The sequence below is a fragment of the Helianthus annuus genome, chromosome 9 (genome assembly GCF_002127325.2).
Source record: "Helianthus annuus cultivar XRQ/B chromosome 9, HanXRQr2.0-SUNRISE, whole genome shotgun sequence".
NCBI classification, from domain to species: domain Eukaryota; kingdom Viridiplantae; phylum Streptophyta; class Magnoliopsida; order Asterales; family Asteraceae; genus Helianthus; species Helianthus annuus.
In genome coordinates, this window is record NC_035441.2 from 184,587,855 (window position 1) to 184,732,033 (window position 144,179).

The following is a 144,179-nucleotide window of genomic DNA, read 5'->3' on the forward strand; positions in this document are numbered from 1 at the left end:
GTACTTGATGGCGCATTCATAATCATTCAGAAGTTCAACCCATCGACGTTGTCGCATGTTTAACTCCTTCTGCTTAAAGATATGCTCGAGACTCCTGTGATCGGTGTAAATGGTGCACTTGGTACCGTACAGGTAATGTCTCCATATCTTAAGCGCAAATATCACCGCTCCCAGTTCCAAGTCGTGTGTTGTGTAATTCCTTTCATGTGTCTTAAGTTGTCGAGAGGCGTAAGCAATAACTTTCTCGCGTTGCATCAACACGCAACCGAGTCCATGAATAGACGCATCGCAGTAGACCACAAAGTCGTCAGTGCCTTCAGGTAACGAGAGAATAGGAGCACTGCAGAGGTTATCCTTAAGCCTCTGAAAAGCAGATTCCTGTGCTTCATTCCACTTGTAGGTGACGCCTTTCTGAGTGAGTGTAGTGAGGGGTTGTGCAATCTTTGAGAATCCCTGAATGAATCTGCGGTAGTAACCTGCCAATCCCAAGAATTGGCGAACTTCAGTCGGAGTCTTAGGGGTAGGCCAATTCTTTATAGAGTCGATCTTAGCTGGGTCGACGTGGATTCCATCCTTGTTAACCACGTGCCCAAGGAAATGGACCTCTCGAAGCCAGAAGTCGCATTTCGAGAACTTGGCATACAGTTGCTCGTTGCGAAGGAGTTCGAGGATAAGGCGCAGGTGCTGTTCATGCTCTTCCTGACTTTTCGAGTAGATCAAGATGTCGTCTATAAACACAATCACGAACTTGTCGAGGTAGGGTTTGCATACCCGGTTCATGAGATCCATGAACACTGCAGGGGCGTTGGTCATTCCAAAGGGCATAACGAGGAATTCATAATGACCATAACGAGTTCTGAATGCAGTCTTGGAAATATCTTCATTACGGACCCTTAACTGATGGTAGCCTGATCGCAGGTCAATCTTGGAATAGTAGCTTGATCCTTGCAACTGATCAAACAAATCGTCGATTCGCGGGAGAGGGTAACGATTCTTGATGGTAACCTTGTTCAGTTCACGATAATCAATGCACATTCGGAACGTGCCATCCTTCTTCTTAACAAAGAGTACCGGTGCTCCCCAGGGTGATGAACTAGGACGGATAAACCCTTTATCCAATAGTTCCTGTAGTTGTGTCGAGAGTTCCTTCAATTCTGCGGGGGCTAGTCGATAAGGTGCACGAGCTATAGGCGCTGCTCCGGGAGCTAGCTCGATTTGGAATTCGACCTGACGATGGGGAGGGAGTCCAGGTAATTCCTCAGGAAATACCTCGGGGTAGTCACGCACTACTGGAAAGTCTTCAATCCTCTTTTCCTTTTCCTGCGCGTTGGTAACAAGTGCTAAGATAGCGGTGTGCCCTTTTCGTAAACACTTCTGGGCCTTCAAGAAAGAAATAACGCCGGAGATTTCTCCACTTGTGCCACCTTGTACAATGAGGGGTTTGCCAGAACGGCGAGGAATACGAACTGCCTTCTCCTGACAGAGGATCTCAGCGCGATGCTTGGATAACCAATCCATACCAATAACGACGTCGAAGCTTCCAAGAGTAACAGGGAAAAGATCGATACTAAATGTCTGACCAGACAACTCTAGTTTGCAACCCTTGACAACGTGTGAGGCCTCGATGTTTCTACCATTAGCTAACTCGACGGTATGAGGAGAACTTAGTAACGAAAGCGGATGCTTAAGCTTCTTACTAATACGTAGGGATACATAACTAGCATCGGCACCGGAATCAAATAACACAGAAACATAACGGTCATCGAGTAGGAACTTACCAGCCACGACATTGGGGTCATTCCTTGCTTCTCCAGCTCCAATCACAAAAGCTCTTCCTCTAGCACCATTCCCAGCATTGTTGTTCTGATTGTTGTTCCCAGCTCCCTGATTATTGTTGCGGTTCAGATTCAGTTCAGGACAATCCTTCTTAAAGTGCCCCTCAGCTCCACATTTAAAACATGCCCTGTTGTTTCCCTGCTGCTGTTGCTGTTGGGGTTGTTGCTGATTCTGTCTTGCTGGGAACTGGCTTCTACAATCCTTGACTTCGTGCCCCATCTTGTGGCATCGCTGACACTGGCCCTTGTTACATGCCCCATTGTGGTGCTTGTTACACTTGTTGCACTTAGGGTAGCTTCCCCGGTAGCCACCCTGTTGCTGAGTGCCTTTGTTGCTTTCAGTTTTCCTTTGTTGTGCTGGGGCCTGAGTGGGGTTAGCATCCTTGCTTTGACTTCCTTCCCACTTACGCTTGCTGTCACTAGAAGTTCCGACAGTAGCACTGATCCTTTTGGGCAACCTGCCCTCCTCTACAGCCTGATCAGTAAGTTTGTGAGCAAGTCGAACGATCGGCTGAATGGTAGTGTGGTTAGCTGAAGTGACATGGCTTCGAATTTCTGGAGCCAAACCCTTGATGTACAGTTCAATCCTTCGGTACATTGGTCGTGACATGTTCGGGCAGAGAGCAGCATAGTCATTAGACAGCTTGGTGTAGGTTTCAATCTCTGACCCAACCATTTTGAGCTCATAGTACTCATTCTCAAGCTTGTGGATGTCATCCCGGTGACAGTATTCATCCTTAATCATATCCTTGAAATCCTCCCACGCAGTAGCATTTGCAGTTTCCAATCCAAACATCTGAATCTGTGCCTTCCACCAAGAAAGCGCACTCCCTTCAAGCGTAGCAGTAGCAAACTTCACCCAGTTCGCAGGGGGACACTCGCAAACAGCAAAAACAGCTTCAATTTTCTCAATCCAATGCAGAAGACCTATGGCACCCTCAGTGCCGTTGAAAGGGAGAGGCTTGCAATCCATGAAAGTTTTGAAAGTACACACTGGTGGTTGCGCAGGTGCATGCTGACCTGTTCGTGAGAAGCGAAGCGTATAGGTTTAGAGGCGAAAAGTCGATGTGGCGGTAGGATCTATACATCCTAAAACAACGAGCTTACCTATAGGGTGAGCTGCGAAAGCTGCAGCCACGGTGTTGAGCAGGTTAGTGAACTGAGCCTGTGTCATGTTAATGTTTCCTCTTCCGCGTCCACTCATTGTCTTCATAACCAGAAAACACAGTATGAGTGTGATGTCGTAGTGTAGCGAGAATGAGATAGAAGAGAGAGGTGTATCTATCTAATTTAGGCACACTAATACGTATAGCATAACAGGAAACATAAAGTAAGCAACAAGTAAACACTGGTCCGAGCTATGAGGTCAAAAGTGTTGAGCCTTGCACTTGGAGTGTAGTGTCGTCACGAGTCACAGGTTATAGTCTGGTTTTCTCCAAAAAGATTTTTCCCTTTTTAAAACCAAGTTCACTATAACCAATGGCTCTGATACCAATCTGTCACACCCCCAAAATCCACCCGCGGATAACACCCGCTTCGAGGGCGTGACTGACCAGGATCCAGCCACCAATTATACCGAGTACTTAAGTTGATAACAAAAGTAATACTTACTATTCATAAGCTTAGTAAATATTAAGTTCGGAGTTTAAAGTTTTAAGTTCCAAAATAGCAACAAATGGCGGAAGCATAAGTACGGTAGTTTAAAACAAAGTTCATGATTCAAAATAAGGTAACACCCAACACAAGGGTGAACAGACACTACACGTTCCCAAGCTGCAAGCTCCTTCGTCACTGGTTACCTGCAAAGCATGCAGTAAGGGGGTCAACAATAATGCTGAGTGAGTCCACTAGTTGTCCAGTTTTAATTACCAAAAACTTTGTTTCACCGGTTAATTTATCCGTTTATACATGCCCTGGGGAGCTACCCCAAAAGTTAGCGACTAAACTGTTTTTCCAATACCGAACACTAGGTAACCGTTGCGTATCCGCAGGATGCCCCGATGTCAATGTTCTATCATCATTGACGGATTTCTGAGTACATTAGTTCACGACCGTCCCAAACCAGGGCACGGTGTGAGGCTGGTAAACACCTAAATAGCGCTATCAACTAATAACCCGCTCGCCTGAACCCGGCGACTAATCGGTATTTGTAGTAGGGACTTGAGTGATAGAGTTTCGTTTAGTGCCGTTAGTTGCAATCCGTATAAACAGTAATTAACCAAAAGGTTTCCCAATACCCGGGAAGGAAAAGTAAGTTTTGTTCCCAATAACTAGGGAAGGTATGTAAATGGTATCCCCTTTTACCAGGGGATAGGGTTGTTAGTCTCGTGTCCCAAACCACCGGGACGCATGCTTTTAAGTTGTGAACTCACCTTGGGTTGCTCGGTAGGTTTAGGTTATTTGTCAATCACGTTGGTCACCACGTCCTAACATGGTTACCGGTATGGGTCAGGTTCGGTATACAAACACTCACGTAAAACACATACTGGCACGTAACAAGCATATAGGTAAACAGTCATGGGGTTATTGGGCCGGCCCTAACAGTAACACAGTCAAACAGAACACAGCATCACAAAGTCCATTTTAACAGATAGTCCAACACAGTATGGCCCAATAACTAAAATGAACAGCCCACTCGCAACCAGCTGGTCTCGAGTCGCAACCAGGTGGTTTCGGCTTGTCACGCTGTGGTTGCGAGTCGCAACCGTGGTCTCGAGTTATCACGTTTTGGTTGCGAGTCGCAACGGCGTGGTCTCGAGTCGCAATCTCGTGGTTTCGACTTGTCATGCTTTGGTTGCGAGTCGCAACCGTGTGGTTTCGAGTCGGAATGCTGTGATTGCGAGTCGTAATGTCGTCGTTGCGAGTCGTAATCTGTCACTTTCATGTACACGTGATGATGCAGATATGACAGTCCAAATTGTACACATAAACTCAGACCCAGATTAGGAAACTACCAATAAGATTTCTACAAACACTTTTCCTCATTTGACCATTAAACCATATAGATCAAACTTTGCCATTTTAAATCTTCAAACCATCTTCAACTAGTTCATCAAGTTCATAGTTTCTAGGGTTTTCACCTTAACAAAATCATACATTTACTTGCACCAAAACTCACATATTACAACAAGATTGTTATTGCAAGAACAAAGAACATACAATATATATATATATATATATATCCGAAACTTATGTTTAACAACATCATCTTAGCAAGAACTTTAAAGCATAGTATAGTTGGCCATGAACACTTGTAAACTACCACTATCAAGTCATTTTCAAACATGTCATCATATATATTCAATCTTTACAAAACAACCTAAAGATCATGCATAAAATTACTAACAAAACATTTTTCTAGTTTATTAATCACACATAATTTCTATGCACAAAAGATAACACAAAAGGTAGTACTAACCGGTTATGAAAGGAGGAGCCGAAAACAAAGAAAAGAGAACCGAGAAGATGGTATGTCCGAGTGATAGTCTTGACCGAGTTTCTTGTCCGGGATCTTTGCTTGAACCGAAAAGAGAAGGAGAGAAGTGGTGTTTGTAGAGGGTTTCTAGTGAGAGAGTTCAAGGAGGGTTTGTGTGTGTAAAATGAAAGAAGTGGGGGAAAATGAAAGAAGTGGGGGAAAGGTGGGAATTTATACAAGGGGTTTTCGGGTTGGGCTTGGGGTTTCGGCCCAAACCGGTTACGGCCCAAAGGCCACTCGAAACCAAGAGGCCCACTCGCAACCGCCCGGTTGCGAGTCATGGTCTCGGGTCGTGGTTTCGGCTCTCATATAAATATATACACAATACATACATACATCACATATCATGCAAAAATCACGTTTCCATTTAATAATATTTATATACACACGAAATATTACAAGGTGATCGTTCGGAAAAACCTCGAGTGTCACAATTTTGCTTTGTATGAATTTGTGTTAATCTGTCCGCAAATATGCAGTGACGTTGTCAAAAAAAAAAAAAAAGGAATGGATCATAAAGAGAACATAGTGACCAGCTTTGAGAACATGAGGAATCTCAAGTTTAAGCAGCTCGGAGAGCAACTCAAATCCACTAGCAGGTGCTTAATAATGTTTCATTTTATTAAATTTATTGGATAATATTTGAATTAGTGGTGGCATTGAGTTTGTGGGTTGAATTGATGCGATTGTGTCAAAGATATCAACCCGTATAACTAGAATACAGGTATGTGTGACCACTATTTACTCAACGTCTCTACGGGCTGTAATCATTTTGTAAGTTAAGGTGAAAGTGGCTGATCTTATAAAAAACTTTTATTAACGTTATTTTAAAATGACTCTGATTCATAGGTTCATACCTATACGTACTAAAAAACTAGATGAAAGAAAAGTTGATACAAGTTGATTGGATGTTTATGTGATCAATTTAACTTACAATTGAATATGAATTGCAATATGAAAATTTGACTTTTTTGATGTGAATGATCTTTTATAATAATAGTCTAGATTTTCTTGTTATTTGCTGAATTGTTGAATAATAGTTAAAAGTGCCTACTTGGATTGGTGATAATGAAGAAGAAGAGTTTGTAGGCGTTGGTGCTCGATTTGGTCCTACTTTGGAAAAGTGAGGTGAATGTCATATGGGAAAGGACATTGCTTGTTTGTTTGTTTTATAATAATAGTCTGTGTTTGTTTCTTTGTTTTCTGACTGGATGTTATTTTTTTTTGTTGGGGTTGTAGAATATGGAGAGTTCAAAGATTGAGCATGCAAAGAGGGTGGAACAATTGAGGAAAATGGAGCTGAAGAGGGCTGATTATATGAAGACTGAGAAAGCAAAAAAAGAGGTTGAGAAGTTGGAGTCTATAATGATGGTTTCTTCGCAGGCGATCGAGTCAACGTCGGATGAAATAGTCAAACTCCGAGAGGAAGAGCCGCAACTTGTTGAGCTTGTTAAAGGGTTAGTCTTCTTTTTTTAACTTCATTTTGATTATGATTATATTGAACATGAACTGGTTGAAATCATGGAGCCATGACCCAAGTCCCAAACTATGGTTTGGTTTTTATTTAAGAGATATTAAATCAAGTATGAGAGTTTGATTCAAACTGGTTTTCACGGTCTTGCTCTGGCATGGCTAAGAAGTTGAAACCGAGTAGAGACACTTTAGTGTCATGGTTCTAGCCAAAACTACCAAACTGTGAAACAAATCACCTGAGACCCTTACATTCCTTTGTGACAAACTCACAAATTCATCCACTCGCATTTAATGGAACATGCAAATGTAAATAGAGCGTGCTTTCACCTTTCCCCTACATTTTCTTCACTAAGACTATATGGTGTGGGTCGCGCCACATAAGCGAGTGGTTTTATCGTTAACTTGCACGCTGTGGGATAACACCCCTTTAAAGCCCCCTTTAACTATTTAAAAAAAGAAAAAGAAATTAGAATATAAAAACGATTCTGATTGGCTAAAGTCTAAACCACGTGGGACCCCTCCTCTCCTTCCTTCCACCCCCGCCATTGCTTTGGCTGACGTGGGGCGGTGTCGGGGGCGCCATCATGCACACATGGCATGGGCCGCCACCCCACACTGTATAGCCTAATAGTATAGGTAGTGTATCTTATTCTTACGCGGGTATGAGCATACCGATTGATAAGCGAATTAGATTCGAGTATCTACCTTTTGCATTGGCATATCCCTAAAAAATTGTTTCTCGTCCAACTGTAATAAATGATACGCAAATTAGATTCGAGTATGTGCCTTTTCTACTCACACATCCGAGAAAAAAAAATGTTTTTTCATCTGTGCTCATAAAAAACAATACACAAATAAAAAAAGGTCCTTCCCATGATAAATGATACGCGGACCACACTGGAGTATCTACATCGTATGTTCGTGAATCCTTAAAATTTGTCTTTTTGTCTGCCTCATGGATCATGATGCCTTGATCAGACTCCGGGTATGGGTATCTACTTTTCTATGCTTGTGACTCATGGTTTATATATCATTATCAGACTAAAGAAACGTCGGTCCTACATGAGCTTGGTCTCTGCTTGGCTCACGGCTTTTCTGATGGGAAGATCACAGTTCATACAAACAAGTCAGATGGTGGGTGGGACACCACACGGATCACCCAGGCTCATCCAATTTGTGTCACATTGGTTTCATGGGCTCCGCCAATGGCTCCTTGGGCTCTGGTTGGATCTGGTACTTTTGAACCTGTACAAAAGCAGGCTTCTGGTGGGTGTGATAACACAGTTAAACTTTGGGGTATACTTTCTTCAAACTTTGGTATTATTTTTTTTTAATATTTTTATGTTTGATAAAGGATAATTACATGTTCAATTGATCTTTATATAGTTGATTTGATCAGTTTTTTGTTGTTTTCATATTTCCAGTAATGAATATCGATTTCGTACATTCATAGTAATTTGATGTGCCCTTTGTTTGACGTTAGCTGCAGTTTGAGCCTCTAAACTGGGTCGGTTTATCCAGCTCTTTTTTATTTTTTAATGTTTGTTTGTTCTTGCCTTAATTATGGTAGTTCGCTTTATTCACTTATTAATGTTTGTTTATTATTTGTCATCAGGTTGTCAACTTTGAAGCTTTCTTAGCCAAGGCTCACAATTAATTAGATTAGATAGATGTTGTAGCTTTGTTCATTGATTTAATCTTGGAGATTTTTGCACAGGTATTAGATACAACTCATGGTGAACCTTAGGGTCCACTTGGTACCGCATTAGTAGAAATTGCACACACAACTAAAAATTTGTAAATATGTATATCCATGTATAAAAAAAAAACTTTTTTCAATAGTATCTTACTAAAGTGTATTAGGTTGTCAAGAAACTGGTTGCTTTTGAGCAAAAGTGGTAGTAGAGCGGAGTGCCTAATGGTTGTGACTTTCTTTGTCAAAAAAGGGGTGGCTTGATGTGCTTAGAATTTGACTACACTTCCCACTGCAATCATACATATGTTTCATTATATGTGTATATATACACACACAACTTATATACCCTTATTTTTTAATTATTTTTAGGTTTGAATTATGTTTCAGTCCTGCCAACTCCGTCGTAACGCGCGGGAATATCGGGTGATAACGTAAAGAGTATCGGGTGATCCGTGGCAAGATGATTGGTATTTTTTTCACTCAATTTCTTGTCAAGCTTTGGAATGCCTTCGGTCATCATTCTGACCCGTTTCTAAACCGTACCAGGTTGTTTGTATTATAGGTTGTATGTAGTGTTTGTATTATAGGTTGTATGTAGTGCTTTTGTTGGAGAATGCAGGGTCTGTTTTTAGAACCAATGGAAGGTATTTCAGATGACAAAAAACGCTTTTTTTTTGGAAATGATATATTCTTTTTTATAGCCTAAAGTTGGCATGGATAAGTGTTGTAAGTTGTTACCTTTGATACTGTGGAAATAATAGTTCACACCAATTGAGTTAAAAACATGTGGTTACGAACTTGATCTTTAAAAGACAAATCAAGTAATGTATACTTCACATACTGCACACGAGTGCCTTGTAGTTAATGGCTTGAAATTTTGATCAAAAAATGAAAACCAACTTGCTTGAAACATGTTTGATATCCGCACTAGCCCAGCATGGCGCGCGTGCCTGGCGATATGTCTACGCGCAAATAAACTGATTTCGAACAAATTGACCAAAATCCTACTTACCTCCTGACTGAACTGCGGTTGTTGAATTGGTTGGTCAGTAGTTGACCCGTTCCAATTCCGACCGAAACATTTCTACCCAATCTCGGCTCCGCCGCAACGCGCGGGTTCCCTACTAGTTAACTACTAAAACATAAAAAACAGTGATAGTCATTAACCATGAAACCGGAAAATAAACTACCCTAAAGCAAAGTTGGATATATAGAAAGCAAATATATGGTATAAAAACTACTCAAGGCGCTATGCATTATTTTTAACTTATCAAAAGATGAGGACTCGACTAGTTTAACATTGTAGTTGTTGTACTTATAACACCTAATAATAAAAATGTGGGTTCTCTGTCACGTTTAGTGCTCGTTTTAGGATGGTTGTGTCACTTGTGTTACCAAACACTTTTTAGTTACTTAACAACTACCCATGACAATAGCCTAGTGGCTGGCATCTTTGGGGTGAAATAAGGCTTAGGAACCATGTCCTTAGTTCAATTCCCACACCACAAGGCCGTATTGAACTTTGCCACCACTACACTCCAAACTAATTAGCATTCAGTTATAACGGTTTGTACATTAAAATAGGTATATTTAACGAATTTGAAGCACGTTACGTGAATGGTGCTCGTAGAGATTTGTCATAAATGATGACCATATGCATATGCTAGTCCAAAGTTGACTAATATAAAAAATAAAAAATATAAGCCCTTCAGTGAGGTGATTTGGTAAGTTTCTCAGTTTTCTCAATTCAAAACATATGATATCACATCAACCAAAGGTTCACATGCCCAATTAGACATGAACGTGCTTTCCTTATTTGGTCATTTCAAATTTTCGACCCTAAAGGCCCAAAACAAGAATTTTTCAGGCTTAAAAGCCCAGTGGTCTCTTTACTCACAGTGTTTCATTGGGCCTTTGGACCAACTATTCAGTGGGCTCTTTACTCGCAATGTTTCATATGGACATTATTTAATTTATGGACCAGTTTTTAATCACAAATTGTCACTTTCGACGTTAAAACATATGATTTACGAAATTTATGTGTTATTATGTTTTAAAATTAGTTGGTTAAAAAAAACTTGCTAACCACGTGATAGAATGTAAAAAACAAACTTTTGAAAGTTATCAACTTATCATACATACACCAACCTTAAAAATTAAATACAACACTAACCTTAAAAATAAAATACAATACCAACCTTAAGAATAATACACTCTCGTCTTTACCCAAAAAAAAAAAAAAATACACTCTCGTGTAAGGAAAACAAGTTCCTATATCACACATGACAAATTATTTAATAAAACAGAATCAAAACAAGTAAATTTTACACGCAAAGTCATAACGTACACATTATTGCCATATAGTCATGCGAAATGCGACATTGAGACCATAACTCTTAGAAACTACTGATATGACGCGTACCTACCATTGTTCATGTATTGAGCAAACTCAGAGGTATATAAACCTTGTGCGTACGCTTCATACTCACTCCACCACTTCATTAAACTGCTTCCCTCCAAGAATATATCCGGTGACACCGAGTAATCATTAACGCCACGCATAACATAGTCCATAAACGGCTTCAATTTCCACGCAATATCGTCTCCATTTGCTCCACTCATCTTCAATTCGTTCAATGATATCAACGCTTCCTCTACGTAGGCCCAAAAGCAAGAATCCTCGTTAAGATTAGGAGCCTTATTTCTTCCGGCACTTGGATCCACATCTTTTTTATCTTCCTTCGACCAAGTCTCTAACAACTTATAGTGATTAGACCTGATCGCAAGGTAGTCTGTTTTCCCATTTGCGTAGTGTTTAGCTATGTCTAACGGCTCGATCATCCTTCTGTAGTTATTTCCACTGTAGAGCCAACGCTTGCGCAACTTACCACCTTCCTTTTGTGGATTTTGATCCTTTTCCATAACAAATTTCTCCCAAAACTTGTTCAAATTGAGATGTTCTTTGATGATTTTTTGATGGCCCTCCTTTTCATCTCTAGTTGGCTCCTTCTTGTAGCAATCATAGTAACCCCCTTTTAACTGCCTTGTCTTTATGTACCATTCGATGAATGTCATGCTTATCTTTATATCGTTTAGCTTCTTCGTAGGCTCATACGTATTTTTCTTGCTTTTTATCATCTTTTCTTGTTTTAACTCCATTTTCACAATCATATCGTTAGATATTTTATCGAGCACGCCAATTTCCTTGAACTGCATATTGATTCCTTTGGTCATTGGTTTCAATTTGTATTCGCCTAATTCAAAAACCCCACGACGCAGTACCCTCTTTCTTATTGAACTCAAATCGATCTCGTAATTGTGATTTTTCAAGTTAGCATCCCTTGGTAACGCCAAGGCATCTAGAACCGCAAGGATTGCTTCGTGATCCTTAAAAGTCGCGTGCCCGCCTAATTCTGTGCAAAAGAGGAAGGAACCAAACGGCTCGTATTTACCTTTTGATGGGACAAAACTAGCAATAGAATCTGTCATTGAAACCACATTTAGAAAACAAGATTCCCATTGCGGGCTTTCTGAGATGGCAAGCCGAAGAGCTTCGTCGCCAATGAGGGGTGTCCCGAAAGTTATGCAAATCGGACGCTTGGTTTCTTCTTCATACATGGTGCTTTGCAGCCATAGTGTAGTCATAATGGCAAGGTATCCCCCAAGACCCCATCCAGTGACGACCAACGGGTTCTTTAAATCCTAAAACACAAAAATTAAACTAATATTTTTTAACAATATATTTTTACACCTAAATACCACCTAATCATACACGTGCAAGGATTTGAACCCACACGAGTTTTGTGTTGGGCAAACACAACCAATAATTAATTAAGACCTGGTATTATTAGGGCTGTAAACGAACCAAACGTTCAGCGAACAATTCGTGAACCGTTCGGCGGGAAGTTCGTTTGTGTTCGTTCATTTATTAAACAAACGAACATGAACAAGAAATTTCGTTCATTTAGGAACATGAACAGAGGCCGCATTTGTTCATTTATGTTCGTGAACATTCGGTAACGTGTTCGTTTATGTTCGATAGTTCATTAGTGTTTTTAGTTTTTATATTTTATCTAAATCCTTCAAAATTCCGACAAATAAAATATTCAATAAGTGTTAGTGTATAATATATTATGTTCATGAACACTTGTTTGTGTTCGTTTGTTTCCATTTGTGTTCACCAATGTTTGTTTTCGTTCGTTGCCTAAAACGAACACAAACGAACACGTTCATTTCCTTAACAAATGATCACGAACTTGAAATCTTGTTCCGTAAGTATTCATGAACAATTCGTGAACACATATATATCTTAACAAACGACCGTTCAGTTCGTTTGTAGCCCTAGCTATTATGTTAAACTAGATCAATTTTCATATGTGGATTTGCTACAAAAGAATAGATAAATATACATACCTCTTTTTTGAGCTCTTTTAAGTTGTTCTTGACATGCTTAAACAACTCAACTGCAGCCTTGTTAATGAAGAATGAAGGGTTGACTTTTGTGGAGATAAAGTCAACAACTTCATGACTTTGTGATGAAACTAAATCGAACTCACCATTAGCAAATCGAGTGGTATAATCAAGGCTATAGTTGAAAGCCAACACTTTGATCCCATAAGGACTGGTGTGAAGTTCGTAAGGTGAATTCTTTTCCGCCAGTTTACGAACTACATTAAAAACATATGGAATGATATCTATGCTGCTTAAAAATTTGCCGAGTTCGACTTCACTACAGAACCTGCAAGTTTTTTGAACAAAAAAAAAAAAAAAAAAACTCCATTATGGCCCATTTTCAAGATTATATATTTCATCATAATCTTGATGTGAAATGAGGGTAGGATCTATGTATATGAAACTTACATGTTTTGGCTCATATTTTTGATATTTGTCTAATACAAACTTGTTTGTGTTTTCATTGTTTGGTATGAAGTTAATGGGCCAGTAGTATATTTATAAGTATGATTTATAATGCTGAAAATTTGTTTGGTATCAATATGATTGGGACGAAAGTTCGTGTTGGTTGGTGTGGTGGATGTTTATAAATTATTAGCTATTTACAAAGACCAAGTCAAAAAGTCTTCTTTGACCACGTCTTTTTTTATTTACAAAAATCAATCAATTATTGAGTTGTATTTCAAATTCAATTGAAAATATATGGTGGAAATAGCCACAAATGTGAAATGTCTAACTTTCATGTATTCGTTTACAATAATGTGGCGACCCATTCGCAATTTCTTGGAACGTTAGAATTATTAAATCAAAAAAATGTTCAAAAAGAGAAAGAGGTAAATATTATCTTAACATTAACATTCATTTTTTTTTACATTAAAAAAGGTAAACTAATGTTGTGGAACATTTGCAATTTAGTATTAGCTACTAAAATTTGAAAGAAAAGATTGCAAACGTTCTTTATATTAGGGGACGATGGGTGGGTTATAATTGTATTTTTATAATTGTTTTCATTTAATTTTTTGATTATTGTATTTGAGTAAATTACAAAAATAGACCCTCCAAATGAAAACATAATTGTTTATAAATTTAAGAGTTTAAAGAACGACCTTTTAAAAGGATAAAATGGTCATTTAACTATATTTAACAACTAACTGATCAACGGTTTGTAGCTTAGAAAAAAGGGTACCAAACCCTAACAAATATATATTAATATTAAATACATATGCAAGTTGTGCTACTTATTGCATATGGGTGGGATTCTAGAATAAACATTAGTGTATTTGCGAACTGAGTGAACAAATCCTGTTGTGTATTGATAATCAAATGTTAGGATTAGTTCACTATATTCACAACCAAGAGGTTGTTCACAAATGAACCTAACCCTATTGCATATTATATAGCTTCATCATAAAACAAACATTTAATGACAACTATATGATTAGAGTATACAATTTCTTAGTTATCCTACAACTAACGGTTTAAGATGTTACACATTAACCAAAGCTACAAATCGCTAATTTGGTCTTTTTTTTTATTTTTGACCACAAAACAAGAAACTTTCTGGTTAGCCCATTGGGCTTTGTACTCGTAATGTTTCACTGGGCCTTTGGATCAACTTTTCAGTCGTGTCTCAGTCTTTTACTCAGCCTGGATATAGTCACCGACCCACTCACCATCGTAAATTACTAAATTACTGCAAAATAATAATAACTAGAATTACGACCCGCCGCAATGCGGCGGGGATTCTTTAGTTATAACTAAGTCGATTTAGGACGCACACGTTATGTTAAACCTGTCAAACAGGAAAAAAAATAGACGATGTAAAAACGTTCACCCACACACGTACGTTGCGTCGTGTTAACTCGCAAAATTTAGACCGAAACGTGAAAACGCTAAACCAAAGACGCACGTTGCGATGTTTTAAGTCACAAAATTTAGAACGAAGCATAAAGCGAAAAATTTGCGGAAAATGAAAACTAAAAGGACCAAAGTTGAAAGTAAAAAAAGTTGTGAGTATAGATTGCAAAAGATAAAAGGTTTAATGTTAAAACTAAAAAATAAATAGTTTTGGGTTAAAAGTAATTTATGAAATACTTTTGGATGAAAAGTAAAAAAATCATTTTTTTTTTGAAAAACCTCCAATGCCAAAGTTACAACAACCGTATGCATAACTATTTTTTCTTTGAAAAACCACCAAAGTGAAGATTACAACACATAAGTAAAAAAGAATCAAAGTGATCAAATCGCAAAAGATGAAAACTTTTGAATTAGAAGTAAAAGAATCAAATTAATCAAAGGGGTTAAATTACCAAAGATTAAAACTTTAAACTTAAATTGTCAAAGATTAAAACTTTAGGGTTAAAAAGGAAAGAAATATTAAAATTTTTTAACTTAAATTGTCAAAGATTAAAATTGTAGAGTAAATTGTCAAAGATTAAAACTTTAGGGTTAAAAAGGAAACAAAAATTAGAAGTTTAAACTTAAATTGTCAAACTTTAAAACTTTAAGGTTAAAAAGGAAAATTTCTATTTTTTTTGAAAGACTCCCAAAGCCAATTGTACAACTATCATATGCACAAATAAGTTGCTTATTAATAAAGTTATAATAATAATAATAATAATAATAATAATAATAATAATAATAATAATAACTAGTAGTTACCCTACCGCGCGTTGCGGCGGTAAACTCCTCTCGAAAACCAACCGTTGGTGGACAGTTGTTACGCCAACAGCAAAGATAGTTTGGGCATAGATGAGGGCGGAGGTAGTGCGGAGGACAACTTAGTATAGGCTTCGGTACTGTTACAACAGCCAAAAAAGAATCCTTAACAATAATGTTGTGTTTGAATCAAGAGCGTAGGCATGAATAACCGCATAACAAAGCCAATGAACATATAAAATTACAAAAACCTAATGAATTGTATTTTGTTTACTCCACAAAAATTCACAAAAAAATACAAAATTTCTTAAAGCTTTCTAATAATGAAATAATTTTACAACCATGCTTCTTTGAACTATCTTTAACTCTTTTCATAGGCCTTTTAAGGCTGCTTAATTTACACTCTTTCATGGTCATAAAGTCAGCTTTCTCATTGCTTGATAATGTGGTAAACAACCTGGGTAAAAAAGTTTTACTCTCTTTCATTGGCTCCATTGGTAACAGTTTATTTTGCAGCTATTACTCTCATCAAACCTGACATTGGTTGATCAGCGCCACGTATAGTGCTAGTGCTGACATTACCTTCAAGTTGGTAACCCTAAAATCAATCAATAACACAATCAACAATCAACTAAACCAATAGATTTCTTTCCTTTCTTTCTTTTCTTTTCTTTGTTTTGTTTTTTGTATAAAGATGCAGTTAAAAACTTAGCCATATATCAATATATGGGTGTTAATACCATCTGCAACAATCATATAAATATAAGGATCTGAAAGGCAACATAAAGGAACTTAAATCTAGTTGTCTTGGATCGTATCAATGTACAATTTCTCCAGATGTCTTGCGCTGCTGTCAATAGCAAAGAGAGTGTTCGCTATCGCACGCTTCATAGTGGAGCGACTTTTTCTCACAACCTGATGATTAGCGACTCCATAGCGTGAATATATAGCGGGATTTTAGGTTTTTTTGTTATTTTAATATAAAAATAGCGTTTTAGATGAATATACATGAAAAAACAAAATAATTTAATAAAATATACATATAAAAAGTTTCTTAAACTTTCTTTTAGTGTATCGCTAAACATGAAAACCCGCTATTTGATCACTATCACGTAACGGATAGGTAGCTTGTCGCTATCGTCCTCTCGCTATTGACGACTATGGTATCTTGCATATAGAGAAAAAAACAAAATAACATGTTCTCTTCATATTTAACAATTCCCAGTTTAATTCACATGATTAAAAAATTAATAAAGATGAAAAGTTGCTAAAATTCCGAACTTTTTTCATAGAAAGAAAGGAAGAACACAGTACCATGGCACGGCCTTCATTGCAACATATATTTGCAAGTATTTTGCTTTTCTAGTAGGGATGGCATCTGCAAAAGTGCAATGCAAGCCCATAAAGATTTGAGTAAGACACTACCAACTAAGATCGACTACAATGGCAACGCTAAACTAATACAAAAATTAGCACATGTGTCATATGTTCTATCTTTCATATACAAACAGAAAAGATGAAACGATTATACACACCTAAAGATCAGAAAAACCGACCTTGATGTGTGCCGACCTTTGCAATTGAAGCCCGTTAAACCAACCTGCTTACGGCAGGTGGAGCACCTGTTAGGTCCCACTTTCATCTTAGGGACTTGAGTTGACGATGAGTCTTCATTAGGTGGTGCTTGAATTGGAAACACATTCAACTACACTGCTGCTGCTGATTGATGATGTCATCAAAAGATAAATCCAACTGTGGCATTTTCCTGCTTTAATATCATTTCTTGGCATTTGGAACACATGTTCATGGTGACTGAACTCCCAAAACACATCGTGCTTGCAACACTATGTAGTTTTGTCATGGGCGTGCGTTTCAGAGTTTGTGCTTCGGAGCAGAGTCTAGTTATGAACCTTTGTCTTCTTGTTTAGATAGTTTCCCCTGAAGAAAATTTCAAGTATAATGGTTACGAATAACAAACAATCTACAACACGTCCAATTGAAAGTATGAACAAACTACAGATCAAAAAGCCATAATCTTACTTCACATAAACCTAATTCAGGTATATCACAGCAAGCACACAATCAAACGTAATAGAAACATACCATACCTCAAAGATTTAGCCAACAATAGTAGTTCGGATGCTAAGATGCCCATAGATTTTAACCCTTTCTTCGTCATCATCTTGTTTCTCCTACACATGTGAAAACTGAATCCAGATTTCGGAACATGCATTGCTTCAGTTGTCATCTTCAGATACCTAGGTTTCAATTAAAGAAGCACTTTAATTATAAGAAATTAGGGGATTAATACTTATAAAAAACTACATAAAAGTAGGAAAATGCATATGCTAACGTGATGTATATTTGTTCCTACAATTTGTGGAGAGAGCAATCAACTCGAAGAAATCTGAAAGCGGAATCTGATTTCCAAACGCTAAAGTTTCTTTGAAGAAGAGGAAGCCATGATAGAAGATAAAGGACCCGAAAAACTCGATGCGCCACTGGTGGGAACCAACTTCACGTCTAGAAGTTCAAACTCGATGCCAAGCAGGTGACCACCTAATTCTCAAAAGCGAACGTTCAAAATGTAGATACAGAATATGTCAGCCTAAGAGGCCAAGAGTATCAAATCAAAATATATACAAATCGTTGCTCTTCGAACCTATGGTACCAAAATAAAATGGTGTGTCGGTGTCACATACATGGATGTACCGGCTGATTTGAAATAAAAAGATCGTTGAATCTAACCTCCACAAACCCTTTGCATGTACCTGTTGATTTGTCCTATGGTGTCTAAATGCCGCAGCCTTCATCATAGAATCAATCTTTTTCTTCGTCTCCTTATTCTGTTTCCATCATCATTTTTAGTTACAAAACGAATCAAAACCAGCGTTAACAGAAAACCAAATACAAACTTGTTCATTAATTAAAACTCGTTAAATTCTTCATTTGAAAAACTGGGGGCCTAAAATCCCTTCGATTCGTTGATCGGAAAAGTTTGCCCATATCTTTCTTAAACACCACTTGCAATGAATTTCAGCAACAAAGAAAAATCGATTACCTAAGATGTCACTAGAACCTTCACCATCATCATCTTACATTTTTAACCAAGCAAGTAACTGCAAATCGCCCCCCTCCCCCATTGTTGAAAGGACATGATGTTCTGATCTGGCAAAAGAAAAGAGTAGTCTAACGGGAGGTTTATTATCGCCGTCTTCATACTGTCACATTGGAACCCTTAAGCACCACCGCCTTCTATCTTTTTGGTGCGTCAAAACCGCCAGACCATCACCACCGGTCGGTGGCCGGGCGGAGACCACTGCCTGTTCCTCCATCACCATTGCTCTGTTCCATCTACTACCTCTCTAATCTTTATCTCGCTCTTACTCCTCTCTCTATCTCCCTAATCTGTGTCTTGATACCGGACGGAGCACCACCGCCTTCTGTCGTTGTTTGCTTCCAGTCTCCCATTCTTTCTCTAGATCGTCCGATGAGAGTCACCGGTACATTATTCGGAACCCTAGAACCCCCAGCCGTCATTGTCAGCTTTAGCTACCGCCAAACCCTCGTTTCACGCGTATTAACCACGACAACCCACCACCGGTCTGACCGAAGGCCAAGAGGGTGGCCGACAGGAGACGATGGCCGGTCCTCCATCTCCGCCGCTCCTCTCTCTCTCTGTCTCTGCCGTGCTACTCTCTCTATCCATCTCTGTAATCTGGATGCGGTGGAGGGCAAGGTGTCAAGTACGTGTAAAGGGTAAGTGTAAAATCCCTAAAATACTCTCAATAACTGTTCAATAACTGTTCATTCATTTCTTGTACTATGATATAGTAATAATAATAATAATAATAATAATAAAATTAATATTATAATAAAACTACACCACCCTAAAACAAAGATACATATATAAGAATATAGTTAAAATACTGTGTAAAAATTACTTGTGTGAGTGATGTTATGCAACGTTTTTAGCTTGTCAACAACCGAGAGCAAGGCTAGTGAAGCGTCGTAACTGCATCTGCATGTGTTCATGACACCTAATTAGAAAAAAAGGTAGGCTCTCGACTGCCTCTCCCGTAAGTGTAGGGCTTTTTTAGAAAGATTGTATCATCTGACCCCTTTTATTTATTCACAACTGCATCATATCAAGAGAAAAAAATGGTGTGGCTAGTGATCAAACATGTTTCTCTTACTTTTTGGATATCAAAACCTAACAAATGTGAAGCACATACACATATTGTGCTCGTGTAAATATGATTTTTTTTACTTATTTTGTATCTAATAATTCAAAATATTCACACTAATCAAAGCTTCACATCCCTAAAACTTTGCACAATCATACTTCATACATGAACGTGCTTTGCATTTAATTTGGTATTTCAACAATTCAACCAAAAAACAATTATAAAAGCCCAGTGGGTTCTTTACTCGTAATGTGTCATTGGGCCAACTTTTGAGTTGTGTGTTTCACTCAAGCTGGATGCCTGGATATGTTTCATTGGGTCTTTGGGCCAAATTATTGATAAATATGAAGTACATACGAACGATTTACTTGTGTATTACTTACTTTCGTCATAATATAGACAATGATAAATATAAGAAAGACAACTATTTACTCAGCTATTGAACAACCTATATCAGAGACAATATGATTTCTAAGTTATTCTGCAGATAACGATTCAATATATTTCACATCCAACAATCGACATCCCTAACATTTTGCCCAATTATACATGAGCGTGTTTCGCATTAATCTGGTCATTTCGACCCCAAAACAAGAAAACTTCAGGGTTTTTTTTTTTCGTAGTGTTTCACTGGGCCTTTGGACCAACTCTTGAGTAGTGTCTTTGTCTTTCACTCAGGCTAGATATAGTCATCGTGGTAAATTTGCTGCAAGAACATAAATGAGCACGCCGTCACCTTAAAATCTAGAGTCATTAAATAAGTTGAAAGATTTCGAACCTTGAGCTCCCCTCTACTTGTGGCCAGTTCATTTAATATTTCGGCATCACAAATTGACACGTCACCTTCATTGCTCCCACCAAGAGTGCTATCCATTTCCTGAAACAGTTTCTTGACGGAGTTAGTGATGATCCAAAACAAATTGTCTGGGGAGTGAATATAGTTTGTTTGGATGCAATATGTAACAAATAAAATGGTTAGTGTTTTACAAGGGTACTTACTCTAAGGCTGAAGTTGGGAGCACGTGTTGGATTGCCCGCGATTTCTTAATACCCGGCTGCATTAAGTTCTCTCAAATGGTGCAATTGGAACAATTTTGGTAGAATATGTTGTCTTATGCTTATGAGAAGAAAAAAATGACATAGTAAATAGAATTCCAGCCACCAGAATCAACGTCATACCGTAACACACCAAGAAATAGACAACTTGAAATACTGTGAATATAACCATGCTTCTAAATGGAAGAGACTCGATAAAAGATGCATAAACCTCCTCTAGGACCCTACCATATTTACATGCAAGACGGAAGTTGAAAAACGTGAAAAGGGGAAAGAAACCACTGACCATCGGAAGGTGTTGCTAGTTTGGCACAACCTTGTGCTAGTTCTGGCGCAACCTTTGGCCAGTTCAGGCGTAATACCGTTGATTACTAGTTGAGGGTGCAACCTTGCGCCAGACAACAGATATACATGCGAAAATTCGGGTTTTCATACTATTTAAATGTATCTTCAATCCCAAACGCAAATGTTTTTGGCTTCCTAATAACGAATTACCAAGTTCTCAACCTCTATTTTCATCAAATCTTTCATGCAATGAAGATCCACATCAACTAAGAAGATCAAATCATGATGACGAGCGGCTAAAATCTTTTGTGATCACCTCCGCGGGTGGATGGTTCGTGTATGTGAAACTCAAACCTTATTTATTCAGTTTTTGGATTGTTTTTAATATCTTGAAAGACACTTGTGGTTTATTTTGTTACTAGAATTGTGTGTGTTGCAATTATTCATCTTTTACCATTCGCATTCGGTTTTCTTGCATCGCAAGTAGTTTGGTTATTGGGTGGGTTTTTGACACTTATAACAAAAACTTCTCTTTGATTACGACTTGAATTAAACTGTTAACAAGACCTTTGGTATCTATCTAATTAAACAAATTTGGGTGAATTATGGAACCGAAAATCCGGAGGGATTGCTTTTCCTTAAATTTGATAACTTTTTTTAATCATACTCAATCAAAACTTTCCAAACTCAATAAAAGCAATAATATTTCTTAGTATGTATAAGTCGAAACTTTCCAAACTCAATAAAAGCAATAGTATTTAGTTAATCTAGGTTTTTACAATCAACACTAACCATGTTTCTCTGTGCATACGACCCGACTTACCCTTGCTAATAAACGTACATGGGACCCATTTTTTCTAAACTTTTTTACCGATCTTTCGTCATCGATCAATTATTATTATGCTATTAAACTAACCATTAATTTATAATAGTTTTATTGATCCAAAACCTAACCATTATTTTATAGTAGTTTTCCACATTTTCAAGATCTAGTAAAAGGATTCGAACAAGAATATGATGCATAGAAACAACAAATAAGTTAATTAACTAATCCATGACATATTCAGTGACGCACTATAAATTTCTTAACAATATGATTGAGAATAAATTACAAATTTCGTCTATATACTCAATTGCCGGTTGTGATCTTCCCTTTATTAATCCTTAGACTAAAAGGTTTGTAACATGTACTAGCAATGAGTAGAAAATCAAAATAACCTAATCGTAATTGAAATAACTAAAAAACTGAACGGAAACAAAAACAGATGGTTCGGTTTTCAGATTTTTAATAACCGAAAATTTCGGTTCGGTTTTCAGATAACTATTTTCAATAACCCAAAAAAACGAACCAAACCGATAAGTTACAATAGTGGGCCTAGTCCACATATTTTTATGTTTAAGTTTAAGTTGTTTAAATATTTAACCCATACTTGTAGAAATTATTAATTTTATTCTTGAATGTTAAGTATTCATAATAAAAAAACATTAACACGTTTCTTTATAATTCAAATGATTTATTTTTGTGTATTTATAATTGAAATAAATTATTTATTGTTGAAAACAAATAAGTATAGTTAATATAAAAATTAAATAATCTTTAAAGAAGTATAAAAGAAAATGTCTTAATAAAAACTTCGGAGAAACATAAAAATAAATTAGAAGGGTAGGTTTATGTGAACAATATTAACTAAAAAGGTTAAATATCATAACTTAAATGTAAACGTGTAAGAAAGATTTTTAAATTTTAAATTATACTTTTTATTTTTTGAATCTTACATAACTTTGTTCCAAAAACCGAAATAACCGAAAAACTGAATCGAACCGGTGTAAATCCGAGAAAACCTAAATCAAACGGTTTTCAAAAACCAAAAACCGACATTTTGGTTTCGCTTTTGCCCCAAAACCGAACCGAACCATGCACACCCCTAACAAGTCCCATCCTTTCGACGGATTGTTGTTTGTTTTGTCCGTCAAGTCCAATCATAACCCGAAAGGACTATTTATGTTGTTTTTTAAGACAATAATATATACAAAGGGTCGGGATTTAGAGAAAACGATAGAAAGTGCGAGAACGGTGAGAACGCTTATCAATCGTCCGATCAAAACAATCTATGAATTAGATTGGCGCGGTGGCGTTTTCGTAGATAACATCAATTTTATTACGTGGACGCGTCTCATTAAAGGTAAAAGCGTCTTTTGACTACTCCAAACAAAACGCCATCTCATGAAAATAAAACGCCAAAACAAAAATCACACAGCATTCTGCTAAAAACGTCATTAGATATAAAACGCCAAACTTAATTATAGTAAAATCACGCCTAAAAAAACTGCCAAAAAATCCTATATATACAACAACTCAGACCTTCAATTAAAAAACACAAACAAAAACCCCAAACGCCATATTTAATATATACCATTCGACTAATAAACGCCAGAAAACCCAAACATCAAATATATTGTTGTCAATAAAATGTAGCTGTATGGTGTGGACAACATTGTCAGTTATCTTTCTTTCTTAACTGAGGATTAACAATGCTATCCAACACCATACAGCAACAACTTATTGATTTTAGCATTATCAAATTTACAGTTTTAAGATGGTTTATTTTGGGGCGTTCTTTTTCTCGGTAAAACGCCAAAAAACATAACATTTTGGCTGAAAGGGTGTAAACTCAATAACATTTTGATGCATGAGATGGACAAAAATTATAGAAAAAGAGGCTGATTTCATACGAAAGTCGAAACAGCCAGTGAAGATGCTTCAAAAGAAGAAAGAGACTGGTGACAGTGAAGATTTGAAGATCAATATTTATTTAGTTTAATTTTCTTTTTCAGTCGATTGTTATTTAACAAGCAACGGCATATCTAATAAAAATGCCAAAAAGGTAAATGTCTTACACCTTTAGCATTTATCAAACCATCAATAAATTACTTTGGACAAGTATTATAAAAATTTTTTTATGTATTTTTTTTATTTTCCTTTTCAGTTGATTGTTGTATAATAAAAACGCCATATATAATAAAAACGCCAAAACAGCCAAAACTATAATAAAATTAGTTTGAAAAAGTATTATAAAAAACCCAAAAAATAAAAAATAAAAAATAAAAAACAAACTTTAAAATGTAACTAGAAACAGTAACTTCAAATCAGAAAAACTGAAGATATGGAAAATTTATTATATTAGAATCTAAAACGCCAAACTTGAAAGATGGGACGTGTTACAGACTTCAGAGATAAAGCTGGTCAAAAACAATAATTAAAAACAGTAAACTGACAAGACAAATACTTTATTATAATAACGCGCCGCCTAACTTAGGCGCCAAAAAGAGATCCTATAAAATGATACATCTCAGCAACTTCAATTTAATCAAACAAAAAAAAAAAAAACAAACGCCAATACTACTAAATACCACTCACTGAAAAACGTCAAAAAAATCAAAGATGGCTAATATGCTTTCTTGGATATTCAGTATTGTTATTCGTCAAGTTTCACTAAATGAATTGTTTAGCGGAGGCGAGTAACTCAGAAAGATTTTGTTGCATAAGATGGACAAAAATTCAAGGAAAAGATACTAATGCCAGTCATATGGCATTTTATATTTTTTTGTTCTTGAATAAGGCTTGGATGAGGAGAAGAGATCAATGACACTGAAGAGTGGGATGAATATAAAGATGAAGATCAACATGAAGAAAAAACGAAAAACCCACCCACACGTCATAGATCTATATCGCCAAACATTCACAAAAAAACAACTTCAACAGACGAGCAGGCAAAAAAATCAAACCGATGGGTTTATTAAGTTTTACATAAAACGCCATATTTTGGTGTCAGTTTTTGTACTATTAAAGAACAAAGAGACTGATGACAGTGAATATTGTGAAGAGAGATCAGATTAGGATTTTTAATTTATTTTTCTTCGCTTGTATTTTTTTCTACTGTGGCTGAAATGTAATCCAACAATTGAAAAACGCCAAGATAACTCAAACGCCAAAATGTTTATAAAAAATAATAGAACAAGGGCCAACTTATTAAAAACGCCTTGAAAAACGTCATTCAAATAGATTCCCTGACCCTTGTGTTACAAATGACATACTATTTGAATAAACGCCATAAACGCTATAAACGCCATAAACGCCAAAATGTTAATAAGATGAAACCATTAAACGTCGTTAAATATTGAATTTGATTAACGCCAAAAATCTTAAAAAACCAACAATATTGGGAAAAGCGCGCGGAACTATAAAAGCAGAAGATGAAAGGACTAAAAAGACCCTCCGCCCTTTTCTAAGCGGCGGGACACGTGTTGGGTCAGGAAGCGTTCTCACCGTTCTCACACTTTTGAGGGTTTTCTCCTGATCCCGTTTCTATATACAAATATATATAGATATATATATATAGGGGGTTAACGTATAATATTCCTTAATGTACGAGCTTACGATATGAAATTACGTACGTTATAAAACTCAAAACCCAAATCACGCATGTTGAAAAAACATAATCATGCATGGTTATGATTTTTCAACATGCGTGATTATTGTTTTTCAACATACATGATTATGGTTTTTCAACATGCGTGATTATGGTTTTGAGTTTTATAACGTGCGTAATTTCATATCGTACACTTGTACGTAAATGAATATAGTATTTTACACTTTCACTATATATATATAATTAAACCAGTTCAGGAGAAAACAGCTAGAAGTGTGAAAACGGTGAGAACGATTTTCAGCCACAAGATCTTTGTGATTTGTGGCTGATATTGATCGGTGACGTTTTTGTAAATCTTTATTTAGGGAACCTTACAACTACTACGATGGGTAAATTGGGAAGATTCAAACAAGGATGCACATGTTAATCACATGCCATTTCCGCCATCGTATTTAAAACGTCCATAACTTTTTATACATGATTATTTTAAAAAAATAAACCATAAAATCCAGTGTTTTCATCTTTCCAACGAGTATAATATCGATATACTTTTCGAAAAAAAATAAACTGGGTTTTTTTTATGGCGTTTTCAACTTTGTGTTTTTATGGCGTTTTCATCTGGTTTTTATGGTGTTTCTCTAAACTTGGTGTTTTTATGGGTTTTCAACTAGGTTTTTTATGACGTTTTTCTAAACTGAATGTTTACGGCGTTCTCAACTGAGTTTTACATGATATTTTTCAGAACTGTGTGTTTTATGACGTTTTCAACTAGGTATTTTCAAGGCGTTCTTCTGAACTGGGCGTCTTTATAGCGTTTTCAACTGAGTTTTTCATGGTCTTTTTTCTGAACTGGGTGTTTTATAACGTTTTCAACTGGCTATTTTCATGGCGTTTTTCTAAATTGGATGTTTTTATGACATTTTTATTTGAACACCCAGTCATGTCATTTTTTTAATTTCAAAAGTATAGCAATAGTATACTCACGGGAAAGATAATAAAACACTCGATTTTATGGTGTATTTTTTTTTAAATATTCACGTATAGAAAAGTTACGAGAGGTTAAAAATATGGTGGAATATGCATGTGACTTGATGTGCATGGTCTTTGGCATGTGCCTGGGTTTTTTTTTGACAATATTACCCTTAGTGTAAGTTAAAATCAATGCGACGACGGTTTTTATAACTAGTTTCGTTAAATTTAAGATATAAGTATATCATCTATAAGCTATGTAGCACGGATACGGGACTGGGGTACGGGACGGGGAACGGCAAAATTCAAAAATACAAGATACGTGTACGACAAAAAAATAATATTAAAAATAAAATTATATTAAACAAGGTCCAAAAAATAAAAATATATTAAACAAAGTCCAAAAATATATTACAAATACTAATCCCAGTACCTATTGAATATTAAAATTCATCATGAGATAAAGAAAGCAATCAACTGTGATTCAAAATTATCAACATCAAATATGCAAATAAACATCAAATATTTTATTCAAAATATAACAGTAAGTATGTGAAGTGTGAACATATGCAAACAAACAATCAATTGATTATTCTATTCAAAATTATCAACATCAAATATTTTATTCTATTCAAATATTCTATAACATCAAATATTCTCTGTTCAACAGAATGATAATTCGAGCAAAACAAATAAGCAAAACATCCAAATAATGGTGTCGTTTAAAACAAATAAGCAAAACTTCCAGATATTCTCTGTTGCTTATTTGTTTTTCAACATAATTATCAGACAATTCTCGCATACAGAATGATTATCAAAACATCCAAATACTCTCGCATGCACAATGATTATCAAAATTATCAACATCAAATAAAATCAAATCAAATACATATGAATCAAATACTTGAATAGAGATAATGATCCTACTGTTGATACTTGATAATTCGATGAATGATAATTCGATCCTACAGTTGATACTTGATAATACAATGTACGTGAATGTTGGAAGTTAAAAGGCCGAGCATATGTAATTTAAAAAGGCCGACCATTCGTATTTTGGAAGTTAAAAGGGTTAAAACACTAAATATTTTAGGAAACGTCCCTGATACTTTGTTTTGGAAGTACCCAAGCCGTCCCCGAGCATATGTAGAAGTCCCCAATATCCGGGTACGTTTGGGAAACGTCCCCGGCCGTCCCCGGGACGGGTACCCGACGTAAAATGGCGTCCCCATGCTTCATAGTCTATAAGTTAAATTCCCATTTCATTATACAATATATTTAATTTAAAAGGATTGTAGAACCATATATATACGACATACAAGAAATATATATATTCAAAAATGAGTTGTCTTTTGCATTTGGGATCAACTAACCCAATATAATAACTATGTGGCAACAAAATTTTTATATTATATATTACCTATAGTAAAATACTTTTGACTAAAACAAGAACATTATTTAATATATCGTTAAACTTTGACTTGTATCATCGTACATAAGTTGAATATCAGGATACGGAATCTGGACTCTACTAACTAATCATTTTAAACCTTTTGCTAAATAAAATATAAAAAGGAGAGTAGTGGTTGAGAGAATCAAGTCATCAAAACAGGGTTAAATAAATTAATCTTAAAGTTAGATAGAGAAAAATGCTTACTGTTCAAGAAGGAAAAGCACATACAAATTTGTTGGTCGTGTACGATTTACATTTAAAATCAACAGAAAATGTAACATTACAAATAATATGAATGATTTTTTTCTTTATCTTACAACATATAGATACAATGGTAGAATAAATGGAGGGTTGATAGTATATGATAAGTTAAGCTATACAAAGTTATTATGATTATCTTGTAGTTATTCATACATTAAAAGGATGGTGCTAGATGTGACAGAAGGGAGGGGGAGGTAATGTCGAGGGTAGTCCGTGGTAAAAGGGGTGGTAGTTATCGATGGTGGTAATCCGTGATGGTGAAGATGGTAGTGATTATGACTCGCCTACTCGTGTCTATGACGAACGCACCACTGGTCTAGAGCTGGCGTCGCTCTCCTGATGAGTCCAAGGCAAGACGAAACTAGTGACCCGCACAAAGAAGCAAGATGGATTGGCTTGTCCCCGAGGAGATCGGGACGCCGCACGGAGGTCGAAAACTAACCTCGTGACAATGGCACATTACTAAGACCACCCGTAGTGGTAAACAAGAATAATGCCCCCAACATGGGGCATTATACGCCACGTGTCATCCTAGTCATACATAGGGCATTATAGCAAAATAGGCGTAGTGGGGCATTATGCCAATAACCCCCATATTATTTTTAATGAAAAAAAAAAAAGGGTCAAGATGTCAGGTTGAATGGGCAAAAGTGATTGGTTGACTAAAGTGAATTTTTTTAAAAGTCCCCTTCATTGTCAGAAAAAGGCTGGTTCCAAACTCCCCTTTAAGCGTTATCATAAACACGCCAAATTCAAGTTTTTGAAATTTTTTTCAAAAAAAACGCCCCATGTAATGGAGGGGTGGGCGTTTTCAGGCGTTTTTTTTTTGAATTTTTTTTTAAAAAAAACGCCCCACTACACATGGACTAAGGGGGTGGGGTTGGTCACTAGTGATAGAATTCCATCACTCACAAGCACCCAATCAAGTTCCGCCATGTCATCAACCATTTTTCCATCACTCACAACCTTTTTAGTGGCATTCGTCATCACTCACCACCACACCCAACAATTTCCCCCAACCAACAATTCCTCACACAAAATCAGTTCATCACGCGTTATTTTTGTCACGCGTTATACTTTTCAACCAACATCCACGCGTGATAGAAGTATGGTGACGGTGGGATTTTTTTGTTTATCACGCGTTATAAAATCATCACGCGTTATACTTTTACTCCACCCCGCCTCCCCTAAGAATCTAACGCTTGTTTTGCAAGGATTGTGTCATTGGACCCTCTTTGTTTACTTAACAACCGCATCAAATCAAGAAAATAATAATGGTGTACATACATTGTCCCCGTTTTGAACTTTGTCCACATGAAAACAACACTCCAACTCCAATTCAGATAGCATAACTTTCTAACAGTTTGTACTTTAGGAAGAAGTACCTGAGACAAACAAATATGAAGTACATACACATAACTTACTCGCCTATTACATAGCTTCGTCACAACATAGATGTTGATGACAATAAAAAAAAAACAAATATTTACTCAATTATTGAACACTCTTTATCAAAGACCATATGATTTCTTAGTTATTCTACATGTAGTGATTCAATATATTTCACATTGCGCAATCCACATCCCTAGCATTTTGCTCAGTTATCCTTGAGCATGCTTCAGGTCTTTATTCGTAATGTTTCATTGGCCCTTCGGAACAACTCTTGAGTCGTGTCTTTCACTCAGGCTGGATATAGTCATCATGGTAAATTTGCTGCAAAAACATAAATAAACACACCGTCACCTTAAAATCTAGAGTCATTGAATAAGTTGAAAGAAATAAATGTTACCTGAGTGCGTCGATCTTCTCTGAAGCTAAGATTTCGAACCTTGAGCTCCCCTCTACTTGTGGTCAGTTCATCTAGTATTTCGGCATCACAAATTGACACGTCACCTTCATTGCTCCCACCAAGAGTGCTATCCATTTCCTGAGTTTTCTTGAAGTTAGTGATGATCCAAAATTAATTGTTTAAGGTGAGAATTGTGGAAACTTACCCTGAGACTGAAGCTGGGAGCACGTGCTGGACTGCCCGCGATTTCTTCATACTCGGCTGCATCAAGTTCTCTCAAATGGTGCAATTGGAAAAATTTTGGTAGAATATGTTGTCGTATGCTAATGAGAAGAAAAAACGGCACAGGGAATAGAATTCCAGCCACCGGAATCCACGTCATACCGTAACACACCAGGAAATAGACAACTTGAAATACTGTGAATATAACCATGCCTCTAAATGGAACCGACTCGATAAAAGATGCATGAACCTTCTCCAGAACCCTGTCATATTTAAAAAACATGAATACATTGAGTAGACTACAAAGAGACTTTGAATAAAGATTGAGATGTTTGAAAACTTTACTTATATCTTCTTCCAAAGGGAACAAAAAGAAGCATGATCCTTTCCCAAAATTGGTTTCCGGGGAGGCTGTCAATTGCCATGTAGGCAAAATATCCCCATAAAACCGAGGTTGGTATTAACTTTATAACGGGCATAGCGCAAAGAGATGCCGCTAAAAGAATTGACTGCAGTAAATTGCTAACACGTTGCTCGTTAACTCTCACGGGTAAATTGGCATCAATGTGTTCTTCCGGATCAAACTTACCATTTGTGTTTTCTTTTCCGTCTTCTACTTTCATGACTGCTTCCTGCAAGTCTTTTAGTTCTTTAACTACTGAAGTTGTCTACAATGGAAAACACAAATTAGTAAGAATTTAAAACCAGGTTATATGATATGAAATAATATTTGTTATGGTTAGTAAGATAAAGATTTACAATTGGTGAGCTGTCAATTTCTATGAACACGGTTTGCATCTTGTTGTAGATCTCGGTATTGCTAGCTTTCAACTTTATACTTTCCTTGGCACTCTCTACCAGTTTCTTTCTAATAAACTGGTATTAAAAACGTTAGTTAGAAGAAAAAAAACGTTAGTCAGGTTATCGGAAATTTGGATTTTTTGACAACTTGCCTGTTTTTTAAGAACAGCAAGGCTTTTAGTGTGCATGGGTGCCTGAGGCAAGACACCATTTGAAGGCGGTAGTCCTAATAAACCGCAGAGCAACGTCTGAAAAGAGCGACAGTTAACAACCGGTGCGGATTAACGGAACAAAAAAAATTATTATTACCATGAATCCAAGCAAAAGAATGTCATAATGATAGGCCGAAGGATTCTTGAGATTGAACTCTTTTTGCTGAGCCAATTGTGACGCGACACTATGATCAAAGAAATAGAGCCCGGATATCATAAGTGCCGGGATGATGGCTGCCATTATGTAAGCAGGAGGAACCCTACCCATATCCTGTAGTCAAATTTAGGGAATGATTTTAAGTAACTTTTACTATCATTATTAGTTACTCTAAAGAAAATTTACAAATTTATACCTTGATTACAGTCCAATGGTATGTAGATTCAGATTCCCATAAAAGTGGACTAAAGAGCCTTCTAGGAACTCCAGAAGGGATTTTGCTTGGTACACCAAACGAGAGTGCCGTCCACACGACAACCATCAACGGAACCCCATAGTCTGCTATGAAACTTCTGAGTCGCCCTATATTGAACATTATAGTAGTTATATGTTATGATAAAGATGGTAATATCAATTTAAGATCTAATCTATCCACCTGTTCCACACCACCATGATCTCGCTTTCCTGCTTTTTAATGCGGTGTATAAAAGGCCAAACGAGAATACAATCGCTAACAGACCATTCGCGTAAATCCATTCAAATTGATACTTCACTTCATTTGGGTCCTCGTTTTTAGGAACTTTGAACTCGCTCACAAGCCCCTAAGCAACAAATTCACAACCCAAAGTCTCATGACGCTTAGAACGACAGTAATAAACTATTAGTTCTCTTGAGTGATTTTCATGGCCGGCCCTGGGGGTGGGCAGGGAGGACCACCGGTCAGGGCCCGATATTTAGAGGGACATGTTTTTTATGAAAAAAACCTGATATGTATATGTAAAATATTTTTTTAATAGGGTACACCCATACAAACACCAAAATAGGTCCCCCCTTACAAAACTATTTTTATGGTTTTGATTAGTTATTAACCCCTTTGGCATTAGGTTTAGACATTTAGTAATCCCAATACCCAATTTCGTTAAGGCCTAAGGGCAGATTTTTTCGAGCTCGAACACAGGGTACACGAATTCTCAGGGCCAGCACTGGTGATTTTGGTTACCTTGATAGCTTCTTGTATAAAAAGAACAGCAATTAACATCCCGAAAGTCTCCCCTGCAATTCTTGTAAATCTATTGATGATAACACAAGCATTGAAGATTGCTAGAAGAAACAACAACAAGGCTGTCCACATGCATACCCTGCAATATTTAATTATGTCTAAAAGTCAACTGCTCTTGAGAAACTGAGATTAACAAACACACAACTAATTAATAATTTTAAACCAAGGTTAAAGAAACTACCATCCAGCCCAAGCCAAGAACAACTCTTGGCCCAAATCTTGCTTCCCTTTAGCGAAGTTATACAAGTAAATGTACATAATAACAGTTGGTTCCGCAACTCCCAATATGAGAAGAGGTTGTCCACCAAGTATGGAGTGTATAAGACCACATATTGCAGTAGAAGCTAATGTTTCAACAGTGCTCAAGCTTCCATCTACATACCGAATGAAAAAAAAAATTAACTTACAAAAATCATTACTATGTCCTTTAATTTCTAAATCTTATTAATCTTCAATAGAACACCTGTATCTCTGCTAAGTTGCTCCCCAAATGCAATCACAGGGAGTGCGGAAGCGAAAAAGATGTATGTAGTCGGTGCCAATATCCTGCAAACGTAATTCAACAATCATCAACCAAGTAAGATACTTATACGCTTATACGCAGTGAGTACGTGTTGCATATAGATCGGGATCATGCATGTAAACAGTAAACCAGTGGAATGAAGGAATAAGTTACCCAAATCCGGAGGTGATACCGGCAATCCAATCGCGTTTATAGCACAATATTCTTCCTCTAACATCATGTGCAATTCCTCTGAATGGAGACTTCATATGCTCCATTACTGAAATCATTAAGATACAATAAATACAACTCAATCAGTTTAAGCTTATTTAATTTACTATAAGTTCATTCAAAACAGAAATCCTTCAGGCAAATTAACTTGATCGCCTTAAATACACATATTTTTCTGAATCATATATGAACTGAAGTCCATAACTGATGCAACCAGGAAAAAAAAAAGAATAAAAAATAGTTGCATTAGATTGAAGAAAGAAACACACAATAGAGTTGAGGAAGAAAACCTGATGAAGCAGGTTGATAACTGATGAAAGATGAATGAATATAAAATAAAGTCTGATTTAGAAAGTAAAGGGTTTCTTTAAATTACCCGCTTCATTTGGAGTCTGTTTTATAGGAACTTAATTATATAAATAGTCGCTCTGCTTTCAGGTTTTTGGACCAATAGGTTATGGGTTTGATTTCCACAAGGGGGTGTATCCCATATTTATTGGGTTTCCTCCAGAATTGGTGTATAGTCATTACGCCTAACGGAGATGGATATGATCGGGTGGTTTTACTGGTGACACAATGATACTCCAGTGGTCCGTCAGTGATCCAAATTTGTTATTAAAAAAATTAATGACTTTTTATAGTTTTAAATAAACTTTTATTTACTTCAACAAATATAGTCCTCTAACAAGTCATAAGAATATACGGCATTTAATTGGAAGGTTTGCCGTATATTTCACACTTTTTCCAAACGACACAAGAATATGATGTATATAAACAACACATTCACTAATCCATGACATAATGGGTGACGTTCTTAATTTGTTTTTCTTAATATATTAATTTTCTAACAATAAATTATTTAAATATATTTTAAAGTGATTAAATGGTCTAAACTTTTAAGAATAATACCAGCAAGGGTGTAAACGAGACAAGTTGCTCGTAAGCTACTTGGGATCGGCTCGCTAAAATCTTGAATTGAGCTGAGTTTAAACAAGATCGAGCCTGAGCCCGAACTTCACTTATTGAGCTCAAGTTACTTTGCAAGTCTATTATTTATAATATTTAATTTAAAATATTAAATATATATTTATATAATAAATATTATATATTAAATTATGATAAAAAAATTCTAAGTAATATATATTATATTATTTATATCAATCGACATTTTGTATTAAGATTAGCATTAATGCATTATTGACGAAACTAGGAATAACACCCGTGCGCGTTGCGGCGCGGGTATATTATAAACATCGAATCAATTAGTCCAAACGTTATGCGATAAGTTAACCATATGAAAACACACGTTCCAACGTATCCAAGTGAACTCTATGTAACTTATATAAACATTGCGATTGGATCAAAGAGTAAAGTAAATCGAGTTTATAATGTACAATCATAACGTATTATGTGTGACCCGACTCGTACATAGAAAACGTAACGAATATAAAAGAAAAAAACTAACACGTGTATGTGACCCAAATCGTACATTGGAAACGTAACGGGTATAAAAGAAAAAATTGACACGTAAAATCAAAAGAGATTAATTAGAGCTTTTGAAAAAAGAAAAAGATGAAACCACAATTTGACTCCCCTCGGTTCGAAACAAAATTCCGAAACATCCATAATATAAGAACGAAAACATATTATATTTGACATGACTCGTTTCCCAAAAAACTTACGTTGAATCGTAGACTAACTCTAATTTATACCAAAACGTACATTAAAATATGCACGTAAATGGTTTTTTTTAAAGAAAATGTATTATATTTGACATGACTCGTTTCCCAAAAAACTTACGTTGAATCGTAGACTAACTCTAATTTATACCAAAACGTACATTAAAATATGCACGTAAATGGTTTTTTTAAAGAATATGTATTATATTTGAGCTAACTCGCTTTCGAAAAAAGTTTACGTCAAAACATAGAGCAAATCAAATTTATACCGACACGTACATAAAAATATGCACGTAAATAATTTGTTTTTTAAGTAAAGAAAGTATAGGGTAAACTCGAAACAAATTATTAGTAAAAAAAAAACTTAATATATTAAAGACCTTCGTAAAACCATTCCAAATAGCACCAATACCACACCACTGCCAACGACCACCAACATCAGAAAAGGTCGTAAAAACGTTGAACCACACACGCTCGTTGTGGCGTGTTAATGCGAAGAAATTAGACCGAAACGTAGAAAAAAACAACTAAATCGATTTACGACCCGCATATTGCTACGAATCTATCAAACAGGAAAAATTGACGCGTTGCGACGAGCCTGTCAAACGGGAAAGCACAACCAAAAAAACGTTGAACCCCACATGCACGTTGCGGTGTGTTAACTCACAAATTTTAAAACGAAACGTAAAACGAAAAACTTGCGAAAGATGAAAATTATGGGGTTAGGAAGTTGAAAAAAAATGTTAGGGTTAAATTGTTAAAGATGAAAAGTTTTGGGTTAAAGGTAAAAAAGTCAAAGGGATTAAAATGTAAAACATAAAAACCTTCAAGCTAAAAATGAAAAATGCCAAAACTTTTTTGAAAAACTCACTATGCATAGATTACAACAACAGAAAGCAACAATTGGTTGCTTATTTATAGGATGGAAATTCCTTGAATGTCTAATCTGTCCAAAAAGTTTGAATATATTTTTAATGAAATGATAACTTTGGTGCTTTCTAAAATATTCTAATTCTGTCAAATGGTTTGGGAAAAGGTCTGAAAAACTCAAAACGTTCTAAAAGACAGATGTTGTTAAGACATCCAATATTGCCAAACTGTGCAGGTGTCATGAAATCGACTTTGGAGTATGTGAAAATTTTTCCAAATTGCATTTCCACAATATTTAAGCAAGTCTTTTTCACACATTTAAGACTCTCTAATGTATACTAGGAAAATACGGTGTGGAGACTTGAAATTGGCGTTATTTACTATGTGGACGCTATGTCAGCGTGTGTCAGAGTAGTAGCGTGGTGGAAAAAAAGGGGTGTGGGAAGGGGCATGAAAGAGGGCGTTATTCGACACGTGTCACCTATTTAATATTATTATTTTCTACTTAAAAATTATATAAATTCAATTAAATTTAATTGCATAAATTTAAAAAATAAAAAACATAAATTTAGAAAACTACATAAAAATATAAAAATTACATAAACTTTAATTTTCGTCTTCGTCAGGGTCGTCACGTGGAACGCTCAAATGTGTTCAACCAAATCCGCTCGAAGATTGTGATGTGTTGTATTATTTTTAATTTCATTCAAGTTCGCTTCTTTTTCTTTATCACTTAATTCTTCGGTGCTTGGTTGACTCATCTCCTCGTAATATTCACAAATTGCGCGTCCATCATCCTCCAAAATCATGTTATGCTAAATAACATACGCTTACATCTAGGCGTGCAAACGAGCCGAGCGGCTCGCGAGCTACTCGAGATCGGCTCGAGAAAAAGCTCGAAACGAGCCGAGCCTTATTGAGCCCGAGCCGAGCTTGAGCCTCAAAACAAAGCTCGTTTGTTTATCGAGCCCGAGCTCGAGCCTCACATGTGAAGCTCGTTAGGCTCGTCGAGCCTTATCGAGCCTTAGTGTAAACGAGATGAATCGAGCCGAGCTTATTTAAACTTGTTTACAAGCCGATCTCGAACCTAAAAATAAGCTTATTTAGTAAACGAGCCCGAGCTTTACTTATCGAGCTCGCAAGCCTAAAAAGAGATTATTTATATTATTTTTATTTAGTATACTAATTAATAGATAATAAATGAGCTGACCTCGAGCCGAGCTCGAGCTTGATAAAATACAAACGAGCCGAGCTCTCATAAGTTAATCGAGCTCGAGCCTGGCCGAGCTCGGGCTCGGCTCGGCTCGTTTGCACCCCTGCTTACATCACATTTTCAACCGCTGAAATTATGAGTGCCGGTCCCTCGTCATCCGAAGAGAATAAAATTAAGTTGCCAAGCTGAGACGACGACGAGGAAGATGAAAGTGAAGAATTCGAGCCTTCCATTTTTTATAAATTTTGTAAAAAAAATGGGAGAGAAAATGTGGATGAGAGGAGAATAAATGGGTGATTGAGTGTGGTTTTTATAAAATTGGTTTGAAATGTGAAAGTATATATAGGGTGTTAAACGGCTAGTTTCAAACAACCAATCAACATCGTCCACGTCGTTCTATGTTGGCCTTCAACGCCGGTGGAGAATTTGGAGCCCATGTCACAACGCGGGGGGACGGTGTGTTTTTGTGGGCGTTGACTGGCAACAACGCCGTTGTTCGAAGCCTACACTGTGTGGTCTAAGGAGGAAGGGCACCCTAGGGTAAGTACCCTAACCCCGACCAACCACCATTCGCCAACTCAAAAAGTGCACTAAGTACCCATTTACTAGTAAATGGTGGCAGTGCCTACCCTAGCCACAAACTTTTTTTTTTTACTTTTTTTATTATATTCTCAAAATTAAATATCATAAATTTAAGATTAAATAACTTAAAATATTACATATAATGAAAACTTAAAACTTAAAACATTACATAAACTTAAAACATTACACATAATTAAAACTTAAAATTTAAAACATTACATAATTAGAATCATAAAACCTAAAAATTTATAAATTAAACATAGTTCGCAAGAATGTGCCACGCCGCTACGTGGGTGAAATCCTCGTCGAAGTGGTGCTTGTAGTCGATACAAGCAACTTGAATAAGCTCGTCCTCCGAGGGCTCGTTGTTGGGGTTTGGCACATTCAAGAATGTGGCATGGAACCTGAAATTTGGTAACGGATGTGGGTGAATCATGAATCTAATTGATACGGTTCGGTTCGTGTCACCCACATAGGTTGCAAATAGCGCTTGCACCCGACTCCAAAAGGTGGACCGTTTCGTAGGAGATGTGGGTTCGTGTTGGACTGTTACATAAAATAACGTCAACGCAATGTCTTCTTCTTCCGTCCACAGGTTTGCCATTGGATTGTGAATGTGAAATATTGAAAATGGTTGGTGAATGTGAATATAAAATGTAGAGAATTTCATGGTTTGGTTGTGTGGTATGGATGGTTTTATATAAAGAGGTGAATAAATTATTTGAAATGAATTAAATTTTTTTAGTTGACCAAACGGTCAAAAAACAATTCAAACGGTCAATTTTTTCTCGCTGTGTGCGATGGTTAGCGGGTATCGGATCTGGCCCAACCAACCCGTCAAGCCAACCCGCATGGATGGCGGCGGTGTGCTGGCCCGAGTAGCAACCAGTGGGAGCGTGCCCGTATGTTGCCCTGGCCTCCCATAAACCTTAAGACTTTTAAGTCATATCTTAAAATAAGCAAGTTATGGTGATCTCTAACCTCTCAAAGATAAAATGTTAAAATATGATCTCATAGATAATGATTAAAATGTGATTCACCACTAATGAGTAAGAAGTTCATAGTGATATAAACTCTTGATACCAAGAAGTGGATGTAAGAGTGTTGATACCAACTTAACACCCACCTAAACTACCTATAAATATTTGTGTTTCATGTTTGATTGTTCTTTCATTCTAAACTTGTTCAAAATAACTTTTCAACATACAAGTTCTATAAATGAAATATATTCTCAACAAACAATGACCTTACAAAACTGGTCATATATTTAAAAATTAACTTGTTCACCCCACTTTAGGTTCTAACAAATAACAATTAGTACCCCACAGCAGGTTGCTATAATTTTTCCAAATTATTTTTACTAACATTTGTTCTTACAAATTTTTTGAGTTAGATCCATGGAATTAAACCGAAATTTTAGTCTTTGACCACACTACCTATGTTCATATGGTATAACTTCTTACATTGGAAAAAAATATATGAATACATTTTAAAAGGAGAAAATTACCAATCTAGCCAAGAAAAGAGTCAAATTACCAATCTAGCCACCTCATGCGTCCTTGGAAGGCCACTCACATGTATGGGATGAGTCTTTCAAGCATGGGATGAGTCCTTGGGGAGAAACCCAATAAAAAATAGACACGTGGCCACAGACGCATGGGATGAGTCTGCGGACGCATGGCCGCGGACGCATGGGATGAGTCTTTCAAACATGGGATGAGTAGCATGGGATGAGTCCGCGGACGCATGGGATGAGCCGCGAACGCATGGGATGAGTCTTTCATGTGTGGGAGGGATGAGTCTTTCCACGTGTCACTTAGGGATTGGCGGACGCAATACTTGTCCATGCAGACGCATCAGAAGACTTGGGATCTGTGAGTGGCCTTCCAAGGACGCATGAGGTGGCTAGATTGGTAATTTGACTTTTTTCTTGGCTAATTTTGTAATTTTCTCTTTTAAAAGTCATAGATTATGACATGGATTGAATAGTAGAAGAAAATGATTTTAAAAGAAAAGGAAATGTGATACTTAACGGAGAGAGTACGGTCGATGCATAGAAAGATGTTCGATTTCAAATGTCAAGAATAGAAAGATGTCACCACTTGACTATAAATTATGTGTTTATCACTTAATTTCGGTCCCATGAGACATTGGTTACCAATTTTATTTGTTTGCTAAGCACTTGGTATAGGATAATTTTGATGATGAACATTTAAATGAAGTGGACAAGTAAAGGTTATATTTATCGTTAAAGACTGGTTTTGAAAAGACAAACCATAAAGCAAAGGCTAAAATAAAAATAAAACAAAAATAGTGTGGAGAAAAATTATAGATATTAAAGGAAATTACACTACAAACGAAAATTAAGTTCAATTAGCATTTATGCTTTCTTTTTTATTTTTTTAGAACAGTAATTACCATTTATGTAACCTCCACTTATTAAAATTTACATATTGAAAATGTTATGCGAGTATGTGAAGTAGTTTGACACATAATCTTGCTTATATATTTACATACTTGGGATTTGTCTAGATCAGATTTGAATGCTTTCTAAAATTTCACGTGCTTAAAATTATATAAATGCAAACTTGAACAAATCGACCGTGATAAGTGTGTGCTACAAAAAAAAGTTATAAATTCTAAATAAAGTGGTATATATTGTGTATGAAAAAGTATAAATTAATATTATTGAGGGGGGGGGGTCGTGAAAAATAGGTGTGATTGGTGTTCATGTAAGCAGTGGCGAAGCTTGAGATTTCCGACCGGAGGGTCGAAAACGTATATACCTAAAAATTATAAAATTGGGGGTCGACAACATATATACCTAAATATAGTCTCGTGGTTTGAAATTAAAAAAAAATAAATAAAAACTCAATATAGTCCTAGGGAAAAAAAGTCAACGGATTAAGACTATGATTTTCGCCAAACCACAAATACAAAAACCATAATCAACTCTAGATGTAATGAAAAACAATTTGATTTCCAGGTTATTTGACTACTTAAGATTGAAAACTTTTCATATCAATTGAAGGTTCAATATTGCTAAAATTTTGCCCAATTTCGACCCTTGGGCCTTGAGGCCTAAACAAGAAAATTTCACTTTAAAAAGCCCAGTATTCACAATGTTTTTATTGGGCCTTTGAACCAACTGTTTAGCTGTCTCTATCACTCCGGCTGGATTGAGTCACCATCGTAAATTTGCTGCAAAAGACGTTACAAGAAAAAATTACACTGTCACCTTAAAATCTAGAAAAAAATAAGTTAAAAATAAATATTATTTATAACATTAAATAATAATAATAATTGTTTTTTTAACGGCAAATTTGGATCGCTGACGGACATGATTGTTACCTGTGTACGTCTATCATCTTTGATGCTAAGACTTCGAACCTTAAGCTCCCCTCTACTTGTAGTGAATTCATCTAGGATTTCAGCATCACATATTGACACATCGCCTTCATTGCTCCCACCACCACCACTATTCATTTCCTGAAACAGTTTTTTAACGGAGTTAGCGATGATCCAAAACTATCTGTTAAGAGGTGCCAAAAGTGGCTGGTTGTATGGGCTAAGTAACGAGTAAACCGGGTTTGGTTTAAAACGATAGTTTTAATGCAAGTACCAACCGCGATGCTAAAAAAACTTGACTTTTAATATAGATATTTAAGTGGTTTTCTGAAACAGTTTCTTGATGGAGTTAGTGATGATCCAAAAGTAACTGTTAACTGTTAAGTGGTGCCAATATTGGTTGGTTGAATAGGTTAAGTAACGAGCAAAACGGGTTTGGATTGAAATGATAGTTTTTAATGCAGGCATCCACGGTGCTAAAGTCCCAGCACGTTTTTTCTTCAATGACGCAGTTTCATTCAAATAAAGTAAAAATGATCGGTTTTTGGGTTGGACCGAGAACCAAATTTTTTTCCATATCAAGCACCGAGAACCAGAAGTTTTGACCCATTTGGCCGTTGCTTTTTTTAGCTATGTTCTAAAAATCAAGTGTTTGGCCCGCCAGAGATAAAACGAAACCCAAAGCTACCCATTTTTAGGTAAACGGGTCAAAAGTGACACCTTTGAATGTTTCATTGTAGAAACTTACCCTGAGATTAAGGCTGGGAGCACAAGTCGGGCTGCCGACGATTTCTTCGTACTCTGCTGCATCAAGTTCCCTCAAATGGTGCAACTGGAACACTTTTGGTAGAATATGTTGTCGTATGCTGATGAGAAGGAAAAACGGCACAGGGAATAGAATTCCAGCAATCGGAATCCACGTCATACCGTAACACACCATAAAATAGACAGCTTGGAATATTGTGAATACCATGATGCTTCTAAATGGCACCAACTCGATAAAAGATGCATGAACCTTCTCCAGAACCCTGCAATATTTTTCCACAAGAAAACATGAATATACTGAGTAGAGATGCACAAGACCTGGGCCTAGAAAGCCCGGTTTGCCAAACCCGTCTAAATGGGCCTGGTCCACCTTTTGGTATTATTAATATAATTTAGAATAAAATGCCTGGCTAGTTTTGCGACTTTCGTACGAAGGTTTGTTTTTTTTTTTTTTTTTGCATCTGGATCCAAAAGGTTTGAAATCTTGTCATTTTCATCTGGCTCGTAACTCCATCTATTTTTCTCCGTTAAGTCAGGGGTATTCCCGTCTTTTTTCATAACTTAACAGGCAATTCGGTCTTTTGAATACCCATACATTATGCAAAATGCTTGTACATAAAGTGAAAAGATCGAATTACCCTTTAAGTTAACAAAAAAGACGGAAATACCCCTGACTTAACGAAGGAAAATAGATGGAGTTAACGAGCCGGATGAAAATGACAAGATTTCAAATCTTTTGGATCCAGATGCGGAAAAACAAACCCTTGGACAAAAGTAGCAAAACTGGCCAAACCTCAGGAACGAAATTGGTATTTTACCCTATAACTTAAAAGGTGATGTTTAAAAAACTATCTTTGAAGTCAAAATCAGTTTCTAATCATAACAGAAAGTAAAAAAAAAAAACTGATTGTTTGAACAAAAATTGAGAGATTGGAAAACTCACTTATATCTCCTACCAGAAGGAACAAAAAGCAGCAAGATCCTTTCCCAAAATTGGTTTCCGGGGAGGCTGTCGATTGCCATGTAGGCAAAATAGCCCCATAAAACCGAGGTTGGTATTAACTTTATAACGGGCATAGCACAAATAGAGGCTGCTAAAAGAACTGACTGCAGTAAATTGCTGACCCGTTGCTCGTTAACTCTCACCGGTAAATGGGCGTCAATGTGTTTTTCAGGATCGAATAAACCGTTAGTTTTTTCTATTCCGTTTTCTACTTTCATGACTGCTTCTTGCAAGTCCTTTAGTTCATTAACTACTGTAGTTGTCTACAATAGTAAAAGAATATGAAATCAGGTAAGATGATATGAAATAAATTTTGTTTTTGGTTAATAGAATGATGATTTACTATCGGTAAGCTGTCGAGTTCTATGAACACGGTTTGCATCTTGTTGTAGATCTCGGAACTGCTTGCTTTCATTTTTATACTTTCCTTGGCACTCTCCACCAGTTTCTTTCTAATAAACTGGTAGCACAATTATTAAAAACAATAGTTAGATTTTAGAACAAATAAACCTTTAAACACTTGGGTTTCTTATACTTTTTTTGTCACTTGCCTGTTTTTTTAGAACAGCGAGGCTCTTAGTGTGCATGGGTGACTGAGGCAAGACACCGTTTGAAGGAGGCAGTCCTAATAATCCGCAGAGTAATGTCTGAAAAGAGCGGCAATTAACATCCAGTGCGGATTAATGGAACAAAAAATGAATTACTATTACCATGAATCCAAGCAAAAGAATGTCGTAATGATAGGCTGAAGGATTCTTGAGATTGAACTCTTTCTGTTGAGCCAATTGTGAAGCGACGCTATGATCAAAGAAATATAGCCCCGATATCATAAGTGCTGGGATGATGGCTGCCATTATGTATGCAGGAGGAACCCTACCCATATCCTGTAGTTCAACTTAAGTTAGCAAAGAAATGATTTTAAATATAAGTAGACTATCATTAGTTCATTACTCAAAACAAAATTTACAAATTTGTACCCTGATTACAGTCCAATGATGTGTGGATTCAGAGTCCCATAAAAGTGGGCTAAAGAGCCTTCTTGGAACTCCAGAAGGGATTTTGCTTGGTACACTGTATGAGAGTGTGGTCCACACGACAACCATCAATGGAACCCCATAGTCTGCTATGAAATTTCGTAGCCGCCCTATATAGAACACGATAATAGTTGCGTGTTAAGATAAAAATTGATAAAAATGGTGAAATTAATTTAAATTCCAATCCATCCACCTGTTCCGCACCACCATGATCTTGCCTTCCTACTTTTTAGTGCAGTGTATAAAAGGCCAAATGAGAATACGATTGCCAGTAGACCGTTAGTGTAAAGCCATTGAAACTGATACTTCACTTTGTTTGAGTCCTCATTTTTAGGAACGTTGAACTCGCTCACTAGTCCCTAAGCAACAAATTCACAACACAGTCTTGTGAAGGTTAAAACCATAGTTATTAAAGCGAGCGCTAAGGCGCGCCTAGGCGCAAATAAAGCCTCGGGCCTAACAAATTGCCCTTAGTGCGCCTCGCGCCTTTAATAACTATGGTTCGTGTCATAGTTATTAAAGTGAGCGCCCAGGCGCGCCTAGGTGCAAATAAAGCCCCAGGCCCAACAAATCGCCTTGAGTGCGCATCGCGCCTTTAATAACTATGGTTAAAACAACAGTAATAAACTATCAATTTTGAAATAATTACCTTGATGGCCTCTTGTATGAAAAGAGCAGCAATTAACATCCCAAAAGTTTCCCCTGCGATTCTTGTAAATCTATTGATGATAACACATGCGTTGAAAATCGCCAGAAGAAACAACAACACAGCTGTCCAAGTGCACACCCTACAAAATTTAACGTCGATAATTCACCGCTATATTAAGGACTTGAAATTAGCTGAACTAATAACTATTTCAAACCAAGGTCAAAGAAGTTACCATCCAGCCCAAGCCAAGAACAACTCTCGGCCCAAATCGTGCTTCCCTTTAGCAAAGTTATACAAGTAAGTGTACATTATAACAGTCGGTTCCGCAACTCCCAATATGAGAAGAGGTTGTCCACCAAGTATGGAGTGTATAAGACCACATATTGCAGTAGAAGCTAATGTTTCAACAGTGCTCAAGCTTCCATCTACAAACCGAACGAAAATATTAACTTACAAATACATAACTATATCCTTTAACTTAACAGATTAAATCAATCACCAATTATAATAACACCTGTATCTCTACTAAGTTGCTCCCCAAATGCAATCACAGGTAGTGCAGAAGCAAAAAAGATGTATGTAGTTGGAGCCAGTATCCTACAAACATAACTTAATTATATTAATCATCGTGTTAAAACATTCATATGCGTATTCGGTTATTCATTCATGTATGTATATCTGGATGAGTAGAGTGAAATAATTTACCCAAATCCAGAGGTAATACCGGCAATCCAATCGCGTTTATAGCACAATAATCTTCCTCTAACATCATGTGCAATTCCTCTAAATGGAGACTTCATATGCTCCATCACTGAAATCATTCATAAAGATACAATAAACAATTAAACACAACGCAAATCAGTTAAACTTGTATACGTTCATTCAAAATGAAAATGATTCAAACGCAGACATGTGTGTAGTCTGAAATGATGTGAAATTATGAAAGTGTAAGGAAGAACATGCAGGTAAATGATGAATTAACAAAAGAGATATGAAAACAGAGTGAAGAAACAGACGATGAAATAGGGAAGAAGAACGTTGAAAAAATGGTGAAGGGATTCAAAATAGAGACGGAATACTGAAAGTCGGAAGAAACTATTTAAGGCAAAGGGTTTTTATTTATTGAAATGAAATGAAATTACCCGTTTCGCGCTGGTGGGTTGGGATACTCTACGTACCGCCCTACCCTAGCTTATCCTACTACCGCAATTATAATAAGACTTCAGATTTTTAATTTATAAGGGTGTTAGGAGTGGTTAAATATTTGAGAATGGCAAACTAAAAAAATCAATCAATCGGAGTGCGCCACGTCAATCAGTGAAAAGTGTTTAAACTTTGGTGAAAAATGTTGGCAATGGTTTAGACATTTGGTGAAGTGGTGAACTTTTTAAATAAAAAAAGGAAAAAGGTGTGATTGGTTGAGATGGCATGGACCCCACCACATACCCCCCTCTCTCTCTCCCCTTCACTCCCTTCGCCGAATCGGTTATGCTTCACCGAATCAAACCCCATTTCGTCAAACACTCATGCGGCAAAGGGCTTGGCATTGGTTGCCGATTGATGAAGGATCGGTGTCGGGTGGGTTTGCCGCCCCCACTCCGGACACCCTAAGAAAAAGTGTTAAAAGAATACTTGGTGTGGAGGAGAATGAAGAGGGGGCATGAAACGTCATTTGGCAGCCACATGAGTAGAAAGTGTTTTAAAAAAACATATGGTGGAAGAGACATAAAAGGGGGCGTTTTTAAAAAATAAACATATAAACAAATAATAATTAACCAGTGAAAACACTATCAATCAACTGCCTCCACCTCACACCCCCATGCTAGTGAAGATTTCGACGCCCCCTTCTCCACATCGGGCCACAGGACGGTGTGCCGGCTTGGTTAAAGCGTCCACGGCCCACGCGACCCTTGTCGTTCTCATACCATCCGGTCTAAGAATAAGACTGCATTGGAATCCTACAACCACAATTTATAATAAGACTTGAGTTTTAATTTATAAGAAAATGTTAGAATTAGACTGCATTGGAAAGAAATAGAGGTTGGTTCTATTTTGAATTCAAAGTTGAACTAAATTAGAAAAGGACTTACAAAAGTCAATCATGTCAACTAAAGAAAAATAATTTTTTTAACGGCAAGGAATGACGTGTCAATCACCGTGACAATCGGGCGTTGTGGCCAAGGTCGAATACTTGACCGCCGCCAGCCCTTTGGCTCTCCCAAATGCGCGGAAACCCAACCTCCATCCTCCCGAAGGCTCGACAATTGAATAATCGGTAAAACCTCGCCTCCTATCCAAGACGAACCGGCGCCACCCGTATTCACCCTTCACCTGGATGCCGCATAAAATAATAGGGAGAGTAGAAGTCGAACCTGGGTCACAAGGAACACGAAGTTTTTCCCCAACCACTACCTCATTGACTAAAGAAAAGTAATTAATCTGATGATATAACGAAGCATATAACGGTTAATAAATTTCTCTTACGTTTATTTTTTATTTTATTATTTGTATTTCGTTGTTAGTTATGAAGTACATAATTTCTCTTATTATCAAATTAGTAGGGTACCTGCGCGATGCGGCAGGGTGATACTTTGCACTACGGCACTCGTTTCTTGTAGTTTTCTTATTCGTATAATATTTATGGTTGCATTATTGTGGTGGATATATGTATAAGTATTACACGTCTAGTAGTTATTAAATTTAGAATTTAAATTATCTAAGTACTTCAAGAAACCATTGACGCAATAAAGTAACAAACGAATAAAAAAATAAGTCTTAAACATAAATAAAAGTTATATAACGTAGTACACGAATAAGAAAATATAAGTCTTAAATATAAAAGTTGAAAACTAAAAGCTCAGGTGTCAACTACTTTGTATCATGATGAGATCAAATTAGTAATCATACGGCTTAAACATCTCAAGGATGTCATCTATAGTGTCACACCACCATATGCATCATCGAGATCAACGTCCTCCGGAATTTCTTGTACCTCTTCCTATTTGATTATTATTACATCATTTGGATGATGAGTTTCTTCTCTGTTCTCCTCTTTAACTGATACATATGAATTTCTTCTTTGTTCTCCTCTTTAACTGATACATAGTAGTAGCTGGAGTTGTTTGGGGAACTGAAAAAAATATTAAGTATTTTAATTATATATTTTATCATGTTACCTTTATAAATAATATAGGATAAAAAACGACGTTCACAGTTAAACATAATATAAAAACAAAAAAACAATATATCATGTTTGAGAAAAATACATACATGTGTAAAGATATGAAAGGATGAACACTGAAGCTCCAAAACCACTGAGTAATAAATAAAATGAATGCTAAATGTGAGCATAAAAGAATAAATCAAAGTTATACACAATAGAAAATTGAAATACCTGTAAATCAAAAATTCTAAAGACAAATTTTTATGGATAAATTACATTTTTCGTCCTTTATGTTTGTATCAGATTACAATGGATACCTTTTAACTTCAATAATTACAGTCACAATCCTTTATTTGTGAAAACCATTACATTCTACATCCTTTAGAACTAACCTGATTAAAATTTTCAGTTAAATATATTTGCTTAAGGGCAATTTAGTCTTTTTTTACTTAATTATTTATATTTATAGTATTTAATTAATAAATAAATAAAAACACACCAAGAAATTGTAACTTAAATCTCGTCTATTGTTCATTAACAGATTATAAATTATAAATGCTTAAATATCATCTTTTGTTTTGTTGTTCGTCAATGAAATCCCATCTTATCTCTTGTGCTGCAACTTTATACATATTCCTACATCTAGAATAAATCTATTGGCTGATGCTGCAACTAAACTATTGAATGACATCAAAGTTAACATCCATTAGATCGAACAGATCTCATAATACAATCAACAACAAATCAAAAAATAAAGAACTGAATATGCAAGACCGATGAAGATTCGAAACAGAAACGAAGATTAGCAAAAGATTGGTCGTGCGCTCGTCGAAGAACAACCCATAGCAGCAGATTCGAATCAGAAACCTAGCGTAAATTTTTTTCTGAATCCACAAATTTCGTGAGCGATGAAGATTAGCAGAAGTTCAATGGCACTAACAGATTCGAAGTTCGAATGTTGAAGGGGAAGGAGCGGCGTAGCTAAGTAGAAGTTCAATGGCAGTAACAGAACAAACTCATTTCTTGAAAAAACCGAATCTATAGATTTCGTGAGCGATTAAGATTAGCAGAAGTTCAATGGCATTAGCAGATTTAAACTTTGAGTGTTGAAGGTGAAGGAGCGGCGTAACTTAGCTGCTATTAATGGTGTTCTAGGGTTGGGTTGGGGAATTGGGGAATGGGGAAGATGATTTCCTATGTTATTTTTTTTGGTTTTATCATTTAGAAACACTTTATATAAAAGTATAAAATGACCAGAATACCCTTAAACAAATATATTTAACTGAAAATTTTAACTAGGTTGGTCCTAAAGGACGTAGAATGTAATGATTTTTACAAATAAAGGATTGTGACTGTAATTATTGAAGTTAAAGGGTATCCATTGTAATCTGATACAAACATAAAGGACAAAAAGTGTAATTTACCCAATTTTTATTGAAGTGAAAAAAATTAATGAATTATTCTATATATAGATTCTATAAACCAACGAATTGAATAACTGTAGCTTTTTTCAACTAACTAATATTATCTATAAGAGTATTTTTGTACTTATAATCCCTAAAAAATGCAACAGAATCTGGTATTCAGTTTTTGAAGGTGTATTATGTTTAGATTATGGAGTGTTTTCCTAAAAGTTTGTTGGTGGAAAACTTATTTACCAAATTTCTAAAAAAAACTTTTTTTTATAAAAAAAGGTTTTATGAAAAGGAAAATGCTTTTATCTATAAGCCTCGGGCCCTACAAATCGCCTTGAGTGCGCCTCGCGCCTTTAATAAATATGGTTAAAACAACAGTAATAAATTATCAATTTTGAAATAATTACCTTGATGGCCTCTTGTATGAAAAGAGTAGCAATTAACATCCCAAAAGTTTCCCATGCAATTCTTGTAAATCTATTGATGATAACACACGCGTTGAAAATCGCCAGAAGAAACAACAACACAGTTGTCCAAGTGCATACCCTACAAAATTTAACGTCGATGATTCACCGCTATATTAAGGACTTGAAATTAGCTGAACTAATAACTATTTCAAACCAAGGTCAAAGAAATTACCATCCAGCCCAAGCCAAGAACAACTCGCGGCCCAAATCGTGATTCCCTTTAGCAAAGTTATACAAGTAAGTGTACATTATAACAGTCGGTTCCGCAACTCCCAATATGAGAAGAGGTTGTCCACCAAGTATGGAGTGTATAAGACCACATATTGCAGTAGAAGCTAATGTTTCAACAGTGCTCAAGCTTCCATCTACAAACCGAACGAAAATATTAACTTACAAATACATAACTATATCCTTTAACTTAACAGATTAAATCAACCATCAATTATAACACCTGTATCTCTGCTAAGTTGCTCCCCAAATGCAATCACAGGTAGTGCAGAAGCAAAAAAGATGTATGTAGTTGGAGCCAGTATCCTACAAACATAACTTAATTATATTGAATATACTACCAAAACGGAAATATTCGATAAAACATCGATCAGATCAAAAAAGCTAAATCATCCTGTTAAAACATTCATATGCGTATTCATGTATGTATATCTTGTATAGTTGGATGAGTAGAGTGAAATAATTTACCCAAATCCAGAGGTAATACCGGCAATCCAATCGCGTTTATAGCACAATAATCTTCCTCTAACATCATGTGCAATTCCTCTGAATGGAGACTTGATATGCTCCATCACTGAAATCATTCATTAAGATACAATAAACAATTAAACACAACGCAAATCAGTTAAACTTGTATAATGCCCTAGCTTATCCTACAACCGCAATTATAATAAGACTTAGGGGTGTTCAAAACTATCCGTATCCGAAAATCCTATCCGAAATATCCGATATCGGAATCCGAAATATCCGATATCCGAATCCGAAAAATCGGATATCTAAAACTCGGATATCCGAATTTTTCGGATTCGGATAGTGATTTTCAAAATTTTTAGATATTTTGGATATCTGAAATATCCGAAAATTTAATTTTTATTTTTTTCGGATATCCGAATATCCGAAAATATCTGAAGTATCCAAAAATATCTGAAATATTCGAAAAATATCCAAAAATATCCGAAAAATATCTGAAATATCCGAAACTATCCAAAATATCCGTTTCCGAATATGAAAAAAATAATAAAAAAATTAAAATTAAATAAAAAGTTGGATTTTCGGATATACGATTCATTATCCGAATCCGTATCCGAAATTTCGGATATCCGAAATACGGATATCCGAATTTTCGGATATCTGTTTTGAACACCCCTAATAAGACTTAAGATTTTTAATTTATATGAAAAATGTTAAAAGAATACTCGGTGTGAAGGAGTATGAAGAGAAGGCATGAAACGTCATTATCAGTAGAAAGTGTTTAAAAAAAACATATGGTGGAAGAGACATAAAGGGGGCGTTTTAAAAAAATAAATATATAAACAAATAATAATTAACCAACCAACCAGTGAAAACACTACCAATCAACTGCCTCCACCTCACACCCCCACGCTAGTGAAGATCTCGACGCCCCCTTCTCCACATCGGGCCACGGGGCGGTGTGCCGGCTTTGGTTAAAGCCTCCATGCCACCCTTGTCGTTCTCATACCATCCGGTCTAAGAATAAGACTGCATTAGAATCCTACAGCCACAATTTATAATAAGACTTGAGTTTTAATTTATAAGAAAATGGTAGAATTAGACTGCATCGGTAAGAAATAGAGGTTGGTTCTATTTTGAATTCAAAGTTGAACTAAATTAGAAAAGGACTTACAAAGGTCAATCATGTCAAGTAAAGAAAAGTAATTTTTTTGAACGGCAAGGAATGATGCGCCAATCATCATAACAATCGGGCGCTGTGGCCAAGGTCGACTACTCGACCGCCGCCAGCCCTTTGGCTCTCCCAGATGCGCGGAAATCCAACCTCCACCCACCCGAAGGCATGACAATGGAATAATCGGTAAAACCTCGCCTCCTATCCAAGACGAACCGGCGCCACCCGTATTCGCCCTTCACCTGGATGCCGTATAAAATAATGGTGTAACATCCCGAAAATATAAACTCTTAAATTTGCAATTGGATTGCAAATAAATTAGTAAAATAAACTAACTAGGAATGACACTAACCTAGTTAGATGATGACTTATGTGTAGTTAAGGATATAAAAATAAACTAAAAGAAACTAGAGGGACCAAAAGTGTTTAACTTGAAACTAGTTTTAATAAAAACATTTTATTAAAACACAAACACCCCTTGTGAGAGTGCTGGAGATCGACCAAAGCACGGGGGGCGACCAAGCTTGTCATAACCCTAAATTTCACAAAACACCTAAATTGAAATCTGATCCAGAACGAAATCCGAGCTGAGATTATTGATCCTCATTACAAGGGGGTTATAAGGTATGTACAATTTGATGAAAATTCTCTACTCGAAATTCTCATGAATTTGGGAAATCTGAAATTTGATGATGCATGTTTGTTATTTGGTTAAAATAGGGATGATATAGTATCTAGGAGTAAAACCTAGACAACAACATGTGAAATCAAGTCTAAATTCTGGAAATTTCATGAACACATTGAAGGTGATTCATGGGTTTTGGTGAAGAATAGATAAACACTAGGGTTTTGAGCATTATTCTAGTGTAATATGGGTCATGGAAAGAAATTACTGAAATATGGATGTTAAATTTTATATGTGAAAGCTTGATTGATGTAAATTCGGGCTAAATGATAAGTTAGGGACTTGTTATGTAATCATGCAAAATTTTGCCCTTAAAGTGTTTGTATAAATGCCTCAAAGAAGGCTTGAAACTGAAATTTAAAGTTAAAACGCATGATTGTGATGTTTAGGCAAATTATGCGACATATGATTGAAAAGGAGTTCTAAACGTATCGTGATTGAACTCTATAGGAAAAGATACCGGAGCGTCGAGTGGACAAGCTGGTGGCGACTTGCGTTTGAAGGGCGTGCATTGAAGGTATGTAACTTGACCCGTTACATTAAATGAATTGTTGTTAAACTATGCGTAGTCGCATTGTAGAATAGAAGTTGTGTTGATTTTAGTGACCATGATCGTTACTTGAATTAATAGGGTTAGAATTGATAAGGAACCGTTTGGTAGTCATCATATTGGAGGATTTCCACAAGATGACCCAACGGGTCGAATAAGAGCGTAAATTGTAGTATTAGTGTTTTAATTAGTTAGCAATGGAGATATCAATCACAAGAGCATTAAACCATGGGATTGGTAAGGAAATGCAGGTGATGCTAAGACCTGGATGATGGGCATAAGGCGCCATAGGCTTACTAGTGAAATGGTAGTAAAATGGGTAAAGTTAGAGTGGGTCGAATAAATGCATAATGACATTTAGTCGTTCGGCCCGTAAATCAAATTTTCGGTATGATAATTGTAATAGGCACGTCGGTAATGAATTTACAGATGTATAGGAAAAAGAATCACCTAAAACGGACTTACGAGTCAAAAGTTATGGCCAAACGAAGTTAAAAATCTGAATTTCCGGAGCTGGCAGCAAATGCAGGTCACAAACCTGCATCTGCTGGAAAACCGACTCCCCCGCGCCACGCGACAGGATCACTTAGATTCGGCGCGACACGCGACGAATTACAGGGTACCTGGCGCGACACGCGACAGGATCGATTTTGAAAATTTATTTTATTTTTCATGATTCGATGTGAGAACTTGTTTATATATACTATATCAATGTCAAAACTAACAATTTTAGTGGTTTTGACCTTAGGTGACAATAGGGGGTCTTACGGATGGCGGTCAAGCAAGTTTTGAAGAATCGAACACAACTTTAGAAGCTTCCGCGATTTCCTAACTTTGTTAAACAATGTTTTTTCATTTCTCTTGAATGTAAACAACTTGCTAATCATGTCATGAATGTTTTAACTAGTCTGTAGTTGACTAGTTTTTTATTACTTAGAACTTTGTTTTGGTAACTATGTTTTAATTTAGACACCTTTTATATAAATCGTATGAATTTTTATTAAATTCAAGTAGTAATTAGACAGGTGTTACAAGTTGGTAATCAGAGCCTAAGGTTGTCTACAAAGTGTTCGATTCAAGCTTGATCGATCGTCCGGTAAGAATTAATTTATTATTTTAGTAGATTATATCTTATGTAAGAAATGAGATGCGAATAAATGTGCATGGGAAGAGCGTGTTAACACACTCAAACCCGGAAAGTGCACCAAATGTGAATGGTTAAAGCAAGTTGGGAACTTGGCTAAATCGAAACAAATGAAGCAATGTTATAAATGAAATGTTTAACGTTTAATGTAAACATTTCAGTTTCAAGATGTCGGAAAGAAATGATGATGATCCGGTGCAGACAAGCACCGAACAAATGAAAGAGATAATTGCCGAAGAAGTGGGGAAGGCAATTGAAGGCAGTCTATCCGGGTTTATAGATAAAATTCAAAACACGGTGTTGTCACTTGTCGAAGAACGAGTCAAGAGGTTGGAGGATAGTGTCAACCTTATGAAAGAGAAATCGGGAGAACGTAAAGGATGTTCGTACAAAGAATTTATGGCATGTAAACCGCCAATCTACAACGGGGAGGTTGACCCGATAATTTGCCAAAGATGGTTGAGCGACGTTGAAGGGGTATTTGAAAGAACCCATTGTGACGAAAGTGACTTTTTTGCTTACGGAACGGGTCAGTTGAGAGGTCAAGCCAAAGATTGGTGGGACAATAAAAAGAATGAAATAGGGGCCGAAGCGGCGAGAGCCAAGACATGGGAGGAGTTTAAGACGCCGTTTCTTAAACATCATAGTCCCAAGGCGGTCATTAATAGAATCAAGGAAGAGTTCATGCAACTTAGGCACAAGGGCGAGACCATAGACAAGATTACGGCGACGTTTATGGATAAGATGAAGTTTTGCAATGAATTGGTGACGAATGAAGAACAGAAGATATACTACTACTATAACATGTTGAGCGCCGAGTATAGGGAGTTTATGACTCCTTCAAAATACGAGACCCTTACCGAGATCATAAACGTTGCTCGGGAACGGGAAATCGAGTTGAAGAAACAAGTTGAAAGGGGTGAGCTGTCACACCCCGATTTCCACGTGTCTCACCGGTGGGCCCGGTGGGGGATTACCGTGACGATGTTGGCAACAATATAGTCAAACCACACAATTATATAATGCACAGCGGAAGCTTAAGATAAATATATAAACTTCAACCTCTGGTTGTAATATCAAATGTATTACAGAAGTTGAATAAATCCACAGCGGATCAAAATAATAAAGTATTGTTCATTCAGATGCAGCATCGAGTTTGCGAGACTATGTACGATGCTTAGGAAGCTAATACCAGCCCATTTCGTTCAGTACCTGCACTTAATCTTTTTGGGGAAAATACGTCAGTTTACACTGGTAAATACATTCAACTGACACATTTGAAAATGTTTATTAAAATTGATTTGAATGCACAAGGCACAAACTCTTTTATAACTTGGGAAAATTATAATAAAACCTTGTGAACGTTTTACATGTTCTTTTATGCGTTCAGTAGCCCGGGTCGTGCCGGGTTAAAGATTTATAGACACACCACATTGCGTAAAACCGTAGTATAAAAACCAACGGCTACGTCTTTTAATTTAATGTCGACACTTTATACCGGGTGTACGCCTACACCGGGATGTCGATGGTCGTGGCCATTTCGTAAAATGATGCCAAGGATATCCGGGACAACGGTCATTAAACCCCCCAAAGGCTTATAAGCAACAAAACTATTTAAATGAGCCGATCATATTATATAATTAACCACCTAAGCGATGGAAGAATATAATGCTCAATCAAGCGGTATTAATATACCGTAACCCAAGCCTATATAGGGGAAATAAGTTAAAGTATTTACCTTTGCAAGTATATTTCCTTAATTTGGATTAAATCACCGATAGCTTTTACTGGGGCTCCTAATCTGGAACGAAGGTTTTAATTAACCTCTTAGAATCCTAACGGGTCGTTATAATGGCCGTAGCCTAGACCGGTTGATTCCGATATATATATATATATATATGGTTTAATCGCGCGAAAAGGCGAAAACCGAGAATGGAGTGTGATTCTGACCCAACAAGTTCAGAGACTTGTTTTATATGGGTTAATGGTTCACGCTCTGGATTTTGGGGTTCAAATAATATAATTTGACCCGTATCGGCTAATTTATGAAAACTAGTTTCATAAGCCGAACCGTGCGCGCAATAGGCGAAACGGTTAACCATGAGAGTCGTACGCTTATTTCCTAAGTCAATATGCCTTAAATGGGTTGTGGTATCAGTAGGATACCTTCCGTGATGCCCGTAACGAGTTTAAGTTAATATTACGCCCCGTAGGGGTTTTTCGGTCATTTTAAAGGCTTTAAAAGGGCTTTTCGAGTTCTACAGGAAATCTGAGTTTCCCGAACAGCTTATAAAGCTTAAAATACTTTATTTATTATTTAAAACCAGTAGCAACTGGAATCGGGTCAAAAGACCTTGTAGAACTCATGTTTTGGCCGAAAAGGGCATATTCGGTATTTACCGAACCGTAGCCATAACCGCAGGTTATGAGCGAGGTAAAAATTATTAAAAATCTTTAAAATTCCCAAAATATTATTTTAATACAGTGGGTAAAAGTTTTGGTGACGAAATCTTGGTTTAGATAGGTGTTATGCTAATTGCGCCGTTTATTACAAAAGTTTATTTAAATTGCGTTAATTAGCATAACTCTCATTCTAGACCTCGGATTGACGTGAAACTTTAAGGACATGCTTATAATTTAATAAGCAAGGTTTTGGTCCGTTCACGTGTCCGAAATACTCGTTTTAATTTTAAAAGGCCGTTACGGTCAACTTTTAGGCGAATGACGGAAATGCGCAAAAGACTCGGGTAACTCATGAACCGATCACAGAGGTTTATACCATCATGTAACCTGGTCCTAAGAGAGTCCTAAGGTATATCTATACCTCACTAAAACGGGTCAGAACTGAAGTCAAAACAAAAGTCAAACTTTTGCGATATTCGGCTCCGAACCGGGTCAATATAGCAAATGATCGATTCAAACGAGCGCAAACAAGTTTATATACTTAATATCATATTTTATAAGTGTCAAAACAGGTTTCATAACATATACGTTACAGATTATGCATAAATCGCTAAAATAGCTTTCTGTTGACTTTTTAACCGCATGTTTGACTTGATATTTGACATAGTTAGAGTGGTGATCAGGGGGAACCCTTTTAGAGGTTTATTACCCACATAATTACCTACTCAAAACTACTTTTGATTCGTCATAAGACTGAACCATTTGCAAGTTATTGTATTGACAACCGTTAGTTACGACGGTTGTGTTTTTAGGCTATAACTATGGAAATGTATGACCAAAATGGTTATGAACGACTTACAGAAGTGTGTTCTTGCTTATAGAGCAGAGAAGAGGACTTGAGAGCTCTTGCAATGACCAGAGATGTGTGTTTTTGGTGTTGTGAAGGTTATGTGTATAATGTGGCTATTTATAGCCAATGCCAAGCATCTATGATCATTACAAACACTCACAACAGTCCAGAGATGATGGGTAGGTGTCCCTGAGGGCTATGGGTCGAGTAGGGGGCGCCCATGCTCCATTAATTGGTTGTTGGTCATTCAAAGGCTCCAAAAGGCATGTAGTTACAAGTATTCTGCATCTGGGCGTCTAATGCGGCCCGCATGGGAGTTCCATGCGTTTCTAATGCGGGCCGCCTGGGATTTAAATACCAGGCGAGTAAAAGAGGAGGCTCGCGGCCCGCCTCAACTTAACCAAACATGCAATGCGGGTCGCGAGGGGCCTGTTTTTCAGATTTTTAAAATCTTTTGGAATGATTACGAAATCCTGGTAATTAATAACGAAATCTTTCGTAATGATTTACCTGACCTTTCGGGTTTGAAGGGGTAACTTTGCGGTTTGGCCCTCGGTTATTTACCGATAGGGGCCTTGTGTTATTTACTCGCATTATAAAGTCCCCGGTTAGTTAATTTAATTATTCTGAAAAGCCTTAACTTTCACTGTTGACGATTTTAACCCTTCTCATACGAATTTGAGTATAACTCTTTCGTTTTAAGACGGAACTTCGCGGAATTTATACAGTATATTCTAGTGAGCGTATAATACTGTTACGAAGCCATGGGAACGTTAAAGGGTCACTCAGAGGTAATATTAAACATGTTGACACAGTTAACCTCTGTAGCTCGTAATCTCTCACTTTCTTCCGCGTTTCGTTTCCGTACGATCTATGATTTATTCGTTTGAAGGTTCAAGCGTTATTTAGGGTTACTATACAATATATTTACCCTTGTTGACATTTATAACCCTCGAATTGATATACTTTCAAGGTTTGTCAAAATTGGTCCTTTATTTAATATCAATGCCACGTGTAAACAAATGACACGTGTTGACACATTATTGGACACAAAAATTCGAGGTGTTACATGAGCGAAGGGCACATGATGTGAATCCAAGCCCTACAAAGAAAGCTCGAACTGGGAAATCGGGAAAGAAGGTTGATGCTAAAGGTGGGTCACCTAGTTGTAAAGTGTGTGGTAAAGGGCACAAGGGAGAATGTCGCTTCAAAGACAAGCCGTGTCCCATATGTGGGAAAACGGGACACACTGCATCGCTATGTCCGGGAAAGGTTTTCGTTTGTTATAAATGTTATCAGCCCGGCCACAAAAAGTCTGAATGCCCAGACTTAGTTTGAAGGAGAGACGTTAAAGAATCTCCAGCAGAAGCTCCTAAGGCGAAGGCTAGGTCCTTCCAACTTACCGCGGCTGAAGCAAAGACAGAACCCGATGTGGTTTCAGGTATATTCACAATTAACTCAATTCCTGCACGTGTATTGTTTGATACGGGTGCGAATAAATCCTTCATTTCACACGGATTTATTCGACATCCTTCATTTGTATTGACGAAATTATCTGTGCCCTTAGAAGTTGAAATAGGGGACAACAAAAGTTTTATAGTTTGTGATATTTGTCGAGGCTGCAAATTAAGCATCGATGATGAAGAATACCTGATAGACCTAATCCCGATGTCAATGGGGTTATTCAAGTAGTCGTTGGGATGGATTGGCTATCTCAGCACCACGCAAAGGTCGTGTGTTTTCGTAAGGAGATAAAGCTAACATCTCCGAGCGGGAAACACTTCACTATCTATGGTGAAAAAGGAGGTAACCCCATAATATACTCGACGTCGAAAGCTCACAAGCTTATGAAGCAGGGATGCAAGGCATTTATGATATACGCGAATGAGCCCGAGAAGGAATCACTGAAGATTGAAGATGTACCGGTAGTACGGGACTACGAAGATGTGTTTCCGGAAGATTTACCGAGGATACCGCCCGAACGGGAAGTAGAGTTCAGAATCGAATTGATTCCGGGTGCAAAACCTGTAGCTAAAGCACCGTACCGACTCGCACCGTCGGATTTACAAGAGTTGATGTCCCAGATTCAAGACCTGCTTGACAAAGGATTCATAAGGCCGAGTATGTCTCCTTGGGCGCACCGGTACTGTTCGTGAAAAAGAAAGACGGAAGCATGCGCATGTGTATCGATTACCGGGAGTTAAACAAACTCACGGTAAAGAACCGATACCCGCTTCCGAGGATAGATGATCTATTCGACCAATTACAAGGTGCGAACTGGTTTTCAAAGATTGACCTTAGATCGGGGTATCACCAATTAAAGGTCAAGGAGGAAGATGTGCCGAAGACGGCTTTCCGCACGCGATACGGACATTACGAGTTCATCGTGATGTCATTTGGGCTGACAAATGCACCCGCGGCTTTCATGGACCTCATGAACTGGGTTTGCAAGCCAATGCTGGATAAATCGGTCATCGTGTTCATCGATGATATTTTGGTGTATTCGAAAAGTGAAGCTAAGCATGCACACCATTTACAAGAGGTGTTAGAGACACTTAGACGAGAAAGGTTGTATACGAAAGGCGCCATAGGCTTACTAGTGAAATGGTAGTAAAATGGGTAAAGTTAGAGTGGGTCGAACAAATGCATAGTGACATTTAGTCGTTCGGTCCGTAAATCAAATTTTCGGTATGATAATTGCAATAGGCACGTCGGTAATGAATTTACAGATGTATAGGAAAAAGAATCACCTAAAACGGACTTACGAGTCAAAAGTTATGGCCAAACGAAGTTAAAAATCTGAATTTCCGGAGCTGGCAGCAAATGCAGGTCACAAACCTGCATCTGCTGGAAAACCGACTCCCTCGCGCCACGCGACAGGATCACTTAGATCCGGCGCGACACGCGGGAGCTATCGCGACACGCGACGAATTACAGGGTACCTGGTGCGACACGCGACATGATCGATTTTGAAAATTTATTTTATTTTTCATGATTCGATGTTAGAACTTGTTTATATATACTATATCAATGTCAAAACTAACAATTTTAGTGGTTTTGACCTTAGGTGACAATGGGGGGTCTTACGAATGGCGGTCAAGCAAGTTTTGAAGAATCGAACACAACTTTAGAAGCTTCCGCGATTTCCTAACTTTGCTAAACAATGTTTTTCATTTCTCTTGAATGTAAACAACTTGCTAATCATGTCATGAATGTTTTAACTAGTCTGTAGTTGACTAGTTTTTGATTACTTAGAACTTTGTTTTGGTAACTATGTTTTAATTTAGACACCTTTTATATAAATCGTATGAATTTTTATTAAATTCAAGTAGTAATTAGACGGGTGTTACAAATGGGGAGAGTAGAAGTCGAACCTGGGTCACAAGGAAGACCAAGTTTTTCCCCAACCACTACCTCATTGACTAAAGAAAAGTAATTAATCTGATGATATAACGAAGCATATAACGGTTAATAAATTTCTCTTACGTTTATTTTTTATTTTATTATTTGTATTTCGTTGTTAGTTATGAAGTACATAATTTCTCTTATTATCAAACTAGTAGGGTACCTGCGCGATGCGACGGGGTGATACTTTGCACTGCGGCACTCGTTTCTGGTAGTTTTCTTATTCGTATAATATTTATGGTTGCATTATTGTGGTGGATATATGTCATAAGTATTACACATGTCTAGTAGTTATTGAATTTAGAATTTAAATTATCAAGTACTTCAAGAAACCATTGACGCAATAAAGTAACAAACGAATAAAAAATAAGTCTTAAACATAAATAAAAGTTATATAATGTAGTACACGAATAAGGAAATATAAGTCTTAAATATAAAAGTTGAAAACTAAAAGCTCAGGTGTCAAGTACTTTGTATTATGATGAGATCAAATTAGTAATCATACGGCTTAAACATCTCAAAGATGTCATCTATAGTGTCACACCACCATTTGCATCATCGAGATCAACGTCCTCCGGAATTTCTTGTATCTCTTCCTGTTTGATTATTACGTCATTTGGATGATGAGTTTCTTCTCTGTTCTCCTCTTTAACTGATGCATATGAGTTTCTTCTTTGTTCTCCTCTTTAACTGATACATAGTAGTAGCTGGAGTAGTTTGTGGAACTGAAAAAAATGTTAAGTATTTTAGTCTCATATTTTATCATGTTACCGTTATAAATAATATAGGATAAAAAACGACGTTCATAGTTAAACATAATATAAAAACAAAAAAAAAACAAACAATATATCATGTTTGGGAAAAATACATACATGTGTAAAGATATGAAAGGATGAACACTGAAGCTCCAAAACCACTTAATAATAAATAAGATGAATGCTAAATGTGAGCATAAAAGAATAAATCAAAGTTATACACAACAGAAAATTGAAATACCTGTAAATCAAAAATTCTAAAGAGAAATTATTATTGAAGTGAAAAAATTAATGAATTATACTATATATAGAATCTATAAACCAATGAATTGAATAACATGTAGCTTTTTTCAACTAACTAATATTATCTATAAGAGTATTTTTGTACTTATAATCCCTAAAAAATGCAACAGAATCTGGTATTCAGTTTTTGAAGATGTATTATGTTTAAATTATGGAGTGTTTTCCTAAAAGTTGGTGGAAAACTTATTTACCAAACTTCTAAAAAACTTTTTTTTTTATAAAAAAAGGTTTTATGAAAAGGAAAATGCTTTTAAAAACATTTTTATAACTTTTTTATGAAAACTAAAATTCCATTTTGTTGAATATGGTATTATATAAAGTTTTTTTAATACAACCAATTAGATAGAACAAGTGAGCTTGTTTGATGTTAATTTACTACCTGCTAACTCATGTAAGTGTGTGCACCCAACCAAGTACATACACAAACATACAGAATACGAACAAAGCTCATATCAAACCAGTATGTGCAAGGTTTCGAAATTTAATTTAGTCGTCGGAACAAATTGGTGAACAATTTTAATCAAACGAAAATTGGATTGAAAAGGGTTAGAATATTATTAAACTGATACTAGTAACAACAAAGTAGAGAGTCTTGAGCATTTGAAATGTGATAGGACACATTGCTTTAATCACTTGTATACTAATGCATCATCTACTTGTACATTTTTGTCACACCCCAACCAATGGCGGAAACATCGGGATGAGACGAAGTGTGAAGATTGCTCGAGACATCATAACGCTATTTGTGACAATAATTTAATAATCCAAATTTCATTTCCAAACTTCAAGTAGTCATTAATACAAGATCCAAATAACAACAAGTTTAATCAAAATAACAAATCAACATAACCAAAATTCGATACAACATATTAAACCTAACGTCTAAAGTGTGTATCTAGGCATCGTGCTACCTCTTTCATTTCATCATCATCAACCTGTAACATGTTTAAAATACAATTCAATGCAAAAGCAAAGGCGAGTATACAAGTTTGGTACATACATAGCATAAGATAAAAGTGTGAACAATTCCTCATAGCAAACATGCGATTCAAGATAAACATTAAATATGGCATGTGTCTAACATATCAAACCAAGAAAACGCAACTTGCTCATGACATAACCAAAGTTTCAGTAGAGGCGGGTCGTTAATCCTATAGCGCTACATATGTCAAGGTTTGGCTCGTACGAAGTTAATGATAAGTTCAACACATAAGAATCACCCAAATTTAAAGTATCAAGCCATCACATATACAAGCATGTTATAGGAATGTTCATGTGTTTAGACAAAAGTTCATGTGTAAGTTTCAATAGGTAAACATGTTACACCCCAAAAGTGGTAAAGTAAAAAGGGGAAAAGTACGAGTATACTCACGGTTTACAAGTCGTGACTTGAAGTTCCGAGAGCAAGTTGGTGGATGGATTAGTTTGGAGCACCTTGTCCTTCTACACAAGGAAACGTAGGTGTGTGAGTTTGGCGTATAACGGAAGATTATAGATTCGGAGTTTTTTTAAAATATATAGAAAGTAACATAGGTGAAAATAATCATCTTGTACACATAACTCTTGTTCTTGACACTATTGAAACTCAAAAGAGTTGGTATGATTTCATGGATTCTAAGATCCATTAGAGTCGTAACAAGGGCATGGTCATAGATGATGTAACGTCCACTTAACAAATAACTATTAAGTCATCATCAAGTCTTAGTTACTTAGATGTATACATATAGAATAACTTAGATATTATATAGTTTACAAGTCTTATGATTCAAGCATGAGGTAGGAGATTAATGTCTCCATTTAGGTACCTCTTTGTGTCATAGAATACATACATGAGGTAGGAAGAACAAGCTTCCATTTAGGCACCTCTATTGTTCACCACTACACTTGTTGTTATAAACAACAAGGAGGGTCATGAACATACAAGTATTAAGGTAATAACAACAACTAATCTATAGAAAAAAACATCAAGTAATGAGTGGATTCTTATGAAGGATAGCCTAGGCTAAACCAACCATCACACATACATCAAGTTTCACACTTGAACACTACTTGTGGGTAAAACCCTAATTAAAAACAGAAAGTTTGTGAGGTTTTAACCTCTGATTTAAGTGTCTCAACCATGTTTTTAAGCTTAACCAACCATAGGAGAGGTTGTAAGCATTAGGACATTGGTGTGAGATGTGTTAGACACAAGTTGGATAAGAAATAACATGTTGTTGATTAATAGTAAACAAAACAGAAAGTTTTAGTCCATTTTAGGGCAAATCCAAGCATGATTCTTCCAAGGAAAAACCAAGGATTCAAACCCAAGGACATAACAAAGCAATAGGAAGAAGAACCAAGTGATTTGGCTAAGAAATAAGCAAGTTACACTCACTTTAGTGAAGTTACAAGAATCTGTCCAAAACTCAGATTTACTGCAGATTGAGAGTGAATTTGTGAAGATTAGAGAGTTGTGAAAGTGTCAAATGGGTTGGAGAAGGTGGGTATTTATAATGAATGAGTTAGAAGGTGATTGGAGGTGATTAGGGGTGGATTAAAGGTGATTGGGTGGGTTGGATTATTGGGATTTCGTGCATGCAGCTCAAAGAAACACACATTCTGCCGAAACAAGGGGCTCGCGTGACGTCTAGGACCCTCGCGTCACGCGGCGCCCTAGTGCCGGAAAGTTCCATAATTTTGCATTTTACTCCCCTGAAGTTTATGCTTGAGTCTATTAGGTGCATTTTTGATAGTTTAGGGACTTGTTTTGATATAAAAGCATAGTATAAGGTGTAGTTAAGCATGATGATCATAACCAAAGTATGTTTAAGCGTATAAATGTCATAACCAAGTATCGTTCTCGTTCAAAAGACGTTCAATGCATAAGTTTAGATTAATTACAAGTTTCGCACATAGTTTCCAAGAATAGCAATTAGACATTGATTGATTCACGAAGTCGAACATACGAGCATTCATAGAGTGTGTATAACATAAATGTAACAAAATACAAGCTTCATTAATGATCCGAGTCTCGGTTTGATGATGATTACAAAGAAAGGAACGATTACAAGAATACAAAGTTTCCAAAAATAGAAATACAAGCAAGACTTTCTATAAATGGAAAGTACAAAAGAGTCGGGCGTTACAGTCTCCCCTCCTTTAGGAAATTTCGTCCCGAAATTTAGGAAGACTCGGGGAAAAGATGAGGATACTTCGACTTCATTTCACTTTCAAGCTCCCAAGTAAATTCAGCGCCACGTTTTCCTTCCCATCGAACCTTGACAATAGGAATTCGACTGCGCCTCAATTGCTTGGTTCCTTGGTCCATGATTTCGACCGGTTTTTCCACAAAGTGAAGCGTTTCGTTGACTTGCAAGTCTTCGAGGGGAACGTGAAGTCCTTCGTCAGCTAGACATTTCTTTAAGTTGGATACATGGAAGACAGGGTGTACATTGCTGAGTTCTTCGGGCAGGTCTAGTCTATACGCAACCTCGCCAATCCTCTCGAGGATTTTGAAAGGACCGACGTAGCGAGGTGCGAGTTTCCCTTTCTTGCCAAATCGAACCACGCCCTTCCAAGGGGATACCTTGAGAAGCACGAAGTCACCTGTCTCGAATTCCATAGGTTTGCGTCCTTTGTCAGCGTAACTCTTTTGTCGGCTCCTGGCTTTCAATAAGTTGTCTCGAACCTGTAAGATCTTGTCCGTCGTCTCTTGTATAAGCTCGGGACCGGTGAGTTGGGCTTGACCAATCTCGTGCCAACAAATAGGCGAACGGCACTTACGACCATACAATGCTTCGAAAGGTGCCATTTGAATACTCGCGTGATAACTGTTATTGTACGAGAATTCGACCAAGGGCAAGTGTGAATCCCAGTTGCCACCAAAATCTATTACGCATGAACAAAGCATATCCTCTAAGGTTTGGATAGTACGCTCGGTTTGACCGTCAGTCTGAGGATGGAAGGCAGTGCTAAGGTTGAGTTTAGTACCCATAGCAGATTGAAAAGTTTGCCAGAGACGAGACGTAAAGCGAGCATCACGATCAGAAATGATGTCAATGGGAATACCATGACGACAGATTATCTCCTTCATGTAGACCTTAGCCAATTTCTCGACTTTGAAATCTTCACGAATAGGGAGGAAGTGAGTTGACTTGGTCAATCGATCAACGATTACCCAAATGCTGTCATGACCAGCCGTAGTGCGAGGAAGCTTAGTGATAAAATCCATGACAATGCTCTCCCATTTCCAGATCGGAATCCGTGGTTGTTTGAGTAAGCCAGAGGGACGTTGATGTTCAGCTTTCACTTTGGAACATGTGAGACATTTTGAGACGAAAGTGGCTATATCCTTCTTCATTCCAGGCCACCAATAGGATGTACGCATATCATGGTACATCTTGTCGGCACCAGGGTGAATAGAATACTTCGTGTTATGGGCCTCCTTCATCAGGAATTTGCGAAGATCATCACGGTCAGGAATCCAGATACGATTGAGATAGTATAAAATGCCATCAAATTTGGACACGAGACTATTTTCAGCACCACATTGCATCTCGTTGTAGAGGTTACCCTCATTAACGGATGTGTACTGAGCGTTACGTATGCGATTTTGAAGGTCGTGGACGAGTTGGAAACAACGGATACTCTTGACGTGAGTTTTACGACTAAGAGCGTCGGCTACTACATTCGCTTTACCTGGGTGGTATTTGATTTCGCAATCGTAGTCGTTTAACAATTCCACCCAACGACGTTGACGCATGTTCAGTTCTTTTTGGTTGAAGATGTGTTGAAGGCTCTTATGGTCGGTGAAGACCACACATTTAGTACCATAGAGGTAGTGTCGCCAAATCTTCAATGCAAAAACGACTGCACCAAGTTCAAGGTCGTGGGTAGTATAGTTTTTCTCATGAATTTTGAGTTGTCTTGATGCGTAAGCGATAACCTTGTCACGTTGCATAAGGACGCAACCAAGGCCAAGGTTTGAAGCGTCGCAATACACGACAAAATCATCGTTACCATCAGGAAGCGTTAGGATAGGAGCATTGCAAAGCATGTCCTTGAGCGTTTGAAAAGATTCCTCTTGTTCGGGACCCCAAACAAAAGGTCTCTCTTTTTGAGTCAAGGAGGTCAAGGGAACAGCGATTTTTGAAAAGTTGGAGATGAAACGACGATAGTAACCAGCAAGACCAAGAAACGAGCGAACTTCAGACGGAGATTTAGGTGCGATCCAATTTTTCACAGCTTCGATCTTAGCGGGGTCAACGTGAATTCCATGTTCGTTGACAGTATGACCAAGGAATTGAACCTCTTTTAGCCAAAATTCACACTTGGAGAATTTGGCGTATAGACGTTCAGCACGAAGGAGTTCAAGGATAAGGTGCAAGTGTCGCTTATGCTCTTCTTGCGTCTTAGAATAGATGAGAATATCGTCGATGAAGACGATCACGAAACGGTCCAAGTATGCTTTGCACACGCGGTTCATTAAATCCATGAAGACCGCAGGTGCGTTGGTCAAACCAAAGGGCATGACCACGAACTCGTAATGACCATAACGTGTACGGAAAGCGGTTTTAGGTACATCTTCTTCGCGTACTCGAAGTTGATGATACCCAGAACGAAGATCGATCTTTGAAAAGCAGGTCGCGCCTTGCAATTGGTCGAAGAGGTCATCAATGCGAGGAAGAGAGTATCGGTTTTTGATAGTAAGCTTGTTGAGTTCACGATAGTCAATACACATACGAAATGATCCATCTTTCTTTTTGACAAATAAAACGGGAGCGCCCCAAGGAGAAGTACTAGGGCGTATAAAGCCTTTGTCAAGAAGCTCTTGAAGTTGACTCGAGAGCTCTTGCATCTCAGAGGGTGCTAAACGATAGGGGGACTTAGCGACAGGCGTAGCACCAGGCACTAAATCGATGCGAAAATCAACAGAACGAGCAGGAGGCGGACCAGGAAGATCGTCGGGGAATACATCCGGAAAGTCGCGTACAACAGGAACGTCGCTTATGCTTGGGCCTTTGTCCTTCTTTTCCACAATGTGGGCGAGAAAGGCGAAGGTACCCTTGCGTAAGCATTTGTTTGCTTTGATACACGACATAAGCTTAAGGCCTTGAGAAGGCTTTTCACCATAGACGTGTAGAGAATCACCGTTTGGAAGAGGAAGGCGGATAAACTTTTCAGAACAAACAACCTCAGCGCGAACTCGCCTAAGCCAGTCCATGCCTACTATGATGTCAAAGCTACCCATTTGCATAGGTATAAGGTTGATCGAAAACGTATGATCGTTGAGAATCAAGGAACAATTGGAGAGAACGGAATTGACAATGACGGTTTTACCATTAGCGACTTCGACAGCGAAGGATTTTGGCAACTTAGAGCGTTTACACTCGAGCAAGGACTCGAATTCTAACGACACAAAACTTTTATCGGCGCCAGTATCAAATAAGCATGAAGCATAGACATGGTTAACGAGAAACGTACCAGTAATGACGTCGTTTGCGTTTTGAGCCTGAGCTGTGGTGAGGAGGAAAGCTCGACCCCTAGCGGGTTCTTGAACCTGTTGCTGTTGTTGCTGGGGTTGTGGCTGTGGTAGTTGCTGTCGAGGCTGTTGTGGTTGATATCGTTGAGGACACACATTGGCCATATGGTTGGTATCACCACACGTGAAACATGCTCGCACAGGAGCGACTTGGGTTGGAGCTAAGAGAGCTTGGTTTTGGTTGACATGTGTGGTGTAGCGGCAGAATGGGGCGGTATGCCCACCTCGGCCACACCTGTCGCACTTCCGACATTGAGTGTTTAGAGGGTGATGATATCGGCACTTGTCACACTTTGGGTGCGTTCCAGTATACACCTTGCGTGGAGTTTCATTGTTGGTAAAAGCAGGCACAGTTTGTAGAGGTTGTGGGTTTGGCGGAGTGACGGCCGCACAGTTTTGGCTTGAAGCCTTCCGCTTCTTTCCTTGGTTCCTCTTAGACTGTTGGGAGGGTTTGGGCTCATCAGAAGAGTCAACGGTAGCTTGGTGTGCATTCTTTGTTGAAACCTTGTCATAGGTTCCATGAAGAACGCAGTTGTTGTTAAGTTCGGTGGCTATACGAAAGGCATCTTCAATGGTTTGGGGATTGGCAGAGGCAAGGTGGTTTGTTAGGGAAGGTGCAACACAACGGACGAATTTGGCTACGGTTTTGGGTACGGTTTCAACTTGTCCAGGACAGAGAACACTGAGTTGTTTAAAGCGCGTAATCAGGCCATCCATGTCACTCCCCTTCTGAGTAAGGTTCCAAAATTCGTTCTCCAATTTTTGGAGTTCATGAGGAGGACAGAAGTGGTCTTTCATAAGCTGTTTGAGATCGTCCCAAGGCATAGCATGTGCAACCTCGTTTCCCCTTTTGTTGCGTTCAGTCGTCCACCACTCGAGTGCCTTTTCACGAAACACCCCAGTTGCATTCAAGGTTCTTAGTTCGTCAGGGCAACCACTTTGCAAGAAGGTAAGCTCGATGGCATCAAACCAGTTCATCATGGCGGTTGCGCCATTCTTGCCAGTAAATTCTAAGGGTTTACAAGCCATGAAGTGCTTAAATTGGAAGGTCGATTTGGGTTTGTCTGCCTTTGAGTCAACAGAGCCATGCGGTGAATCGGTTTGAATCTTGCTAACGATGTCGGGTAGGACTTTAGCAAATTGCTTGGCCATAAATTTCATGCAATCTTTTTGAGACATGGCGGAAGAAGTCGAACCCTTCTTAGACTTGAGTCTCTTGGAGGAACTAGACGACATCTAAAAGATTGAAAGAGAAGGAAAGGATGAGACTTTGGTCATTAATCGAAAACAAGGTTTGTGTATGTAAAAGCAAGTAAATGTTCATGTAACAAGTAAAGTTCACACAGAGCATAAGTTTCCAACATACATTCGACAAGTATAACACATAAGTTGCATAAAGGGGTATAAATTTAGTTTGTTCACGAGGATTATTATTGTTTGTGATTGCGGTAGCGTGCGAAATGATTAAAACGACATTTCGAAACGAATGAACGTTCAAGTATAAAATCACATATAAATTGAGATACATAAAAGAGAGGCTCAATAAAACATAGGATTGTTTCGGGTAGAGAAACGTCGACAATTCCAAAGTGGGCCGAAAGTCCTTTCGATTTAGAGATATTGTGCTTTGGCCTATAAGTAAGATACTCTCGTCGAGAAGCGATTAACGGTATCTTACCCTTCCGGTTACTACACATCTCTAAATGATTGGAACATTCGGGACTTTGGCGAGAGTAAAAATCAAGGAATGGGACTTAATCGACAAGATGCGGGTTTCACCCCTAACTTGACGATTTCGTACCCTAAATGTGGTTGGTACTTGTCGGCCAAAATAAAATTTTGACACTTTGACAAGGGTCCACTAGAGTTGAAATGGAAATTACCATTAAGTTGTGGATGTCACTCCTAGCTTAATGGTGAAATTTCGTGCAAAAATAGATTAAAGGTAGAGTGAGAGTCGTTTACCAAATTGTGGGTTTCACGCCTATTTTGGTAAAGTTGTCTCGTTGATGTTACAAGAGTATAAAATAGCATAAGTGTATTCGTGTTAGCCTTAGGAAAGGCGCATAAGTTTAATAACAAGAAGTGTAGCTAGGAAGCATGTAAAGTAGAGTACAAATGTTTTAAACAACAAATAAGAGACAAAGTTCCTAAAACTATAGACTAGGGCAAAAGCATGGCAATTTTCCTAATTCCCTATAGTTATGGCTCTGATACCAATCTGTCACACCCCAACCAATGGCGGAAACATCGGGATGAGACGAAGTGTGAAGATTGCTCGAGACATCATAACGCTATTTGTGACAATAATTTAATAATCCAAATTTCATTTCCAAACTTCAAGTAGTCATTAATACAAGATCCAAATAACAACAAGTTTAATCAAAATAACAAATCAACATAACCAAAATTTGATACAACATATTAAACCTAACGTCTAAAGTGTGTATCTAGGCATCGTGCTACCTCTTTCATTTCATCATCATCAACCTGTAACATGTTTAAAATACAATTCAATGCAAAAGCAAAGGCGAGTATACAAGTTTGGTACATACATAGCATAAGATAAAAGTGTGAACAATTCCTCATAGCAAACATGCGATTCAAGATAAACATTAAATATGGCATGTGTCTAACATATCAAACCAAGAAAACGCAACTTGCTCATGACATAACCAAAGTTTCAGTAGAGGCGGGTCGTTAATCCTATAGCGCTACATATGTCAAGGTTTGGCTCGTACGAAGTTAATGATAAGTTCAACACATAAGGATCACCCAAATTTAAAGTATCAAGCCATCACATATACAAGCATGTTATAGGAATGTTCATGTGTTTAGACAAAAGTTCATGTGTAAGTATCAATAGGTAAACATGTTACACCCCAAAAGTGGTAAAGTAAAAAGGGGAAAAGTACGAGTATACTCACGGTTTACAAGTCGTGACTTGAAGTTCCGAGAGCAAGTTGGTGGATGGATTAGTTTGGAGCACCTTGTCCTTCTACACAAGGAAACGTAGGTGTGTGAGTTTGGCGTATAACGAAAGATTATAGATTCGGAGTTTTTTTAAAATATATAGAAAGTAACATAGGTGAAAATAATCATCTTGTACACATAACTCTTGTTCTTGACACTATTGAAACTCAAAAGAGTTGGTATGATTTCATGGATTCTAAGATCCATTAGAGTCGTAACAAGGGCATGGTCATAGATGATGTAACGTCCACTTAACAAATAGCTATTAAGTCATCATCAAGTCTTAGTTACTTAGATGTATACATATAGAATAACTTAGATATTATATAGTTTACAAGTCTTATGATTCAAGCATGAGGTAGGAGATTAATGTCTCCATTTAGGTACCTCTTTGTGTCATAGAATACATACATGAGGTAGGAAGAACAAGCTTCCATTTAGGCACCTCTATTGTTCACCACTACACTTGTTGTTATAAACAACAAGGAGGGTCATGAACATACAAGTATTATGGTAATAACAACAACTAATCTATAGAAAAAAACATCAAGTAATGAGTGGATTCTTATGAAGGATAGCCTAGGCTAAACCAACCATCACACATACATCAAGTTTCACACTTGAACACTACTTGTGGGTAAAACCCTAATTAAAAACAGAAAGTTTGTGAGGTTTTAACCTCTGATTTAAGTGTCTCAACCATGTTTTTAAGCTTAACCAACCATAGGAGAGGTTGTAAGCATTAGGACATTGGTGTGAGATGTGTTAGACACAAGTTGGATAAGAAATAACATGTTGTTGATTAATAGTAAACAAAACAGAAAGTTTTAGTCCATTTTAGGGCAAATCCAAGCATGATTCTTCCAAGGAAAAACCAAGGATTCAAACCCAAGGACATAACAAAGCAATAGGAAGAAGAACCAAGTGATTTGGCTAAGAAATAAGCAAGTTACACTCACTTTAGTGAAGTTACAAGAATCTGTCCAAAACTCAGATTTACTGCAGATTGAGAGTGAATTTGTGAAGATTAGAGAGTTGTGAAAGTGTCAAATGGGTTGGAGAAGGTGGGTATTTATAATGAATGAGTTAGAAGGTGATTGGAGGTGATTAGGGGTGGATTAAAGGTGATTGGGTGGGTTGGATTATTGGGATTTCGTGCATGCAGCTCAAAGAAACACACATTCTGCCGAAACAAGGGGCTCGCGTGACGTCTAGGACCCTCGCGTCACGCGGCGCCCTAGTGCCGGAAAGTTCCATAATTTTGCATTTTACTCCCCTGAAGTTTATGCTTGAGTCTATTAGGTGCATTTTTTGATAGTTTAGGGACTTGTTTTGATATAAAAGCATAGTATAAGGTGTAGTTAAGCATGATGATCATAACCAAAGTATGTTTAAGCGTATAAATGTCATAACCAAGTATCGTTCTCGTTCAAAAGACGTTCAATGCATAAGTTTAGATTAATTACAAGTTTCGCACATAGTTTCCAAGAATAGCAATTAGACATTGATTGATTCACGAAGTCGAACATACGAGCATTCATAGAGTGTGTATAACATAAATGTAACAAAATACAAGATTCATTAATGATCCGAGTCTCGGTTTGATGATGATTACAAAGAAAGGAACGATTACAAGAATACAAAGTTTCCAAAAATAGAAATACAAGCAGACTTTCTATAAATGGAAAGTACAAAAGAGCCGGGCGTTACAATTTTAATCCTCATAACAATACTGACCAAGACAACTATCGAAATGTCGACAAAAATGAGTAGGTCATCACGGCACCTTTGGATTTTTTAAAACATAATAGTTTATAAAATATGACAAGAATACGTAAAATAATTATAAGTTTGCTGTGGAAAGGGATAACTGTAACTAATTAGCCATAACTTCATAAAAATAAAGTGATTTAAGTGTAATAATATAAGGGACTAAAATATAATTAGTGTTTAAAAGACCAAGTTACCCTCATTTTAGAGGTGTTTTTTATAAATAAAGAGGGAAAAAGTTCTTATTTTTTGGGTATCTTAAAATACCCCTCCCTCATGCATTATAATACAGTATAGATATAGATATATAAAATTTTATATAATTTATATAGTCAATCTTGATCCTTATTAATGGTATCATTAAATGTTATTTCCAAACTATAAATTAACAACATTTGTATGTTTCATGTTGTTGTACACTATGTTTAGGGAGTACTTCAAAAAAGTTTTTAATATTTTTCACCTCTAACCCAAAACTTCTAATATTTGCAATTTAACCCCTTTGGTTTTCTACTTTTAACAAAAAGCTTTTCATTTTTTGCAATTTAACCCCCAACACCTTTCTACTTTCAACTTTGGCCCCCATAGTTTTCATCTTTCGCAAGTTTTTTGTTTTACGTTTTGTTCAAAATTTTGCGAGTTAACACACCACAACGTGCGTCTGGGGTTCAAAGTTTTTTTCGTCTATTTTTTCCATTTGAGAAGTTCGTCGCAACACGCGGATCCTAGATCGACTTAGGTATTTTTATATGTTTTACGTTTCAGCCTAAATTTTACACATTAACACGTCGCAATGGGTGTGCGTGATTCAATGATTTTACATTTGCTTTTCATTCGGTTTTATTTTTCTCCTTTTCTATTTATTTTGTTTTTACGAGTTTTTCGGTGTAGGTCGTGGTAGTGGTGTGACATTGGTGCTACTTTGCATGGTTTTACGCCCCCGCCTCAACGCAAGGGCCTTAATACTAGTTATATCCAAATAGTATACTAATTACTTTTTGTAGTTTTAAACAAAAATAAATACTCCCAAAAAATATTTTATTGTAGATATTCATCAAAATGTGCTTTCAGAAGTCATTGGTCATTGGTTGGGTACTTGTGCGATGCGGTGGGAAACACGATACTTAGATGATTTTAGAAATGTGCATGGCCAGTTTGGTTCAATTTTCAGCCATAACTATAAGCAAAACTAGAATTTTCGGTTAAGGTATTTCAAACTGATCGATTTCGAGTATTTCGGTTTTGATTAATCGATTATGAACATTTGGTAGGTTTGTTTTTCAATTAATAACCAAAAGTATATTTTGGATAAAAAATAACTTGAGCCGGAAATGGTGACTTGAGTTGAGATACACAAAAAGAATATTGGTTTAAACTTTTTTTCTTATTGCCCGCACCTTTTTGTAAACAGGACTCCAAGCAATGTTTTCTTAACCTTGCAATGCAAGATCCGTTTTCATATAAAAAGGCTCAATGAATACATTTTTTAAAGTATGATATGCGATAAAGATACTCATGAAGAGAACGAGCAAGGCCAGCTCTTCGGCCGGCTAATCTGTGCCGTCGTCCGAGGTCCAAATTTTCAAAGGGCCGAAAGGTTTCATAAGCTTTTATATATATATATATATATATATATATATCAAGTTATATACTTAGTATATACATTCATTTATTATGCAAAAAAAGTGTTGGTGGTGAAGTTGAAAAAACCTTCTTAGGATAATGTAGAGGTCTCAACTCAAGTTCAAGCCTTGGCTCCACCATTAAGGTTTTATTTTTTTTAATTCATTTCCCCTTAACCACAATTTTGGGCTCAATTCTTTTTGTCGCCCAGGGCCTAAATTTTTTTGAGAGTTCTCGAGGACGGTTCTTAAAAGGACTACTTTTTCACTGTGACGGTTCATACCAGTGAGCAATCGAATCGGGTTTGCCTGAACCATGGTTCATTCAGATGATGTTTACCGGTCGGCTTTATTACGAACAAGGTTAAAACTAGAAAGCTAGATTTTTACAAACAGACTGGACGTCCCTATTTCTTGGTCTTTACCCTACCTCCCTTTATATAGGCATTACCCCATCACATATTTTTCCTTCCTAGTCGATGTAGGACAATAGAAAAAGAATTAATCTTAAAAGAGACTCCTGTTGTGACATCCCATACTTTCAGGCTAACGTCGTTAACTCTCTCTGTTAAATCTTTAAGATCTATAGAACACTCGCAAACACAAATATATTATACGTGCAATTATATTAAACATTCAAATTATAACTTACGGGATTAACCTAAACTATGAGGACTAATCCCGTACATACACTTAAAAGTTAACTTGGTTAACTTCCTATGCAAGATTTGATAACTTGTAAACACGAGGGACTTGTTTGGTCTAAATACGTAAAGTTATATGTATAACTTTCCACCCAAGTTTGGGTTTTGTAAACCCAAGGGACTAGAAGGGTTTTTGTATAAACAGGAGGGGTACAAGTGTAACTTGTTTTTTCTTTAAAAAAAACTAACCCAATCCTAATCGCCCCCACCCTCATACGAACTCACAAGCACACACACATCATCATCATCGATTCTTCATCTCTTGGCTCTCTCACTCTTTCTTGGATCTTTTCTTCGCAAATCATCTATTTGGGTAAACCCTAGTTCTTTGTATGTGTATTAAATACTTATGATTTATAGTCTTATATGAATATGAGTTCTTGGCTGCATTTTATTGATTTCATGAGTTTCTTGAATGCATGAGACGTAGGGTTTGTTTAGAATGCGTGAGACGTAGGGTTTATTTAGAAAACAAGTTTGTGTTGTTTATGAAGTTGTAATTGTTATGATACGTATGCATGTATGTTTAGGGTTTTGATTCATAACATGATCTTGATGATAACTTTAGGATGAATCTGTTCTATGTGTTGTCATACATGCCTTATTAGCCGAAAAGTATGATAGAAGTGTCATAAACACGTTTTAAACAGAAGCTTATTGAAAACAGCTTCTCTGTAGATTTTTAAGCCGATTTGTATCGGTTGTTTCTTGGTTAAATCATAACGAAATCGAATAATTCTTGAGTCTAGAGTCAAGTTCATGGAAATAGATTTTAAACCCCACTGGATTTGTATTTTTCCGACATGTTTTAGTCAGTCAAAAGATTTAAATGAAAACAAAGGTCGAAGCTGCGTTTTTCTGCAGAAATTGCAGTCCATTACGGGAGTCATAACGTGGTCAATATTTGGAGTTAATATCCGACAAGCCCCACCCGAGTTAGTCGCGCTAACTCAACCGGTAATGGTCAAGCGGGTGTTAAATTTGTCTATCACATCGCCATGGTCAGTGATAGACCTGGTAATCAAAGGCAAACAACACATAAACAGTTGGATTCGGTTTCGAACGCTTAGTGACATAACGTATAGGTTAGCTACCTACAAATATAACAACTAACTGCTAATCACTACTATAAACTATAAACAACTAAACCAACAAATTATTTTACATCTTTGAACAAAATTTGTGAACTCACTCATCATTATGTGTTGACACTTGTTCTTGCATGTCTTTCTTAGGTCCCTAAGGTAGTCAATCACGGATAGTAGCAGATTAATAGGGATATGCTTTGGACTAACTCCTGAATATGTGGAAACTTTTTGCTAGCTTAGAAATTTACTACTCCAATGCAATGAAATATGATAAAAAGTATCATGACCATGGATTTTTTTCAATATTTTTAATTGGGTTATGCACATGTTTACATGTTAAACTAAATTATATTTCTATGCGGTATGTCTATTTTATGTCGACTATCATATAAAATATATTTTCTAATATGTCGAGTATCATAAAATATACTTTCTAATATACAAACTTGACATATTTTTCACTGTTTTATATTTATATGCATGTGAATCTTTTGTTGGAGTGCCTAGTTTATTTTTCATATATGTATATACTTTATTTCTTCGTATCTGAATTCTTTTTCTTAAAATGTGAACATGTGGAAGTAGTTTTTGTACTTTGTGACTATAGAGGTAAAATGATATCTAACATTAAACTGTTATGCAAATAACCTAAACAATAGTTGTTATTTTCGTGATTTTCTGTAAGAAAGTGATTGAGATAATCAAATTTCTACAAACAAGTTTAATTTAACTAACTTAAAAGTTAAACATAGAAAGCCTTAATGTAACATAATACAAGAAAGAAAAAAAAAAGTACAAGTAGAACAATAATATAAGTCTCAAAGGGAAAATATGTTAGTTGTTAGTTACGTTTTAAAAGTAAAAGAACAGACAATAAGTGCAAAAAATTCTCAACGACTGTTTGTCATATGGCATATAGTCGGCCAAAATTTGCAGTTTGAATAGTATCTTTATCTTATTAGTTTTTCCACAAACTACAACATCACAAATATTGTTATCATTATTCTTGTACTTTTCTATACCGCTTTTTACACTAATATATTATATTATGTGAAATTTGATAAAGAAAATTATCATCTTCCACACATCACCTAAAATCAAATATAATTTATCCAATACTTAAACTTTTTTTTATTTGAACGACAAATTTGTATCACTGACGGATCATTGGAGTATCATCGACTCATCGTGCCACCAACGGAACCACCCGATTTACTTAAAATTATAAATATTTTAGAAAGTTAATTAGATAGTACAAACATTTTAATATATTAAATCAATTTATTTTCTTGTTTTGTTAAAGTAAACATAACGTGAAAGGAGAAGGAAAGGTGGGAAGAGAGGGTGAGGTCCTTATTGTATAATTGGGAAATTTTGTATTTTTTTAGAACATCTACTTTCATTAAAAAAACGACCTAGCAAAACGCTAGCGCCACAAACACAACAAACGAAACCCACCAATTTGTTGTCCTCCTTAATAATCTTGTTAATGCACGACTCCTTCCTAGCAAAAACGACCTCATTTCTAGCATTCCAAATGACCACATGCCAATGAACATAATCGCCTGGACCACTTTCACTTTCCTTTTCTCCAAATTCACATGCCTATGAAGAGTGATTAAATCCCTAACTGAAAAAGTTCAATTTTGCTTCAATCTTGACTTTTATAGAGGAACTGTAGACTAGAATATGGCTTTCACTGGGATTGGGACGGCAACATGGCTTCACAATTCACAAAACTTAATGCTTTAGGAAAAAAGAAAAAAAACTGTAGTTCATATAAACTATGCATAGTATATGCTATATTGAACTTTATCAAAAGTTGCTGAATGTAACTATGTTTCATGAAAAGGAAAAAACAAATGAAAATATATTGTTGTACATTTGTTGCATCTTAAATATAAACTATGCATATGTAGTAGATATGTTGGTGATGTTACAACATCCGGTTTTTGAAACTAGTCCGACTAGTGAACGTGTAAGGTAGCCGGTTTAATTAACAATCTGGTTATGAAAACATCGCTTCATAGAGACATCCACCTCATGTCATTGTGAGCAGTGGCGAAGCTTGAGATTTCCGACCGGGGGGTTGGAAGTCACCGTACCTAAAATTATACATAAAAAATTATAAAACCGGGGGGTATAAAACGTATATACTTAAAAAATTCTATACGAAAACTACATACGTGGCACTACTGAGCGAAAAGTTCGGGGGGTCGGGCGCCCCTCCCGGCCCCTACTATGCTACGCCCATGATTGTGGGCCTGTAGCACTCCATTGGTTATTTTAATAAAATATTTCGAAGCGTTAGCGAATTATAAGAAATAGCTAAGCAAGACGCTGTAAGAGATGGTGATAACTCGGTAGGTGTGGTGGATGTAGGTGGCTACCATCGTCGTCAACGAGGGTAGAGCTGGCGGTGACAAGTGCCAACTGTTTCATTCATATAGCTTTTAAAGACATAATTTTTTTTTTGTTTTAGTTTTGATTTTTTGATCGGCAAACACGATCCAAATAAAAAGAGGATGAACTTAAAAAAAGACGCACAAACATGATTATTCTTGTGTTTGGGTAGGCCAGGGGAAAACACGCTTGTGTGGACATTACAGGAGTGCCCCCTCTTGTTGGGCTCATGGATAACAGGTTTGTTGCTGGCCAGGCTGCGTTGAAGGCGGAATCAAGCAAGGTCGCTAAACATGAGAAGGCTTGTTTAGAGAATCAACATGTATTTATCCCATTCGCTTTTGATACATTTGGTTCCCTAGCCCCAGAGGCTGTGGAATTCCTAAACAAGGTCCAACAGGTTGTGAATAGTAATTTCTCAAACCTTTGAGGGTCGTTTCGTCTTTAGTAGAATTGGTTTTGCAATTCAAAAGGGGGTTGCGGCGCAGCTTGTTGCCCATTTACCTGCCACTTGTTTGTAATTTGTTACTTTGGCATTTTAATGAAAATATCATTTATATAAAAAAAAAAAAAATACTAAAAAGCGCATTTAATCAACATACTGCAAAACACTAAACAAGCAAAACAGAATCCACAAGTAGTGTCTATTTATTTTAGAGAAAAAAGTGACAACATTTAAGACTTACATATTAGCCACACAAAGGTAGAACAAACATATATGATATATATATATATATATATATGTTTCTAGTTAACAACCAACCCTTCTCACTCCCTGCCAACTTTCACATCCTCCAATTTTGTGCCAATTTCATCTACTGTGATGGGCTTGCTCGGCCCATTTGGAACAGAGCTTTCTTTCTCCTTTGGATTTGAAGGCCCTGTTTGCCATATTCTTATGGTTCCGTCTTCTGACCCAGATGCGTATGATTCACCTCCAGGCGAGAACCTCACACAATGGACCGGACCATGGTGACCTTTGTTGCACCCTACAACAATACATCCAGAAATTTCATCTCATCAACGTCGGATGTGACTTTTGCACCCGTTTACTTGTCAATGGGTCAAATAAATAAGAGTAAAATGCCATTTTCATCGCTGGATCCAAAAGGATTGAAATCTTGTCATTTTCATTCTGCTCGTTAACTCCATCCATTTTTCTTCGTTAAGTCATGGGTATTTCCGTCTTTTTTGTTAACAAAGGACAATTCGGTCTTTTCCACTATGTGAACTCGCAAGAGATGTGTGAAAAAGACCGAATTGTCCTCTAAGTTAACAAAAAAGACGGAAATACCCCTGACTTAGCGGAGAAAAATGGATGGAGTTAACGAGCCGGATGAAAATGACAAGATTTCAAACCTTTTGCATCCAGATGTAAAAAAACAAACTTTCGGACGAAAGTTGCAAAACTGGCCAAACCTCAAGGACGAAAACGGCATTTTACTCGATAAATAATAAATTGGCTTGTTGCATCATATTCAATCATCATTGGATATATGAATATGTTGTAGTAAAAGTTGTCAAAATGCATACCGATTTCTTCGCCAGTGTTGAAATCAAATAGGCGAATCCACATGTCTTCCCCTCCAGCAATAAACTTATCACCAAACTTCGGTTCCAATGACGCTGATTCCACATTGCATGGCATTTCATAACTTTTCACCAAACCAAAACTGTGACACAGAAAGAATTTGTTTTAGTATGCGCGCATTAAAAATCATGAAGAGACAGTCGTCCATGATAATACGCGTTGAAAAGCTTACTGGTTTGAATCCCAGAATTTGACAGAAGAACCGTCTGCAGTGGTTATATAACGACCATCCTTGCTGACCTCAGCACTGGTCACAGATGATTTTGTTTCAAGAGTACGGACCATTTTCCCGCTTCTCACGTCCCATAGCCTGTCAATATAAAAATATAATCACATTAAAATAAGAGTTCATTACGGTTTTTTCATCCCTGCGGTTTGTTGAAATTACAGCCCACCTCCGTTAAGTTTGTTTCTGAAAAGTCTAAAATACCCTTGTGTTAATTAAATTAAAAAAAACAAGGAAATTTAAAAAATTTTATTGTGGAAATTTAATCGTGATTTGTATTTATATAATTAACTTTCTACAATATTTTTTAATTTTAAGTAATATTTAATTATGGGATAAATTAAATTTCCATGGTTTTTTTATTTAATTAACACAAGGTTAATTTTAGACTTTTCACAGAAAACTTAACGGTGGTTTGGATTCGGTTAACAGAGGTGGATTGTAATTGTTACAAAAGTGAAGTACTGGTAATTATTTTGGCAATTTTTAAACTAACGGACTGTGATGGTTATATTCAACAAACCATAGGGATGAAAAACGTAATTAACTCTTAAAATAATTTCCAAACACATAGAAATCAACAAATTCAAGAACCACGTCGGTAAAACAACTGAAAGTTTAATGAAACAAAAAGATGAAATTTCTAATGGAATCTGGATGTTGTGTTGAAAAATATTATTTGATATTTAAATTATAAGAATCAGATTACGAGTTGTGAGATACCTTACTCCCCCGGAATCGGAGCACGAACTTAATATTGTTTGGTCACTGTGGAGCCATGCAGCGGTCCTGACAGAACCTGGAGAATGCTCGATTTCTCTTGGAGGTGCGTCTGGTCGATTTAAATCAAATATGCGAAGTATTTTCTCAAAACCACCAGTTAGCAGAAAATGTGTGTCCTGTAAATTATACAGAATGTTTCTATCCATTAACCATAAAGACAATTATAAAAGTAAGCAAATAATTTTCATCGGATCTGTAGATTACCTATTTAATGTGAACATTCATATGCGTAAAAGCAATAGCCAATAAATAATATAAAAAAGGAAAGAAATCTTCAGTTGTGTGGATTTTTTTTTAATTATATTTGACTCATTGTCATAAAACACGAACAAAAATGTTCTGAGGTTCAGTCCGGGTCTATTCCGTTTCTCAAGTACTCAACCCAACCCAACCGCCCACCGTTGTTACCATGTATACCCGAGACTCCATATAGAGAAAGATGAGGTCACCTCAGAAAAGGAACATGCTCGAACAATATGTTTGTGGTCAAATGAGTGCAGCACATCCCCAGTTAAAGCATCCCACAGTTTCCTGAAAATTAACAGACAACAAAGAAAATTTTTGTGACAAATGTGTAATTTAAACCAGCATGGGACTTCGTTTCACCTTTTAGTCGTTGTATGCAAAAAAAAAAAAAAAAGTTTCTTTTCCATTGTATATAACATACTTTCAATCCTTGAGCCAAACGGGTTTTACCGATAGGAAACCTGGGTTCGATCCTTGAGCCAAACGGGTTTTACCGGTAATTTACCGTCGTGCCTATGGGCGGGTGGGTTACCGGGTTTTCCCCGGAATTGGTGGTGGACCACTCGGGTTACTCTCGGAGTACTCCGTTTGTCCAGTGGGTGCCCCGAGAGTGCTCGAGATTGATTTGTTGGCCGTTCAAAAAAAAAATATATAACATACTTTCAATTCTTCACCATAGTATGTATATATAACCTTTAATGGCAGATAAAATAGTGATACATGGTACACTGCCAATAACATAAAGGTGAAAGTAAAATGGAAGTATATGATTATCTATTACATGCAATGTAAATAAACCTTTTTCTTATATACAATGACATAAAGGTGAAAGTAATCCAAGAAAATACTAGCAGAACTTTTATAATAGCGATAATAAAGAAGTAAATCTTGACCACATACGCTGAGAAATCAGCAGACGCTGATGCAGCACGCAGAGCGTTTTTATCTAAGCAACAACTCCAAACCGCACCTTTATGCCCCTCAAAGGTTCCTATCCAGTCTCCAGTTTCACCATTTCTAAGCATGGGAGTGGAATCTGACTTCCAGACTCAACGGTGTAAGTAACACTTCATAGTTATATGGTGAATCACAACATCACACAATCATAACAAACAAGGGGCAATTTCATATATACCCCTACATATTGGCGAAGCATACTAGGGGCGGGAGGGGGCGGCCGACCCCCCGAGCTTTTCGCTCAGAAGTGGAGAGTATGTAATTTTTGTTTAGAAATTTTTGGGTATATGCGTTTTCGAACCCCCGTTTTATAGAATTTTTTTTGTATATACGTCTTCGACCCCCCGGTCAGAAATCTCAAGCTTCGCCACTGCCCCTACAAACTTGCAAAATATCATATATACCCAAACAAAATTATAAATACCATATATACCCTTACAAAGTAGTTAAAATATCATATATACCCAATTCATTAAAAACAATTTAATAAATGACAATTTTACCCTTATTTTTCTAAAACTTTGATATCTCATATATGACCTTTTAACCTTAAATATTATATTTACTCATTTCTAGCTTAATATATTTAGCTTAAATATTATATATGGAGGACATTATTGTTTATGGGTAAAAACAAAGTTAAGCTTAAAATGTATTATAAAAAAGATATGAAGTTAAAAGATGAGCATATATGAAAACTTAAAGTTAAAAAAATAAGGGTAAAATGATTATTTATTAATTGTTTTTAATAAATTGGGTATATTTGATATTTTAACTATTTTGCAACGGCATACATGATAATTTTAGTTTTGGTTGGGTATACATGAAAATTTTCAAGTTTGTAAGGGTATATATGAAATTAATCCTAACAAAAATTATATTAATTTTAAACACAATGCTTTCAACAATTCTCAATGTGATAATACTATTTATCTCCTTAACAAAAAGTATTGCATTTTGAATCTGTTGTGGTGATATAGCTGCACATACTTTTAATTCAATGGAATTATACACACACGAGATGCGATACACGGATAAATACCTAAGGCTCGGGATAATGGGACACCTCCAATGGATCTTTTGACACCCTGACATGTATACAAGTCTTATAAGACTCGTATATCCCTTTTTACATGAACCGTATTCAAATATACGAGTCATATATAGACAGACACCCAACCCAACAAAGCATAGGATTCGGATCAAGGGAAAACTCCTACGAGTTTGTGAGAACTTAGAGAACCCAGCCTTCCCGTACGAGTCTCGCCCTCATTTTTTTCACACCCCTTGATTAAAATGTTACAAAAACGGCCGTAAAAAAATCGAAGTGGTGTTTTCAGCCCCTTACAGCTGTGCATGACATTAGCTTTTTACAGCATTTACAACTGTTGTAAATAAAAAAAAGAGTTAACTACTGTTTACGTCCCTGTGGTTTGTCAAAAATCACTATTTCAGTCCATTAGTTTAAATATTGTGATTCCAGTCCCTGTGGTTTCACTTTCGTAACCATTTCAGTTCACCTCGTAACCATTTCAGTCCTTGTACTTAACAGAATAATGGATTGAAATGGTTACGAAAGTGAAAGCACAGGGACTAAAATCGTAATTTTTAAACTAATAGACTGAAATGGTGATTTTTGACAAACCACATGGACGAAAACAGTAATTAACTCTAAAAAAACTAGGCTTTTTTTTTGAAAAAGTTGATTTTTTAAAGATTTTTGGTAAAAACAATTTTTAAAAAACCTTTCGTAAGGCCAAGTTCTCTAGGTTATCACAACTCGCATGAGTTTTCATTTTACCCAAACCCGCAAAGCATATACTACTTGTATATGCATATATACACGAATATTGGGTGTCAAAAGATCCAATTGGGTGTACGTATATATCACAGTTGACCAATCCAAATGCTGATACAATGCTACAATTTAAAACTTATGATTGTTCCACCAAATGGCAAAAAAAAAAAAAAAAAAAAAAAAAAAAAAAAAACTATTAAAACAAACAGATGCTAAATTGAATAAAAAAAAGAGACCTTTGCTGGCACTGATGAGAAAAAATCCATCAGGAGTGATGGGACTGTAGAACAAATCCACTACAGGCCGAGAATGACCGTGACACACGAGAGGAACAGCGACCTTCTTCTTGTCCATAATCTCTCACACAAAAACCCTAATTATCTGATCTGAACGCTGATTGATCCAAAAACCCTAGAATCAACGATTGATCCAAAAGCGGGCACAGCGATAGTTGAATAACGAAATCGAGCAAGAAAGAAACGGTATGATAAGAAGGAGAATGGCGGCGATCAACAATCGATCCAACAAGATGAATCCACACCTCCTCGATGCAATTATTATTGTTATTGTGTAAAGTAAAATAAAGAAAAAGAAAAAAAAATATAACTAAAAAGAAAGATAATATAGACTACTGCGAACAGGGCTAGGCGCAAGTCTGCCATTGATGCATTTTCTTCGTTTTATAGGTCTTTACCTCCGGATTTCCTTCTTCTTCGTGGTGGTCCCTTGTCTTTTTTATTGTTACACTTTCAGCCCCTCAGTTTCTGGAATATTCGGATCCATGTCCCTATAATTCTTTACAAGTACTCTTCGTTTCTCTTTTTGGTTTACTTACAGACAAAATGTATGTGCAAACGGTGCCTCTTTAAACATGGTTAGGGATTGGTGGTTGCATCTGATTGGTTGATTGGAGACTTGATACTCATGGATTGGAACGCATAAACTTTTATTTTCTAGATTTTGATATCGTGGCGAACCGAACCGAACTGATATCGACCAAAGAATACCAAAACTAATATCAATATTCATTTTTATAGGTTTTTTATCGATGTAAAGCACGTGTTGATTGATAAACGAGTGTCTGCATCCTACTGGTGCTACAATGAAACAAACTGATACTGACTGAAATCCAGGGACGGCCCTAAGAATTCGTGTATCCTGTTCGAGCTCGAAAAAACGTGCCCTTACGCCTTAACGAAATTGGGTATTTGACTCACTAAATGTCTAAACCTAATGTCAATGGGCTAATAACTAATCTAAACCATAAGAATATTTTTGTAAGTGGGCCTATGTTGGTGTTTGCATAAGTATACCCTATCAAAAAAAATTACATATACATTTCGGAATTTTTCATAAAATAAAGTGCCCTTAAAAATATCGGGTCCTGGCCGGTGGTCCTCCTCGTCCACCCCCAGGGCCGGCCATGCTAAAATCCCACCGCAAAGCGCGGGAAAATTCCACTAGTTTAATTAATTAAAATTGAGTATCTGGCTAACAACCTCTCTATAAATAAATAAATTAAAATTTGTTATGTACGATAGCTGAGTTTTATAACTTAGGATTCATGTGTGTTGTGTTAATATTATGGGATTTGTTTTCCCTTTGAGAAATGGCATAGTGTGGTTCCACCCATTTATGACTTTACAAAATGACATACCGTGTTTCCAATAATTTGTTGAGTTGCAATGTATTTGCTCTCTAAGAGGTGTGGGGGTGGTGCGTGATAAACCGTTTACCACGCGTGGTATTGGTGCATATTTCGTACGTCTGTCACTGTGCGAATAGTTAGATAGAACGTGTGTTGAATATGGTATAGAATAGAGAAAGTTGGACAGGTTTTGTAAATGTCAAAGGTCAATCCGATCGGATGTCAATCCGATCGGATGTCAATCCGATCGGATGGCAATCCGATCGGATGGCAATCCGATCGGATGGCAATCCGATCGGATGGCAATCCGATCGGATGGACCCATAGTATGAGTTGTCTATAAATCGGGGCATGGGGTTCCCATTTGGACAAGCTTTTGGTTCCCAGAGGGGACATGTTGTCCAACTGGTCTCGTGGTGCTGTAAACATTGAATAATCAATAGAGACCAGATTGAAATTGACTGATCGGTGTCGTATTCTGTTTCTACTCCTTTCTTAGTCGTAATAATCGCACCGAACACGTCGGATCTGGACCGAAGCTCCGTCAAACTCACCGGATCCTCGGATTAGCAGTGGTATCAAAGCTACGGTACCGATTTAATCGATCTAACAGTCGGTTAAATCACCCAAAGCTCATCAATTTTGGGTTAAACGGGAGTTTTGACGTTAAACAGAGAAAATCATCAAAATAAAGGTCAATTCACGGATGGATTTTGGAATTGAAGACATCATTCTGTTCGGAATTGATTCGCACACAATCCTGTGAAGTTTCATCATGAAATTCACACAAATAAAGATTCTGGATTGAAAAAACGTGATTTGGAGTGTTCTTGAGCTGTTAGAACATATCCAATCGGATGGCAATCCAATCGGATGACCATCCGATCCATATCACCATTGTACTTGAAGGTTTATTGAAGATGCTTTCAATCGGATGACAATCCGATCGGATGATCCGATCCATGTCACTATCGGGAGTTTGTAAGATCAAGTTGTTCTCTATCGAATGACAACCCGATCGGATGGCAATCCGATCGGATGACCATCCGATCCACGAACACTAATTTGTTTCTTCTGTCATTCCGATCGGATGGCAATCCGATCGGATGACCATCCGATCCACAAATACAAGTCTGCCCACTCTTGTCCTTCAATCGAATGACAATCCGATCGGATGACCATCCGACACTTGACATTCGACCATATGATAAAAAAAGACATTTTTTGATCGCAACGACGAGGAGAGTCTCCAGAAAAAATTTGGTGATTGTCAATTTTTTCGGGTTTTTAACGCCCAAGCTGGGTTGTTCAGGGACACCGTCTGGGCTTCAGTGTACATATTTGATGATGCGATCACGGATTGTGAAAGTCAGTGGGGTAGTCATGATACTGGTGCAGAATGTTTATCATTCAGGGTATCTGACTATTTATGGGCCAAATTGTAAAATCCGCAGAGACGAAAAACCGACAATTGTGGCGAATATTGTGATATTCTTATTTGGTCAAGTTTTTCGGAGAAGGGAATTGAAAACTGAATTCAATTTGAGGGGGAATTCAGTGATAGAGACGTCAGAATTTGCAAAAATGAGGGGGAATAAAAATTTCACTGTCGTATGATGAAATTCCAGCATTTTTGAAATTCGTGACACTGCAACAGTATTCGGGTAGTTTCGACTTCAGATTGTCAGGGGGAATGTGAATCCGATCGTGGGTGTAAGCTTCCGAGATCAAGATGATCCGAGGTGTTGATATCTGATCGAGCATCGGAGATCTGAGTGTGATCGTGGATGATAGCTTCTGAGATCTAGATTATCCGAGGAGATGAATCTGATTGTGGACGAATGCTTCAGAGATCGGATTACATTACCAGATGATTTGTTTTCCGATGAAGATTTGCTGATTGTGGAGAATACTCTTTACACGGATCTGTTATTCTTAGGGTGCGTTAACGTGGATCACGGTAAACGGGATATCAGATCTTCAGGGGGAATCATGGATTTGAAGTTAACCAGTGGGGTATTTGAAGTTTCTATCAATTGCCAGTTGAGTTTTTGTATAATCTTAGATCGAGCAGGCGGAATGCGAGATCGTGGTGCTTACTTGTGATATCAAAAACTGAGCTCGGATGCGGTTAAAGTTGAAACAGAGGACGCTGCATTGATTAGTTTCAAGTTGGTGATTGTTTGTGAAGGTTGCAGTTTAGCAAATCAGAGGAGAGTCGTAAAACTATGCAAAAGACCTGAAGATTCATTTAAGGGGGAATTTGTGCTTTACTTTGGCAAAAGCAAATCCGAATCATCAATCGAGAGGGAATTTGGATAGTCAGATTTCAAGATGCCTGATTGAAGTTGCAGAAAAGTTGAAGATTACAGAATATTCAAACACGGCTCAAGGTTCTCATAGTTGTAAAGACGATTCGACAGTGACATCCGAGGGGGAATCTGTTGGTGCATATTTCGTATGTTTGCCACTGTGCGAATAGTTAGATAGAGCGTGTGTTGAATATTGTATAGAATAGAGAAAGTTGGACAGGTTTTGTAAATGTCAAAGGTCAATCCGATCGGATGGCAAATCCGATCGGATGGACCCATAGTATGAGTTGTCTATAAATAGGGGCATGGGGTTCCCATTTGGACAAGCTTTTGGTTCCCAGAGGGGACATGCTGTCCAACTGGTCTCGTGGTGTTGTAAACGTTGAATAATCAATAGAGACCAGATTGAAATTGACTGATCGGTGTCGTATTCTGTTTCTACTCCTTTCTTAGTCGTAATAATCGCACCGAACACGTCGGATCTGGACCGAAGCTCCGTCAAACTCACCGGATCCTCGGATTAGTACGTGGAAATTTGAACAAGACCATCGCCACCATAGAAGTTTAACGTGTGAATGAATCAACGCGTGATGAATTTTATGTTGTGAGGGTAATTGTTGGTTGGGGGGAAATTGTTGGGTGTGGTGGTGAGTGATGACCATTGCCACTAAAAAAGGTTGTGAGTGATGGAATAATGGTTGATGACATGGCAGAACTTGATTGGATGTTGTGAGTGATGAGTGATCACCACTCCCACCTCCTAACACAAGTGCACACTAGAAATGATTCACTAGATATGTGTTGATGTAGGTTGACTATTTGGTTTTACAAAACAACTAGAATAATTCACACAACACAGTAAAAAAATCACAATCATCACACATGTTGGTACCTCTAATATAACATCCATATTTGGTTTGCGATAAATATTTTGGATTGTTACTACTGAACTTATGAAATTTCATTATTTAGGGTCAACCTCTCGAACGGACTTGCATAACCCATTGATAGATGTGGGTTTTATAGGGCGTTTTTGGGGCATTCCACGCCCAATTCCACCCCCACTACGGGTGGTCTTACAGGCTTATAGTTTTTTTATATGTTATAAATATAGAAATAATTGCAAGGAGGTGTAGATGTGTGTAGTAGACTTGTAGTTTTTTATACGTATAAAAAAACTACAAGTATAAAAATTAAATGAGTTGTGCTCGTGTCAATTCGTGCATATGCGTGTCGTAGCCGGGTTCAATGTATCTAACATAATTTGGTATGGTGATGTTTGTTGTATCTAAGATGATTTTGTGTGTGAAATATTCAGGTTCGTGTTGGATACAAGTTATCATTCTCGCAAACACATGTTTAACTAGAGGTGCACAAAAAAGATGTTTAACTCCTCAAAACCACAACTCGCGGTTAAATCAACCAGAGAGGTCATTCATTTTGTTAACTCTACATTAGTACCTTTAATCACTTTGCACCTTTAAAGAGATCACAACTCAAACTCGTTAAGTAACTACGTTTCCTAGACTTTATAAATAATGTCATTAATATATGAAAATTTATAGGTTCATAAGGCTTTTTTAACTGAACAAAGAAAAATACAAACCAACGAGTGAGAAATATATATATATATATATAAAGAAAAGTAATGAATAATTCTGCATACAAGATCGATCGATGTCACACAGTAGTAGGCCATGTTGCTTGAGCAGACATTATTATGCCAACGATTACTCCAAACAGTCCAAGTGCACTTCCGAAGATTTCTATTACCAGAATTTTTACAAAAAGCGACGAGTTTTGTGCATCTGATAACGCACAACTGCTTCCAATAATACCAACGCATAATCTGTTAACCACACAAAACAATAAATTAAACTTAAGATTAAACAGGTTCAAACCTATTCAAAGTTCACACTACTTAACAACGGCTAATTAGCTACTCAAGACTAAAAACTTGAATGGAGCGGGGCTCATAAACGCGTTCAAACTAGGGTGTTCATAAACCATTAAAACCGACCGAACTGTCCAAACCAAAATAAATTAGCCGGTTTAACAGTTTAGGCCACGGTTTACTTTGGAGGTTTAAAGGTTCAACCGGCAGTCTGGAACTAAGAACTGGCCAAGTAGACAAAAACGGTTGTTTGACCTTTATTGTTTTTTTGAAAGATGCATTTCCGTATATGTATATGTTAATGAAGTGTCTTTATTATTTTAAAAAACTTAATACACACTAAGGATTATAAAAAGATAAGAAAAAAACAATTCAAACAACCAAAACCGAACCTTTTTTCCCGGTCCGACCAACCCAGCCGTTTGCTTTGTCATTTCCCAGAACCAAAGTTAGCCCCCGAATTTTCATCAAAACCGGCAAAGCGAACCGTGAACACCCCTAACTCTTATTTTGTAAATACATCTTATCTCAAAATATCGTTTGATATTCCTAAATTTTCATTAGTAACTATTTAATGTTTCCTTTATTCAACCAGTGTAATACACATGTTTCTAACCTAGTATTATTATATATAATTATGATGAGAAAACCGAAAACTTAACCTTATGTTACATGTATAACTAAAAATTTATAGGGAAAAAATATTATATTAGGCTATTAGCATTAAAATATCAAAATAAATAAATGCTAAAGTAGCCGAGCTCGAGCTTGTACAATTAATCACAAGCTGTGCTCAAGCTCGAGCTTAATCGAGCTCGGGATTGGCTCGTTTACACTTTACACCCCCTAGGCAGCAGTCGCCAAAAATAATACTTATAGATGTATGCTTCAGTTTTGGAGACTGCGGTTCTATAAAGTAGAAGTTGTAAATTGGCAGGTGCAGTGACTCTACATGATGGGTAATTTTGGTACGGTTGAAACGGGTCGTTTGGGATTGACCCTTCATTAATTTTCCCTATAATTTTGATCTGTTTGCAAAATGGGCTGATTGGCTAACGGGTTGAAATGGGTCCATCATAGATTGGGTAACTTAAAAATACACGTCAAATTATGTCAGGTCGAGGTGACCCACCTGCACATGTTTGTCCACCTTTTATATATTTTGTAGATAACTAATGTATCATAAATTATTATTAATAACCAAACTTATTTAAGTAAAGAAATTTAAAAGGTTCATTTTAACCATGTCTTAAAACGTTATCCATTTATCCCGTTAAGAGGTGATATATAACCCAAATCAGCCCCAATTCTAGGTGAACGGGTCAAGACTGCCACCTTTGTGGCAACAATTGTCTGGTGAGTGCTGACATGGCCTTTTTGGTTCCTATATAAAGGTAAATAGGTAAGATAACATACCCACAAACAAGGTTTGCAAATCCAACAATTATACCAGAGGCAAATATTGCATATCCAGCTCTAAGGGATTCTGGAGCATATGTCTGTGATGATGGCACACTCTCCAGCTTTGTTTGAAGAATAATTGCCACAATTACTCCATATATAGCAACCGCCTCACAGAAAATTACACTGAAAATGTACGAAATATTTACACCACTGAATTAGAGATCTATTATAATCAATTAATCACCATTTACTCGCCATGGCTAATTTAAAGCTCGAATGATTATATTGCATGTTTGTTTAATGGTGGTGGTTCCTTTTTGTTGTTTGGGTCAGTGGGAGAGCAGTGGCGGAACTAGCTCAAAAATTTAGGGGTATCCCATTTTTTTATTTCTTAGACCAGGGGTATCCTTTGTATAACGGAGATGAAGTTGCGGTGTATTTTTACACTACGGAAACGGAGTTAAGGGGTATTTTTACACTACGGAGACGGGGTTGAGGGGTAGCCCGTGCTACCCCTATTAACATTGTAAGTCCGCCACTGTGGGAGAGGGCTGTACTCTCCCCCATTTACGTCTTAGAAATTTTAAATTCATAAATTTAACTCCACACAAAACCTATTTATTTCAATGTCCAAACATCATTTAAGGGTTTGCACCTTGTTTCTTTAAAATTTGCATTATATGAACGAACGGATTCCATGATAGTTTGTTGATGAAATTAACAAATACAATTACCACAGTAACGAAAAATCATACTTAAAAAACGGAATTTAAAGTTTATGATATTGTAATTCTTTCATTCTTCCAATTCCATAACAGAATCATAATTCTTGTGCGATTAAAGCTCTATGCATCCTAAGTGGACCATAAGTATAATTGAAATTCTAGTTACCAGAAGCTTAACATTAGCTATAGCTACTATGCTATTGGGTAAATAAACAAATATCACATAATTAACGCCTTTCGTCAACTAACGAAATGAACATAAATGTACTTGCAATCATTTATCTTGGTGACAAAAACATAAGAAAACAAAATTTTCTTAACATAGGTCTATGTAGTTAATATCCCGATATATCAACCGATATATCAGTGACAGGTTATCGGTCCCCTGCCGAGATATCAGTACAAAATATAGGCCAGAATATCGGTACCGATAATATCAGCGATATTGACCGTTATTGGACCGAGATTTGACCAATATATCACCGATTATTGTTGCTATCTTGGTTTTAAATTGCAAGATGCGCTCCGATGCGCTTGGTTCAAAAATCCGATGCGTGATGCGTGATGCGAGTGCATCACGTATGCGATGTGCTCTTTATAAAAATATACAAAAAAATTATTTATACATAACAACTTATAAAAACATACTAAAACTAAAACAACTGTCGTAATAAGAAGATAAATAGTTGTGCTTTTTGGTTCAAATCAAGCATTCTAAAATGTTTCTAGAACCATAAAAAGTGTTTAGGAACCATAATAGTTCAAATCAAGCATGCTAAAATATTAATTATAGAGAAAACCCAACCCATTTTATAAAATCTGGGAAAAAAACATAACAAACAATGATGCGTGCATCATGGCGCATTTTGCTATGGGCGCATTATGCGAAATTGTCGCAATATCATCGCATCATGTAAACGCAACGCATCAGGTGTTGCGATGCGCTCTCATTAGCGCAACGGGCGCATCACGCATTATGCGCGCATTTTAAAACCAAGGTTGCTATTAGTGATTTAAGTCTTAACTGTTAGTTGTTAGTGTTTTAAGTCTTAGTAAGTTCCTACTTACTATAAGTCTATAATTGTTAATGTTTTGCAAGTTGCAAAAGGTTAGTTTGTTAATGGTAGGAGAGTATACTGAATTGTTAGTGTTAAATTGCTATATATATAAATTTAGCATGATATTAAAATTACCATATCCTACCGCGATAACTGATATCTCAAATATCGGTCCTTGACCGATATCCGATATTTTACCGCATTAACTACTTAGACATAGATTAATCAAGACTCAAAAAGTGCCTTCCATGAATATTAACCTAATTGCTTAGCAATTAAATATAGTAAACACAATCATCAAATCAAGAAGAGATCATAGCTTACAGATACATTTATTCAACAAAGCAGGTACAAAAATTAACATTATACATGAAATCCATAGCACAAATCAAATAAAAACGGTCAAAAAAGCCCTAATTTCGAAAAAAAAAAGTACCTGATGAGATTTTTAGAGGTAATACGTGGGGCTTTAATGGCAGCACCTATTAAGCTACTTCCTGTAATGTAAATACCCCTGAAAGCATAACAAATAAGATCAAAATCACCACTACTGCACACAAGTAACCAGATGAGATTGGATAGGTAAAGGATTCAAACCAAGCAGCACCGAGGACAGAGACGCCGATGGAAATAGCGATACCGATGGCGGAAAACGTGTATGGTGAAATCTTGACTAACGCACGAGCCCATGAGCTTGAAGCTCCAACCAAAATCGCAGTTTCTGACATCTTCAGATTCAGAAGACGACGATGGTTCTGATGATGAGAGATATTAGATTATCGGGTTAGTTACGATGAGTGGTGTGTTTGCTTGAAGGGGTAACGGGTCGGGTCACCAGATCTGATAACATTTGGGCCTTGTTTAAAAACTTATGGCCTGGGCTTAAACCTGTGTACTTATTGTTTAAGATCTACTTGAAAACTTAAATATATTTTGGAGTAAACTGCCATTTTGGTTCTTGTGGTTTGGTCAGTTTTATCACTTTAGTCTAAATCTCAAACTTATTATATCTGGGTCCCTGTGGTTTGCATTTTGTTGTCATTTTAGACCAAATCTCAAAACCAGTTCAGATTTCTTAAAAAAAACTGATTTTTTGTCCTTTTCTGAAGGGCATTTTGGTCATTTTAACTATTAATAAACCCAAACACTCCTAAAACCCACTGTGCACACTCTCTCTCCAAACACCCATCTCTCTCTTCTCTCTCTCTCTCTCTCTCCAAACACCCATCTCTCTCTTCTCTCTCTCTCTCCACAAACACCCATCTCTCCATTCTCTCTCTCTCTCCTCTCTGTTGAACACCACCACCGTGAACTCCACCACCACCCATCTCTCTCTGTCCAATTTTTTTCTCTCTCTAAAAATCATTAAACTCGTCTGATTTTCGCACACAAATCTGACCTCGGGGGAGGTTGGGGTTGGCTTGAATCCTCCTAATAATCCTAAATTTGGTAACAGGGTTGTGGTTAGTCTTCACCTAGAAGATTTTGTGCGAGAATAGAACAAGGAAGCTCCTGAATCACTTCAATCGGCTCATGAAACAGCAAACTCAAATTTTGTTGCGGTGCTAGGGTCTTAGTGCAAATGAATTTCGAATCAAAACAAGGCCTGTGATAATCTATTTGTCGCTACATCAGGTAATGGGTTTCGTTTGCTACTAATTCGATGGTCAATCCAGGTATTCAACCTAAACCTTCTGCAAATATCTACGGGGATATAATTTTGGATGAGATTTGTACACCATGTAGGCCGATTAATCTGGGTTTGAAGAAGGAATGAGGGTACTGGGTTTGAAGAAGGGTGATTAGGGTTTATAAAGGGATTTTGTGAGGGATTTTGGGCAGAGAGAGAAGGGAGGTGGTGGTGTTCGACATAGAGGAGATAGAGAGAAGAGAGAGATGGGTGGTGGTGGAGTTCTCTTCATCAGATCTGGGGCGGTGGCAGGTGATGCGGTAGGTGTGGTTGGGAGTGGTGTCGTCGCAGGTGGTGTTGTGTGTGGTGGTTGGGAGTGGTGCGGCGGGTGGTGGTGGTGGATGGCAGTTGTTGGTGGTGGAAAAATGTAGAGAGTGGGGTAGAGAGAGGGGATGCAGGTTCTATAATTTAGAGAGAGAGAGAGAGCAGAGTTGTATGTTGAGAGAGAGAGATGGAGGTTGAAGATGATGAAGTAATTGTCTGCTAATATAAGGGGTATTTATATTATTGAGGTTTTTTAATAAATGAATTGCATTTAATGAAAATTAAATGACCAAACTACCCCTTCAGATAAAGACAAAAAGGGACATTAAAACAGTAAAAAATCAGAGATTTTGAGATTTGGACTAAAATGGCAACAAAATGCAAACCACAGGGACCCAGATGTAATAAGTTTGAGATTTGGACTAAAGTGGCAAAACTGGCCAAACCACAGGAACCAAAATGGCAGTTTACTTTATATTTTGTTTTAAAAACATTTAAACAACCTAGACTAAAAATATATGTATTATTTCATTTTAAGAAAAAAAAATACTCAGGACAATAAAGGTATATGATTGTAGTTGAAAATATAGTATAGATTACTTCTGATCATTTTTTTATGCTTGGTATGTTACAGCTTCTTTTACCTTCTTCAGTTTCTGACGTCACCATTAAAGGCGTTTAGTGAGCGATCATTTGGGTTTTTCCAAACACAAGCAAGCGAATGATGATGGGACCTATACACATAACATATTTACAATATATATGTGTATACATACACTGTTTTAATTATATTTTTTTAAGTGGGTGTTTGAAAGAGAGTGTGGCATTAGGAAATTGGTGTTTTTAATATATGGGTGGAAATTTGATTTGGCAGCTTATGTAGCACGTATAAATGCGTTTGAAAATGGATGCATTGGGGATGCTCTTATAGCAACAGATTCATAGACCTAACTTCTAACATAGGGTCATGACTTTGATCTACGAGTCATGACTTTAATCCGATTCGTTTTGTTCGTTTCTTTTTTATTGAACCCGGTTTTAGCTTTTGATGGTAAAAATCATTGATCTATCTTTATCTATTGTTTAGATTATATTGAAAATGAAAAATAAGGTTGGAGTTCTATTAAATATAATCAAATGTGTCAACTATATTTAAAAAAAAATAAATAAAACGAGATTATAAAAACCAAATTATATAATTGTATATGTTAATGTTTTTGACAAAATATGTAAAATTAACTTGCACAATAAAAAGATTTTCCGATACACATAAGTGCAGGGCTGGCTCTATAAGCTTAAAAAACTAGACAAGAGCCTAGGGTCTCCGGCTCTATAACCTTAAAAAACTAGGTAAGAGTTTAGGGCCTCCAAAGTTTGAGGGCCTCCAAAAAAATAAGCTAAGTTGTAAGGAGGTGAGGGAAATTCTGTTATTTAATAACAATATAAATGTGATTTTGGTTTGTAATGGAGCTTTTTCGAAACTTTATACTATTTAGCCTTTTTTTTCTTTCGGTTTCTAATCGAGGAAGGATGTAACTTGTTTAGAATAGTATGTATTATTCACAGTGACGGACTCATGATTTTTTTTTCATTGCGTCTATTTTTTTAGAATTTTTCACAATCAAACATTAAAATTTTCTGGTCGGTCATCGTAGTCGGTTCGGGTCAGAGCTAAGAAATAATGTAGAAGCATTTAGTGGACATTAAACCACTATATTACTAGGAACCATTTTTAAGAATCAAGTTAACAAATTGTGGTGATTAATAAGTTGCTTGAAACCAATAGCTACCTAAACAACACAATTACTTCACATAACTTCAAAAATTTGTTTAAGCTTTTTTTTTAACGCCACTATATGTTGAAAGTCTTATTTGGTAATCAAATATGAAATAAAATCATTCGGAGACATTAAATTTATCATTTTAAAAAAGCAAATTAGAGGATTAATGGGTGGTTGTGATGTTTTAAAACCCTAGTTTAAATTTGATGGAAAAAATAAACTAAAAAAGATGAGATGTGAGACTTAAACTTGAGACCTACTTGTTGGAACACAAGATGATTTATTACAATACCATCTTTGCTTTTAATACTATAGGGTCCAACTAATTTATTTTATAACATACCAGTTCTACTATTTTTTTTAAAAAAACATTGGGGTTCGTAGACCCCGACCCGCATCATATGGATCCGCCCCTGATTATTTAATCTCAAATCCAAATAAAAGGTATGAGTTTGGTTACCTGAAGCTTAAATTGAATCACAAAAGGATCACTTCGATTGTCGGTCCTAAACAAGGTAAAGGATGAGACTTTATATTGAAAAACGCTCTTAAAAAGGGCCCTGACTTTTTAGTTCACTTACAACCTCCAAAAACGTTGGACCAGCCCAGCATAAGTGAGTCTTTAAAACTTTTAAACGCGTCTCAACTTCTGTGTCAATTGTCATATTACTCTATTAATAAAGATTAGGAATAGTTAACTTTTTATTTTTCCCAAATTGACCACACATTATTGTTTTTTTTTCACATTAACCACAAAATTTTTGTTTTTTTTTTTCAAATTGACTGCACAAAATTTACATTTTATTTAAAAGAATTATCATCAATCATCAATCATCAATCAATATATTAAAAGACAAAGTCAATGAATAGTGATTAGCCCATTAAGAAGTTACCACGTGAATGCAAGTTCTGTGTAGAAATATTTCGCGCACATAATCTAACACAGATGTAGGGAAAAAAGTAAAACGTTAAAAAGATAAATAAACTTTTATGTATATAAGACCATGTGTAGTGGGGCGTTTTCTTTAAAAAAATTTCAAAAAAAACGCCCTATAACGCCCAAATGACCATTACACCCGGCGTTATTTTTAAAAAAAAATTCAAAAAAGTTGATTTCGCGTTATGAGGAAAACGCCGAAAATGGCTTGAAGTCTTGCAGGTTGCTTTTTCTTTTGCTGACAAGTTGACAAGTGCTCGCTGACAATTGGTTAGTTGCTTTTCTTTTTTTTTTTTTTTTTTTTAAATGATTGAATGGGGCATTATTATGGGGCATTATACCACTACACCACTTTTGCTATAATGCCCCCTTGCTGACTAGGACGCCACATGGCGCAAAACGCCCCATGGTGGGGGCATTATAGTGTATAACCACTACACATGGTCTAACATACACGTTTCTATTAATTTATTGAATTTTAGCAAACAATTGACCAACTCATTTGATTGTAAAACATATGAAATCTAGACGCTTCGTGAATGTGGACTCGTAAAAAGTCAAATAAAAGAAATAACATAACACGTTAATCTTGGCCACGAAAAGGACCTCTCGTCACGTGCGTCCACCGAAAACTCATTGCACCCTCTTCTCCCCGTGAAAATATACAATTCTTAAAATTGGTTATAAAAGTAGGAGACAAACTACACTTTTTTGTTATGTTACATCATCTTTTTTCACCACGGATATTATTCAACTGATTATTATATTTTATTTGATTTTTACACGGTATGTTTCAGCTATAACGGTGGTTCTGGATTTCTCGTCTTTGTTCATGCATATTCATATCTCATAATCAAGTTATGTTAGCTTAGCCTTTGTATTCATTGTATGATAGATTAGGCAGTAAATTTCCCAAACTTTAGATCAAGTTGCATGGAGTGTATATTGGTTATGAGATTGTAAATGTGTTGTTCTCGATATGCACAAAAATTTCATTTGTGTTTGTTAACAATGACCAATATATATATATGAGACCGGACGTAATGGGCGTGTTCTTGCCCCAATCCCGCCCGAAAACGCCGTCACCTCCGCCCCCGTGGGCGTGTTCTTGCTCCAAACCACTTCCAGCGTGATAAATTCCACGCCCAGCCCTTCCTTTTGTGTCCAATCAGATTCATTTTCCATTTTGTTAAACCAACCAGATTTTTTTGATTTTTTTTATTTAATTTTATTGCAAACATAATGCCCCACAATACTCATATCCACACTACACCCGTTTTAGAAAACGCCCCATAATACCCTATTGCTGACTGGGCTGCCACATGGCATAAAATGTCCATGGGTGGGGAGTTAACCACTACACATGATTTGAGTGATGAGTCCACAAAAATGTTTTTTATGACGTGTTTCACATAATATGAATGAATGAGTATATTCATTTGAAATGCTTGACCTTTAAAACACGTGGTATACCGTATATCTTATAAAGCTAACAAAATATGAAAATAAGAACTCAACAAGCCCAAATTAATAAATAGGTCCAAAAATATCAAATAGACTTCAAACTTGTAATAATAAGTTTGGTCAAAGAAGCAACATGCAAATTTGTTTGTTTTCCTTTTCAAAATAATATTTTTGATCATGTGAATTTGTTTGAATTAAAAAACGAAAGCAAAAACCATTTCTTCCTCGTTATTCTCATTTTTATACAACTCGGTAGGCTTAATCAAGCCGGTTCTTTTTAACAGCCAAACGGATACCATTTTTTGTTTATCAATTTAAGGTATTAAACTTTTTGAGGTACTGCATTATTCTTTTTAATAGACTCTTTTTTTTTTTTTTTCTCTAGAAAGTCTTCAAATGAAGAAAAAAAAAAGACGGTTTTGATCGCTATTTCATCAACAAAGAAAGTTAAGTATTTTGGATAGAAATTTTTTGAAAAGTTTCATACCTTGTATAGGCAATTTTTTAATAATTCGTTATTTCTCAATAATTTTTTAAAAACTATTTGTTCATTACATGGATACACAATTTTTTAATAATTTATTATTTCTCAACATTTTTTTAAACTCTTTGTTTGTTAGATGGATATTTTGGTGTGAAGGCTTCAAGATTAATCCACAAGATCACTATACAAAAACAAATGATTTTATTAATTTGGGTCGGTGTTAACAAACTCACTCTATATCCACTCCTCAACGTATGTCAAGAGTTAGATAGTGATTGATATGCATGAATGAGAAAGATAATGAAATGAAAGAGTGTTTGGTTGATCAATCATTCCATCGACCTAATGTTTTTTTTTTTTTTTTCTCATTTCATCCCCTCTTTCGTCATTCATTAACAACGCAATAATCCACTACCGTTGACGCCACTGCCCACCGTCGTCGTTGTCACCCACACCCACCACTGCCCCCTGCCGCCACCACCACCATTAATGCTGCCCCCACCATCACCCACCGCTGCCGCCAACCGTCGGAGCCACCACCCACCACCGACGTTCACCACCATCTACCGTCGCTGCCACCCCCATCGACGTCCACCACCGCCTATCGCCGCGGCCACCACCCACCATTGGCGTTCACCACCACCCACCATTGCCGCCACCCACCTCCGACTCCGTCGCCTCCACTACCCACCACCAACACTACCACTACCACTACCGCCACCCACCCCTCCGCCACCTATTACGACCCACCTTCACCACCACTGCCACCGACCACCATTCCACCACAACCACTCTACCGATTTTATTCATTCGTTTGTTTTTGTCCACCGAACAACACAAAGTAATGATTTATTCCATTTCTACATTGTAACCAAACAAGACAAGGAATGATAACAATCCACTCAATTATCTTGTCCATTCCATTAGCCCATACCATATAGCCCCTTATTGTTATTACGGTTTGTGGTATATTCGCGGAAGGAGAAGAAACTACTTCCCATCTCCTAGTTGGCTACCAATTTGCACCTAAGGTTTGGGAGAGGGTATCTGCATACTACATATAGTATGTCGAGAATGATTACCGTTGAAACTCTCGGTGGCACCAAAAGTTGGGCAAGCTTGGTCAACCAAAAGAGGGTGTCTCAAGCAATCACCATGACTTCCTTATGGTGCATTTGGAAAGTGATAACCAGAAAATAATGTCATATAAACATATACGTTACACATAGTGGCATAGTTGACCTACATGAATACACAGTTCCTCCAATTACGAGTGATGTTTCAATAAAGGTGCCTATTTTTCTTTAATCGGGAAAATCTAACCACAAAATAAAAAAGCTACAATAGACAACAATAATGATACATTTTCTTTTTCTCTCAAAAAACAATAATTGTATTGCAATAACTCTATGATGATGAGATGAGGCGTTTATCCAAAACACCCGACCCTATCTATCAAGTATCATATCACCTTTGTTTGTAGCCATGAATTATTTTACTAAAGATTAACATATTATTTAAACATTTGTTAAAACATTTCAAGTGCAATAAAATAAACAACAATAGATCCTTCTATGCGTTACACTCTCTAGTAAGACGTTACAATACTCATTCCCCCTCGTTGACACTTCAGTGTTGACCCCTTTCTAGTTCAGCTATTGGACTAACTTATGTCTATATTAGGTAATGAAGATGTATAATATAATTAAACTACACCTTTAACAAATGATTGCACGCCTTAACCTAAGTTACTTTTGTTTTTAGGCTAGAGGGTATGGTGATGGTCCTCTAAGGGATGATGATCCGCCACGTACGTCATAGTCCTCCCAAAGATACTCCATCCTCCAAAAGTAGAGGGTATGGGAGGATGGTCCTAGTCATAGTCCTCCCCACCACTTTTATTTTTTTTTTTTAAATCTTCCACTTTTTTTATTTTTTAAATCTTCCATTTTAAGTTTAAAAAAATTAATGAATATCCCAATACCCTATTATCCTCCACCAGATCTACCTTCTCCATCTCAAAACCCCCAAATCCTCCATTTTTATTTTTCACCCTCACATCTCAAAACCCCCAAATCCTCCACCAGATCTACCTTCTCCGATCCAGATCTCCGATCATGGCGGCGTCACGGCGGCTCCGGGACCTCCAATCGCAACCAGGCAACAAAATCTCCGATCATGGCGGCGTCACGGCGGCTCCGGGATCTCCGATCATGGCGGCGTTCAGAAATCCCGATGATGATAATCAGAAGACTTGTTCACATCTGTTACAACTTGATAAAAAGGGGCCCACCATTTGGATCGTCCTGAACGTCTGAAACTCGACGGTGAAGACGGGGACGGGATGAAGACGGAGGGGGGCGGGATGGGATGACGCCGGCGACGGATGGAGGACGGGCTGAGAACGGTTCCATACCGTCTAGCCTTATACAATACAAAACCAAATGGATGCTTTCATTGAATGCATTATCAGTTAAATAAAAAATACATCGAGATAGAAGGTAAACGGGCAAAAAGCTGCGCCGCTACCCATTTTTGAATAGCAAAACTAAATATTTTAAAAACTACATCCATAGATCACGGGATCATAACATTAGTTTGCATGACCCTTTGAACTCAGCTAAGTATGTCTACAACCTCTGGCGCAAGGAAACCAAGAAAACCAAATCATATTTTAAGTTGTGATCACAAGAGAGAATCTTGATGACATTGTGCAACATATTGAAAACCTCTTGATAGGGTTTGCATTCCTGTGAGTCTATGACGTTATTAGATCTCGTTTTGATGGTGGAAAGGTGAAAAAGTTAATGGTGATGATGGATGAAGATGATATGTGCAAAAGGATGTCAAGGTTCTTAAAGGGACCTCAAAGGGTGTGTAGAAGGTCAAAAGTCCGTATGTTAGTTTAGTATTTATATGAGAGAGAATTATTGGCCATCGAGCAAGATAGGAACCACATGTAAAACTCAAAACACGAAAGTTTGCAATGGACTCGGGTCAGGGCCAGGGTCGGCTCAACCATTTTGGTAGCCTGAAGCAAATTCAAAAACTCGATGCCTTTTTCCAAAAAAAAAAATACTATTTGAGAAAAAAACCTCTTTTACCCGGGTTTGGGACCGACAAAATAAACTAAAAGGTTTATTGTTGTTGAAGTTAACTTAATTTTTTTTTGTATTTTTATATATTTTTTTGTATGTGTAAAGATAAGTTCAGCCAACCCAAATATCATATATATATATATATATTTTTTAAGTTGGAGGCCCTATTGATTTGGAGGCCTAAAGGCCAAGCCTCAAAATACTTAGGCTTGGACGCCCTGACTCAGGTTCATCCACACATTATGCAATGTCTTGTATGCATCACAACTAAGAGTAAATCATGGATATTGATGGATCCATATGATATTCAAACCCTAAAATATCCTAATTTTATCATTTTCCTTTTGAGTGTAATGTCTAAAAGTCGACTACATATCTTTATATCAAGGATGGATCGTTACTTACGTAAGACTAAGTAATGATCAACTCTTTCATAAACTTTTTGAGACCCCAAACATGAAGAGTGCAAATCGTCTCCTCTATATTTGAACGGGCAAGAGACAAACATCAGATGCTATTCGTGCAAGCACATGGATCTTCTTCAAAAAAGAAACTGTTCCATCGAGTCGGGAACCTCTACATTGCAAAAGATAAAGTCTTCTCCAATCTCCTCCACTCGATCCTTTAATGGTTTCAACCAACAATATCACCATATATATTTCTATCACCATATAGCCACATATCGAAGTAGGTATAATACTTTGTAATATTTCTTTGTTCTCTTTCACCTCCATATAACTCATCCCGGACCACGAATAGGATTCCACTTTATAAAATTAAAACATATTTCCACAAACGTTAACTATCATCATGAACCTTTTTATTTATCTTCCTTTAACATGTTCGACTTCATTTGATAACCTATCACATTGCACATGTAACCAGTGCTTAGTTAATTTTTTATCTGCACCTAGTGTTAATTTTTTTTTCCCAAATTTCTTGACCAACTCTTTTAATGAAGGTAACATCTTACACATTTCCGTAACTGATAGAAAAACTATCCTATTGACCATGTGTTTTATATTTTTAAACTAAGCGTGATAATGTGATAGTGTTGTTACCAGTGGCGGATTCAGGAATTTTTTTCACTGGGTTCACTTTTTCAGGTGCTCGAATGTCGATCAACTCGACATTAGTTTTTCGGGTCGGGCTTTATCATTAAACTCACTTTTTTCCTATGATGCTTCAAAGCATTCCTATCCCATTTTCGTTTCTAAACAAACACATTTCTCTAAATTGATTTGTAATAAACTTTTTTCCAAAAGAATTCGAGTCATCTACAAATGGTCGTTTTATTTCAGGTTACACAAAATCCATACATGATAAGGAAGCATAAAAGGGCATTTATGTGAGCCAGTTACAACTACAAACATCATCAAGAAAACTAAAATGATTTTTCAAGTACATGACAAAAATCTCAGCCACGACCCATACCCGCAACAATCAAAATAGTTTGACTAAAAAAGTATAAACTAAGAATCAAATTCAAGTTTAAACAAATTTTAACATCTAATTGAAGTTTCAACAAATTTAACATCAATAATGATTGAAAGTCTACAGAGATTAGCTGGTTGTCATGAACAATTTTCTCAAATAGATTGAAAGTACACACGTTAGTAATTAAAATACCTCAAAAGGATTGAGGAACCGTCATATATGGATATCATATATTAACTTCATTTCAATATCCATTGCATATAGATTGGGAAATGGAATCCATTGTAGGTCCATAGGTGAAGGCGCCTAACTTCTCATGTCTGTGTTTACTTTAACTTTAAAAAGAATGCCCAAACTAAAAAATAAGAAACGGGAATCGAACACGTGACCATGAAGTTAGAATAGAAGCAGTATACCATTGGGGCACTTCATTTGATTTGTTATGGGTTCACTCATAATTTATTTATGGGTTCCTTATTTAATTTCTATATAGGTAATCACTAAAAGTTTAGAACCGAATGGGTTCCTGGGAACCCGATCTTTTCAATTAGATCCGCCCCTGGTTGTTACAATGAGAATGAGACCTGAAGTAGTGATCAGACTGGTTAGGCAAAAGGCTTTAAGGGTTGAAGTTTGCCTAACGCATGTCGTGGGGTTCCCCCAAGTTTGCAAGACGTGGAGAGAGGTTCACTAGTATTGTTATTATTCTCCTTGACTCTTGAACTGATTGGAAATCAGCCCGGAAAGCTACTGTTGGAGAAGATGAATTATTTAGTGTGAAGAAGAGAAGCAAGCATGAAGCTAGTTCTCGAGAGGGAGAAGAAGAATCAGAGAATTAAGATAGTTTCTGCTGATTCTGGAATGTTTGGCATGCTTGTCATGGCCTGTATTTTATAGGGAAAGAGGTTTCTCAAAGGAGAAACCTTTGACTAGTGAAGCTGGCTTGCAGTGAGGGACTTACCCTTTTAGGGGTTGAAACGTTTGGACCTGCGGATAAAAGAGGACTCCCTGTGCACATGTCTGCTTTTGCGGCTGTGGGAGAGTTGTTTTAAGCAATCAGTGAAGTGACTGATTACTGTACACGTTCTTTTTGTTGTTCACCTTAGTTCCCGGGTTTTAAACCCTTTAACCTTTTAACCCTTCAAGCTATTATGTATTCTTAGTCATTTTATTGAGGCTTGAGCTACTCCCGTCATCAGCCCCCCAAGTCAGAGGTTTTTGGGGTGTATGCACAAATGCTTCTGACTTTTTTTGTACATTTGTTTTATTTTGCTTGAAGGCTTCAAGGCTTGAGAGCTTAAAAGGTTCACAGCAGTTGAGATTTTTGGTTTTTGAATTTTGAAAAGATGGTTGGTGTGACTAGTGGCAGTTTTTTGTCAGGCGGCGGTTTTAATAGACTGTTGTGTAACTATAACATTTGCTTTGTCATCTATTTACCTTTATCTTCTAAAAAAACCACTTCTACACATTTTCCTCTCAAGTTCATTCCCCTTTCTTCCAGGTTAGTTTCGATTTTCACTTCTTCTTATTTTCTAGTATGGGTGCTCGTAAGGATTTAGCGAAATCATTTTCGCGTTTAACCCAAGAAGAAGTAGAAGCTTTTTGCTTAGAATGGGGCATTGGGTTGAAATTTAAACCGGTTGCACCGGGTTGTGATGTTTCAATCGATCGGTGTCCTCCTGGTTCAGTTGCTTTGTATTGTTGCCACTTTGAATTTTCTAATCTCCGACATCCTTTTTCGAACTTTGTGTTGAATGTTCTAGAATATTACCTTGTTTCGTTTGGTCAGATCCACCCTCAGGGTCTGGCTAGGGGTCTGCATTTCGAGGTTTTATGCCGGGCTTCCAGATATGATCCAACCCTTTTGTCATTTCGTCGGTTCTTCCGATTAGCCAAGAATGGTGATTGGTTCACATTCGAAACGTCCCAAGTCGACACTTGTTTGGTTTCATCCATGGTCTCCAGTCTTGGTGTCTGGAAAGACCGATTCTTCTGGGTTTCAGTTGAGATTGTTCCTTTTAAAATGGTTTGGAGACATCCGGACGCCGTTCTTAATAAAACTGAACCCTCTGCTCTTGAGATAAATACTCGTTTTCTTGAAACCATCAGGGAGTGTCCTTCGAGGGTTCGTCCCTTTCCTGAGCCTTTACTAGTGTTGTTGGGCATTAGTAAATTGTGGGACAAACCTGATCGGGATCCAGTGCTTATGAGAGATGGTCAGGGTATGCGTTTGTTCTGGTGTGTTATTATGTTCCTATTGCCTGTTTGTTTATACCCTGTATTTGTGTTTATTCTGTAGTTATGTCTGCACTTGACTTTGTGAAGAGTGATGACACTTCTGATGTCGTGTTTGAGGATGTCGCAGCTACTCCCGGCGAATATGCAGTTGCCAGGGGGTCTAAGCATCAGTTCGAAGGTTCCGGTTATGTGAGTGTTCCAAACGTTAAGGGTTTCACGAAAGTTCCTGCTTCCAAGGTTTCTACTCGTCGGTCAAACCGCCGTTTAAAAAGTGTTGATTAACCCTCTGGTTCAGAGGCTATTGATATTAGTGATGATATTGAGGTGTCCGTTGAGCAGGTTTCTGAAGGTGGTGTAGAGAAGGAAAAGGAAAAAGAGTTGGTGGTTGCTGGGAAAAAGAAAAAATTGGTTAAAAGGGTGTTGTGCCTACTATCCAAGGTTCCTCGGGCAAAAGCGTTGAAGGCTTGGAAGAGCCTGGTATTGAAGAAGTTTACGTTCCTAATTGGGGTGTGAAAGTTGGGACAGTTTCAAGGATCCTACCGTTTGTGCAGATGTATTGGCCCATTTTGCTCCCCCTGGTGTCCGAGATGCTATATCGGAGATGGAGGGTGATCATTTTATTTCAAGGTTTATGTTGAGCTCTTGCAAACTTTCTGCCCTGTTGGCTGAGGGTGTTACCCGTTTTCGGAAAAAGGGATGCAAGAATATGAAGAAGTTACGAAGAAGAAGGATAAAATGAAGGCTTCCATGGCTTCTATGAAGAAAGAGATTGACGGTTTTGCCAAAAGAAAGAGGCTTGGGTGAAGAAGATGCACGAGGTTACGTCAAGGCATGAGGTGGAGGTTCAGGGTTTGAAAAAGGAGATAGAAGCTTTGAAGGTTCAGGAGAGGACTTCTTTGAAGGAGCAGGAGGTGTTAAAGGCTGATAATAGGTGGTTGATTGAGCATGGCTTTCAACAAGTGGTCACCTACCTTTTTCATTCTTCTGAATTCAACCAGGCTTTGGGTGCTGTGTATACGAAGTTGCTAGCTCATGGAAGGCATCAAGGTCTTGTTGCTGGGTACAAAGCTTGCGAGGCTGGTGAACCACAAGTCAAATCTCCCCACTTTCAACCGCAGGCTCTTAAAGTCTTTCAAGATTCTGTTCGGGACATGGAGCATATGACTTGGCCTTTTGTGGGTGAGGTTTCTGAGTGTTTTGACAAGCCACTTTCTGTTTTATAGGGTTACCTCGTGGTCTAAATGAGGTTGTTTGCAAGAAAGTGTTGGAGTCCTTGTCTAAAAAACGCTCATGCTCGGGGTATAGTGAAGAAAACATGTCTGCAGGTGATGAAGCCTCGAAGGAAGGAAGCCTTGAAGCCTCTAAGGCGGCTAGTGAGGGTCGAAAGAAGAAAAAGGCAAAGAAGTCCAAGGATGATGGAGCTGGGGCATCGAAGCCTTCTGATGCTGGTGATGCAAATTAAACTTTCTGAATTTCATTCGTAGCTATCTTAGCACTCTGAACAATATTATGTTTTCATGTCTTTTGAACAATTTAGGTTTTGCAGAAACCCTTAAGGTTTCTGTTGATGGTTGTTAGCCCTAGTGGATGTTTGAACAATTTGCATGTTTACAAACCGCTAACTTCTGGTTGTTGGCCGTGACTGTTAAACATTATGTAGGTTTTAAGGCCCTTAGGGCTTCTTATGTTATGCTAACCTAGGCTCCCTTACAAAACTATTCTTATGGTTTAGATTAGCTATTAACCCATTTAGCATTAGGTTTAGACCTCTAGTGAGCCAAATACCCAATTTTGCTAAGGCTAAGGACACATTTTTTCGAGCTCGAACAAGGTACACGAATTCCCAGGGCCGGCCCTACACCCAGTTAAACCGTTTTTGAGCAAAATCCGGTGCGATATAAAAACCGAATTTTAAAACATTGATCATAACTTTTAACTACCATAAAATAATTATAATTATTATCTATATAGTAAATGATTAATATATTTTTTCTAATCCTCTACCCATAATAAAGATTTCCGACCATTTAATAAAGCATCGGTGGTATGAATGAATATGACATTTCATTTTTTGGTGGTACTTGCTACCTTCTATTTCAAATCTTGTTTACAAAATATAGTTTACAATATTTTTTCTAAATTTAGAGGATTACAGGATGATTAATTTTTCGACTGAATAAACAGTATTCTTTTTATACATTTATTAACAAATTCATGGGTTTATAATAAATTTCAACTTTGCTATTAATTTGAGATTGAATAAAGTTGTGGCATCACAATAGAAAACACAAAATGAACAAAATCTAATGTTTTTCCTTTTCAGGAATTTTCAAACGCACTAAATGATGAAATAATGTCAACTATTTTTTTTTCTTTTACTTTTCTCATTAGTTTTTTTTTTTTTTTTTTTTGCAAGCTTAGAAAAAAAAAAAAAAGGTACCATAACCAGACAAATGAAAACGAAATGCAGGTTACCAACTTCGACGCGATCTCTGGGGATCGAGTCCCCTACGCAAACTCCCATAAATATCTTCAAGGGCAATTTCGTCATTTCACTTCCATTAAAAGTCTGGGCCCAAACTTCCATTCTTTCTTCCACTCACATGATTCCCTTGCACTTTACAGATTCTTTATTATTTCCCATTTTTTATTTTTTCCGGCCAAAATTAAAATCCAATTTATTACAACATTTCATTTTTCAATATTATTTTTCAATTTCAATAATCTATGATTCTATGTTTTAAATTTCTAATCCCATTTTTTTTCAGGGTTTCTTTCACTTTTACATAAACCCTTATACTCCTCTTTATCTTCAAGAATTCTTCAAGATTCTTGAACCCACTCATAAATTAGGGTCACTGTGCAGAAAAAAAAAGTGAAATTTGTGGAAAAAAATGGAAGCTTTGATACAAACAAAAGGGCTTCTATCTCTCCCTTCAAATCCCAAATCTTTAAATTTCTTTAATCGGCCCCAAAACTCTCTTCGCCAACGAATTAATCTTCCAAATTCATTAAAACCCAAATCTACAAATGGGTTTTCAAGAAATCTTGATGGGTATAAAAAATTTGGAAGCTTTTTGACACCTACTGGGTTGACTCCCACCCAAAAAGTCAAATTTCATGTCTGTAAGGCTTCCGCCGCCGCCGCCGTGCCGGACGGTGACGGAGCTGAACCGCCGAAGTTTTTGGGTGTTGAGGTTCTGACCTTGAAAAAGATTGTGCCTTTAGGGTTGATGTTTTTTTGTATTCTTTTCAATTACACAATTCTTAGGGATACTAAAGATGTGTTGGTTGTAACAGCTAAAGGGTCAAGTGCTGAAATCATACCCTTTTTGAAAACTTGGGTGAATTTGCCTATGGCAATTGGGTTTATGCTTTTGTATACAAAGTTGTCAAATGTGTTGTCAAAGAAGGCTCTTTTTTACACTGTAATGCTTCCATTTATTGCTTTCTTTGGGGCTTTTGGGTTTGTGTTTTATCCTCTTAGTGGTTACTTTCACCCAACAGCTCTTGCTGATAGACTTCTTGAGTTTTTGGGCCCTCGGTTTCTCGGACCGCTTGCGATTTTGAGGATTTGGAGTTTTTGTTTGTTTTATGTCATGGCTGAGCTTTGGGGTAGTGTGGTGGTTTCAGTTCTGTTTTGGGGATTTGCAAATCAGGTAATGAATTGTTTTCGTGTTCGGTTAAATTTATGTTGTTTTGTTGGATCTGTTTATGTTTCTTGATTGTTATTGGATCATACTATCATAGCTTGATTGGAGATCATGATTTACTTTGTTGAAAATGCTTTATGTTTGAATTAGCATTGAAACTTGACAGAAGCATGCTACATATATTTAAGCAAACTAAGAGAAAACAAGAGTTTGAGGAATATATTATACTTCTAGATGGATATTATAGGCAGACAATGAGATTTTTAGGGCTAAAAGCATAAAGAAATAATTTTTTTTACTCAAATTTGTATGTTGGTTGATAAAAGAGTAAATTACAAAAATCGTCCTTTATGTATGTCACTTATTGCAAACTGTGTCCTTTATCTTCAATAATTACAGAAGAGGTAATTACTGTTTTCGTCCCTGTGGTTTGTCAAAAATCACTATTTCAGTCCATTAGTTTAAAAATTGCGATTTCAGTCCCTGTGGTTTCACTTTCGTAACCATTTCAGTCCACCTCGTAACCATTTCAGTCCCTGTACTAACAGAATAAATGGATTGAAATGGTTACGAAAGTGAAACCACGGGGACTGAAATGGTTACGAAAGTGAAATCACAGGGACTGAAATCGCAATTTTTAAACTAATGGACTGAAATAGTGATTTTTAACAAACCACAGGGACGAAAACAGTAATTAACTCTAATGGAAAATATTCTGAAATTTTGTGCCTTTTAGGAGAAAGAAAACATTATATTACTCAAAATAGAAGTTATTGTTTTGGACCCAAAGGTGTAGCTCCACCCTGTTCAAAATTAATCGGCTGTTTGAAGTTTGTCTATTTTTTCTATGTGCTATCGTGCTTATTCTGTTTCACAGTCCCATATATGAATCAGTCAGTTATATTAGTTAAACATACAAGATTTAGTAGTGTCGATATTTGATGTACATTACGTTGTTCTTAAGTCAAGATCATACATGAAACAACGATTTAGTGTTCAAATCGTTGATATACACATGTTTCTATGTTGTCAAAGACGCAAGACGCAGGTGAGGCGCATCGGCCTCGCCTGGAGACTAGGCGCAAGGCGCAAAAAAAAGCATGGGTTTTTTTTAAGAAAAGCGCACATAGAGAAAAAAATATAAAAAATATGTTATGCTTTGAAAATAAATAAGATTCCACGTATAAAATTAAAAAAAAAAAACTATTATATATGTCATTTAAGATCATGTAGCTAATAGTTAGTAGCAAAAGTTTAGGACTTATATGTTGTAAGTTTTGGGTGTGTGAATAAAAGTCTCAAAAGGTGGTAAATATAGGAGCCCTTAGATCAAAGTAATCTACGGTTGTGATATAATGAGTTTCTGAGCTGGAATTTGGTTGAACTCGTGCGTCCTGCGGACACGAATGCAGCTCCGAAAACCCGGGCCCGCATGAGGCAGTTTTTGCACGCACTCAGTTTCGTCTTTTTTTTCTGCTAATGCTTTGCGCCTCAGCACCGTTTTTGCAAAAAAAAAAACCCATTTTTGCGCCTAGGCTACCACCAGGCGCTATAGGTGCGCCCGAGCGCCTAGGCGCGCGCTTTTTGCGCTTTTCACAACATAGATGTGTTTACCTCTAAGTTGAGCTTATGCAATTGCTTTATTACATTTTTACCCTCATAAAATGCAGATAACTACTGTAGAGGAAGCCAAGAAATTCTACCCTCTATTTGGTCTAGGAGCAAATGTTGCTCTGATCTTCTCGGGCCGTACAGTGAAATATTTTTCAAACATGAGAAAACATTTGGGCCCCGGGGTCGATGGATGGGCCATTTCTTTAAAATATATGATGAGCATTGTTGTGATTATGGGGTTAGCAATCTGTGGTCTTTATTGGTGGGTCAATGCTTACGTTCCGCTTCCTACCCGTAGCAAAAAGAAGAAGGTAACACTCGTTATTTGATATTTGTCTATTTGATGACATAAGTATCTAAGTAGTTAATGCGGTAAAAAATCGGATATCGGTCAAGGACTGATACTTTAGATATCGGTAATCGCGGTGGGATATCGGTAATTTTAATATCATGCTGAATTTATATAGGCAAATTGGAAAATAATAATCCCATCTTTCTGAAATTGGCCGATAATAATCCAAAGTCAGTTATTAGCTAATAATAATCCGACCTCGTCCATTTTTTGTTGTAAAATAGTCCGCCGTTAAAATAGCTTAACGGAGTTAAGTTTTTTTTCCGAATTACAAACCGATTTTTTAGGGCTTTTGATCACAACGAGGATACGAGTCGATTTTTGTAAAACTTACCTCAAAATACTGCCCCCAACCCACGAAAACGATGCTTCAATTCGGGTGTTTAACTTCCAATTAACAAAATTCAAGCCATTTCGAACACAATATCGAGGTAAGTTTTACATCAATCGACTCGTATCCTCGTTCTGATCAAAAGCCCTAAAACATCGGTTTGTAATTCGGAAAAAAACTTAACTCTGTTAAGCTTATTTTAACGGCGGTCTATTTTACAAAAAAATTGGACGAGGTCGGATTATTATTGGCTAATAACTGTCTTGGGATTATTATTGGCCAATTTCAGAAAGATGGGATTATTATTTTCCAATTTGCCATTTATATATAAAGCAATTTAATACTAGTAGCAAATTCGTTCCATTATCGCCGATAATATCGGTACTGGTATTTTGACCGATATCTCACTAGGGGACTGATAACCGATATATCGGCGATATTAACTACATAGATCAGTATTTGATGAGTAGTTTATATGTCATGTGTATGAATCTTGAAACGATCCGTTGCTTGATTCTCTTTTTGCAGGAAAAAGTGAACATGTCGACAATGGAGAGTTTGAAGTTTTTGGCGTCTTCACCGTACATTAGGGATCTAGCCACATTGGTGGTAGCCTATGGTATCAGTATTAATCTCGTTGAGGTGACCTGGAAATCAAAGCTCAAAGCCCAGGTAAAACATTAAAACAATCGTTTAATTTGTTCATGAACTTGTTACATGGACTCATGACGCTCATTTTGGTCTTTCAGTTTCCCAGCCCGAATGAATACTCTGCTTTCATGGGTGATTTCTCAACCGCAACTGGAATAACAACATTCACAATGATGTTGCTAAGTGGGTGGATATTCGACAAATACGGGTGGGGTGTGGCAGCCAAAATTACACCCACGGTTCTTCTTGCAACGGGGATCGGGTTTTTCTCGTTGATTCTGTTTGGTGACCCGCTCGCACCAAGTATGATGAAGTTTGGAATCACTCCACTTTTAGCAGCGGTTTATGTAGGTGCTATGCAAAATATATTCAGCAAAAGTGCCAAATATAGTCTGTTTGATCCTTGCAAGGAAATGGCCTATATTCCTTTGGATGAGGATACCAAGGTTTGTTGCTTAAACTCAATTTATTATTGTTATTACTACTATTATAGTTATTATTATTACTACTAGATTATTATTTTTTTGGCGGGTTTTAATACTATAAAAACATTAGTGAAGGGTTTAAATACAAAAGGCTCTTAACATGCGACGGTACGCGACCACCAATATAACGTGCGTAATTAAGGTTAACCAAACCCATGCGTAATTATGCAAATAACGTGCATAATTATGTATTATAACGTGCGTAATTATGCAAGTGACATGCGTAATTATGCAAAGTTAATTACTATTGTGCCACGTGTTCAATTAAAGGCCTAGATTAGATCAGATGTGCAGTTGAGATGCTCGCGTATGCCCGATAAGGTGGTCTTGTACGTTAACCGGCTTCAAAACTTTATACTTTTCTTATTTTTCACAAAAAAAAAAAATCCATCAATCTAGTTTTGTTATATTAAAATCCCTAAACTTGTATACATACACGAAAAAGTCACAACTCATTTTGATATATACCCAAATCCCTAAACTTGTCTAAAATGCATGTACTATTAATTTTTTTCTTTTTTTTGTATTTTTCAAATAGTGACTTGTTAACTCTTAAATTTTTTTCTTTTTTTTTTGTATTTTTTTCTTTTAAAAAGATGGTATATATATTTTTTTTCAAGAGTGTTGAATCTCAATCTTTATCAATTTTGACCAATTTAAGAGTTAAAGAGTCATTATTATGAAGTACTAAAAAAATACTTGCATTTTAGACAAGTTTAGGGACTTTAGCATACACAAGTTATAAATACACAAGTTATAACGTCATTGAATCTTGATCAGGTTAAAGGGAAGGCGGCAATCGATGTGGTATGCAACCCGTTAGGGAAATCAGGCGGTGCTTTGATCCAACAATTCATGATATTGACATTCGGATCACTTGCAAACTCAACGCCGTATCTTGGTGGAATATTATTAGTAATCGTTTTGGCATGGTTAGCGGCAGCAAGGTCATTAGACACACAGTTCACCGCTTTACGACGCGAGGAGGAGATTGAGAAAGAGATGGAGAGGACAGCTGTCAAAATCCCAGTGGTGTCTTCAAACGAAGACGGAGACGATAACAAATCTCTTGGAAGCTCAACGGAAACATCGTATCCTACCAACTCTTGAAGAACAATAAAAGTTGTTTGCAGGATCAGTTTGATCTGGTTTTATAGTATTTGAAGTCTTTGATCTACATAGATATCATGTTTACTAGTTTGATTTTAGTTTTATTCATCAAAATCTGTGTACAAACAGCATATGGGTATTATTTTCACCATTTTATTATTAGTTTGCTATGTATGCTTCACACTTTTGATATTTTTATTTTTTTGCTATTATAGAAGGTAAACGGGCAACAAGCTGCGCCGCTACCAAAAATAGATCAGATCCGACCCTTCCAGCAACTAAGTCCGTGTTGCAAAAAGACTAAGAAGCTCAGTTTCCGCTACAAGAAGCTACCTTGCAATTGATTCAGTCCATAGTCCATAACGATCGACCTTTCTTAAGGACCAACGTCCTCATTGGGAAGGCCAACGTTCTCGTTGGTTGGGACAGCTTCCTCTGGGGGCAACAAACGAGTCTGGCTCTGGTACCATTGTTACAACCCAAATGGTAGAACTGGTCCCAAAAGACTAGCCTAGCCAACGTCCTCATTGGGAAGGTCAACGTTCTCGTTGGTTGGGACAGCTTCCTCTGTGGGCAACAAACGAGTCTGGCTCTGATACCATTGTTACAACCCAAATGGTAGAACTGGTCCCAAAAGACTAGCCTAGTGAGAGAGGGTGCCATTTGGGTTATAAACCTTACATTAGTTGCCCAAACAATCGATGTGGAACAAGTCTCGTACCTTACAATGGATTCAGTGCATAACACAGTTTCACTTGCAAGACAAGAAGCTTAGTTTCACTTGCAAGAAGCTTAGTGGAAAGTAGCTTCGGTTGAACTGGAAGAAGCTCGCCTTACGCAAGAAGCTTACCTCTACACACAAAAAAAACAGGGGGGGATCTAGCTGAGACAGAGGGGTAGCAACTTTGTCAGCGAAATGTAAAAAATAAAATTATTCTCCAATTTATGTATCGGGATACCCTGAGCAAATATAAGGATACCCCTAGGTCCAATTTTTTTTTACGCTATCCCTAAACTTTTCTTCTAGATCCACCACTGCAAAAAAAACCCGCCTCCACACGCAAGAAGGAGCTCGCCTTTCTGCTTTGTTTGCTTCTGTACATTTGGTCAATGCGAGAATCGTCAAATTCTTGGATTAGTCCTGTATTCCGCATTTTGGTTCAGTTGAAAAGTATATTTATGAACTATGATTCTATAGCCTGTTGTAGGTTTTTTTTATTAGTAGGTATAAAAATGCTATGTAGGCATGATTTAATATAGCAAATTTTAACTAAACTGTTCTTGAGGTTCTAATGACCCCAATTTCGATTGTCGTTTGATTTTTAATATGTCACATTATCTTCGTGTTTTAAATAAGGGGGAGACTATTTGCACACTTGGTGTGTAGATAGTCACCCTAAAAAGGGTTTTTTTTTGTCCTATATACACACCCTGCAGTGTCAAGCTGTGAACAACGATCGGCGTTTTGGTCCGGTCAACTAGAGATGAAGTGGTCTTGGTGGTGGTGTCTTTTGAGTCATAATAGAGGCTGCAAACATCAACAACACGCTAGAAGGTACACGACACATTCCGACTGATGAATAGGTGACCCAAGAGTTTGCAAACTTTTACTTGGACCAGTTGGATAACAGGAAACACGGCACTGCAGAGTGGACCCAGACCAATGACGGATCCAGAAAATTTTTCCATAGGTGCGGAATATTTTTAAAAATTTTAGGCGCCTAAATATATAAATAAAAAGTTTGGTTCGGTTCGGGTCGAATCATATAAAACAAAAGAACATCAAACCAAAATTTGGTTCGGGTTGGGTCAGTTCGAGTGTTCAACCATCAATATTCCTTAATTTTCAAGAATATTCACATCAACAAGTTTTGAATTTCAATTTTTCGAACCCTATACTAGAATCATATAATCAATAAGAGATTAAGAGACAACAAACATATCCTATAAAGACTAGAACAACCCAAAAATACCTCAAAACACATAAAGTTTAAACCTTTTTAACCCATCCTATTATCTCTTGAGTCTTGAACAAAATCACATAAACATAAAAATAACTAAAAACAAAACATGTACCTGTCTAATATTTGCGATTACAAGCTGTTGATGGCCGGAAATTTGCGATCGTCGAATGGGGCTGGGTGTCGAAGTCGTTGCAGTGAGGCAGAGGGAGGGAGGGAGTCGCGCACAGTGTTGTAAATCGAATTGGGTTTGTTGTCTTGTGGACTGATTTTGTTTAATTAAAGTAGTATTTGGGTTGGGCTTGAATTGATATTAACTTATTGGGCTTGATATTTGGTTACAAGAATGAATACAAGTTTAATTAAAGGAATTAGTGGGCTAACTTGTTTACATAATTTGGTCGGGTTTCAATCCATGTTCACAATTTTTTTATATAAATTACTAACATTTTTTTCCAAGGGGTGCGGACGAAAATTTCCAAGGGGTGCGGTCGGAATTTTCCAAGGGGTGCGGTCGAGATTTTTTTTCGGAAAATAGCACTAATTTTTTTTTATCAAGGGGTGCAGCCGCCCAACTACCCCATAAGGTGGGTCCGCCCCTGACTCAGATCCAAAATTTAAACGAGCATAACTTTGGTTAAGAATGAAGTTGCGGGACCCATAACCAGTGGACAGAAATGTCTCGACAACACAGATTACATAGTGCACGGTCCTCCCAACCGCCGGAGTAATCCCACTCCGGGAGCCGCTACCCGACCAATCTAGCTCCGCATTGAATTCCCCTTACTGAGTTCTTTCCCTGGGCGACATATGCCACTCCCAAGACTCAAACCCGGGACCTCTGGGAAGAGGCGGGTGTCGGTGGCCAACTAGACTACCCCAGTTGGTTACTTAATTTACATTTTTTATTAGCTTCTTTCACTAATATGAGCCAATTTGTAACTTCAAAAGGTTGGCAAAACGGCTAAGTTAAAATATTCCGTAAGGCACCTTGTGTATTGTAAAAGACATTCGGTTTCTAATTATCATATACATATATTGAGATTATTTCTGTGTGCTTCCGCCCGGCATCACCAACAATATAATATATGTATATGATGATCAAATGAGAAGAAAATGAATTTAAGAAGAAAAGAAAGAAAATAATATCAAATGAGAAGAAAATCATTCTCAAAATCAATTTAAGAAGAAAATAGTATAATAGTAAAACATTAAATAGTTTATTATTCGTTATATTAATTATTTTCTCTCTAATTTTTTTTTGAACTATCAACAGAATCCATCCTGAGCACTCTCGGGGCACCAACTGGACCAAACGGAGTACTCCGAGAGTAACCCAAGTCCACCACCAATTCCGGGGAAAACAAGTCAACCCACCCGCCCGTAGACACGACAGTGAAATTGCCGGTAAAACTCGTTTGACTCAAGGATCGAATCGAAGCCAGGTTTACCTGGGTCTTCTATCATTACCCACCAGTGTCTCACTCTGCACCAAGTGGGAGTTAAACCTGCATCTCCCAAGAGAAATGCAAGTCTTCCACCACTTGATCTAGAGATCATTGGCTTTCTCTCTAATTAATTAGTTCATTTCATTTTATTCTACACACGTAAAATTTTATCCTACACATTATCGAATTTTATAGGACACATGTCGAAATTTATCCTACATAGCTCGTAATCGTAATTTATCATACACTCTAGTTTTTTAAGTATATATTTTAAAAATAAATTACAAATTTAATGTAGTTAGCTATCAAATAGGAAAACTACAAATTAATAATCTATGTAAGTTTACCAATATACCTTTACAATAACAATTAAATACAAATATTAAATGAAGCAAAATAAAATATTTTTATTAGTTGAAATTTATTTATACAAAAAATTTCTTCTCATTGAAATACTCCAGTTAAGAGTATACATATACATATGTCATAGAGCGATTAGGGTTATTTATTTATTTATTTATTTATTTATTCTTAATCAGGAACAACCGAGTATGCACAAATGTATCGGGTCTAAACCGCAGGGCTCGTCCTAATTAAGGCACCCCCTTCGTAACGCAAGCATATTATTATTGAAAGACAAGTCAGTTTTGTAATATTAGACTATGGGGTGTGGGGTGTGGGGTGGGGCGGTGGATTGGGTTTAACACTAGCTACACCACCCCGGCTAAGCGTTGAGCATGGCGTTGCCCGCTTGGCGTCAAGATTGTGCCTGGCGTGGGGCGGGGGGCTGGGTGATATGGCGGGCTTTAGTTGGCTGGTTCAAGGTAGCCGTTGCCAAACGACTAGTTAAAAATAATATTTACATATTAAAACAATATATATACCCACCATTTTTTTTACAATTTTTACCACTTCTCTACTTTTTCTACCATATCTGTTTATTTTTTTATAAAATCAACTCACAATATCCTACAATGCATCCTTATAACCGCGGCTACGACCCAAACAACCCCTTTGGATATAAAGAAAACCCGAATCCTAGCCCGCCACCAAACCGTCCACCGTCTCATCAACAAATACCCATTACGCACGACCATCCACAGCAACTGCCACACGGTTTAGCATACTCACCGTGTCCTGATATAGCCGGAATCGCATCGTATCTAGGAAACCGTGTATACACAAACTTTCCATACGACGACTCGTCTATTCTAGTTACCCTATCCCAACCCGAATCCGTGCCTGATGTAACACCCCGTGTTTTCCAAAAGTCAAAGTCAAGTCAAGTGTTGACTGTTATTGGAATTAAAGATTAATAAAGATTAATTTCATTTTTAGTTTCATTTTGATTTTCGTATTATTTGGAGTAAGTGTTGTATAATCAAATTAATCGACCGATAATCGAACTGTGAATCAACGACCGACTGTGAATGATAGGAAGTAACAATGCAATAAAGCTAGTCAATCAATAATCAAGCTAATCAAATCAATCATTGAACTCAAGTGTGGATGATTTTAGTACTTTTTAATACGTGTGTGTGTGCCTTATGTGTTACTTGTGCATGTTTACTTTTATGTTAAAGTGTGTGGTGAATCAATCAAATCAATCAAGAATCAAAGGTGAATCAAACTCAATGGAAATCGAACCCGAAATGGTTGTAAGGATGCTTGTATATTAGATATAGTAGTTGGAACTAAAAGTAATTTGATTAGGAATTCTATCATCCTCAAATCATCGTTCATCGAACTCGAAATATCAAAAATCGTCGCAAAACACTCAAAACTAGGCAAGCCGTTCGAACAGGGTAACCTGATCGAACAGGCTAGCCGATCGAACAGGGCAACCTGATCGAACATGCTAGCCGATCGAACAGGCTGTTCGATCGGACAGCTGCTCGATCAGGGATGCTGTTCGATCAGCTGACCCTTTCCTCTTTTGGAAGCCTATAAATAGGGCTGTCCTTGTCAAGCTTTCCACTTTTGGAAAAGCTCTGACCGACCAGCCTCTTCTTCTCACTAAATCTCAGATTTCTCTCAAACCGGTAAGTATTTTGCTCTAATCCTTGTACGTTTTTGTTCATTAATCGATTCTCCATCTTTCTATCTTTCAAAATCTGAATTTCATCCATGAAATCACCAAGATCTAGGTGTTCTTGAGTGATGTCATCATGGTGTTCTTGGTGTTCATCAAGAACTTCATGCTCTTGACTTCATTCAACCATGAATAAGCTAGATCTAACCGATTTCCACATAAATAACCTAAAATCTTCCAAAGATCTTAACATTTCACGGTGGAAAAGGATTGGAAGATGGGTTTTCATCTATCTTTCAACTCTTTTACACTCAAGAAGGTGAAAACGAGACTTGAACCGATTTATAAATCAATCTAAACAAACACATGGTTCAAGATTCGGGTTCTACCGAGAGATATACCGATTTCGGGTTAAACGTTAAACTTAGGTTCCAAACCGCCTCTGGCCGAGCTTGGGTGATTCCTGCTCGAGTCAGTAGGCTAAGTGGGGACTTCAGTTTTGTGGTTCAACTCGTAGTCAAAACATCTCTAAAACATCAACAATTAACGGGAATAACCAAGTGTTAAGTGAAAGGTTAACCGAGTCAAGAAGCTGGCCGAACGGCTAGGCTGTTCGATCGAACAGCCCAACCGAACGACTATGCCAGCCGATCGGCTAGGCTAACCGATCGACTAGCACTTAGTCCCACAAATTCATGAAGTGTAGTATTGACGAGGTACTGTTCGATCGACTACACCACTCGATTGTAATCATTACTGCTCGGATCATGAAATACTATACTTCAAAACACTTAGACTTTTCTAAACATTGAAATGTCACCCGATCGAACATGCCAACCGATCGAGTGACATATTTGAAAACAAAGAAGTGCTAGCCGATCGGTTGGGCTAACCGATCGAACAGCTGTTCGATCGGCCAACTTGAAAGGTAGTACAAACCATCATACACAAACACATCCTTCACATCAAAGGAAGAAACAATCCACTTGAAGGAACCAGCCGATCGAGCCAGCCGGCCGATCGAATGGATGCTCGAACGGACTTTCAAACCAATCGAACAGCCCACTCGATCGAACTGCTGTCCGATCGAATGGCCTACTCGATCCAAGTACATTGTTTACTTTTTCCGCGTTACTCATCGTTGTGTTATCGAACTATTCAGGCTAACCTATTCTCAGTGCTCCCTTCAATCCACGATCAACCACTGTGAGTATACTCGATCCCTTTTTGCTTTCAGCACTTTTGGGTGTTACATACGTAATCTATCAAATTCACAAACAACACAAACTATTTGAACGCTAACCTACTTGCATGTATTACTTGTCTAAATGATTGCTGTTTATTATGTTTACACGTGGAGTGCTATCTACCTGCTTTAGCAACATAGTACTATAGTTTGGACTCAGCACCCGTTCACACGGGGGTTGCTAAGGACAATTTCTTGCATGGATTACGGTGGTAATCATGTATTGCGAACTGTCTCGGACAGTCAACCCGAAGTCGTTGGTATCGATGGTCCCATGTTGATAATTTACATGCATCGTTTGCCCTTGTGTACGTGCTTGGTTATGCGTAAACTATTCGAACTCTATATGCTATATCAAACTTGTGTACTCACCTTTACATTATATGTATTGACTTTTATTTTAACGTATGTGACAGGTGTTTAAGCTACTAGCGTGCTAGGGAAGCGAGGCAATAATAAGCTTCTAGGAGCCTGTGACCTTAGGACAGTGTCCACGTACCTGCCCCAGGGTCATAATTATCTGTAGATCTTGTACTGGCACCTGTAGTCAGTGAGATTTACGGATAGCCGTCTAGAGGTCTTAAGACAATATTTACATTTGGTCTGTAATAATTAAGAATTTGAGTTGTCGGAACAGTTCCCATATTGTTTGGTTGATTTCTATGATAACTTGTTATTATTTGGGACACGGTATGGGACGTGTTATATAACTGAATTGTATGATAGTTGTTGTGGAAACTTCTGAACAATCTGTTTCGCTCAGTGCCGCGCCCCGATGATTCCGCCATCGGTTGGGGTGTGGCAGATTGGTATCAGAGCCATAACTATAGGGAATTAGGTTAGACACGATCTAGTCCGGATCGCTGTCTTAGAGACTTAGACTATAGTTAGGAACCAAGAGACCAAGTTTATGTGCTTATTCTATGTTGTTTCCTTCTATTCTATCATTACATCCGAACTCCGAGCCAAATTTTGTAATTTGGACGGGATTAGGAGTGAAACCCGCAAATTCCTGCCTAAATTACAAATTTTTGCCAATTACTTTGTGCTAATTTCTATCAACAAAACGGGGGAAAGTTATACCAAATTCGGGGCTGAAACCCATAATTTGATGAAAACTTCCTCTAAATTTTCTTAAAACAAGGAAGAAATTGCTAAGCTAGGGGTGAAACCCTAACCTTGGCAGTTATTCCGATTTTATTTCATCTCGCCAAGGCAATTGACGGACTCCAACGACCTGAACTCACGAGTATGGCCTAGAATGCGCATGCATAATGCCCAAGAATCGAGGCAGAAACATGTCCCCTAGAGCCGGAAGTGACGACAAGTCAACTGTGAATAGTTAAATTGCCATGGTTAGTCAAAGTCTAGTAGCCGCAGACAATCCATTTTCCGATTTTGAGTGTTGCTTCGTTGATTTTATGTGATTTACCTGTTTACGTGTTTTAAGATTCGTTGATTACTCCATTTGTTATCAATCTGCGTGACCTTTGTTGCTATCCTATCTCGATTCAAATCCCTGTTGATGTGATCTAAACGAAACCAGTGTGCGATGCTACGCTATACGACTAAGTTAGACGATATCATGTGATGCTATCCGATACGCAAAACGAACGACACTCGACTTGTGGTTATAGGTTTCTGTTTTCTGACAACCTCTGTGATAAAATTGCGTACGTGTTTAGGAAAATAAGTGCTCTACTTGCTTAATTGCTTATGTGCTCTAATTGCTTCTGTGCTTATGTGCCTCTATGATTATGTGCTTATGTGTTTATATGTGTTACGTGACGAGAGATGCGACGTGATTCTAAGCTTTAGAGATCTAAGAACGTGTGAGACTCGAATTCGTTGTGTTGAGCCTGTGACGATGTCTATTGCAGACCATGTCGTCATCTGGACAACCTAGATCACGCTCGCGCCTTACCCGCCAGGAGAAAAGAGATCGACGTCTGGCTGCTATCATCTCTAAGACCGTGGCGAAAGCCGTCAGTGATGTGTTCGAGAACGCAAGCAAGTCATCTGAGGAATCCCGAACCCTCACGCCCAAAGACTCCAACAAAGCTACTTTTAGCTTCAAACAATTCAAGGCATGTGGGCCAAAAGAGTTTACCGGTGAAGAGGGCCCTACGGCTCTGTTCCATTGGTTTGACTCGGTAGAAGTCACCCTTCGTCAAAGCGGATGCCCAGATCACCTCCGTACTCTCAATGCTACCGGTGTCTTCCAGTCGCGAGCTTTGGACTGGTGGACCGCAGAAAGGAACAAGCGCGGGAACGACGCTGCATACGAGCTGACGTGGAAAGAATTGAAAGCGATCATGCTGGACGAGTTCTGTCCTCCCCACGAACGCCAAAAGTTGGAGGATGAGTTCTGGACCATCAAGCAGAAGGAGGGCGACAACGCTGGTCTCACCGCCCGTTTCAAACAACTGAGCATTATCTGTCCAGACCAGGTCAAGACTCCCGAGATGACCATCAAGAAATACATCCGTGCTCTTCCGGATTGTATTGCGGATTATGTGTTCGCCGCCAAACCCGCATCAATCGAGGAAACCTACCTACTCGCTGCTGAGATTAATGATAAGCGAGTTAAGGCTGGTGTCTGGGATAAGCCATCCAAGTCGTTGCATCAAGTTACTACCGCATCAACCGACAACCCCACCACTCAAGCCTCCAAGTCTTCGAGAAGAAGAAAGAAGAACAAGAATTGCGCCGCCGCAACCAATGCTGCTCCTCTTCAATCAGTACCGCCACAACAGCAACAACCACAGCGCACTGCGCCAGTGATCAATGCGCCACCGGCTAAGCGTGCGTACACCGGCCCCCACCCACTCTGTGCTACGTGTTCCTATCACCACCCAGCGGGTGTGGCTTGCCGATTCTGCGCTCACTGTAACGTCTACGGGCATTTCACTGCGAGTTGTCGCTATGGTCCCCGTCAAGCTCAAACTCAAGCCGCTGTCAACCAGGCTCTACTCCCTGCTCCGCAAGCTCCTCAAGCTCCTCAAGCCGCACAGGCCCCGGCAAACAATGTTCGGACCTGCTTTGCATGTGGTGACCCTAACCACTTCGCGAACCGGTGCCCGAACAGAGTGGTGAAACAAGAAGCTCAACAACCCCAGCAACAACAGCAACAGCCTCAACAACAAGCCGCTCACGCCAGAACTTTCAACATCAACGCACGCCAGGCTCAAGCTGATAACAACGTGGTCAATGGTACGTTCCTTGTGAATGGTATATATGCATCATGTTTGTTTGATACTGGAGCCGATAACTGCTTTGTGTCCTTTGAATTTGAGAAGCTTCTTAGACGTAAGCGCTCTTATCTTTCGACACCCTTCGAAGTAGAAGTCGCTACCGGAAGAACCATTGCTGTCAATTCTGTGCTCCGTGATTGTACTCTCAAGCTCAACAATCATATATTTCCGATTAATCTCATTCCAATGCAGCTCGGAAGTTTCGATGTCATAGTAGGCATGGACTTTCTTCGTGAAAACCGTGCTGAAATTGTGTGTTCCGATAAGATGATTCGTTTTGTGCTAGCTAGTGGTGATATTCTATGTGTTTATGGTGAAACTACTGCAAAAGATCTCAAGCTCATGTCCTGTCTTCAAGCTCGCAAATATCTCCGCAAGGAATATCGAGCCTTCTTGGCCAACATTGTTGTAGCAGAGACGGACAAGAAAAAGAAAGTTGAAGTCAAGGATATTCCTGTTGTCCGAGAATTTCCTCAGGTGTTCCCTGATGATCTTCCTGGATCACCTCCTAGTCGTGATATCGACTTTCGAATCGACCTTATTCCAGGAGCCAACCCAGTGGCCAAAGCCCCGTATCGACTCGCTCCATCTGAGATGCGAGAACTCTCAAACCAACTTCAAGAGTTACTTGAAAAAGGCTTCATTCGCCCGAGCACTTCTCCATGGGGCGCACCAGTCCTTTTCGTCAAAAAGAAGGACGGGTCGTTCCGAATGTGCATCGATTACCGGGAATTGAACAAGCTGACCATCAAGAACCGATACCCCTTACCAAGAATCGATGATCTGTTTGACCAACTACAAGGTGCTCAGTGTTTCTCCAAGATTGATCTACGTTCAGGCTACCATCAGTTGCGGATTCAAGAGGAAGACATACCCAAAACCGCTTTTCGAACCCGATACGGCCACTACGAATTTGTTGTCATGCCTTTTGGTTTGACCAACGCACCCGCGGTCTTCATGGATCTGATGAATCGCGTGTGTAAACCGTTCTTAGACCGTTTCGTCATTGTATTCATCGACGATGTCCTGATCTATTCCAGATCGAGGGCCGAACATGCGCAGCATTTGCGATTGGTTCTCGAGTTACTTCAGGGAAACCAACTCTACGCCAAATTCTCCAAGTGTGAGTTCTGGTTGGAGGAGGTTCAATTTCTGGGTCACATTGTGAATAGTCGGGGTATACACGTTGATCCTGCAAAGATTGAGGCAGTTAAGGGATGGGTTACGCCAAAGAATCCGTCAGAAGTTCGCTCTTTTCTCGGATTAGCTGGTTACTACCGGCGATTCATCGAAGGATTCTCAAAGATTGCTGTACCGCTTACCTCCCTTACTCATAAAGATAAGCCTTTTGTGTGGGGAACCGCGCAGGAGACTGCTTTCCAAACCCTCAAACACATGCTGTGCCATGCACCAGTTCTTACACTGCCGGACGGAAGCGATGACTTCGTTGTCTATTGTGATGCTTCAAACCTTGGACTTGGCTGTGTTCTCATGCAACGAGACAAGGTTATAGCTTACGCATCTCGACAGCTCAAAATCCACGAGAAGAACTATACAACCCATGACCTCGAGCTAGGCGCAGTTGTCTTTGCCTTAAAGATTTGGCGACACTATCTGTATGGTACAAAGTGTACGATCTTCACCGATCACAAGAGCCTACAACATATCTTTAACCAAAGAGAACTCAATATGCGTCAACGCCGATGGGTAGAACTTCTCAACGATTACGACTGTGAGATCCGTTATCACCCAGGCAAGGCGAATGTAGTTGCAGACGCCCTCAGCAGAAAGAATTACGTGATAGGTGTTCGAAACATCCAGGCTCAGTATAACCTCGAAGCTCTCATCCGCGAAGCACAACACGCTTGCTTTAACGAGCGTACGTTGAAGAAAGAACGAATCTATCACGATGGAACTCAGCTCGTGAGCAAAGCCAACGGGATATTCTATTATCTGGACCGAATCTGGGTTCCGAGGAGGACAGATTTGCGAAAGATCATCATGAACGAAGCCCACAAATCCCGATATTCCATTCATCCCGGTGCGGACAAAATGTACCAGGACCTTCGCTACAAGTACTGGTGGCCTGGGATGAAAAGGGATATTGCTCTATATGTTGGTAGCTGTTTAACTTGTGCAAGAGTCAAGGCTGAACACCAAAGACCTTCAGGCTTACTCGAACAACCGCCGATACCCGTATGGAAGTGGGAAAGCATAGCTATGGATTTCATAACTAAGCTTCCGACCACGCCATCAGGTCACGACAGTATTTGGGTTATAGTCGACCGTCTAACCAAATCAGCTCACTTTTTGCCAATACGAGAAGACTATAAGGTGGCCAAGCTAGCCCAAATCTACACCGACGAGATCATTAAGAATCATGGTACGCCTCGAGACATCATTTCGGATCGCGATGCTCGGTTTACGTCGAGATTGTGGGAAACTTTTCAAGCAGCTCTGGGTACGACGCTGAATTTGAGTACCGCATTCCACCCGCAAACCGACGGGCAGACTGAAAGAACGATTCGTACTATTGAAGACATGCTCCGTGCGTGTGTTATCGATTTTGGTGGTAGTTGGAGCAAACACCTACCGTTAGTCGAATTTTCGTACAATAATAGCTATCACTCCAGCATCGAAATGGCACCTTTCGAAGCCTTGTATGGTAGGAGATGTCGCTCGCCTATTGTATGGCACGAGGTCGGTCATTCACAATTGACTGGGCCCGAGATTCTGCAAGAAACGACTGACAAGATCCACCAGATAAGGGAAAACTTGGTAAAGGCCCGGGACAGACAAAAGATGTACGCCGATAAACGACGCAGGCCCCGCGAATTTGCAGTTGGCGACTACGTGCTCCTAAAGGTATCGCCTTGGAAGGGAGTAGTCCGATTCGGCAAAAGAGGGAAACTTGCGCCTCGATTTGTTGGACCTTTTAAGATTCTGGAAAGGATCGGTAAAGTTGCCTACAAACTCGAATTACCGGAGGAACTCAGCAATGTCCACCCGACTTTCCATATTTCAAACCTTCGGAAATGCGTAGCCGACCACGACGCAATAATACCACTCGACGATCTTCAGGTCAATGAGACGCTACACTTCGTGGAAAAGCCTGTCGAAATCATGGACCGACAGACCAAGCAACTCAGACGCTCTCGCATTCCTATTGTAAAGGTACGATGGGAAGGCAAACGAGGCGCGGAGTTCACTTGGGAACTCGAAAGTGACATGAAGGCCAAGTACCCGCAGTTATTCAGATAGATCTGAAGCATCAAATTGGTGAAATCACACGGCGATGTACGGTTCTCGGCCTAATTTCGGGACGAAATTCCCTAAAGGAGGGGAGACTGTAACACCCCGTGTTTTCCAAAAGTCAAAGTCAAGTCAAGTGTTGACTGTTATTGGAATTAAAGATTAATAAAGATTAATTTCATTTTTAGTTTCATTTTGATTTTCGTATTATTTGGAGTAAGTGTTGTATAATCAAACTAATCGACCGATAATCGAACTGTGAATCAACGACCGACTGTGAATGATAGGAAGTAACAATGCAATAAAGCTAGTCAATCAATAATCAAGCTAATCAAATCAATCATTGAACTCAAGTGTGGATGATTTTAGTACTTTTTAATACGTGTGTGTGTGCCTTATGTGTTACTTGTGCATGTTTACTTTTATGTTAAAGTGTGTGGTGAATCAATCAAATCAATCAAGAATCAAAGGTGAATCAAACTCAATGGAAATCGAACCCGAAATGGTTGTAAGGATGCTTGTATATTAGATATAGTAGTTGGAACTAAAAGTAATTTGATTAGGAATTCTATCATCCTCAAATCATCGTTCATCGAACTCGAAATATCAAAAATCGTCGCAAAACACTCAAAACTAGGCAAGCCGTTCGAACAGGGTAACCTGATCGAACAGGCTAGCCGATCGAACAGGGCAACCTGATCGAACATGCTAGCCGATCGAACAGGCTGTTCGATCGGACAGCTGCTCGATCAGGGATGCTGTTCGATCAGCTGACCCTTTCCTCTTTTGGAAGCCTATAAATAGGGCTGTCCTTGTCAAGCTTTCCACTTTTGGAAAAGCTCTGACCGACCAGCCTCTTCTTCTCACTAAATCTCAGATTTCTCTCAAACCGGTAAGTATTTTGCTCTAATCCTTGTACGTTTTTGTTCATTAATCGATTCTCCATCTTTCTATCTTTCAAAATCTGAATTTCATCCATGAAATCACCAAGATCTAGGTGTTCTTGAGTGATGTCATCATGGTGTTCTTGGTGTTCATCAAGAACTTCATGCTCTTGACTTCATTCAACCATGAATAAGCTAGATCTAACCGATTTCCACATAAATAACCTAAAATCTTCCAAAGATCTTAACATTTCACGGTGGAAAAGGATTGGAAGATGGGTTTTCATCTATCTTTCAACTCTTTTACACTCAAGAAGGTGAAAACGAGACTTGAACCGATTTATAAATCAATCTAAACAAACACATGGTTCAAGATTCGGGTTCTACCGAGAGATATACCGATTTCGGGTTAAACGTTAAACTTAGGTTCCAAACCGCCTCTGGCCGAGCTTGGGTGATTCCTGCTCGAGTCAGTAGGCTAAGTGGGGACTTCAGTTTTGTGGTTCAACTCGTAGTCAAAACATCTCTAAAACATCAACAATTAACGGGAATAACCAAGTGTTAAGTGAAAGGTTAACCGAGTCAAGAAGCTGGCCGAACGGCTAGGCTGTTCGATCGAACAGCCCAACCGAACGACTATGCCAGCCGATCGGCTAGGCTAACCGATCGACTAGCACTTAGTCCCACAAATTCATGAAGTGTAGTATTGACGAGGTACTGTTCGATCGACTACACCACTCGATTGTAATCATTACTGCTCGGATCATGAAATACTATACTTCAAAACACTTAGACTTTTCTAAACATTGAAATGTCACCCGATCGAACATGCCAACCGATCGAGTGACATATTTGAAAACAAAGAAGTGCTAGCCGATCGGTTGGGCTAACCGATCGAACAGCTGTTCGATCGGCCAACTTGAAAGGTAGTACAAACCATCATACACAAACACATCCTTCACATCAAAGGAAGAAACAATCCACTTGAAGGAACCAGCCGATCGAGCCAGCCGGCCGATCGAATGGATGCTCGAACGGACTTTCAAACCAATCGAACAGCCCACTCGATCGAACTGCTGTCCGATCGAATGGCCTACTCGATCCAAGTACATTGTTTACTTTTTCCGCGTTACTCATCGTTGTGTTATCGAACTATTCAGGCTAACCTATTCTCAGTGCTCCCTTCAATCCACGATCAACCACTGTGAGTATACTCGATCCCTTTTTGCTTTCAGCACTTTTGGGTGTTACATACGTAATCTATCAAATTCACAAACAACACAAACTATTTGAACGCTAACCTACTTGCATGTATTACTTGTCTAAATGATTGCTGTTTATTATGTTTACACGTGGAGTGCTATCTACCTGCTTTAGCAACATAGTACTATAGTTTGGACTCAGCACCCGTTCACACGGGGGTTGCTAAGGACAATTTCTTGCATGGATTACGGTGGTAATCATGTATTGCGAACTGTCTCGGACAGTCAACCCGAAGTCGTTGGTATCGATGGTCCCATGTTGATAATTTACATGCATCGTTTGCCCTTGTGTACGTGCTTGGTTATGCGTAAACTATTCGAACTCTATATGCTATATCAAACTTGTGTACTCACCTTTACATTATATGTATTGACTTTTATTTTAACGTATGTGACAGGTGTTTAAGCTACTAGCGTGCTAGGGAAGCGAGGCAATAATAAGCTTCTAGGAGCCTGTGACCTTAGGACAGTGTCCACGTACCTGCCCCAGGGTCATAATTATCTGTAGATCTTGTACTGGCACCTGTAGTCAGTGAGATTTACGGATAGCCGTCTAGAGGTCTTAAGACAATATTTACATTTGGTCTGTAATAATTAAGAATTTGAGTTGTCGGAACAGTTCCCATATTGTTTGGTTGATTTCTATGATAACTTGTTATTATTTGGGACACGGTATGGGACGTGTTATATAACTGAATTGTATGATAGTTGTTGTGGAAACTTCTGAACAATCTGTTTCGCTCAGTGCCGCGCCCCGATGATTCCGCCATCGGTTGGGGTGTGACACCTGAAACGTAACTGCAAGACGTTGGTGGTTCGTAATAAAAAACGGCCAAAAAAAGAAGCCACAAGAAAAAACCGATGAAGAGAAAGCATTAGCGGCCGCTCAACGAACACAAATAGAATGGACGGTTCAAGAAGAAGTTACTTTGACAAGATGTTGGATCGACGAATCGCAAAATCCGATTCATGGTATTTTTAATATAGCATATTTAATGTTTACAATATTATTGTTTTAAGTTTTATTATAATTTTTTCATAATGTTTATAATATTATTTGTGTTTTTGAAATAGGGAATTCACGACACAAAAAAGATTTTTGGGATTCGATTAAGAAAACATTTCATGCGCAAATGCAAAGGGGCGATGTGTATCGTGAAAATGATAGCCTCTCGTCGAAGTGGGGGAATATAAATACACACGTCACCGCGTTCAACGCTTGTTTCCATAAGGCGAAGAACGCGCCAAGAAGTGGTGAAACCGAGGTTGAGTTTGTCAAAAATGCCTTGGTAGCATACAAAGAGAACAAGAAGAATGACTCCAAGTACATGCATTGTTGGGATATATGTATTGTAGGTACGCTTCAAAATGGGCGAGAGTCCCTCCTGCTAGCGAGTTAACCTTATAAAAAAATGGCAAGAACACCCTCGTCCCAAGCTCAGTCCGATGCTCGTGATCAAGAGTTTCATCTTAATTTGGATGATTTTGATGATTCCCTTTCCCGCCCACCTGGTAGAGATACATCAAAAAAACGGCTTCAAAGAACGAGATCGTGTTCGGCCTCAGGTAAAGGGTTGTACACCGACAAGTTGGAAGATCTTAATACTAAAATTGATACATTTAATTTTCTCCAACAATAAAGGATCGAGATCAGGAAAAATATCCAAGAGTCGTTCGATAAAAATGTATCTCTAAAAGAAAAACGCGAAGATATGAAATTTCTCGTCATGCCCGTCGATCACCTTACCGGCCCACAATTGGCAATAATGTTGGAAATGAAAGAAGAAATAATGAAAGAATATAACATGGAGTAACTTTTATGTAGTTTTTAATTTATGTTTTTATTTTTCTTTTATGTTGTTTTTTTTAATTTTCTTTGTAGTTTTTTAAAATATTCTATACAATCTTCTATTTTAATTAAAGAGTTAATTACATAGTTAGTCCCTGTGGTTTGCACAAAGTAACATATTTAGGTACTAATAGTTTAGAATCACATTCAAGAGTATTAACTTTTCATTTTGTAACGTTTTAAGGTATTAACGTTATTTGTAGGTTTAAAATCACATTCTGTTAGTACCTAAGTATGTTATTTTGTGCAAACCATAAGGACTAACTATGTTAATACCATAGAAGTTAATACCTCCAAACGTTAAAAAATGAAAAGTTAATACCCTAGAAGGTGATTTTAAACTATTAGTATCTAAGTATGTTATTTTATACAAACCACAGGGACTAACTATGTAATTAACTCTTAATTAAATGAAATTTTAAATAGTTTAAATAAAAAAATTCATATGACTGGTCACGCCGAGCTAAGCCACCCCACCACACCTCTAGTTTTTTAGTATTCAACTTATGGATCCCACTCTCACCATGTGTCGACCAATGTCCCTAAACCAAACCCCTCCATGCCCCCCATAGTTTTATGATTGAGGAAAGGTCAGTTTTGATGAATGTTTGAAAATAATAAACAAGACAAAAATGGGGCATGGGGGTGATAATGTGGTATACGTTAAAAATAACGCTGGGTACAAAGAGACGTTAGAAAGAAATACTCATTGCTCTGAATGCCGAAAACAACCTCCCTGTTATCTCTTTTGTTCTATTCCTTGTATTTTGGTTTTTAAATGATAATGATAATGATAATAATAATAGTAATTCCTAGGATTCTCAATCCTCGAATCCCATTGTTCCTCTCGAAACTTCATTTTCAAAATATAAAAGTAAATGATAGGAGACCCAGGGAAACCTGGGAGGGATCCTTGAGCCAAATGGGTTTTACCGGTAATTTTACTGTCGTGCCTACGGGCGGGTGGGTTACCGGGTTTTCCCTGGAATTGGTGGTGGACTCGGGTTACTCTCGGAGTACTCCGTTTGTCCAGTAGGTGCCCCGAAAGTGCTCGAGATTGAGTTTGTTGGCCGTTCAAAAAAAATTTATTTTGCTTATGATCCCGACAACCACTTGCTAGATTTAACATGAGCAAGAACCACAAACAAACCCAAATTTGTAGAGAGTAAAACGCATATCTTTCATACTATATAAAATTGAATGTGTCATACATAGAATGAATATACAAGATGTATAAATAGGAGTTAACTGCCATTTTCGTCCCTGTGGTTTGGTCACTTTAGCCATTTCAGTCCATTTTTCAAAAATGCGCCATTTTCGTCCCCCACGTTCTGGAAAGGTGCCATTTCAGTCCAAAAATCATAACCCAGTTAAGTCAGTTAGTAAATAAGGACTGATTGTGTAAATTTGTAACACCACCACCACTAGCCCTGCCACCACCACCACTCCGCTGTCACCACCACCACCACCGCCACCACAGCCACACCGCCACCACCGCCACCACAGCCACCACCGCCACCACAGCCACTGCCACCACCACCACCACCACAGCCACACCGCCACCACAGCCACTGCCACCACCGCCACTGCCACCACCGCCACCACCGCGACTACGGGATCTTGTGCGATTATCTTTGGCTTGTGCGATCAAGAGTTCATCATCATCGTCAATCATCACGTTGATCATCATCAACAGTTCTTCGAACCACCATTCCATACATAACCCGACCTGCTACCATGACTGAAAGAATTGAAATGGTGAAGATGGAGGTTTCAAAACGGAAGATGGAGGTGAACGGAGATGATGGTAAGATGACGGAGAAGTGAAGTTGCAAGTTTCGATGACGGATACATGAAGTTGCAGGTTCCGGAAACACTTCAGATTCATAACGGCTACCACTCCGCTGCCACCACCACCACTCCGCTGCCACCACCACCACTGCCATCACCACCACCACACACTCTCTGTTTCTGTCGATCTGGGTCGAATTGAACGGACATCTGAAGTTCCTTAGATCCCCACAAACATTTTACACCCCTCACAATGCTCAAACACATCGATTTTAGCCGGAACCGAACCTGCAACTTCGCCGGAATCTTCACAGTGGCCGGAATCAGTCAACACGTCGTTCCAGCCGTTAACGGTTCGTTTTTCTTATTCCGGTTCATTCGTTTATACTTGTACAATGTTTGCACCAGGTTAATTGGAATATAACCTGATTTTGGTCGTTAATTTGAGCCATTGACTTTCCTGTTTGACCTTCTGTTGACCGATTTGGGGGAGATGACACTGTTGACATCTGTGAGAGTGGTGGTGGCAGGGCTGTGGTGGCGGTGGTGGCAGGGCTGTGGCGGTGGTGGCAGGGCTGTGGTGGTGGTGGCAGGGCTGTGGTGGCGGTGGCGGTGGTGGCAGCGGAGTGGTGGTGGTGGCAGGGCTGTGGTGGTGGTGGTGGCGGTGGTGTGGTGGTGGCAGGGCTAGTGGTGGTGGTGTTTAATATTTACTTAAATGGTCCTTTATGTTACAAATTTAAACAATCAGTCCTTATTTACTAACTGACTTAACTGGGTTATGATTTTTGGACTGAAATGGCACCTTTCCAGAACGTGGGGGACGAAAATGGCGCATTTTTGAAAAATGGACTGAAATGGCCAAAGTGACCAAACCACAGGGACGAAAATGGCAGTTAACTCTATAAATAGACTAGTAACCCTAAAACCCTAGAGCTAGTTAAGCTAACTTACAAGCCAAGATAGCTATACAATTTTAAACATTATAGGTACAAATTGATAGTGGTGTTAACAACACAAAAATAAACATAGTACATGAAAATCATCAACTAAGTGGCATATACGGAGTGAAACTAACATGGATGACATGTTTCTTGAAGTTGACGGTCGATGTTTATTCCTTTTTCGTGTAGAATGATATTGAATTTTTTCCACTAGTGGACATTAATGTTAACAAGCAAATATAATGTTTTAGATATATAAAAAAAAATCGTCATCTAGGTAGCACAATGTGAAATTAAGATGGGTAAGATGTTTCTCTTAGTTGATGGTCGATGTTTATTCTTGAGTCTTGACTTGTTTTTATCAACTTTGTGGGAAGGAGTTGGTGTGCTAAGTTTCTTTTTATAGGGGATGATTAGGTCAGGAATCAGGATACTAGTATGCGATGAGTTCGAGCCGATTGGGCCCCGGTCCAACATAAAGGTGTCCTGTATAGTATAATGTTACGCAATACAATCACACAAGTAAGTGAGACAACCACGATACACCAAAGTAGAGACATTAGATGTCTAGATAAGTAGACATATACGCTTTCAACGTGACCATCAATCAATGTAAAGATTATATATACATAACTGGACTCTTCGAACCGTTTTACCATATACCTTTTTTTATGTCTCATAAACACTTCTTTTTTATTTTTAATTATATGGATTATTAAACTCTGATAATTGTTGTATATGACCAGACAAAATGAGTCCTAGAGAATGTTTTTGATACAATTTTGGAGCTTTGGAATTACATGTTTCTGTCGGGTTGTGAATTGGGGTAATAGAACAAAACTACATTAAAGGCATCAATGTCTTCTTGTGCAAGGACCAAAATTCGGCCCATTACAAAACAGCTGGCCCATTAAATATGGCCATGGCCGCGTTCCCACATCCTTGTCAAACAACTTCTTAGTAGAGGTGTGAAAAGAAAAAACCGGTTCGTAACCGGAACCAGAACGGATAATTGAAACCGGTTTGGATGGAACCAGTTTGGAACCTACACGAACCATGGGTTGTAATTGGTTTGGGAACCTACACTTTAAAACCGGTTGAAAGCCAGTCAAATCTAAATCGAACCCGGTTAAAACACGTTTTTAAAACCGAGTTGATCCTTTCCCCCTAATAAAGAGTTCCAACTAAAACCGGTTTTAATCATGTTTGACCCAATCTGGAACCGGTTCCAACTCGGACCGGGTTGGGAAACTGTCCGGTTTGTGCACCTCTACTTCTTAGACCTTATTACGGAAATACGATAGTCATTAACAGTATTTGTTTTAATTTACATAAATTACAGGTTTTAAAAATGTTAGTATTAATATGTTGACTAATTACAATATTTTTTTAAATCTTTCTTTGACATTTTCCTTTTCTCTAAAACAATATATTTTTTTTTTAATCTTTAATTGACTTTTTCCTATTCTCTATCAAATTGAAAGTTGTAGAAACTAACAATCCACGTATCATGATTTATTATCCACGAGTAGGAATAAGAAAAATAGTAAGAATCAAATTGGGAAACAAAATAGTGTAAGATATTTCAAGAATCAAATTGTTATTCTGGTTTGTATACAATTCTGACATCTTAAAAATTAATCTTTAATGTATTATAGCATAAGAAAAATATAATCATACAAGCACAAAAATGTATCATAACTAGGGGTGTGCAAAGGCGGTCAACCGCGGGTTCGGTTAATCGATGAGCGGTTAACCGAGGGTTTGGTTAATTGAAAAATGTTAACCATAACCGTAAGCGATAGTCGGTTAACCGTTGGTTATAGGTTGGTTTCGGTTAGTTTCGGTTAATTATCCGATGTATATAAAGCTTGAAAAAAATACAATATGTATATAAAGATTGAAAAAAAATACAAATAATGAATATAAAGCTTGTAAAATCTTCATCATTAGACCTTGTCAAAAGTAAGTTGCTAAAGTTTTACATGCAACAAAGTGGCTAGAGTTATAATTCAACAAAATTCTTAATCATAAGCACAAAAAGTTGTAGTCCCAATCTTCATCATCTAGTCCTAATCTTCATCGTCTTCATCATCTTCAACACTAAATCCTTTTGGTGTTTTGTTTTCGGGCATAACATCTACAAAATAATACATATATTGATGTAAATATTTAAGTCACATCGCAAAGATAAAAATAAGGAACATTATTACCAATTTCTAATCTCTCCAAATTTTCAATCAAAGTCTCCAATTGTTGACCATGCATGTGGGAATCTTGCAAATCCGTTGGTGTAAACCGTATCCAATCTTGTGCACAAATCAACACCTCGGCGGTCTTAGAAGTAAGAGAGCTCCTATATTTGTCAATGACCTTACCACCGGTACTAAAGGCCGATTCGGATGCAACAGTTGACATTGGGATTCCCAAAACATGCTTAGCGATTTGAGAGAGAATAGGAAATTTTACCGAATTTATCTTCCACCAACCTAAAACATCAAGTTCTTCATCTCTTCTTTCCGTCCCATCACGCAAATATATTTCCACATCATTATCATCAACTCCTTCTCCACCTTCAAATATTTTCATCTTCTAAATCATCATAATCATCAACTAAATTAGATGTCGAAGACGATGCATTCTTTAGGTCCTTTGCTTTGTCTATTTTTGACTTATAATGATAGTACAACTCCAATAATATTTCCTTCACTTGAATCGTGACTTGCTTGATTTTTGGGGAACCTTTGCCATATATCAAACTTAGTGAATAACCAAGATAAGACATCTTATTTCGAGGGTCGAGAACCGATGCCACGTACAACAAGAAGTTCATATTGTCTAAATTGTCCCAATATTTGTCAAATTTTGTTTTCATAGACACCCCCATATCTCTCTCCTTCTTATCAACACTTAAAGACATTTTTGTTATACTTGAATGCATTTTGCAAATCTCTACAAATAACAAATTTGTTGTCTCATATCTAGACCCCGAAATCTTCTTTGTCACATTAAAAAGAGTAAATTACAAGTTTTTTCCTTTATGTTTGTCCCAAATTTCAGGCGCTGCCCTTTACCTTTAAAATTGATGAGTTTTGTACTTAATGTTTCAAAATCCTGCACGTTATGTCCTTTAAGGCAAACCCAGTTATTTTTTTTTGTTAAAACTGGTCATCCAAGGGTATTTTTGTCTTTTTACCTATATATTTAATATTAATATTAAAATATGCTATTATTATTACTATTATTTATATATATGAAATCATTAATCAGAATCCTCCCCATCTCTTTCTCTCTGCAACTTATCTCTCTCTATAAACTCATCAAACACCCACCACCACCACCATCATTGTCACCCTTCACCTGATAGCATCCATCACCACCTCTAATCGCCATCGCACACCAGAAACACTCCACCACCTCTAACCGCCATCACCCACCAGAAACGCCCACCACCGGGATCGGAACCCTAGAAAACTACCAGCCGCTACTTACAACCACCGTTCACACCTACCGGCCGGACTACAGTTATGATCGAAAAGCTTCTTGAACAAACTGACAAAATCATCTTCTTACATACATCTAATTCCTTATTTATTTCTGATTTCTAGCAATTTGGATTCACACAGTGGGGCTAATCGTAGTTTTAGGGCGCCGAAAAAGGAAATGTCGATACCGCGAAAGACCGGAGGTGTGTTTGTGTTTTTGGGGATTTTGGGGGTTTTTGATTTTGTGGATTTTAAGGTTTTTGAGTTGATTTAGAGATGATGCCTGATTGTAGAGGGTAGAGGGTGGTGGTGATGGTGATGGTGGTTGTAGACGATGAAGGGTTGTGGTGGTGTCAACCTGCAACCTCCCCTCGCTCCGGTCACATGCATACCCACCACCTACAACCACAACTACGCCGCGCAACCTCCCTCGAATCTGAACAAAACCTCTCCACTAGTACCTTCGCCACACCAGAACTACACCGACCGCCGTCTCCGGATTCCGTTGTTCACCCTCACCGTCACCACTTCACCGCTACCGCTGCCTCTGCTTCCGTGATCGGATTCAGATGAGATATTGAGTTCGGGTAGGTCTTCAGATTTCCTCTTGGATTTGTGGTGGTGCCGATCGCGTTTGGATGAAGCGAGTCTGTCTTCGAGAATCGTCTCGGTCTTTTGCCACTGCTAAATTGATGATGAATTTGTGAGTAAGAAAGAGGTAGAGTGAGAGAGAGAGAGAATGTAGACTTTTGTTTTGTTTATATATATATATATATATATATTTTATTTTAAATATCTTTTTTTTATACTTACACAATAGTCCTTAAACATAAGTTCTTTTACACAATAGTCATTGGTGAGATGAAATGACAAAAATGCCCTCATGTGCCAGGCACATGGCCAAATTTAACCGAAAAATCTAACTGTGTTTGGCCTAAAGGACATAACGTGCAAGATTTTGGAACATTAAGGACAGAACCCGTCAATTTTAAAGTTAAAGGACAACGCCTGAAATTTGGGACAAACATAAAGGACAAAACTTGTAATTTACTCCATTAAAAAAGATCCTCAAAAACTCCATAAATAGCCTATTAGAACAAACCAATAATATATATCACATCCAAACACAATATATATACTAATATAATAAAAATAATAAAATTACCTCGCATTCTCCCAATCTTCTCTATCGGATGCCCCCAAAACTTTATCACTCTTTTTTCGCTTTCTTGTGCTCGTCTCTTCATCCGCAACTTCATTATGAAAATATGATCTATAACTCAAATCCACATCTTGAAGCCTATTGACAAAAAAACATAACATATTAGTATGAATTTAAATAAATATAATTATGAACAACAATAAGATATACCTATCAAATGCCTTTGAAAATTTAAGCGCCCTTTCCAACATTAGAAATGTTGAATTCCATCGAGTTTCTACATCAAGACATGGTTTCCTTTTGCACTCAATCTTTTCTTTCTCAACAGAATCTTTAAAGGTTTGAAACCTTGAAGAAGATGATCTCAAATACCTTACCGCATTTCGAATTCGAGCTATCGAATCAACTTGTTCTTCTAAACCATCCTTTACAACCAAATTTATAATGTGAGCATTACGTCTTAAATGCAAGTACTTGCAATCTAGCACAGAATGAGGACCCTTAAGAATTTTTTTTAAATACTTAATTGCTCAATCATATCATTTGATGAAGCATTATCTACGGTTACCGTGAAAACCCTGTCAATACCCCATTTTCGCAAGCAATGATAAACTAGTTTTCTTATCGTCTCATCCTTATGATTTGATATCTTACAAAAGTTCAGAATTTTCTTCCTTAAAACTCAATTTTCATCCACCCAATGTGCAGTAAGACACATATAATTAAAATTTTGAACGGATGTCCATGTGTCGGTGGTAAGAGATACAGTTTGATCTCTTAAAAGATGTTTTAGTTTCTTTTTCTCTTCTTCATATGTTGACAAACAATCTCTAGCAACCGTTCATCTTGAAGGAAACTTAAACAATGGATTCAACTCCCACACAAATTCTCTAAGTCCCTCATCATCAACCACACTAAATGGAAGGTTATCTTTTATGCACATTCGAGCAAGAAGCTTTCTACATTTTTCTTGGAGAAGCCAAACTACCACCATTTTCCCCCATACTTTTAGGCTTAAAAGCTAACTTAGATTGTTTCTTATTATCTACCTTTTTGTAAATTGGTGATTTACTACATGCTTGCTTCAAATGAGTCCACATAGCACTCGTACCATTTGCTTTTGTACCAGCCTTAATAAGCTTCTTACAATAATGACACGTTGATTTTTCAGCACTCTTATCAAATGTAAAATGATCCCACACACTTGATCGTTTAGTACCACCCTCATTTTTCTCTTGATCCACGGTTTGCTCATCAACACTATCCAACGGTTCCTTCAGGTTGTCATCATCAACATCAATGACCAGTGCATCCTTTTTATTCATATTCAGAGTCTCACTACAGTCAGTACCCATCTACATTTACACATAATTAAACAAGCCAACATTATCAAAGACAACTCAAATAAAAATATACAGTTTAGATTATGTAACTAAAGTAGTTAGGCCAAATATGTACATGCAAGTATAAGAAGGAGTTTAAATGGTTATATTCCAAATATAATTAAATTTACATTTACACCAAGCAAAACCAAACCATCATAGTTGTGTCGCAAGAATTGCTTATAATTTTAACACACATGGCTACATCTATGCATTCAAGTTACAAATTTAAAGCATCTATGTACTTCATCGCAACTAGTTATTATTTTAACTAAAAAAGAAAACTCTAACTTCCATCTTCTTCATAGCATGAACTGGTATGAATCTAACTGAAAAAAAATCCTAACCTAGTTATGCTTTAGAACAGGCAAGAATATTTTGTTTAAATTTTAGTTTAAACCAATAGTCGAACTGAACTAACCTGGAAACGCTAGAGTAAATGAATCACTGATAAATTATAACATCTATATCTTTAATCCAATCAATAATGTATTATAACATCCAATGGCGAAGTTTGAGATTTCCGACGGGGGTTCGAAAAGGTATATATCCAAAAATTTCTGTAGAGCCAGGGGGTCGAAAACGTATATACCAAAAAAATTCTATACGAAAACCACATGTATTACACTACTGAGCGAAAACCCATACTTATATTAAAACGAATTCCGTCGGAAATACGTGGTTAAAACGAAAACGGATTCCGTCGGAAATACATGGGAAATTCCGACACTTTTCCTATGCATAACAATTTGTGGCTTTTTTGTCACCTTTTTGGTCACAAACTAAGACCCTTTCTTGTTCGTAGGGATTTTGTTGGAAAAGTGTAGGAATTTTCGTTTGTAGGAAATGGGTAGGAAATTTTGATAGAAATAGTAGTAGTTTTCTAGAAGTGTGATATTTATCGATAAAAGTTCACTTCTTTTTATATATATTTCATAAGTAAATTTGTATTTCACTGATTAAGTTTTTATACAACTACTACCCTTTAAGTTTATCAAGCTATCAACTCTTTACTATTAGTCATCGAATTACGTATCCACGTAACGTTTTATAGTATGTGGTCCGTGTTCCATTTTAGTTTTATCCACATGAGGCATGTACCATGTAAAAAGGACATAACATAACATGATCACCAAACTACTTCACCACCACCACCCCTACACAAAAATGAACAACCTCTCGTCACCGGACTCCGCCACCTTCCCCGTCGACCGACCAACCTCCCTCGCCGCCAAATGCTGGCTCGACGACGCCTGCATCGTCGACATCGACCATTTCGTCAAAACCCTCTCCGGCATCAAAGCCAAAGGCGTCCGACCAGACCTCATCGGTTCCATCATCACACATTATGCTTGCAAATGGATCCCCGAACTCTCCGGCGACCCACCGTCCCCCGCCAACACCGACCACCACTCTCCACCAGAAAGCGCCACCGCGTCGTGGCTCAAAAAAAGGTTTTTCATAGAGACAATTGTGTCGGTTCTCCCACCGGAAAAAGACGCCGCTCCTTGCAGCTTTCTTCTCCGGTTATTGAAAACCGCGCACATGGTAGTATTAGAGAATATATTGTTAGGGTTTATTATTATATTATTACCATAGTAATATGAAGATACTATTTTATTTTTTAAACAGCAAAACTTTCATAAAAAATTATTGAAAGCCAGACCAACAAGAAACTGGGACCTGTATGAGAGAATATTATTTGATTACCTTTTTCTAATTTCTATATAATTTACTTTATTATTTTTAATAAATAATACTTTCTTCGACGTCCTTTTTTAAATTTTCAAAGTCTTTATTTATAAACTTTGACCTTAAATAATTTTGTTTGTGTTAGATAATACTTGATGAAAGTTATATTATTTGAGTGTGTTTTACAAGTGTTTTTATCGGGTTAATTTTCATCAAGTTTTATATAACACAAAAAATATATAATTAAAGTCAAAGTTTATAAATAAAGACTTTGAAAATTTAAAATAAAACACATTTAATGGGACGGAGGAAGTAATACTTAATAAGTTATCTTACGGGGTTTTCATTATTCTAACAGGTGGGTGTGGATTCGAATTACCGCGAGGAGTTAGAGAAGCGGGTGGCGTGGCGGTTGGACCAGGCGGCGTTAAAGGAGCTAATGATACCGTGTTTTAGTCACGTGCAACGCACGTTGCTCGACATTGAGTTGATGGTCCGGTTGGTGAAGAGGTATGTGGAAATGGAGCTTGATGGTCTGAGAAGTGGGGCCGGAGTGTTTAAGGTTGCGAAGCTTGTAGACGCGTACCTTGCGGAAGTTGCGGTTGATTCGGAGCTCGCATTGCCGGAGTTTATGGAGCTTGCCGGAGCTGTTCCTGTCCAAGCTCGTGCTACTGATGATGGGTTGTACCGTGCCATTGACACTTTTTTAAAAGTAAGTTACTTAACCGACACCTCTCTGGAGGTCGCTAGGTCGAAACCGAGTCGAGCCGGGTTTTACCGCAATCAACCTTCGGGCGGGCGGGTTTTCCCCAGAACTGGTGGCTCGGGTATGCATCCTACTCTAACCGTTATGAAGGAGGGGATGCATTTGCTCGATTGAGAACATCTCAGAATATTTATCCGGTGAATTAGTTAGCCGCTAAAAAAAAAGTAACATAGTGATACTAAGTGATTAAAAAATGGTGAAGGTTTAAATCTTTAAGCTTAATTTGTAAGTTGTTAAAAAAATACTCATAATTAAACAGCTTCTAATGGGTTGATTATATATAATTTTCAAAGTGTCAAAAATGCTTATAACTTTATATTTAGTACTAAAAACACTATTATCATTAATTAATATTTCAAACATTAACTCATTTCTTTTTTTTATTATATTAATTTTGTTACAATATAAATTCAGTATTTTTTTTTGTTTTATATTGAATCAAAAATATGTTTGTGTTGTCATTTATCAAGCAAAACCAAATGATAGGAATAAAGGAGATAAAAGTTGTGGCACATTGGAATTACAACTTGGCCTTTTCTGTACACCCTCCCGTGATGAGTGTGACTACTTGGTCTTCTATATTCGGATTTCCAAAACGCCATCATGAAATTAGGTTTTATACAAATATAATTTAAACATATACTAGTGAAACTTTAATATTAAATTATGACATTATAATTTAATGAGTTTCATTCACTCTACAATAATCTTAGTTATTAGTTATACTAGTTGATTAATAGTAATACATAATAATTGTGCAGACGCACGTAAACATGACGAAACACGAAAGAAAGACGTTGTGCAAATTAATCGACAGTCAAAAGTTATCGATAGAAGCATCTCTTCATGCGGCCCAAAACGAGCGTTTGCCTGTTAGATCAGTTCTTCAAGTGCTCTTCTCGGAACAAGCCAAGCTCCATTCTCATATAGACTGGAGTCGATCATTCAGCAATTCCAAGAGCCCGATTCTAGGGTTGGACCCACACGACTGGTGCCCGTCGTCAAGAGATATCATGACCCTTCAACAAATGGAAATCAAAAAGCTAAAAGAAAACGTGACGAAGCTTGAGAGGCAGTGTCACTTGATGCAAGTGCAAA

At 37.5% G+C, this 144,179-nt stretch overlaps 9 protein-coding genes and 3 long non-coding RNA genes across 16 annotated transcripts in view; 5 read left to right on the top strand and 7 right to left on the bottom strand.

The window, feature by feature from the left end:
• Positions 1–6,209: 6,209 nt before the first annotated feature.
• On the top strand, positions 6,210–8,490 carry LOC110880071. Its single transcript, XM_035978002.1, has 5 exons — positions 6,210–6,438; positions 6,550–6,767; positions 7,824–8,079; positions 8,208–8,290; positions 8,399–8,490. Exons 2-4 carry the CDS (start codon positions 6,553–6,555, stop codon positions 8,208–8,210), a joined length of 474 nt encoding a protein of 157 aa, XP_035833895.1. The 5' UTR covers positions 6,210–6,438; positions 6,550–6,552; the 3' UTR covers positions 8,211–8,290; positions 8,399–8,490.
• Positions 8,491–10,600: 2,110 nt separating this feature from the next.
• LOC110880072 (senescence-associated carboxylesterase 101) lies at positions 10,601–13,462 on the bottom strand. Its single transcript, XM_022128634.2, has 3 exons — positions 13,340–13,462; positions 12,893–13,217; positions 10,601–12,181 (listed from the first exon to the last, which is right to left on the bottom strand). The coding sequence occupies exons 1-3, from the start codon at positions 13,351–13,353 to the stop codon at positions 10,883–10,885; spliced, it is 1,638 nt and encodes a 545-aa protein (XP_021984326.1). The 5' UTR covers positions 13,354–13,462; the 3' UTR covers positions 10,601–10,882.
• A 3,778-nt stretch (positions 13,463–17,240) lies between these two features.
• On the bottom strand, positions 17,241–19,368 carry LOC110880073. Its single transcript, XR_002559186.2, has 4 exons — positions 18,651–19,368; positions 17,964–18,435; positions 17,698–17,847; positions 17,241–17,527 (listed from the first exon to the last, which is right to left on the bottom strand). It is a non-coding gene; the product is annotated as an uncharacterized LOC110880073 (long non-coding RNA).
• Positions 19,369–20,241: 873 nt separating this feature from the next.
• On the bottom strand, positions 20,242–21,387 carry LOC110875105. Its single transcript, XR_004868201.1, has 2 exons — positions 20,776–21,387; positions 20,242–20,653 (listed from the first exon to the last, which is right to left on the bottom strand). It is a non-coding gene; the product is annotated as an uncharacterized LOC110875105 (long non-coding RNA).
• Positions 21,388–29,545: 8,158 nt separating this feature from the next.
• On the bottom strand, positions 29,546–33,587 carry LOC110880074 (boron transporter 4). Of its 2 annotated transcripts, none has more exons than XM_022128635.2 (14): positions 33,495–33,587; positions 33,148–33,253; positions 32,935–33,017; positions 32,653–32,845; positions 32,412–32,550; positions 31,848–32,013; positions 31,608–31,774; positions 31,352–31,525; positions 31,195–31,290; positions 31,001–31,117; positions 30,587–30,909; positions 30,225–30,504; positions 30,020–30,157; positions 29,546–29,943 (listed from the first exon to the last, which is right to left on the bottom strand). In XM_022128635.2, exons 2-14 carry the CDS (start codon positions 33,249–33,251, stop codon positions 29,908–29,910), a joined length of 2,016 nt encoding a protein of 671 aa, XP_021984327.1. In that variant the 5' UTR covers positions 33,252–33,253; positions 33,495–33,587; the 3' UTR covers positions 29,546–29,907. The 2 variants fall into 2 exon arrangements, with proteins under 2 accessions (XP_021984327.1, XP_035833896.1); XM_035978003.1 differs by lacking the exon at positions 33,495–33,587 and adding an exon at positions 33,474–33,488 and having other exon boundaries at positions 29,601–29,943.
• A 6,951-nt stretch (positions 33,588–40,538) lies between these two features.
• LOC118482285 (boron transporter 4-like) lies at positions 40,539–45,579 on the bottom strand. Of its 3 annotated transcripts, none has more exons than XM_035978006.1 (14): positions 45,490–45,579; positions 45,053–45,158; positions 44,862–44,944; positions 44,580–44,772; positions 44,348–44,486; positions 43,892–44,057; positions 43,642–43,808; positions 43,375–43,548; positions 43,216–43,311; positions 43,008–43,124; positions 42,605–42,927; positions 41,645–41,924; positions 40,900–41,037; positions 40,539–40,749 (listed from the first exon to the last, which is right to left on the bottom strand). In XM_035978006.1, exons 2-14 carry the CDS (start codon positions 45,154–45,156, stop codon positions 40,714–40,716), a joined length of 2,016 nt encoding a protein of 671 aa, XP_035833899.1. In that variant the 5' UTR covers positions 45,157–45,158; positions 45,490–45,579; the 3' UTR covers positions 40,539–40,713. The 3 variants fall into 3 exon arrangements, with proteins under 3 accessions (XP_035833899.1, XP_035833897.1, XP_035833898.1); XM_035978004.1 differs by lacking the exon at positions 45,490–45,579 and adding an exon at positions 45,364–45,469; XM_035978005.1 differs by lacking the exon at positions 45,490–45,579 and adding an exon at positions 45,258–45,428.
• Positions 45,580–75,172: 29,593 nt separating this feature from the next.
• On the top strand, positions 75,173–79,165 carry LOC118482286. The gene is made up of 2 exons (XR_004868202.1): positions 75,173–75,265; positions 78,616–79,165. It is a non-coding gene; the product is annotated as an uncharacterized LOC118482286 (long non-coding RNA).
• Positions 79,032–84,759, bottom strand: LOC110930061 (serine-threonine kinase receptor-associated protein). The gene is made up of 7 exons (XM_022173283.2): positions 84,281–84,759; positions 82,190–82,325; positions 81,493–81,574; positions 80,984–81,159; positions 80,207–80,344; positions 79,977–80,116; positions 79,032–79,432 (listed from the first exon to the last, which is right to left on the bottom strand). The coding sequence occupies exons 1-7, from the start codon at positions 84,396–84,398 to the stop codon at positions 79,212–79,214; spliced, it is 1,011 nt and encodes a 336-aa protein (XP_022028975.1). The 5' UTR covers positions 84,399–84,759; the 3' UTR covers positions 79,032–79,211.
• Positions 84,760–89,509: 4,750 nt separating this feature from the next.
• On the bottom strand, positions 89,510–93,872 carry LOC110930060 (V-type proton ATPase subunit c''2). The gene is made up of 4 exons (XM_022173282.2): positions 93,683–93,872; positions 93,522–93,599; positions 91,315–91,485; positions 89,510–89,853 (listed from the first exon to the last, which is right to left on the bottom strand). Exons 1-4 carry the CDS (start codon positions 93,811–93,813, stop codon positions 89,685–89,687), a joined length of 549 nt encoding a protein of 182 aa, XP_022028974.1. The 5' UTR covers positions 93,814–93,872; the 3' UTR covers positions 89,510–89,684.
• A 6,322-nt stretch (positions 93,873–100,194) lies between these two features.
• LOC118481855 (extensin-like) lies at positions 100,195–100,596 on the top strand. The gene has a single exon (XM_035977161.1). It carries the CDS (start codon positions 100,195–100,197, stop codon positions 100,594–100,596), a length of 402 nt encoding a protein of 133 aa, XP_035833054.1.
• Positions 100,597–109,104: 8,508 nt separating this feature from the next.
• On the top strand, positions 109,105–114,866 carry LOC110930059 (plastidic ATP/ADP-transporter). The gene is made up of 5 exons (XM_022173281.2): positions 109,105–110,137; positions 111,802–112,056; positions 112,957–113,100; positions 113,178–113,525; positions 114,345–114,866. The coding sequence occupies exons 1-5, from the start codon at positions 109,373–109,375 to the stop codon at positions 114,672–114,674; spliced, it is 1,842 nt and encodes a 613-aa protein (XP_022028973.1). The 5' UTR covers positions 109,105–109,372; the 3' UTR covers positions 114,675–114,866.
• Positions 114,867–141,701: 26,835 nt separating this feature from the next.
• LOC110880100 (coleoptile phototropism protein 1) overlaps positions 141,702–144,179 on the top strand; it is a 2,801-nt gene continuing 323 nt past the window's right edge. The window contains exons 1-3 of one of the 2 annotated variants that reach the window (XM_035978007.1): positions 141,702–142,077; positions 142,674–143,027; positions 143,843–144,179. The exon at positions 143,843–144,179 is cut by the window's right edge and continues 323 nt beyond it. In XM_035978007.1, coding sequence (XP_035833900.1) covers positions 141,859–142,077; positions 142,674–143,027; positions 143,843–144,179 — 910 coding nt within the window. In that variant the 5' untranslated portion in view covers positions 141,702–141,858. Of the gene's footprint in view, positions 142,172–142,673; positions 143,028–143,842 lie in introns of both variants that reach the window. The other variant, XM_022128661.2, reaches the window with a different exon arrangement.

Coding starts and splice junctions, on each gene's coding strand:
- LOC110880074 (XM_022128635.2), bottom strand. CDS start 33,251: ATGGAGCATATGAAGTCTCCATTCAGAGGAATTGCACATGATGTTAGA. Junction 32,014..32,411: donor TTATACAAGAAGCTATCAAG/GTAACCAAAATC, acceptor TTTGTTGCTTAG/GGGCTTGTGAGCGAGTTCAA. Junction 29,944..30,019: donor GAGAAGATCGACGCACTCAG/GTAACATTTATT, acceptor ATGTTTTTGCAG/CAAATTTACCATGATGACTA.
- LOC110880071 (XM_035978002.1), top strand. CDS start 6,553: ATGGAGAGTTCAAAGATTGAGCATGCAAAGAGGGTGGAACAATTGAGG. Junction 6,768..7,823: donor CTTGTTGAGCTTGTTAAAGG/GTTAGTCTTCTT, acceptor TATCATTATCAG/ACTAAAGAAACGTCGGTCCT.
- LOC110930059 (XM_022173281.2), top strand. CDS start 109,373: ATGGAAGCTTTGATACAAACAAAAGGGCTTCTATCTCTCCCTTCAAAT. Junction 110,138..111,801: donor TTTGGGGATTTGCAAATCAG/GTAATGAATTGT, acceptor CATAAAATGCAG/ATAACTACTGTAGAGGAAGC. Junction 113,526..114,344: donor CTTTGGATGAGGATACCAAG/GTTTGTTGCTTA, acceptor AATCTTGATCAG/GTTAAAGGGAAGGCGGCAAT.
- LOC110930060 (XM_022173282.2), bottom strand. CDS start 93,813: ATGTCAGAAACTGCGATTTTGGTTGGAGCTTCAAGCTCATGGGCTCGT. Junction 93,600..93,682: donor TCTGTCCTCGGTGCTGCTTG/GTTTGAATCCTT, acceptor TTATGCTTTCAG/GGGTATTTACATTACAGGAA. Junction 89,854..91,314: donor TTTGCAAACCTTGTTTGTGG/GTATGTTATCTT, acceptor TGTGGTTAACAG/ATTATGCGTTGGTATTATTG.
- LOC118482285 (XM_035978006.1), bottom strand. CDS start 45,156: ATGGAGCATATGAAGTCTCCATTTAGAGGAATTGCACATGATGTTAGA. Junction 43,809..43,891: donor ATCATGGTGGTGCGGAACAG/GTGGATGGATTG, acceptor TGTTCTATATAG/GGCGGCTACGAAATTTCATA. Junction 41,038..41,644: donor CTCCCAGCCTTAATCTCAGG/GTAAGTTTCTAC, acceptor AAACTGTTTCAG/GAAATGAATAGTGGTGGTGG.
- LOC110930061 (XM_022173283.2), bottom strand. CDS start 84,398: ATGGACAAGAAGAAGGTCGCTGTTCCTCTCGTGTGTCACGGTCATTCT. Junction 81,575..82,189: donor GCGTCTGCTGATTTCTCAGC/GTATGTGGTCAA, acceptor GTTAATTTTCAG/GAAACTGTGGGATGCTTTAA. Junction 80,117..80,206: donor AAATTCTGGGATTCAAACCA/GTAAGCTTTTCA, acceptor TCTGTGTCACAG/TTTTGGTTTGGTGAAAAGTT.
- LOC110880072 (XM_022128634.2), bottom strand. Junction 12,182..12,892: donor TAAAAGAGCTCAAAAAAGAG/GTATGTATATTT, acceptor TTTGTGTTTTAG/GATTTAAAGAACCCGTTGGT.
- LOC118481855 (XM_035977161.1), top strand. CDS start 100,195: ATGCTGCCCCCACCATCACCCACCGCTGCCGCCAACCGTCGGAGCCAC.